The sequence below is a fragment of the Bubalus bubalis genome, chromosome 11, assembly GCF_019923935.1.
Source record: "Bubalus bubalis isolate 160015118507 breed Murrah chromosome 11, NDDB_SH_1, whole genome shotgun sequence".
NCBI lineage: Eukaryota > Metazoa > Chordata > Mammalia > Artiodactyla > Bovidae > Bubalus > Bubalus bubalis.
This window is the reverse complement of record NC_059167.1, coordinates 90,900,001-91,032,922: the sequence shown is the minus strand read 5'-3', so window position 1 is coordinate 91,032,922 and position 132,922 is coordinate 90,900,001. Positions and strand designations below refer to the sequence as shown.

At 41.7% G+C, this 132,922-nt stretch overlaps 4 protein-coding genes and 2 non-coding genes across 11 annotated transcripts; 2 read left to right on the top strand and 4 right to left on the bottom strand.

Annotated features, from left to right (window-relative positions):
- Positions 1–17,187: 17,187 nt before the first annotated feature.
- On the bottom strand, positions 17,188–32,041 carry PTGER2 (prostaglandin E receptor 2). The gene is made up of 2 exons (XM_006050172.4): positions 31,217–32,041; positions 17,188–21,326 (listed from the first exon to the last, which is right to left on the bottom strand). The coding sequence occupies exons 1-2, from the start codon at positions 32,039–32,041 to the stop codon at positions 21,093–21,095; spliced, it is 1,059 nt and encodes a 352-aa protein (XP_006050234.1). The 3' UTR covers positions 17,188–21,092.
- On the top strand, positions 31,326–55,707 carry LOC123328231 (translation initiation factor IF-2). 3 transcript variants are annotated; one of them, XM_044925434.2, is made up of 3 exons: positions 32,040–32,424; positions 32,736–32,889; positions 55,452–55,707. In XM_044925434.2, the coding sequence occupies exons 1-3, from the start codon at positions 32,040–32,042 to the stop codon at positions 55,468–55,470; spliced, it is 558 nt and encodes a 185-aa protein (XP_044781369.2). In that variant the 3' UTR covers positions 55,471–55,707. The 3 variants fall into 3 exon arrangements, 1 of the variants encoding a protein (XP_044781369.2); XR_006543041.2 differs by lacking the exons at positions 32,040–32,424; positions 55,452–55,707 and adding an exon at positions 31,326–31,453 and having other exon boundaries at positions 32,736–33,291; XR_006543042.2 differs by lacking the exon at positions 55,452–55,707 and having other exon boundaries at positions 31,965–32,101; positions 32,736–33,291.
- Positions 55,708–62,824: 7,117 nt separating this feature from the next.
- On the top strand, positions 62,825–86,285 carry ANKDD1A (ankyrin repeat and death domain containing 1A). The gene is given in 15 exon segments (XM_045162167.1): positions 62,825–62,846; positions 67,114–67,213; positions 67,500–67,536; positions 67,936–68,039; positions 70,098–70,152; positions 71,805–71,847; positions 71,850–71,884; positions 72,395–72,486; positions 74,949–75,045; positions 77,445–77,537; positions 78,835–78,933; positions 80,524–80,619; positions 82,909–83,113; positions 85,662–85,715; positions 85,718–86,285. Coding segments are annotated over 15 exon segments (1,323 nt in total). The 3' UTR covers positions 85,909–86,285.
- Positions 86,286–99,271: 12,986 nt separating this feature from the next.
- On the bottom strand, positions 99,272–124,171 carry SPG21 (SPG21 abhydrolase domain containing, maspardin). Of its 4 annotated transcripts, none has more exons than XM_006050173.4 (9): positions 123,833–123,971; positions 119,931–120,017; positions 117,089–117,250; positions 107,273–107,353; positions 106,231–106,376; positions 104,232–104,340; positions 103,439–103,546; positions 101,256–101,396; positions 99,272–99,951 (listed from the first exon to the last, which is right to left on the bottom strand). In XM_006050173.4, exons 2-9 carry the CDS (start codon positions 119,991–119,993, stop codon positions 99,835–99,837), a joined length of 927 nt encoding a protein of 308 aa, XP_006050235.1. In that variant the 5' UTR covers positions 119,994–120,017; positions 123,833–123,971; the 3' UTR covers positions 99,272–99,834. The 4 variants fall into 4 exon arrangements, with proteins under 4 accessions (XP_006050235.1, XP_044781366.1, XP_025152120.3 ...); XM_044925431.2 differs by lacking the exon at positions 123,833–123,971 and adding an exon at positions 122,112–122,149; XM_025296335.3 differs by lacking the exon at positions 119,931–120,017 and having other exon boundaries at positions 123,833–124,171.
- Positions 100,355–100,426, bottom strand: TRNAC-GCA. The gene has a single exon. It is a non-coding gene; the product is annotated as a tRNA-Cys (tRNA).
- Positions 124,172–128,286: 4,115 nt separating the features above from the next.
- On the bottom strand, positions 128,287–128,358 carry TRNAS-GGA. Its single transcript has one exon. It is a non-coding gene; the product is annotated as a tRNA-Ser (tRNA).
- Positions 128,359–132,922: the final 4,564 nt, after the last annotated feature.

The following is a 132,922-nucleotide window of genomic DNA, read 5'->3' as shown; positions in this document are numbered from 1 at the left end:
GCTGCAATCACCATCTGCAGTGATTTTGGAGCCCCCCAAAATAAAGTCTGACACTGTTTCCGCTGTTTCCCCATCTATTTGCCATGAAGTGATGGGACTGGATGCATGATCTTCGTTTTCTGAATGTTGAGCTTTAAGCCAACTTTTTCACTCTCCTCTTTCACTTTCATCAAGAGGCTCTTAGTTCTTCTTCACTTTCTCCCATAAGGGTGGTGTCATCTGCATATCTGAGGTTATTGGTATTTCTCCTGGCAATCTTGATTCCAGCTTGTGCTTCTTCCAGCCCAGCGTTTCTCAAGATGTACTCTGCATAGAAGTTAAATAAGCAGGGTGACAACATACAGCCTTGACGTACTCCTTTTCCTATTTGGAACCAGTCTGTTGTTCCATGTCCAGTTCTAACTGTTGCTTCCTGACCTGCATATAGGTTTCTCAAGAGGCAGGTCAGGTGATCTGGTATTCCCATCTCTTTCAGAATTTTCCACAGTTACTTGTGATCCACGCAGTCAAAGGCTTTGGCATAGTCAATAAAGCAGAAATAGATGTTTTTTTCTGGAATTCTCTTGCTTTTTCCATGATCCAGCAGATGTTGGCAATTTGATCTCTGGTTCCTCTGCCTTTTCTAAAACCAGCTTTGAACATCTGGAAGTTCACAGTTAATGTATTGCTGAAGCCTGGCTTGGAAAATTTTGAGCATTACTTTACTAGAGTGTGAGATGAGTGCAATTGTGCAGTAGTTTGAGCATTCTTTGGCATTCTTTTCTTTGGGATTGGAATGAACACTGACCTTTTTCAGTCCAGTGGCCACTGCTGAGTTTTCCAAATTTGCTGGCATATTGAGTGCAGCACTTTCACAGCATCATCTTTTAGGATTTGAAATAGCTCAACTGGAATTCCATCACCTCCACTAGCTTTGTTCATAGTGATGCTTTCTAAGGCCCACTTGACTTCACATTCCAGGATGTCTGGTTCTAGGTGCGTGATCACACCATTGTGATTATCTGGGTGGTGAAGATCTTTTTGTACAGTTCTTCTGTGTATTCTTGCCATCTCTTCTTAATATCTTCTGCTTCTGTTAGGTCCATACCATTTCTGTCCTTTATCGAGCCCATCTTTGCATGAAATGTTCCTTTGGTATCTCTAATTTTCTTGAAGAGATCTCTAGTCTTTCCCATTCTGTTGTTTTCCCCTATTTGTTTGCATTGATCTCTGAGGAAGGCTTTCTTATCTCTCCTTGCTATTCTTTGGAACTCTGCATTCAAATGGGTATATCTTTCATTTTCTCCTTTGCTTTTCACGTCTCTTCTTCTCACAGCTGTTTGTTTGTTTGTTTTAATTTTTAAATATAAATTTATTTATTTTAATTGGAGGTTAATTACTTTACAATATTGTATTGATTTTGCCATACAACAACATGAATCCGCCACAGGTATACACGTGTTCCCCATCCCAAACCCCTCTCACAGCTATTTGTAAGGCCTCCTCAGACAGTCATTTTGCTTTTTTGCATTTCTTTTTCTTGGGGATGGTCTTGATACCTGTCTCCTGTACAGTGTCACGAACCCCATCCATAGTTCATCAGGCACTCTATCAGATCTAGTCCCTTAAATCTATTTCTCACTTCCACTCTATAATCATAAGGGATTTGATTTACATATTCACTACAAACAAAGCTAGTGGAGGTGATGGAATTCCAGTTGAGCTATTCCAAATCCTAAAAGATGATGCTGTGAAAGTGCTGCACTCAATATGCCAGCAAATTTGGAAAACTCAGCAGTGGCCACAGGAATGGAAAAGGTCAGTTTTCATTCTAATCCCAAAGAAAGGCAATGCCAAAGAATGCTCAGACTACTGCACAATTGCACTCTTCTCACACGCTAGTAAAGTAATGCTCAAAATTCTCCAAGCCAGGCTTCAGCAATACATAAATCGTGAACTTCCAGATGTTCAAGCTGGTTTTAGAAAAGACAGAGGAACCAGAGATCAAATTGCCAACATCTGCTGGATCATGGAAAAAGCAAGAGAATTCCAGAAAAAACATCTATTTCTGCTTTATTGACTATGCCAAAGCCTTTGACTGCGTGGATCACAAGTAACTGTGGAAAATTCTGAAAGAGATGGGAATACCAGATCACCTGACCTGCCTCTTGAGAAACCTATATGCAGGTCAGGAAGCAACAGTTAGAACTGGACATGGAACAACAGACTGGTTCCAAATAGGAAAAGGAGTACGTCAAGGCTGTATGTTGTCACCCTGCTTATTTAACTTCTATGCAGAGTACATCTTGAGAAACGCTGGGCTGGAAGAAGCACAAGCTGGAATCAAGATTGCCAGGAGAAATACCAATAACTTCAGATATGCAGATGACACCACCCTTATGGGAGAAAGTGAAGAAGAACTAAAGAGCCTCTTGATGAAAGTGAAAGAGGAGAGTGAAAAAGTTGGCTTAAAGCTCAACATTCAGAAAACGAAGATCATGCATCCAGTCCCATCACTTCATGGCAAATAGATGGGGAAACAGCGGAAACAGTGTCAGACTTTATTTTGGGGGGCTCCAAAATCACTGCAGATGGTGATTGCAGCCATGACATTAAAAGATGCTTATTCCTTGGAAGGAAAGTTATGACCAACCTAGACAGCATGGTAAAAATCAGAGACATTACTTTGTCAACAAAGGTCTGTCTAGTCAAGGCTATGGTTTTTCCAGTGGTCATGTGTGGATGTGAGGGTTGGACTATAAAGAAGGCTGAGCACCGAAGAATTGATGCTTTTGAACTGTGGTGTTGGAGAAGACTCTTGAGAGTCCCTTGGCCTGCAAGGAGATCCAACCAGTCCATCTTAAAGGAGATCAGTCCTGGGTGTTCATTGGAAGGACTGATGTTGAAGCTGAAAAGATCCTGATGCTGGGAAAGATTGAGGGCAGAAGGAGAAGGTGACAACAGAGGATGAGATGGTTTGATGGCATCGACTCAATGCACATGGGTTTGGGTGGACCCCGGGAGTTGGTGATGGACAGGGAAGCCTGTGATGCTGCAGTTCATGGAATCACAAAGAGTTGGACACAACTGAGCGACTCAATTGAACTGAACTGAATGGTCTAGTGGTTTTCCCCACTTTCTTCACTTTAAGTCTGAATTTGACAATAAGGAGTTCATGATGTGAGCCACCGTCAGCTCCCCGTCTTGTTTCTGCTAACTGTTTAGAGCTTCTCCATGTTTGGCTGCAAAGAATAGAATCAATCTGATTTTGGTGTTGACCATCTGGTGATGTCTATGTGTACATTTATCATTTGTGGGTTTTTTAATTGTGGTAAAATACACATAGCATAACATTCACCATTAGTGAGATTTACTATATTTACAGTAATGAACAATCATCATTATCTAGATCCAGTATATTTTTTATGATTATAAAAGAGACCCCATACTCATTAAGCAGTGACTCCCTGATCTCCCCTGATCCAGGCCCTGGGAACCACTAATGTGCTTTCTGTATTAATTTGCCCATTCTGTATATTCCATGTGACTGGAACTATATACTATATGCCCTTTTGTGATTGGCATTTTTCACTTAGCATGTTCTCAAGGTTCATCCATGTTACAAGTATCAGTACTTCATTCCTTTTTATGGCTGGATAATATTGATTTGTATGGATATACCACATTATGCTTATTCATTCATCAGATTAACATTTGGATTGTTTCCACATTTTGGCTATTGTAAATAGTGCTATTATGAACACTTCCCTACAATTATCTGTTTGAGTGTCTGTTTTCAAATTTTGGGGTATATTTCTAGGAGTAGAATTGCTGGGTCATATAGAAACTCTTTGTGTAGCTTTTTGTGGGACTTCTGAAATGTCTTCCACAACAGCTACACCAATTTACATTCCTACCAGCAATGTAAGAGGGCGCTAATTTCTCCACATCCTCACCAACACTTGCTATTTTCCATGTTTTAAAATTATTTTGATTGCCATTCTAAAAAGTGTCAGTGGTATCTCATTATCGTTTTGAGTTGTATTTCCTTAATGGCTAATCATGTTGAGCATCTTATTCTTGTTGGCATTTTAATATCTTCTTTGGAGAAATGTCTATCAAAGTCCTTTGCCCGTTTTAAAAATGAGTTGTCATAGCTCTTTATATATGGTGGAAGATCAGATTTCTACTTTGTTGAGTTTTAAATCTTTAAGTAGTGTAACAGTGTTGCAAAGATTAAAATAATAAGAGGAGTCTCCCCGCAAGGGTCCATATCTCAATCCTGAGAACCCTTTTATGGCAAAAGGGACATTGCAGAGCTGATTCAGTTAACAATTTTGCAATGAAGAGATAATCGTATATTATCTAGGTGGACCCAGTGTAATCACAAGGGTGCTTCCAGAGGAAGGCAGGAGGGTCAGAGTCAGAGAAGAAGATATGATGGGGGAAGGATGGGTCAGAGCAGAGTGACACGGCCAGGAGCCAAGGAATACTGGCAGCTTCTAGAAACTGGAAAAGGCAAGAGATGGGTTCTTGCCTAGAGCCTCCAGAGGGAACACAGCCCCACTGACACCTAGATCTTAACCTTTTACGTCTCATGAACTTCTGATCTCCAGAACAGTAAGCAATAAATGTGTGTTGTCTTGAGACTACGTTTGTGGTAATTTGTTACAGCAATGATAGAAAACAAATACACTTGGCTATTCTGGCTCTCTACTCTTCGACATGAATAGTAGAATGATTTTATTGTTCTCAGATCAGATCAGTCGCTCAGTCGTGTCCAACTCTTTGCAACCCCATGAATCGCAGCACGCCAGGCCACGCTGTCCATCACCAACTCCCGGAGTTCACTGAGACTCAAGTCCATCGAGTCAGTGATGCCATCCAGCCATCTCATCCTCTGTCATCCCCTTCTCCTCTTGCCCCCAATCTCTCCCAGCATCAGAGTCTTTTCCAATGAGTCAACTCTTCGCATGAGGTGGCCAAAGTACTGGAGTTTCAGCTTTAGCATCATTCCTTCCAAAGAAATCCCAGGGCTGATCTCCTTCAGAATGGACTGGTTGGATCTCCTTGCAGTCCAAGGGACTCTCGAGAGTCTTCTCCAACACCACAGTTCAAAACCATCAATTCTTCGGCACTCAGCCTTCTTCACAGTCCAACTCTCACATTCCATACGTGACCACAGGAAAAACCATAGCCTTGACTAGATGGACCTTTGTTGGCAAAGTAATGCCTCTGCTTTTGAATATGCTCTCTAGGTTGGTCATAACTTTCCTCCAAGGAGTAAGCATCTTTTAATTTCATGGCTGCAATCACCATCTGCAGTGATTTGGGAGCCCGGAAAAATAAAGTCTGACACTGTTTCCACTCTTTCCCCATCTATTTCCCATGAAGTGATGGGACCGGATGCCATGATCTTAGTTTTCTGAATGTTGAGCTTTAAGCCAACTTTTTCACTCTCCTCTTTCACTTTCATCAAGAGGCTCTTTAGTTCTTCTTCACTTTCTCCCATAAGGGTGGTGTCATCTGCATATCAGAGGTTATTGGTATTTCTCCCAGCAATCTTGATTCCAGCTTGTGTTTCTTCCAGTCCAGCATTTCTCATGATGTACCCTGCATACAAGTTAAATAAGCAGGGTGATAATATACAGCCTTGACGAACTCCTTTTCCTATTTGGAACCAGTCTGTTGTTCCATGTCCAGTTCTAACTGTTGCTTCCTGACCTGCATACAAATTTCTCAAGAGGCAGATCAGGTGGTCTGGTATTTCCATCTCTTTCAGAATTTTCCACAGTTTCTTGTGATCCACACAGTCAAAGGCTTTGGCATAGTCAATAAAGCAGAAATAGATGTTTTTTTTCTGGAACTCTCTTGCTTTTTCCATGATCCAGCGGATGTTGGCCATTTGATCTCTGGTTCCTCTGCCTTTTCTAAAACATCAGGAAGTTCACGGTTCACATATTGCTGAAGCCTGGCTTGGAGAATTTTGAGCATTACTTTACTAGCGTGTGAGATGAGTGCAATTGTACGGTAGTTTGAGCATTCTTTGGCATTGCCTTTCTTTGGGATTGGAATGAAAACTGACCTTTTCCATTCCTGTGGCCACTGCTGAGTTTTCCAAATTTGCTGGCATATTGAGTGCAGTACTTTCACAGCATCATCTTTCAGGATTTGGAATAGCTCAACTGGAATTCCATCACCTCCACTAGCTTTGTTCGTAGTGATGCTTTCTAAGGCCCACTTGACTTCACATTCCAGGATGTCTGGCTCTAGGTGAGTGATCACACCATCGTGATTATCTGGGTCGTGAAGATCTTTTTTGTACAGTTCTTCTGTGTATTCTTGCCATCTTTCTTAATATCTTCTGCTTCTGTTAGGTCCATACCATTTCTGTCCTTTATCGAGCCCATCTTTGCATGAAATGTTCCTTTGGTACACACCCACAAATACCACAAAAAAGGACTGATTGGAATTGCATGAAATTTATAGATAAATGTGGTGGGACTTGACATCTGTACTTTGAGTCTTCCCAGTCATAATATATCTTTACATTTAGTGAGTCTTTTATGCCTCTCAATTAAGTATGAAAATTATCTCCATAAAAGTCTTTCACATCTTTTAATAGATTTATTCTGAGTTTTGTTGTTCATTTAAAAAAATTATATATAATTTAATTTAATATTATATATTTAATTTTTTTTAACTCGATTTTCTCTTTGTCATTGTTTGTATATAGGAACACTATAGGCTTTTCCAGACTAATCATTTTTTTTTCCCCAAGAAAATTGCTGAACTTTAAAATAGTTATTCTAATAATTTGCCTAAAATGCCTGTTGGATTTCCCATATAGGCAATCATTACCTACAATGTGTCTTCTTTTTTAATTCTCATATTTCTTGTTTCTGTTTCTTGTCTAACTACATTGATCAGGCTTCCAAGCCAATAGAATAGGGTAGTGATAGTACTTCATTCTTGTTCTAGTCAACTAGCTCTGTAGTTATATATATATTTTCCTCTATTTTGAATAATGAAACAACATGTACTGTTCTGGTGATAGCCTGTCCAAACCACGGAGATTAGCAACCTCCCTTACACTATCAGTTCTATAAAGATCTCTCTAGAACAAGCCTCCATCTGTCTACCACTTGTTTTCCTTGGTTCAAAAGACAGCCCTCTTGGGAAAGTTGATTGGCTCACCCTTACATACTCTGATTATGGTATGAAGTTAAAAATATTCCCAAAGGAAGTCAGAAGCCAAATAAAATCTTAATCAGAGTATTATTATTTTAAAGGATCTCTTTTATCAGTGTAGGAAATCTAGAGTAGATATAATACCTTTTGTGAGGGGTTTCCCCAGTGGCTCCAAGGTGAAGAATCCACCTGCTATGCAGGAGACACGACAGGAGTCGCTGGTTTGATCCCTGGGTTGGGAAAATCTCCCGGAGAAGGCAATGGCAATTGACTCCAGTATCATTGCCTGGAAAATCCTGTGGACAGAGGAGCTTGGCAGGCTACAGTCTATGAGGTCATAAAATAGTCAAACATGACTTAGGAACTAAACAACAATACCTTTTATGGGGCTCCTACCATCTTCTCAGAGATGTGCATGACCTGCAGAAGACCTGTGTGCTCTGGAGCAGCACCTGAGCTTGGCCCAGGATTTGAACAAACTGAATAAGGAAATCCAGCCCTTTGTTGGAGGTACAGTGGGTCCAGCCACTGCTTTTCCATGCCAACAACGTGAACCGGCAAATCCTCAGCAATTGTGTGACCTGTAATGGTGTCTGACCCAACAACAACATTCCAAGCTTTAACATGGCTGCTGCATCACTTCTGCCTTTCATATTTGGCAAAAAATTTTCTTGTGACCAGCCTGATAACAGAGTCATGAGGAGAAGGGAACTGTGGAAAACATTTCTAGCTTAACTACATTGACAATAAAAAGCCACCACAATATGGGCTTGCTAGTTAATCAAAAAGTATCTTACATATACCACATCATCTGGGCCAAATTTTAAAAATTTTTAATAAAAGTCTATTAAGGTTTCATTTGAAAAATATTTTTTGTGTTCCAACGTTGGACATTATTCGTTATATTTTCCAGAATCCTAAAATCCTTTTTGGAAATACAGTGGATTAAAAAAAAAATAAAGTATTCCTATGAGTATGTTTGATTTCCACAGGACTTTCCAAAGAAAAGTCTAAAAAAGAATCCTCTTAACCAACCTTTGCATTTCCAGAGAAGAAACCTCTCAGTAAACACGTCTTATTTACTGATGTTTGGAAACAAGATATACAGTCATAATGATCTCTTCATGAAGAAAACAGAAGTTACTTTCTTATGTATGCAGTTCCTAATTTTTCTCTCTTTCTCTCTCTTTTTTTTTTAGCCAAAGTTAAATGTCCATGTTGATCCTGATTCTTAGTTAACAATTCTTCTTTCAAAACAGTCTGAGTACAAAACAAAACTTTTAGATAAAGATTTAAAGTGGAAGCCCACTAAAAACTTTTTGTATATGGTATCTGGCCTAGTTCATTATTTATGTCACTATTCTGAGATTGAACTCATAAGAAATTCAAACTGTAGCTTCTAGCTTTAACCCTTGGGGTATTATTATTCCTTGGCATAAGGAATGCAAATGTTTATCAGATATCAGTTTTGTTTTATGTTATGCCTTGAGAAAACTTCATATAAAATAATTTGCCAATGCAGGAGACCCCGGTTCAATTCCTGGGACAGGAAGATCCACTGGAGAAGGGATAGGCTGCCCACCCTAGTATTCTTGGGCTTCCCTCGTGACTCAGCTGGTAAAGAATCCGCCTGCAATGCAGGAGACCTGGGTTTGATCCCTGGGTTGGGAAGATTCTGGAGAAGGGAAAGGCTACCCACTCCAGTATTCTGGCCTGGAGAATTCCATGGACTGTCTAGTCTGTGGGGTCACAAACAGTCAGACACGACTTAGTGAGTTTCACTTTCAGGACATACTCTGAAGATCTTCCTGGAATATGTAATTTTGAAAGTGAAAGTGAAGTCACTCAGTCGGGTCCGACTCTTTGCGACCCCATAGACTATAGCCTACCAGGCTCCTCCGTCCATGGGATTTTCCAGGCAAGAATCCTGGAGTAGGTTGCCATGTAATTTTGAGAGTTCCTTATTTAAAGTTATTGCTGAGTTTGGATTCTCAGAGATTTATCTGTGAGACTGAATTAGGGTTAAGTGTTTTTTGTTTTTTCTCTTCAAACTTGGGTACTGTTTGTAAGATTATTTGCAGGGGAACAACTAGTCACAGGTATGTTTTTCTATCTGTATTCAGCTTCTTTTACAGATTTGGTTTTGGATCATGATATGATTCCACAGGCAGCAGTGAGATGCATATTACCCTAACTGGGCTCTTGCAAGCTACAGTTGGGGCTTCCCTGGTGACTCAGTAGTAAAGAATCCACCTGCCAATGCAGGAGACACAGGTTCGATCCCTGGGTCGGGAAGATCCCTTGAGAAAGAAATGGCAACCCACTCCAGTATTCTTGCCTGGGAAATCCCATGGACTGAGGAGCCTGGCGAGCTATAGTCCAATGGGGTTGCAAGAGGGAGACATGACTTAGCAACTAAACAACAACAACAAAACTACAGTTGATATGGAATGTGATGGATTCCTTTTAGTAAATTAAAAGAAAATATTACAGGCATGCCTTCAGAGGTATATTATAGTTTTAGAGAAAAAGCAGAGGATGGGTTAGCTTTAGTTATTACTGGGTTTGTTTAATTATTACTGGCTGGGTTAGTTATTGACCGTTATGTTGAAATAGTTTGATTTTCATTAGTGTCATGATAGGAAGAAGAGGTCAAGAATCCCTTCCTCAGAGACTTCAGGACAGGAAGACAGCAGCACTGGGTGAGCCATGTAGGGAGAGGGGAAGCTGGAAGTACCCCAGCCCTAGACAGGAGTCAGGGGTGGTGTGAGATAAGAGAAGCGGCAGGCCCTGTCCATCCTTGTTCATCCGTTAAGGAGCTTGGATCTCACCTTCAGGATGACAGGGGGCCAAGGATGTAAGGAAACTGGTGACTTAGGAACGAATTGGTTCTGGACTGTAGTCACAGATTGGACTCCTAGGTCCTACCGTTACATTGTAGAGTAGGGTTCTATGCATGGAAATGTATTTCATGAGACGAGAAATACCAGCCATGAAAATAAACAGAAAAGAAATAATACAAAAGATATGTTTTTACAAATGTGTGTAAGAACTATGTAGTGAAGGTTACTTTTAGGGGCTTTGGGCTTTCTTTGGTCTTTTTGCATGAATTGTGCTAAGGTTGTCTTCTTTTTTTGAAACTCTCTTTGTAGCAAGCATGGGAATATTTTATTTTTCCAAAGACCTTTGGCCTCAATTAAAAATTAGGGTTCTTTGTGCCTAAACTGCTAGCTGACAGATTCATTCGTTCACTGAAGAAGTATTTATTGACCCCCCTGCTATGTGAGATATTGTTTTAATGATAAAAAAGACAAAACAATTTCCATCATGGAGTTTTTTTCCTACTTGAAGAGAAAGAAAATAAACACACACACACACACACACACAGTAATGCTAGTTAATGAGAAGGGTGAACAAACTCATAAAGAAAAATGAGTAGACTGTGGGGAGGAGGAAGAGTGAGAGAAATACATTAGAAAGTTATTTTATTTAAGTCAAGAAAGACTTTGCTGTGGAAGTGATATTCGAGCAGAAACCTGAATGAAATGAGACTGTCTGGGGAAAGGCCTGCACCAACGCCTCCAAATCTGAGTGTTGTGGAAAGAGGTGGGGCAGGTGCCCAAGTCACTACTTCTTTGGTGATTCTCTGCTGTGAACACAGATGTAGTTCCAATCAGCTACATCACCTCTGACTTCACTGGACTCTTCAGGGTCCCCACTGAACCTCAACCTTGTTGGTAACATCTGTCAAAGTCACGAGTGGGCACAAATAAGAGGACGCTGGGTTGGTGTTGGTATTGGTGGCCCTGGTGGTCTGCATGCGTGCGCACCTCTTATGATCAGAAAGCTTTGAACAGCAGAGAGTTGGAACTCAATATTCTATTAATATGGGATCTTAATAAAATGATTATTTAAAAAGTCAGTAATGATAATAATCACCAGCATTTTTTAAAGCATGTACCCTGTGTTAGACGTTATCTTAAGTATTTTACGTGACCTATTATTTGAGTCTTTCAGAACATCTGTGAGATGGCAAGTACCTCATGAGAGAGTGAGAAAAGAGACTTAGAAAGTCTTTTAGTAACTTGCTCAAGGTTACATTGTAAGAGGCAAAGGCGGGGTTTGAAATGTGGTCTGTCTCACGTCAAAGCACAAACTTTATACCAACCACTGTGTAATTCAGTCTCCAAGGGCAATGTGCTGGCCGCAGCGTGGAGGGTGGGTAGGCGAGGATGTGAGTGCTAAGCAGAAGGAGACAGAACTCCTGACTAACTTCCTGACAAACTCTTTCCTCACCTGGGTATCCTGCTACATAGTCCAAGAGTAAACACAGTCCTTCTACACTTTTGAATGGAGATTTGCTATTGACAGGAAAATTGAACAGACAGATTTCCCATGATGAGAAGGTCTTGTGGAAATTCATCTTTAAGAATAATTAATATCCATTTGTGCAATTCCAAACCTTGTTGCATTTGTGCAGGTTGAATCAAGAAATAAGAAGTGTGGAGGGCTACCCTATATATAAGGATAAACTTGTGATCCTTAGGAAGCTGGGAAAACACACAAAGTCAGATAATCACAGTATGAAGCTAGACCTCTGATGGATGAACCGTATCTTCTTTGGGACAGAGTCACTTTCTTCTATGACACTTAAAATTGTCATTAGGTGATGCTGAAATAATTTCATTTTCCTTCCAAATAACTCATATAAATTTAAATAACAACAGTTCACAACTGCATATGCATTTGGCTTCTTTTTTCCTAATGGGAACAGGATGATAATTATATACATTCTTTACATCAAACCATTAGCATTATATTAGTGTTTAGTCTGACTTGTTGGTGTGCAGGTTGAAAAGGTTAAGATAACAGTTCTTGGAAATGGCAGCTTTACGGATCACATCATTCTTCAGCCTGTAAGATAGCTGTCATTAACATTCAGTATCATTAGTCTTCGTTTTGGTTTTCATTGATAATTACTCACAGCTCAAAAATAGAATATATGAGGAAAAATGAATCAAAGTGATAGAAATTAGATTCTGATTTTAGTTTGCCTTGTTAATGTCTCTCTGTATACAACAAATACGACATTTTTTTTTTGTTTTCTTCCTCTTGCAGGGAGTGTGGATGCTGTTTTAATTTTTTAAATGTTGAAACAATTGTAAGCTCACAGAAACACTGAAAGTATAGTACACATGACCTTTTTCCTCTGAGTTATCTGAGATTAGGTTTTGGAGGTGATGCAGAGTAAATTTTTAAAATAGAAGAAGGCCCTGAAATCTGTAAGATGCAATTACAAATATATGGGATATTTGGCCTCCATAAGATACCGTAACATTAGGCCTCAAAACAAAATAGACAACAATCTCTACCTTCTGGAACTCACATTTTAGTGCAAAAACACAGCCCATGAACGTTATAAATATGCTAACTTTAGGTATGTTTGAGGTCATTTACACCAGAAAGTGATCGAGGAGGGTAAAGGGAATGGGGAGTATAAGGCGGGGTAGGAGGGACTTTAGGAAGGGGGTCAGTAAAGGCCTCACTGAGAAGCTAGCCCTGGGTTAGCATTCTGAAGGTGAGGAAGAGAAGGGAGTCATGGCTGTCTGGGGGAAGAGCATCTATTCCAGATGGAGACAACAGCCAGGGCAATGAGCCTGAAATGGGAGCCTCTGGTGTGCGCCAGGCACAGTACATGGGCTGCTTGGCTGGAGTTAGGAGCAGGGCAGAGAGGTGGGAAAGGGGCCTCGGGAGGAGGGGGCTGCATCCTACAGAGAGAAGAGCTGTAGGATATCTGCATTCCAATCTCAGCATCACCACTCTTAATTAACCTTTCAGGCTATTGGTTTAAAAAATAGTAATCAGTTTTTTTCCTCATGTTATTTGTGTCTTAATCCAAAATTCCTATTGCAAAGTATTTTTTTTTAAGGGTCTTTTTTTGTGTGGATCATTTTTAAAGTCTTTATTGAATTTGTTACAATACTGCTTTCTGTTTTATGTTTTGGTTTTTTGGCCGTGAAGCATGTGGGATCGTAGCTCCCAGAGTGGGCATTGAACCTGCACCCCCTGCGTTGGAAAGCCAAGTCTTAACTACTGGACAACCAGGGGAGTCCCCTATAGAGCATTTTAAATAGTAATATTTTAACAGGCTCAATGTTTAGATAAACTAAAGGCAGGACATTCTTTTTAAAAGGCTTTAATACTGATAACACAAGATAATTGTGTTTCCTCACTTTCTTAGCAGCCACTGTGGTTCCCTATAACTTAATCGAGAACACAGAAGAAATTTGTAGAAGGAAGACAGAAATCTGACTCTCCCCACCTTCCTTAGTTTTCCAAACTGGTATTTCACAGGAAGATGTGAACATCTGAGTGTTTCCTGTCAGAAATGGGCCTCTGACTCCCCAGTCGCCATAATAGGTAGTAAATAGAATGAGGATCTCTAGTTCATAGTTAAGCTCTCCTTTTTTCAGAACGCCTACTCACACCAGAAGGATTCATTTTTACAGGTCAAAGAGTAGTACACCACAGTACTCAGCCTGGCGTGTTTTGGCTATTGTGTCTTTCATTTTACAAGTAACATGAGGACATTTATTTTTAAAAGCATAAAAGGTTAATGTTGGGTTTTCAAAATCTAGGGCTTTTTGGCTTGTTCCTCTGAGCTCTTTACAATATGGACATGTTGAGTTTTTTAAGAGCTGAGAGATAATCTCAACTATGTCTTTAAAGGTTTAATTGTGCAGCTTTTGAATTCTTAAATGTTTACTTTATCATGACATATCAGGCACTGAGATGAGCATGAGGACTGAATCTTAGAACTGAGATGAGTATTCAGCAGTTAATTCTAGCAAAAATAGCTTTTGAGAACTAAAAGTGTGAGTTCCATTTTCAAGGAAAAAATTCTTTGGGCAGCACTGGCAGTTAAGTTCTACATCATCTCAAGGGCCACATTGCTAACACAAAAGAGCAAGCTCAACCAGTAAGTTCAAAGCTCTCCATCCCTAGTCTACAGAGCCAACCCAAGACCCACAGGCCAGTGACTAACGAGAAGCCAAGGACTCTGTGGTTTCAGGCAGCAAGATCAGCACCGTAATCACAATTGCAAGGGGTCTAACAAGCTGCTCCTTAGTGAGCAGCTCACTTCCCTCCTGCATACCCACTTTTCCTCTCTGTAAAGTAGAAAGCCAGTACTTCTTCCATTTGTTGAAGGGTATAAAGGTATGACTCAGTTGCTCACAAAGCTTTGTGATCTCAGTTTGCACTAATGGAAAGATAATGTCTGGATCAAGCCGGCAACTGACATATCAGCACTCAGTGCTGGTAAGGCTGGTTTAGAATTATTTCTTGGTATTTGGTTCTGACCCAACACATCAAGAGGGACATTGGTAACTTGGATATTAGGAGAAGGGCACCAAAATGGTGAGCTGTCATGTAAGGGAGAGTTGAAGAAAGCAGGAATGTTTGGCCTAGAGAAGTCTTGGGCGCCGGCTTCAGGAACATGAAAGGTCAGCTGTGGCCCAGGGCTGGATCTGGGGATCTTGAGAACGTGATGTGTCAATGAGACCTGCTCAGTTTCCGTTCTGTGACCGCGTTGCATCCCCCAGCACTGCGCACACCCTGTTTGAGTAGCGTGTCAGGTGCTGTCCCCTCTCGCCCCCTCCCTGGCTGCACTGAGAGGCAGGGGCCATGGTTTGTGTCCTGCTGTCTTTCTGTCTCTCTTGGTCTCTTTTATGCTCACACTTTCCTCTACATTGTCCATGTGTACCAGCTGTTATTGCATTCTCGGAAATACAAACTCATCCTGCATACATATTATCGTCTTCATTCTTGACAGCTGCCCAGAGTTAATAAACAGATACCATGACCAGCCAAGAATGAGCAATCTAAGTCAGATGTGTGTGAAGAGGTCAGAGGGGACATTCAACCAAGCATCTGAGAAAATGCTAATCCCTAACCTTATTGCACTGTGCTGAATGTCCTGGTTGCACTTACTCATTTAATCCTCAAAATAATCACAATAACTACAGAGATGGATAACTTAATTGGGCTTCCCCAGTGGCTTGGTGGTTAAAAAAAAAAAAAAAGTATCCTCCTGCAATGCAGGAGATGCTCAGAAAACTAGGGTTTGACCCCTGGGTCGGGAAGATCCCCTGGAGAAGGAAATGACAATCCACTCCAGTATTCTTGCCAAGGAAAATCCCATGGACTCTTTTGTGATCATGTGATCACAAAAGAGTCATATACGACTTTGCAACTAAACAACAACAATAATTTTATTATCTTTATTTAATAGATTAGGAAACTGAGAATCAGAGAGGTTGAGCTACTTGTCTGAGAAAACCACCAGCAGTCTGATACCTGTCTAATATCCCCAGATAAATCTAAAGTTTGCTGAAAGGGGAAAGGTTGAATGTGTGCATTCAAGATGACAGGATCCAGTGGAAGGGGGAAAGGGAACAGTCTGCTAGGAAAAGCATGCTCCAAAAGTGGGCGGAGGGAGGAGAGTAGAGACAGAATAAAGACAAATCCTGTGTTCCTGTGCAACATGGACAGATGGCCTTGGGAGCCATGCTTTGTCCAGCTTTTTTTCCATTTTGTTGAAATTTGCTTTTTTTTTTTTTAATATTTTTACCAGCATTTTAAACTATGCAGACTTGCTGAATTGTTATATATACCCTTTCTCTATAATAGCTGTGTAGACACACCCCAGCTTATGTTAGGTTTGGGGATATGGCCTACCTTTAGCACTAACTACTGGTATTTTTCTAGATTTTTCTCACCCCTCCACCTTTGGGCTTTCTTAAAAGTAAGCTTCGGTTCCTTTCTAAACCAGTATGTGTGACTATTACCCTTTTTTCTGCTTAAGAAGAGCTATTAGGCTGTACTGCTGTGGCTGGGGAAAGCAGAACAATGCTTCAGCCTGATCTCCTTTCTCTCCTCCAATCATACAAACCTCCTTCAGGCTTGGATAAATGTAAATGCTGAGCCTCAAGGGAGCAGGGCCTAGGACAATTATTTTGGTGAGGGAATCTATAGGATTTTGCCCCTCTCCATACACTTGGGGCTGATGCCTATTCCCCAGGCTTGCTGGAGGATATCTATTTGGAGTAGAAGGCAGGAAGAAAGGCTCCCCATGTTGTGGTTTCAGTTTTTGTGTTGGTGTAATTTTATTTTATTTTTTAGTAATTTTTATCAGAGTAGAGTTGCTTTACAGTATCGTGTTAGTTTCTGCTGTACAGCAAAGAGGATCAGCTATGCATGCGCATTTATCCTGGCTTTTTTTAAAGACGGTTATTTATTTATTTAGCTGGTCCAGGTCTCAGTTGCGGCACAAGGGGTCTTTTCGTGGCAGAGTGTGAACTCTTAGTTGCGGCATGTGGGATCTATTTCTCTGACCGGGGACTGAACCCAGGCCCCCTGCATTGGGAGCGCAGTCTTAGTCCCTGCACCGCCAGGGAAGTCCCCAAATGTCCCCTCTTTTTTGGATTTCTTTCCCATTTTGGTTACCACAGAACTGTTGGTGCAATTTTTACAAGAATGTATTTTTAATCTCCTTACACTGGATATTCCCCATCTGCTCCTAAGCCTACTCTCCACCTGCACTGTGGCCCTCATGATTTTTACTGTCTGGGTTATACTTGGGTTTGGCCAGTGGGAGGAACAGGCCGAAGAGCAGGAAGATCTTCCAGGAAGGTCCCTTGCTGCTTTCTCCCTCCCTCCCTCCAGGTGGTTCCCAGCAGCTGTGCTTCCCTGCTTAAGGACAGCTTCTGTTGGGTGCACACAGCTGTCACGACTCCTCCCTTGTCCCTTCAGCCCTGGGAGTGCTAACAGCTTCCAAGGGCTCCTCCACCATCTTTGTTGATTCCTTTAACCCTGCCCTTCCCTCTGTAAATATTTCCTTCAGTCAATAGTCCTCAGTTACTCTTTTGAATGTGCCAGCTGTTTCTGCTGGAATGATCATTTGATCTGTTTGATTTGGCATATTTAAAAGAAAAATGAAACACCCGGATCACAGAGTTAAACCACCCAAATCAATTTTTAATAGTACATACATTTTATAGGAAATACAAAAATATAATTCAATAAAATTTACTTGCAAATAAAAGTCACAAAAGTTACCAGGAAAAAAGTAATTTTTCTGAAATAAAAATTAATGCCCAACACATGGCCTTCTTCCATGTATACACTAGACTGCAGCTTCTGCGAATTGTTAAAATGACATTTTTTTCCATAATGTGTATTTCAGGTGATCAAACGCTTTGTAAATTTAAAAAGAAAGTCAATGATAATGCTGTTAGTATAATGATTATAGATATGTTTTAAAAGTGCAATCAAAGAGGAATTCCAACAGAGTCATGTCTGATAAAGGCAGAAGATGGCCATCCTGAGCAGGCAGGGCAAGTCCACACATAATAAATTTCTGCAAAGACTGTTTCTCTGTGAATAATTCAAGTAGGGGCACGTCTCAAATTCAGAAAACCATTATTTTTGGCTTAAAATATTAGATTTGACTAAGGGAAGTAATGGAGAAGGAAATGGCAACCCACTCCAGTATTCTTGCCTAGAGAATCCCATGGACAGAGAAGCCTGGCAGGCTACAGTCCTTAGGGTCCCAAAGAGTCAGGAATGACTGAGCAACTAAACCAAGGGAAGTAAACAAACCTCTACTTAAATGTGAACTAATTGTCTTCCCCTGCCTTTCAAAGTCATCAAATTCTGAACTTGAAGATGTTAATTTTTCCTTGGTTCAAAGCAGAGCTGACATTACATTAGCACAAGGGCAATCTTTCTCTGAAAGTGCACTGCTGAGAGCAGGCCAGGGCACCAAGAGCTGAACTGAATCACACTGAGAACGTAGTGATGAGGCTCGGATTTGCCCTCCACTTGCCCAGGACTCGTAGTCTCTGCCAGTATGGCGGTTAGAGGTCGGTGCTCTTTCTGGCTCTGGGTCGTCGTGGGTCCAGACTACTTTGAGAGTCAGGTCTTTCAGAGGCTTTCTATAGTTTCTGAGAAACCACAGGCCTTATTAGGATCTTAGGAAATTCAAGGACACAATTTAGTACCAGAATTTCTCAGTTTTCTCTTGGAAAAGATGATCCAAGGCCACAGTGAAGTATGCATGCCAAGTTGTCTCAGACATGTACGATTCTTTGTGACCCCAGGGATTGTAGCCCGCCAGGCTCCTCTGTCCATGGGATTCTCCAGGCAAGAATACTAGAGTGGGTTGCCATGCCCTCCTCCAGGGATCTTCCTGACCCAGGGGATGGAATCCCCATCTCCTGCATTGGCAGGCAGCTTCTTTATCACCAGGGCCACCTGAGAAGCCCCACAGTGAGACACCCAGTAACAATTCAACTCAGAACAGAACTGCTTCAGCCCATCCTGTTTCTGGACACCTAAAGTTAGGTGGAGCTGCTTTACAGTATCGTGTTAGTTTCTGCTGTATAGCAAAGGGAATCAGCTATGCATGCGCATTTATCCTGGCTTTTTTTTTAAAGACAGTTATTTATTTATTTAGGTGGGCCAGGTCTCAGTTGTGGCATACTGAGTTGAATATCCACTATAGTTTTTCTCTCTTTTCATTCCACTGACTGCCGGGGACAAAGAAAAAAACCTAGGTCTTCCTTTATTATAATTCAGTTTTCTGATATACCAGACTAAGTTATGTGTTTTTTATTTAACTTGAAAATGAGTCAGCAAACTTAAACAGGTACGTCTGATGTGATTTTTAAAAAAGAAATATTTACATATCCAATGTAAGTAATTTTTCTATTACCTTGAAATTTCCATTAATAGTAAGTAATTTACTATTACATAGGATTTTACCTTTCAATTCTTTCTATGTAAATATCAGTGCAAATAAATTTCCAGATTTAGTCATTTAACACAGTGCAAGAAACAGGAATATACTAGGAAACAAAGCTCTGGAAATCTTGGTTCTTAAATGGCTTAAACTCATATTTTGGGACCACAGAGTGAATAATTTTGTTTTCACTAGTGATATTATATCCAAGTTTGTGCTTTTTTTTTTTCTTTTTAAATTTCTCAGGCATTATTCAAAAATTTGGGGGGATGATGAGGTAGGGTGAATGATTGTAGGTAACATTTTTATTTGGAGGAAGAAAAGTCATCTGATAAAGGAAATTAATCTTCCAGATCCAGAGTAACTTTAGCATTTTATGTTCAGGAATTACCCATGAGCCTAATTAGTCTTATTTAGAACAATTTCTTATCTTGGTGGACAGGGAAGCTTTATTTACACGTCCAGATTTTAGCTAAGTTAAACTTAGCCTGGTTTGTTTAAATTAGTACAAAAGCAAACCATTCATTTATTCTTTTTAAAATAAGGGATAATTTGATATAGGTTCTGTCATAATACACTAATTTCTAAATTGGTTTGGAATCACTCTTAAGTGATCATCTAGTCTGATAACTACTTATAGGAAATAGTTTTGTGTAAGCAATTCAATGAGACTTTGAAAAAACTAATATTCTTTTTTGGTTTTTATTACAGCTATGTTGTAATAACACTCACTGCAAAATATAAAATAAAATAAATAAAGTGTCCACTATGTTGAAGATCATGCTATAAGGGGAAAAATTTCCTCTAATATCAAGTATTGTGCTGAATATTGCAAACTCTAATTTGTAATGCAACCACACTTTAAAAATCTGCTAAATTAAAATTTTAAACTCCACTTTTATCTAATTTTTAAAATTAGTATATCCACACAAACTATAAATTGCTATTTGGGGGGAATTCATCACATACTATTCCATTTTCAAATCTTTTGTTTTACAGCTTATTTTTTTTAACATTTCAGATGAGTTTATACTATAACTAAGATTTGATTAAACAGTGAAATATTTTGATGCTGAATTTATACAGTGCCAAACATTTAGATTTAGAAATATATTATGGTATGACTCACTGTATGATTTCCTATAGAGCATGAGTCAAGCCATGTTTCCCAGATAAACATACAGACAGATGAATTTTGCTACAACACAATCATCCTACAAACTGTGTTAGTCACAGCCTCGACATCAGCATTAAAAGAGTTCAGTGTAGCTGAAGAACTGACCAGATTTTTCAGTTTTTAATTCTAATATTTGCCTCAGACGTAGCCGCATACACCCTTCCCTGGAAATAAAAAGTAGAATATTAATGAGAATTACTTCTCTTAATAGTCTACTATTTATCGCTGAGAGGAAAATTCCTAAAGTCCTTTTCGTTACCATTAGCTTGACAGATGTTATAAAATAAATAACCTGACACTCTGACACACACATCTTCTCATGGATGGTAAAAAAAGCTGACATTAACCAACTGAGCCTACTCTTCTATGAGTAATACTATCGTGACAAAAGCATGTTCCCACATATACAAACATACAGTACAAAGTACTTATGATTTTCAAACTCATTGTCCAAAGAAAGGGTTTGATAAGCAATCACAAGACACCAGGCTTGGTTGCTTGCCCAAATCCACTTCCTAAAGAACACGTAAGTTTTTATCTGGTTAGACTGTACACTGTTATGTTTATAATGGTACTAGCCTAGAAGATTAAAATAGAAAACACAGTAACTATTTAGGGTTTTAAACAAATTAGAAAACTACATGCTTTCTCATTCAACAAGGACGCTTAAATCCAAAGGCAAGGGATCATAAATACACTTGGTTGTTCCTCCAAAGACCATGAACATGCTCCTTGAGGGTAGGTTTTATAGATCCTTCCGACACCTTGCAAGAAGTGCCTTGTCAGCACATCTATAGCCCAAACCACTCCTGAAATGTTTGTTTGCTCTGTTTCATTAGGGTAACGTCATTGTGTTTATAAACTTTTTTTCCATTTCTCTAAGGAATCATTTCAAAATGATCTTCCAGATGGTGGTTAACTAGCACTTCTTAACTACCATCCTCAAAGGTCAATCTGTTTACTGGCATTTGACTGTGTAGAACAGGAAGTTTGTATTGCTTCTTGTGTTCTTAATGAAACCCGACAGCAGAGGACTGAACGCATTAGTCTCAGAACAGGAGGTCTCAGGATGGCAAAGACCCAAGGGTCAATTATTGAGTTAATTGATAAAAATCTAAGAGCTTGGAGGTCCCACTTTTCTTTCCGGGAAGAGTTTTCATTCATATATGCAAAAATCTGTAAGAAGCAAAAGGGGGGAAAGATGTCAGTTTTATATTGTAGCAGTAGATAGGCTTCGACCATGTGCAATTTCTTAAGGCTGAAAAGCAAAATGTGTTTTGTGTGGTGGTTGTGGTGCTGAGAGGGAAGTTGCAAAATCTCACCCCTCTCACACAAGTTTATGCCTTAGGGACATTCTGAAACAGAAGTATTGTCTCCTTTTGATAGACGGGGAAGTGAGGGAATAACAATGTGTGGCGTTTACTTTCAAATACTGAATTATGATAATTCAGTGACAGAGGGCACACAACAGAGCTTCTGTTCTGGCCACTGGGCTGCCTGGGTTTGAATCCTGGCTCCAAAAATAGCTCTGGGACCACAGGTAAGAAAACTAACCTCTTTGTGTCTCCCTTTCTACATCTTTAAAATGAATGACAATGATAACAATACCTATTCTTGGGATTGTTGGGAAGATAACAGGAAGTCATCCGTGTCAGCTACTGAAAACAGTGCTCCCTTAAAACGTGCCCCACAATGATAGTCCTTATTAACTTCATTTTACCAGAGAGGATGCCATAGGGCAGAGACAGTAAGGGATTTGTCCAAGTTCCCAGGACTGGTTAGTGGACAACTCAGGACACAAAGGTTGACAAAGGTCTGTATAGTCAAAGCTATGGTTTTTCCAGTAGTCATGTAAGGATGTGAGAGTTGGACCATAAAGAAGGCTGAGTGCTGAAGCATTGATGCTTTTGAATTGTGGTGTTGAAGAAGACTCTTGAGAGTCCCTTGGACTGCAAGGAGATCAAGCCAGTCAATCCTAAAGGAACTCAACCCTAAATATCCATTGAAAGGACTGATGCTGAAGCTCCAGTAATTTGGCCATCTGATGTGAAGAGCTGACTCATTAGAAAAGACCCAGATGCTGGGAAAGATTAGGGGCAGGAGGAGAAGCGGGTGACAGAGGATGAGATGGTTGGATGGCATCATTGACTCAATGGACATGAGTTTGAGCAAACACAGGGAGATGGTAAAGGACAGGGAAGCCCGGCGTGCTGCAGTCCATGGGGTCACAAAGAGTCGGACATGACTGAGCGACTGAACAACAACAGGACACAAATTCCAAGTCCCTTGACACCTGAGCAGTGCTCACTGTTTGCGACATCCAGGTCACCTATGTAGGCCAAAGGTCTTCAGAAGAGTCTTAAACACTGGAAAGCTGACACATCATTACACCTTGGCCAATGTTCTCAAAGTGCTATACCAGCTGTCATCTGATTCCTTAGGTATTTAGGGAACACACAACTTTCTGATCAGATTGCAGAGAATGGAACAGCACATACCCGATAAAGATCAAACACTTCCACATAGCTTACAGAAAAGAGTGAAACATGTAAATCATACCCAGTCGTTGGAAGCCAGTTCTTTATAGAGCTCCAGGGCCTTTCTTACCAACTGCAGAGGGTGAGTTAGAGACCTATTCCTTCTTTCCTCCACTCTGCCTCGCCAGAAGAAGGAATAGTTTCTTTCCTATCCCCCTAGTACTTAATTCTGCAGGCATCTGGCAACTGCATATACAAAGCAAATTGCAGGGAGGGAAAGAGTAGTCATCTTCGGGTTGCTTATGTTAGGACAATATCGGGAAGGTTTGGCAGCCATAGGTGTTTATGCCAGAGAATCTTGGCTTAAGGGAATGGAGAAGAGACTTGGCAGATGAGCAAAGGAAAAAAAAAAAAAAAAAAACTGAAGGTGGATGTCCCTGAATACAGAAAGAAGAAAAAAGTTAGGTGGAGATATGCAAGGGAGCAATACTTGTCTTGTCAGCTAAATTATTTTAGATGAGAAATTTACAGTACTTATATGGTATATTTAAAGAGCAATTTAAATATTGCTCTTTAAATTGTGACTCTTAAAATTGTGCATCTAATTATGGCACAGAATTGACTATAAGGTCTTGAATCTGGCTACAATTCAGTGTGTGTGTGTGTGTGTGTGTGTATAGAGAGAGAGAGAGAGAGAAAGAGAGGGCTTCCCTGGTGGTTCAGATGGTAAAGAATCTGCCTACAATGCAGGAGACCTGGGTTTGACCCCTGGGTCAGGAAGATCCCCTGGAGAAGGAAATGGCAACCCATTCCCAAATTCTTGCCTGAAGAATTCCATAAACAGGGAAGCCTGGTGGGCTACAGTCTATGGGGTCGCAAAGAGTAGGACACAACTGAGTGACTTTCACTCACTCAAAGAGCCATTTTGGAGTTTTGGAATTCAGGATGATATTGTACATAAACCTGATAGATTAAAATATATTAGTCACTACACACACATACAACTGAGTATTCTGTCATAGAAAAAGTTTGTAGCTGGGTTTATGACCTAATCTCACCCAAAAACTATAACACTGGATTGTCTAATGAGCCACATAGAGAGGGCTCAGCATTCCAGTGTCACAGGTCACATGTGAAGATGAGTCAGGTTTTCAGTGGCAAGATCAGACCATAGTTTCTGGTCTCTTTAGAGTGTGACTGACCAATGAGAAGTAAAAAATGGTTTCAGAGGATGAAGCAATTCTGTACTTTATTTCCTTTTCATCCACTATACTGAGTAATTTTTAGAAATGCTTAAAATTTGCATTTTAGGAGGTGGCCAATATGTGCATGCTTAGTCGTCTCGGTTGTGTCTGACTCTTTTCGACCCCATGGACTGTAGCCCGCCAGGCTCCTCTGTCCACGGAATTTTCCAGGCAAGAATACTGGAGCAGGTTGCTATTTCCTCCTCCAGGGGATCTTCCCAGCCCAGAGATCAGACCTGCATCTCCCACATTGCAGGTAGATTTTTTTATCCACTGAGCCACCTCTGTACCCATTAAACACTAACTCCTCATTCCCCTCTCCCTTCAGCCAATCCTGGATTTTCATTAAAGGCTTACACAATGTCTCTAGGTCAATTAATTAATAATGTTTCAGTTATATTCTGGAATTCAGTTTCAGAGGCTGGTAGACTGTAGACATGTTTTTGTACATGCTACTAATAAATTTGCTATGAGAAAAATATCAAGGACAAATGTAAACCAGTCAAGTGAGTTTTAATTCCTTAGGACAGACTCTCTACAGGGCTTTGCTAAGAACAGAGAGCTTGTGATACCTACAAAGCTGCACCAATGAAAGTTAGTGTCCTTTAGATTTGTCTTCCATTGAATCCCCTCAGCCTCCACGTAAAACTTCATCTTGGCACTGGCCTGGCGCTGTTTGTTTCAGCTACTTTCCTACCTTTAATGCAACTACATAGCATGTTCAGAATTTTAGAGCAAATAAGAACCTTATTTGGCTGCTCATTGAAATCACCTGAGGATCATTAAAAATACTCTGATGGAAAAAAATAATAAAGAAATAAAAATACTCTGATGGCTTTCTCCCTCCCTCAGAGACTCTGAATTTATTAGTCTGGGCCATAACCTGGGTGTCAGGGCTTTTAATGTGCCCCAGGAAATCCTAGGGCTTCCCCGGTTGCTCAGTGGTAAAGAATTTGCCTGTCAGTGCAGGAGACATAAGAGATACGGGATCAATCCCTGGGTCAGGAAGATCCCCCGGAGTAGGAAATGGCAACCCACTCCAGTATTCTTGCCTGGAAAATCCCATGGACAGATGAACCTGGAGGGCTACAGTCCATAGGATGGCAAAGAATCAGACACCACTGAGCATGAATGCATACACAGGTGATACTAACATAGTGCAAAGTTGAGACCCACTGCTTTAGACCCTTACCCAGTACCTGAAATAGTTTACAATTATTCATCCATCACACTTAACAACAAAAGACCTACTGAGGCCTGGCCAAATAAACGTGACTTGGAGTTTCCAGAGTTCAGTTCCTGATTATTAATATACAATGATTTCTTTTGAAAACGGAATCTTATGGGAAAAGTAGCTAATATTTACTGAATACTTTTGTGTCAGGTCTGGTGCTAAACAATTTGTGTCTTATTGTATTTAATCCTTCTACAAATCTGTAAAAGTGTTATTAGCCCCACTTTTGTAAGAAAGAGATCAAGGCTTAGAAGATTAGTTACATTGACCCAAATCACACCATGGGTAAGTAGGAAGCCTTGCAGCCACAGAAGCAGGACCAGACTGTCTTCTTAGCCACTACACACTCTAGCACCATCTGAATAAATACCCTATGATGTGAAGTGTTACATGAAATTCACCACTGACTGATTATAGGTTTGTAGGAGATTTCTTTCCAAATGTGTCACAAAGATTTATAGGTATTACTGCTCCTGTTTATAGATTTAAAAACCATGGCTATCTAAGAAGCTCTTGGCTTTCTCTGGGGCTTTTCTTTCCTCCACGCTTTCCACAGCCAAATGGCAGGCAGTGACAATCACCTTGCCCAAGAGTGTAGACATAACACATCACTTCTCTTTAGGGAAATGGCCTATAGTTCTTGCTGTCTACCTTTTTAAAACTCAGTGTGATCATGTCAGTATTCACAACCACCATTTCATATCATATGGAGAAGGAAAAGGTGTCAAGTGAAAATATTCATGTTGAAAAACTTTCTCTTAAAAGGTAAGGTGTATTACAGTTCTTTAACAATCCCCAAACAGGAGAATGGATACATGTATAAGTATGGCTGCATCATTTCACTATACACCTGACACTATCACAAGATTGTTAATCATCTCCAATATAAAGTAAAAAGTTTTTTAAAAATCCCCAAATACATCACTGATGATGTTTGAATGATAAAGGGCCTTCTAGTCTTGCGTGCGGGAGAAGGCAATGGCACCCACTCCAGTACTCTTGCCTGGAAAATCCCATGGACGGAGGAGCCTGGTGGGCTGCAGTCCATGGGGTCGCTAAGAGTCAGACACAACTGAGCGACTTCACTTTCACTTTTCACTTTCATGCATTGGAGCAGGAAATGGCAACCCACTCCAGTGTTCTTGCCCGGAGAATCCCAGGGACGGGGGAGCCTGGTGGGCTGCCGTCTATGGGGTCGCACAGAGTTGGACACAACTGAAGTGACTTAGCAGCAGTATTGTGTGCATATTAACTCAAAATATCGCCAGGCAAAGTTTATCATGGTTATGCATAGAGATTTCTGAATTTCTCTTTCATTGCTACTAGAATTCTGATATTGTGCAAGTATGTAATCAACAAATTTCAAATCAGTTTTACAACCCCCTTCATGTTAAATTTTACATAAAGAGTACCAGGAATGAATGAGGGAAATTCCAGTACTGTTTACTTGCGTTTGTTCTGTATTTGAAAGATCAGATTTCCACTAATCAGATTTACCTAAAAATTAGAGCCCTAAAGAATTCTAAAGATGAAGAAATTTTTAGAATGAGTCAATGGTTCACTCTTGAAATTTTAGAACCGAATAAAATGCATAAGCACTTTATCCTAATGACATGAGGAAAACAGTTTAAAATGCCAGAGGCTATTAACAGTTATTAGTAAAGTAGTGAGAAAGTGGCTAAATATAGGTTGGAAATTTAGAGACAAACAGTATCTGAGTCAAGAATGGACGTCTGATGTGTTTCCTGTGTCCTGTCTCATTTCAGAAAGAAAGTTTCCATCTATCTCTGTGAAATGATAACAACATCTGATTAATATGAGGAATTTATTAATTTATACAATATTCCTTGAATGCAAAAACCGTACAGAATATGTTATTGGTCCTATGCATGATTTTATATTGGATAGCCAAAATAATGCTTTTTTAAAAGATCAATTAAGAAATGTTTAAATGTTTAGCAACAAAACTTTATGTGAGGAGTAATCAGATTATTTCTTAATTTAGACCAATATTTACACTAGTGAATCTTCTAAAATCTCAGACTCAGCCTTTAAATGCATAGGTCTGTGCAGAAGCAAAAAGAAACTGCACCCTCAGTCCCAACTCAGGCCCCTTGATCTGCTATGGAGAAAAAGGTCTTTGCCACTGTATTTTTACAGCTAAAAGTTGAAATTAAGAGACAAAGTGGAGCAGATGTTTATAACATCTTCACAACTCTCTTATAAATCTTGGGTTGATCTTTTCATGGGCTTCCCTGATAGCTTAGTGGGCAAAAAATCCATCTGCAACCCAGAAGACACAGGAGATACAGGTTCAATCCCAGGGTTGGGAAGATCCCCTGGAGGAGGAAAGGGCAACCCACTACAGCATTCTTGCCTGAAAAATCCTATGGACAGAGTAGCCTGGTGGGCTGTAATCCAAAAGGTTGCAGAATCAGACATGACTGATTAATCACAAGCACACAATCTTCTCATATGTTACCCCTGAATAAGTATTTTCTCTCTGATGGTATTGTGGTTAAAAGCATAGGCTCTGTGTCTAAACTGCCTGCCTTTGAATGCTGGCTCCAGTATTCACTAGCTTGGGACCCAGGGTAAGTTATTTGCCTCATTTGTAAAATGGGAATAAAAATGCTACCTCTATGACAGATTGTTGTGAAGGTAATGGGTTAATATATGTAAAATTTAGCACTCAAAAATGTTAGCAATTTTGATGATGGTAATAATGACCTGAACTTCATTACAGCGTACTGAGCATTTTACATTCTGAGTTTCACTTCCCAAGCTTCAGAAGTCCTAGGCTGGCATTCTTGGAGGAAGCAGTAATTGTAACTTGCCCATACTTTGGACAATGGTTGACATCAGCAGTTCAGGTTTCCTCAGTTTCCTACCCCTCTTTCCTCATTCCTGGGTTGCTGAGCAGGCTGGAGTCCCACTGGGTACACAGCTATGAGTTCTCCTTGTTGGGCCAATGGTGTGGCCCACTTCTGGTTTGTTGTTAGCTGCTCAGTCATGTGCAACTCTTATATGGTCCCATGGATTGTAGCCCACCAGGGAAGACCTGTGGCCCACTTTGAGGGCCCAGAAAGCAGTTCTGTTATCTCAAGGAAGAAAGAGGCAGAGAGAGGGCAGATTGCTAGCATTTCCTGGAACACAGGAAATTAGTTAGAATAGTTCATTAATAATTATTTTACATTGATTACATTTTTCACTGATGCTATTTGGATATGTTGGGTTAAATAAAATATTTTAGTTAATAATTAATTTCATCTTTTTTTTAAACTTGTTGTTATGTGGCTACTAGAAAATTGGAGAAATGCTGGACTGGATGAAGCACAGGCTGGAATCAAGATTGCTGGGAGAAATATCAAAAACCTCAGATATGCAGATGACACCACCCTTATGGCAGAAAGTGAAGAAGACCTAAAGAGCCTCTTGATGAAAGGGAAAGAGGAGAGTGAAAAAGTTGGCTTAAAACTCAACAGTCAGAAAAATAAGATCATGGCATCTGGTCCCATCACTTCATGGCAAATACATGGGGAAACAGCGGAAACAGTGACAGACTTTATTTTGGGGGGCTCCAAAATCACTGCAGATGGTGATTGCAGCCATGAAATTAAAAGACATTTGCTCCTTGGAAGAAGAGCTATGACCAACCCAAACAGCATATTAAAAAAGCAGAGACATTACTTTGCCAACAAAGGTCCGTCTAGTAAGCTATGGTTTTTCCAGTGATCATGTATGGATGTGAGAGTTGGACTATAAAGAAAGTGAGCGCCAAAGAATTGATGCTTTTGAACTGTGGTGTTAGAGAAGACTCTTGAGAGTCCCTTGGACTGTAAGGAGATCCAACCAGTCCATCCTAAAGGAAATCAGTCCTGAATATTCATTGGAAGGACTGACACTGAAGCTGAAACTCCAATACTTTGGCCACCTGATGCGAAGAACTGACTCATTGGAAAAGACCCTGATGCTGGGAAAGATTGAAGGTGGGAGGAGAAGGGGACGACAGAGGATGAGATGGTCGAATGGCATCACCGACTCAACGGACATGAATTTGAGTAAACTCTGGGAGTTGCTGATGGACAAGGAGACCTGGCGTGCTGCAGTCCACGGGGTCACAGAGTTGGACACAACTGAGTGACTGAACTGAACTGAGAAAATGGGAAATTCCTTCTGTGGCTGGCATTTGTGGTTCACAGGGTATTTCTGTTGGGCTGTGCATGCTCTCTTAGAAAAACAGGAGAATTTCTGGAGGCAACCAGAGGCCTTTGCCTTGTCCACCAGAGCCCTGGTTAGGATGTGTGGAAATGATTCCTGCCTTGGATGGGAGATTGGTGTAAGCCATTTCTTTTTCTATTATTAATTAATTACTTTTTTATTGTGGCAAAAAAGCATATAACATAAAATTCACCCTCTCAACAGTTTCTAAGTGTATAATAAAATACTGTCACCCACATGCACATGGTTGTGCAAAAGATTCCCCAGAACCTCTCATCCCAATCCTACATGACTGACTCTACATCCACAAAACAACTCCTCCTACTCCTCCCCCAGCCCCTGGCGTGCACTGTTCTATTTGCTGTTTCTATGAGTTTGACTACTTCAGGTACCTTCTCTAAGTGGCGTCATACAGTATTTGTCCTTCTGTGACTGGCTGTAGGCTGTTTCTGAGCACAATTTTCATGTGCACCAAGTAGAATAAAAGGACATGGGAGAAAGCACCCCCAGAGACCCATGCCAAGCATTCTGAAATAGCAGAATGTAAAGCACCATTCTGTAGCCTTGACTTTTGAATTGTCAGATAAGCCTTCCAAGAAATAAATTAACTCTGGACAGTGTAGCATTTCATAACGTTTAAAGCACTGTATAAATGAAAGTTACAAGTACCAATAATCCATGGATAAAATAAAATTAGTTAATGGTGCATGTAAATGTCCTTATTAAGAGATGACTTGATACTTCCCGTTTAAGGTACAGTTCAAATATCTGTTTTGTGACAGGCATCATCTCTTTCTTTTCACCAAGACTGTAGCAGGTAAGAGTCAACTGTTTATTCCCTGTAGGAGCAATCCTGTGCTTCTGAAGATTAGGAAGTGGAGATGCTAAAACTCAGAGTTCTCATTTCTCTGTAAGAGGTCAGCACTTGCTCAGGTACATCCCAGGCTCTGCTACCCATGTTACATCTTAGGAGGTTCAAACTTACAGCATCATGGAACTAACTGCTGGTATTGCCTCCAACCAGGGCAGCAGCCAGCCCAGAACCTAGGCAAGGGGTTCCTCCAAGCAACTAGTCTTTCCTCTACTTATCATCATGAACATATTATGAATTTTAATGGCAACCAAGAGTTATACTTCCAATATACATGTAATTTGGGAATCCTGTAAACTAGATTTTGTTGACCAAGACAATGAATGCTCTGGATTTCTGCAATGTGGACCCTTCTCACCTGGGACCATTCTTAATGGCAGCTGGAATGCTACTGGTTGGGCATCACATTTTGCTTTGAGAGAAACAGAAGGCAGAGCCTAGAGAACTGGCACCAGCTGATTGGGGTGGCCTGGAGGACTGGACTGGAGGCTAACTACAGCTCAGGGAAGTCAGATAGTAACTGACAATTATCCAAAGGTAGAAGGGACTGCTTCTTCCTCAGATAGGAAGCCATTCTAGCCTTGTAGACTGGAACTGGCTCTAAGATGGGGTCTGGGCTGGCTTAGTGGAGGGCCAAGACTCCCTTTCAGGGGTGCTGTGTCACTGTATGAGAAACACTAGCATGCTGCTGCTGCTGCTAAGTCGCTTCAGTCGTGTCTGACTCTGTGCGACCCCATAGACGGCTGCCCATCAGGCTCCACTGTCCCTGGGATTCTCCAGGCAAGAACACTGGAGTGGGTTGAAACACTAGCATAGAGATGCCCATTTGCTGGGGTAAGGGAAGCAGGAAGTGGAGTAAAGGTGAGACTTGAGAGGGGAAGGCGATAGACCTTTACAAATTAGGTCATATTTTTACAAGTTGTGAAAATCTGTGTGGTGGTGGAAAGGGTGGGAGTAAGAGGAAAGAGTGTAAGAAGGCTGCACCGAGCTCGGCTGTAGAAACCAAGTGAGTGCCTTACCGTGAAAGGCAAGGAGCAGACGGCGAAGGTGATGGTCATGATAGCCAGGAGAATAAGATGGTCCGTCTCCTCCGCCATGGATACCCTTTCCGCTCTCCTGTGGCTGCTGCCCAAGGAGGGTCCGCAGCGGCTTCTCCTGCCCCGGCGGTGCATGTGGATGAGGTTGACGATGACACTGAAGTTGCAGGCCAGCACGGCGATGATGAGCAACAGCAGCAGAGTGGCGTAAAGCCGCAGGTACGTGGTCTGCTTGTGTCCGATGAAGCACCACGTCCCTGGGCTGTACTGGGCATACTTCCAATGATCCAGCAGCGGCAGGGAGCAAAAGAGCAGGGAGACTATGTAGATAGTGGGCAGCACAGCCAGACCACTGCGGCGGGTGACTCGGCGCTGGTAGAAGTAGGGGTGTCCGATGGCTAAGTAGCGCTCCAGGGCCATGGCGAAGAGCATGAGCATCGTGGCCAGGCTGAAGAAGGTCATGGAAAAGGCAAAGTAGGTGCACACGCGCCTCTCCGGCCCCAGGGCCACCAGAGTCCGGTTCTGCGCATACGAAGCCAGCACGACGGGGCTGATGAGGCAGGTCCCAAGCAGGTCGGTGAGAACCAGCTCTGTCACCAGCACGTGGAACAGCGAGATGGAGTTTCCGCGGCCCTCGCTACGCCCTGAGTCCCCCCGCCAGCGGCGCACCAGGAGCGCCAGCGCAATGAGGTTTCCCAGCACCCCGGCCGTGAACATCACGGAGCTGATGGCCGGACTTTCTCCAGAGGGGAGCCACAGTGGCTCTTCGCGGTTCTCGGACTGGGAGTCGTTGGAAGTATTGCCCATGGTGGGGTGCCGGGAGGAGAAACGCGTCCTCTTCTCCCGCCGGCGCGCACCTGGCGGGAGGTGGGGTCTGAGAGCCCAAGTGCTACGAGACTCTGAGCGAAGGGGAGGGATCCAAATCCAGAGCCCCCTGCCGGTCCCCGGCGCTCACCGAGGGCGGCCTCGGCCCGGGTCTCCTGCGGCTCCCGGAGAGGCCGCGCGGCTGTCGCATCCTACGGTGCCCCGGGCGCCTCGGGGGACCCGCCGGCGCCTCCTCCGCGTCTCCCGGGGTGGCGGCGGTCCAGGGGCGAGAGCCGGCGAGTTGCCGGGAGGTGGACGCGTCACGCTACGAGTCTCTCCGGGCGCGCGGGGGCGGAGACCGGCCAGGCGAGGGGCGTGGGTGGCCGGTGAGAGCAGCGGCCCTGGTCCCTAGCTCAGGCGGCTGCTCGATGCCCACAGGCTGGCTGACCACCGCCAGGACGGTAGTCCTTTAGCCCTGGCCGAGGGCCTGGTGGGAGTGCGGGGCCCAGTGTGGGGTACTGTGTCCGCACAGCGTTCACGGAAGGCAACGCCAGGGAGAGCAAAGCGACTCAGCAAGCAATAGAGAAGTTGGGAGGACCCAGTACCGTGAGACGTGAAAAAGGGAGCAACAGACACTAAAGACGGCTTACAGTAAGACCAATGTGTTTGTTTGTTTGTTTGTTTTTAACATTCTCAGGAAGACACATCAGGAAGGCGGGGCCAAAATTAGGAGGAAGTGAAAAGCAAGCCCGCACATTCAAGCAACCGAGCCATGAGTGCACGCCAAGCCGTCTGTTGCACCGTCGCTTTGATTCGGTTCCCAGCATTTCTCCTTTTTCTATGTCAACACGGTAACGGATAACCACTTGTTTAAGCAACCTTTTTTTTTTTTTTTAAGTTCTTTGTAATTGTGTAGAATTGTGTTTGTGGATACAGCTTAAAACCACGTTGTTCTCTACCCAAGCTCAGCTGCGAAAGAGAAATGTTGTTCAGATATATATATATATATATATATATATATATATATTCTGTATTCAGTTAACCATACAGGAGCCCTACGGAAAGACCCATGCCTGGTAGAGTTTATTGGTTGATGACAGTTTCAGAGACTGGAGCTGACAAATATAGTTTGGTAGTTTCTTACTGCCTACTGTCATTTATTCAGTCATGAAAAAGAGCTGATGTTAAAAACAAACATCAGTTTGACAGCCAACATGTGCTGTGCTGTTCTTAGTTGCTCAATCCTGACCGACTCTTTGCCACCCCATGGACTGTAGCCCGCCAGGCTCCTCTGTCCGTGGGAATTCTCTAGGCAGGAATACTGGAGTGGGTTGCCCTGTCCTCCTCCAGGGGAATCTTCCCAACCCAGGTCTCCTGCATTGCAGATGGATTCTTTACCTTCTGAGCCACCAGGGAAGCCCGCATGGATAATTACATTCTGTAAGGAGGGTCATAGGCAATCTTTCCTTTACTCCCACAGGATGACTTCCCATCCCTGTCCAACCCAACCCACCCCCCACCCCCTACTCGGCCAGTTGCCTAGGCAGATCCATCCCCCTCCCAGGCCTCCTCCCTTCCCCAAGTGCAAGGATATGCACTCAATGTCCTACCATTGAGAACTGGTCTAACAGATTTTGATACACCTATGCAACACAATAAAAAATCATTAGAAAGGATGAGGTGTATCTGTATTTACTGATAATGTGGAGTTAAAAGCATGTAAATCATTCCATTCATATAAAATTATATGCATAAGTATTTGCACAGAGCAGCATCTAGAAGGATGTTCAGCAAACTATTAATGGTAATTTCTCTGGGTAGTACTTTTTTCTTTATGCCTTTCTGTCTTGGTGAATTTTTCTATGTATTACCTTTATATCAGGAAATGCAAGGAAGCTGCTTTTTATTTAGAAAAAAATTAATTATTGGAGGACTCTTTTCTACTTGGTGGAAGGCAGGGGGTTAAATGTTAATGTTTTCAATTCTCTTCCCATTCTGTTCCTTAATGAATGGGAAGGTCTTATCAGTTTCTTAAAACTGATCAAGAAGATTGTCCTTCTTATTTGAAAATTGGAAATCATCGCACATTAGGCAACATTTCTAATGACATGGAGCCCTGCCCCACTTAAGTGACTGCTTTGACAATAGACTTTGGTGTCTGTCAGCTAATGTCATTGCTAGCTCAATTCTGACACTACCATTACCAGGAAGTCATAAACACCGTAGCAAAAAGTCAACTAAAGGGTCAAAAAAAAAAAAATTAAGTGAACAGAAACTAACTTCAAGACTCGTTCACAACATTAAGGGAAATTGTGAGGGGGCAGGTGGAGAATCTTAATAGAGAAATGGAAACTATAAAAAAAAAAAGAACAAAATGGAAATTCTAGAACTAAAACTTATAGCAGCTTGAGGTTGACAGATTAAAGGGTGAAACCTAAAGACTAATCAAACCTTCCTTTTCTGTCATCATGACTTTTGTGCTTCTGGGAAATATTCTCACTTTTTCCATACCACATAAGGCTTAGAGAATACTCGTTTCCTGCTGCTTCCCCTGTTTTTACCCAAGAAGTGAAGCGTGGGTTTCCTATGCTCTCAGATCCCTCAAATCTCTGAGAGGTACAGAGCAACCTTATCCGGGAAATCCCGTGTTAACATCTAAGCTTCCCCAGTTCTCCTAAACTTCACCTTCCCTCATTCATATCCCATGAAACTACTAGGGGAGAAGTGAAACTCTGCTCTTTCTTATCTCCTCTGATCTGGGTCTTGACTTTTAAAAGTCATAAGCTAAGAATTGACGCCTGTGTTCTGCTAAGACTGTTCTTTCTCTGAGGCAGTCAGCATAGAACTCCCTGCTGCTGCTGCTGCTAAGTCGCTTCAGTCGTGTCTGACTCTGTGCGACCCCATAGACGGCAGCCCACTGGGCTCCCCTGTCCCTGGGATTCTCCAGGCAAGAACACTGGAGTGGGTTGCCATTTCATTCTCCAATGCATGAAAGTGAAAAGTGAAAGTGAAGTCGCTCAGTCGTGTCTGACTCAGCGACTGCAGCCTACCAGGTTCCTCCGTCCATGGGATTTTCCAGGCAAGAGTACTGGAGTGGGGTGCCATCATCTTCTCCATAGAACTCCCTAGCTACTGCTAAAACTAGGGGATGGATGGTCTGAAGTATCAGGAAGTACTGGGCAAAAAAATCAAACAAGCATAAGTTAATATGCCAAATTAATGCCTGGCTATATTTACATTCATGTAGGCCTGTGTGTGTAACCAGGGCTTGGTGGGACTTATTACATCCTCACAGGATAGAGAAACAACTTGATAAGTCTTTGCAAACCAGAGTCAATAAAAAGTGCTTTACAAATGGAGGTGAGAATACAACAGTTCTCTTGTCCTCAGACAGGAAATATGAGAAAGGTAAATCCACAACTGTTTATTAGCACAAGGGGTTAGATTAAATGAGTCACTTCAATAATGTTATGAAGTCAAATTACCTGTGATTCTAATTTCCTTTTTAAGATTGATAGAGGACAAAGAATCTAATATAATCATGAACATTTTCTTTTACCAGAAAGCTTTGTGTCTAAGAACAGAACCAACTATAAGGTAGAAAAGCACATATAACACAAAAGTAAGGCTATGGTTATTCAACTTGTTTGTATAAAGTATCAACTCATTATAGAAATTTTGGAATAATAGAAGAAAAAAGTCACCCATGAGTGAATCCATCAAAAATGTCCACTCTTAACATTCTGATGTGTGTTTCTTTCAGTTTTTATGCTACGTACATCTTTTTCCCCCTACTTGTGATATTATATGTAAATTTTTCTATACTTATTCTTAAAAAACTTAAAAGTATAATGATACTGAGCATAAACCCAGAGAAAACCATAATTCAAGAAGACACATGCACCTCAGTTTTTATTGCAGCGCTATTTACAGTAGCCAGGACATGGAAGAAACCTAAATGTTCAACAGCTGCTGCTGCTGCTGCTGCTAAGTCACTTCAGTCATGTCCGACTCTGTGCGACCCCATAGACAGCAGCCCACCAGGCTCTCCCATCCCTGGGATTCTCCAGGCAAAAACACTGGAGTGGGTTGCCATTTCCTTCTCCAATGCAGGAAAGTGAAAAGTGAAAAGTGAAAGTGAAGTCACTCAGTCGTGTCCAACTCTTAGCGACCCCATGGACTGCAGCCCACCAGGCTCCTCCGTCCATGGGATTTTCCAGGCAATAGTACTGGAGTGGGGTGCCATTGCCTTCTCCAAATGTTCAACAAAGGAATGGGTAAAGAAGATGTGGTACATATGTACAATGGAATATTGAGTTCAGTTCAGTCGCTCAGTCGTGTCTGACTCTTTGCGACCCCATGAATCGCAGCACCCCAGGCCTCCCTGTCCATCACCAACTCCCGGAGTTCACTCAAACTCATGTCCATTGAGTCAGTGATGCCATCCAGCCATCTCATCCTCTGTCGTCTCCTTCTCCTCCTGCCCCCAATCCCTCCCAGCATCAGTCTTTTCCAATGAGTCAACTCTTCACATGAGGTGGCCAAAGTACTGGAGTTTCACCTTTAGCATTGTTCCTTCCAAAGAACACCCAGGACTGATCTCCTTTAGAATGGACTGGTTGAATCTCTTTGCAGTCCAAGGGACTCTCAAGAGTCTTCTCCAACACCACAGTTCAAAACCATCAATTCTTCGGCACTCAGCTTTCTTCACAGTCCAACTCTCACATCCATACATGACCACTGGAAACACCATAGCCTTGACTAGACGGACCTTTGTTGGCAAAGTGATGTCTCTGCTTTTGAATATGCTATCTAGGTTGGTCATAATTTTCCTTCCAAGGAGTAAGCATCTTTAATTTCATGGCTGCAATCACCATCTGCTGTGATTTTGGAGCCCAAAAAAATAAAATCTGACACTGTTTCCCCATCTATTTGCCATGAAGTGATGGGACCAGATGCCATGATCTTCGTTTTCTGAATGTTGAGCTTTAAGCCAACTTTTTCACTCTCCTCTTTCACTCTAATCAAGAGGCTTTTTAGTTCCTCTTCACTTTCTGCCATAAGGGTGGTGTCATTTGCGTATCGGAGGCTATTGATATTTCTCCTGGCAATCTTGATTCCAGCTTGTGCTTCTTCCAGCCCAGCGTTTCTCATGATGTACTCTGCATATAAGTTAAATAAGCAGGGTGACAATATACAGCCTTGACGTACTCCTTTTCCTATTTGGAACCAGTCTGTTGTTCCATGTCCAGTTCTAACTGTTGCTTCCTGACCTGCATATAGATTTCTAAAGAGGCAGGTCAGGTGGTCTGGTATTCCCATCTCTTTCAGAGTTTTCCACAATTTCTTGTGATCCACACAGTCAAAGGCTTTGGCATAGTCAATAAAGCAGAAATAGATGTTTTTCTGGAACTCTCTTGCTTTTTTGATAATCCAGCCAATGTTGGCAATTTGATCTCTGATTCCTCTGCCTTTTCTAAAACCAGCTATATTACTCAGCCATAAAAAGGAATGAAATTGGGTCATTTGTGGAGATGTGGATGGACCTAGAGACTGTCAGACAGAGTGAAGTTTAAGTCAGAAAGAGAAAAACAAATATTGTACATAGACGCACACATGTGGAATCTGAAAAAACTGATATAGATGATCTTATTTACAAAGCAGAAATAGAGATATGGATGTAGAGAACAAATGTATGGATACCAAGGGGAAAAGGGAAGTTGGGATGAATTGAAAGATTGGGGTTGACACATATACACTCTTGATACTATGTATAAAAGAGATTAGTAAGAGAACCTATTGTACAGCACAGAGAACTCTACTTAGTGCTCTGTGGTGACTTAAATGGGAAGGAAATCCAAAAAGAGGGAATATATGTATACATATAGCTGATCCACTCTGCTGTACAGTAGAAACCAATACAATGTTGTAAAGCAACTATACTCCAATCAATTTTTTAAAGTATAATGAATACCTTTTACTGAAATATGTATTCAGTTCAGTTCAGTCGCTCAATCATGTCCAAGTCTTTGCAACCCCATGGACTGCAGCACCATGGACTGCAGCACTCCAGGCTTCCCTGTCTGTCACCAACTCCCAGAGCTTGCTCCAACTCATGTCCATCGAGTTGGTGATGCCATCCAACCATCTCATCCTGTCGTCCCCTTCTCTTCCTGCCTTCAATCCTTCTCAGCATCAGGGTCTTTTACAATATGTCAGTTCTTCACATCAGGTGGGCAAAGTATTGAAGCTTCAGCTTCAGCATCAGTCCTTCCAATGAATATTCAGGACTGATTTCCTTTAGCATTGACTGGTTTGATCTCCTTGCTGTCCAAGGGATTCTGAAGAGTCTTCTCCAACACCACAGTTCAAAAGCATCAATTCTTTGGCACTTAGCCACCAGGGAGGCCCAAGGGCTTATTATATTCCCTAAACTGTTAAAGGCTTAGTACACATTACCTCAGTACTTTTTCTATCAATTCTATAAGAAAGGTCAGAGATATCCTCCTCTTACAGATGACCAAACTGAAAGGATACATGCTTGAAGTTCTATGTCTAAGGAAGTTCCTTTCATTATTATTTGTATGTTTTTCTTAGGAACTAGCCTAAATGTCTGGAGAAGGAAATGGCAACCCACTCCAGTGTTCTTGCCTGGAGAATCCCAGGGACGGGGGAGCCTGGTGGGCTGCCGTCTATGGGGTTGCACAGAGTCGGACATGACTGAAGCGACTTAGCAGCAGCAGCAGCCTAAATGTCAAGGAAAAGAGACATATAAATATGTTAGATGTATCTGTTCAATGGAATATTTTGCAACTAAAACAAAGACCTTGTAAATCCCCACCACCCCTGCCCCTGAGTTTCTACTTTTTATTCTCTCCAGTATCATATCAAATCCAGGAGAAGTAGGAGGGGGAAGAGTATTGACTTAAGAAAGACAGCAGATAAAAATGAGGTTAATTTTATCATGTGGGCATATATAGATATATAGACATATCCTACAATTTGATTTGATATTATTAAATATTTTTGTTACATAGGGTGTGTTTTGTTATGATGATATCTGTGTGTCAAAGGGGAATTCCACAGGCCATGGCTGAGTTTTGTGGTTTCTCTTCTCCATAGCCCTACTGCCTTGTAACACACCATGTGATTTTGTTATTTTTTGTCATTTGCTTGTTGACTATCTCCCTCTGAAAGAATTTCAATTCCTAGAAGGAAGGGATCTTGGTCACTTTAATTCCGTGATGTATCATCCCAGGAACTAGAACAGTGCCTGCCATAGAGTAGTGAAAGTGCAAGTCGCTCAGTCTTGTCTGACTCTTTGCGACCCCATGTATTATACAGTCCATGGAATTCTCCAGGCCAGAATACTGGGGTGGATTGCCTTTCCTTTCTCCAGGGGGTCTTCCCAACCCAGGGATCGAACCCAGGTCTCCCACATTGCAAGTGGATTCTTTACCATCTGAGCCACCAGAGAAGCCCAATAATACTGGAGTGGGTAGCCTATCCCTTCTCTAGCGGATCTTCCTGACCCAGGAATCGAACCAGGGTCTCCTGCATTGCAGGCAGATTCTTACCAACTGAGCTATCAGTAAGCGCTTGATAAATATGTGTTGAATGAACAGAGTGGAGCAATGGGCTTAGCCGGTGCTGCTGAGGGTTTAACCTGATGGATGCAGAGAAGTGGTCACTGACTTTTGCAGAAGGTACTCCATTGGTGACCCTGCTAAGAGCTCTTTTGGCAGAATTGATGGAGAGGAGAAGGAGGTTGTCCGAGAGAAAAGGAAGAAGGGATGTGGGCAATTTCAAATAGAAACAGTGCATAATTACTTCCAGGAGTTGGAAAGTACGTTAACTGGGAAATTGTGGCCTTTTAGATCCAAATTAAGACAATCTGCCATGGAGCTTGGCATTTATAAAGGCAGGCATGTTTCAGTAAAAACTACATTTTATTGTGCTTCACATATACTGTGGTTTTTGGGGTTTTTTTTGTTTTTTGTTTTTTGTTTTTTTTTAACAAATCAAAGTTTATGGCAACCCTGAATCAAGCAAGTCTACTGGCACTGTTTTCCCCACGGCATTTGATCTGTACCACATTTTGGTAATGCTCATAGTATTTCAAGCTTTTTCATTGTTATTTTATTTGTTATGGTGATCTGTGGTCACTGATCTTTGCTGTTACTATTGTCATTGTTTGGGGTTGGTCCAAACTGCTCCCATATAAGACAGTGAACTAAGTGGCTCAAATGTATATGTTTGGACTGCTCTACTGCCAGGCTGATACCTTATCTCTCTCCTTCTCCTCGGGCCTCCCATTCTGAGACACAGCATTATTGATGTTAGGCCAGTTAATAGCAATGGCCTGGCATGGCCTGTTGGTGTTCAAGTGAAAGGAAGAGCTGCAATTCTCTCAGTTTAAACAAAGCTTAGTGAGGAAGACATGTCAAAAGCTAAGATAGGCTAAAGCTAGGTCTCTTGAGCCAAACAGCCAAGTTGTGAAGGAAAAGGAAAACTTCTTAAGGAAGTTAAAAGTGCTACTTCAGTAAACACATGACAATAAAAAGCCAAACAGCATTATTTGCTGATATGGAGACATTTTACTGCCTAAAATAGAAAATCAAAGCAGCCACAACATTCTCTTAAGCCAAAGCCTAGTCCAGAAAAAGGACCTAATTCTCTTCCATTCTGTGAAGGTTGAGAGGGGTGAGGAAACTGCAGAAGAAAAGTCTGAAGCTAACAGGGGTTGATTCAGGAGATTTAAGGAAAGAAGCATCTCTATAACATAAAAGTACAAAATAAAGCAGATCTAGCTAAGATCGCGGAGAAAGCAATGGCACCCCACTCCAGTACTCTTGCCTGGGAAATCCCATGGACGCAGGAGCCTGGTGGGCTGCTGTATATGGGGTTGCACAGAGTCAGACACGACTGAAGCGACTTAGCAGCAGCAGCAGCTAAGATCTGATAGAAGATCTAGCTAAGATCATTAATGAAGGTGGCTACGCTAAACAGTGATTTTCATTGTAGACAAAATAGCCTTCTATTGAAGGAAGATGCCATCCAGGACGTTCACAGATGGAGAGAAGTCAATGCCTGGTTTCAAAGCTTCAAAGGACAGGCTGAATTTTTAGGAATTCATGCCTGAATTCATGCCACTGGTGACTTTTGGTTGAAGTTAGTGCTCATTTATCGTTCCAGAAATACTAGGGATTTTTCTTAAGAATTTCCATAAGAATTCTTAAGAATCCATAATAATTGTGTACTTTGCCTGTGCTCTATAAATGGAACAATAAATCATCGAAGCAGCACATCTGTTTGCAACATGGTTTATTTTAAGAACATTCGTGATTCATGGGAAGTCAAAATATCAACCTTAATAGAAGTTTGGAAGAAATTGATTCCAACCCTCATGGATGATTTTGAGGAAAGCTTCAGTGGAGGAAGTGACTACAGATGTCGAGAAATAGCAAGAGAACTAGAATTGGAAGTGGAGCCTGAAGATGTGACTGAACTGCTGCAATCTCATGATAATAACCAACAAGGACCTAGTGTATAGCACGGGGAACACTGCTCAATACTTTGTAACAGACTAAATGGGAAAAGAATTTGAAAAAGAATAGATGCATGTATATGTATAGCTGAATGACTTTGCTATACACTTGAAACTAACACAATATTGTTAATCAACTATGTGCTGCTGTGCTTAACCAGTCAGTCATGTCCAACTCTTTGTGACCCCATGGACTGTAGCCTCCCAGGCTCCTCTGTCCATGGGATTCTCCAGGCAAGAATACTGGAGTGGGTTGCCATTCCCTTCTCCAGGGAATCATCCCAATCCAGGGATCAAACCCAGGTCTCCCGCATTTCAGGTGGATTTTTACTCTCTGAGCTACCACTATTCCCAATATAAAATAAAAAGGTAAAAAAAAAAAAAAAACCCAAAACACCTGAATGGATAAGAAGTTGCTTCTTATGAATGAACAAAGAAAGTGGTTTCTTGAGATGTAATCTACTCTTGGTAAAGATGATGTGAAGATAGTTGAAATGATAACAAAGGATGTAGAATATTGCCTAACTTTAGTTAATAAAGTTGCAGCAGAGTCTGAGAGAATTGATTCCAGTTTCAAAAGAAATTCTACGGTGAATAAAATGCTATCAGCCCTGCATACTACAGAGAAGTCATTTGTGAAAAGAAGAGTCCATCAGTATGGCAAACTTCACTGTTGTCTTATTTTAAAAAATGCCACAGCCAACCCAACCTCAGTAACCACTGCCGTGATCAGTCATGAGCCATCAACATCAGGTCGAGATCCTCTAGCAGCAAAACAGTATGACTTGCTGAAGGCTCAGGTGATGGCTAGCACTTTTTTTTTTTAGCAGTAACGTAGTTTTAAATAAAGGTATGTACACTTTTTTAGACATAATACTATTTCACATTTAATAGAGTATAAAATAGCATAGACATAACTTTTATCTGCACTGGGAAATAAAAAAAAACTATGTGACTAGCTTGAATGACTGTAGGTTAGGAGTCTTCTGACAGGTTTTCCAGCCTCTAGCTCTGTTCACCTCTGTTTAGTTATTTATATTATGGCCTGAGTGATCCTTGCAAAAAGGAGATGTGATCATGATGCTCCCCTGTTTATAACTAATCACTGTTTCCCCACTGCCTTCAGATTAAAGTCTAAATTCTTCCACTTTGCATAGAAGACCTGTCATGCCCTGGCTCCTGACTACCCTCTGTGAAGACAATGACAGTGGGAGGGATAAAAACAATAAAAGTTTAAAAACTGGGGGAGAAAAAAAAAGCAAACAACAAATTACTTATTTGGTAGGCCAGGGATAAATACTTTTTATGGTCATGAATTAAGTTGAAAATTAAACGGCAAGAAGTTGTTTATATTAGACAAAAACACGTGGAAATATGTATAATAAAGATTTCACCTAAATTGATGATAGAAAAGAACATTAGCAAAAAATTATTAAGCATAAATTGAGGCGTGGGATGGTGTCCAGAGGCGGGAACATTATCTGTAAATCTAAGTTCAAAAAATAGGGAATCCAGCCACTGCCCAAAGTTGAAACAATTTGAACAAAAAAAAAAGGAAAATATTTAGTAGCTATGAATCAAACTGAATTATAAAAATTCATGTGTCTGTATAAAGATCAAGATAGAGAGAAAGAACTCATAAGTCACCATTGAGATGGCTTGTAAATTGACTTTTTACTTTGACAATTGGTAGCTAAAGAGAAAGCAGTAAGCATTTATACACTCTTCCTATAAGCAATAGATCAACTGGGGCTATTTGGCTATATAGTCAATAAGGGAGAGTGCTTGAGCTTCCCTGATGGCTTAGACTGTAAAGAATCCGCCTGCAATGTGGGAAACCTGGGTTCGATACCTGGGTTGGGAAGATCCCCTGGAGGAGAGGATGGCAACCCACTCCAGTATTCTTGCCTGGAGAATCCCATGGACAGTGAAGACTGGTGGGCTATGGTCCATGGGGTCCCAAAGAGTTGGACATGACTGGGTGACTAAGTTGCTTGCAATTCTAAGACCGTTGACTACAGCGAGCTAGATGGGGTTGGAGAGAATGTATTTCAAGTACTTCTGCTCCCTCTAGAGGAGAAATGTAAATAAATCAGGTCTGTCAGATTTTGTTAAGAGTTTTGAAGTTAAATTTTAGTGTCATTTAAAAGAACTCATTTGGAAGTAGTGAGGAAAATCTAGCTTTAATTAATTATAATTTTTTAATTTAAAAGTAATAATTTTCCATAATCATATCACTTTAATATGACTCCTGTTTCTAATCTGAAATATGTCCTTCCAGTTTAGTCTGCTGTGCAGTATTACACGGGGCTTCCCAGGTGGCGCTAGTGGTAAAGAACCCACCTGCCAATACAGGAGACATAAGACACAGGATCCACCCTGGGTTGGGAAGATCCCTTGGAGGAGGGCATGGCAACACACTCCAGTATTCTTGTCTGGAGAATTCCACGGACAGAGGATCCTGGGAAGCTACAGTCCATGGGTCACAAAGAGTCAGACACGAATAATAGAGATTATTAACCCTTGGAGATTTTTTCCCCAGGACTGTCTGCTGTCTTATTTTAACTTTTTTTTTTTTTTTTGACATAGAGAGCTGCATATAAACTGTAACTGTAAATACTTTACAAAGGCAAACACATACCTTGGGTTTTAATTAGGTCACATGATGACCATTGGAGATAATAAAAAGATAAGACATGCTTGGTTTTCTCTAAAGACTAATTAGGGCTTAGATTAGTGTGTTCCAAATTGTTAAACAGTTACTCCTACATTCTATTTTGATTAATCTTTCTCTTCCTCATTGATTTGAGATGCATTCTTTGTCATGTATATAGTAAGATCTATGTTTGGGGTTTTCATTAATTGAAGGTTTTCTTTGTCATACATCACATTGTTTTAATTACCATATCTTTATATGATTAAAACAGAATAGGATTGATCCTCTCACAACTAATTTTTGTTCAGTACTTTCTTCCCTTTTTATTCTCCAAGTGAACTTTACGATCATTTTGTCCATGTGGGCAAAAATTACTGTTCTTTTAAAGAAGTAATTCAGAGCAGTAGACATTTTGATTAAACCTATAAATTAGTTATTTTCATATTCAGTCTTTCTAACTAGGAATATAACTAGGAAAATTAACTGGTCACTTTTCCAAGTCTTACTTTATATTTTTAATATAATATGCATTTTTTTCTTCATAACATCACTATGTACCTTGTTAAGACTATTCCCAGGCTATATGCATGTTTTGTTATTGCAAACAGGACCTTTTTTTGGCTTGTTTTTGTAGAGCTTCTGGTACATAAAAATGTTGTTGACTTACATTGCTTTTATTTTAAGCCATACTTGTAAACTTTTATTCATTTTAATAGTTTATCAGATGATTCTTTTATATTTATGTATATACAATTTCGGTTTAGAATGATGCTTCTCTTTCATCTTAGAAAATTTGTGTGTAGAAAAGAGCTAACAAAATAGGCCTGAACCTGCTATTATTACACAGACCTGCTTGCATAGCTGGCCCTTGGCTGGTTTCTGGAAACTTGGACTTTGGGAGGGTTTCCATCATTCTCTAAGTGATAAGGGTGGTATATTTTTAGACTGTGCAAAAATATGGCTTCCTGAGACCAGGAAAGCCGTTTTGCACCCGGCAGAATCAAAGTATAGATAATTTTACTTCAGAGTTTCTTCAGTATATTTTGGGAAATTGTGGATCGTCATGTTCCCATGCATGCATTACCTGAAGAGATCCAAAAGATCTTGTCTTTAAGATATCTAGGCTCGATGTTTTAAAGCAGAGACATGGGAGAGAACAAGATGGCGAAGGAGTAGGTGGATATGGAGTACATCTTTCTCCACGGATACATCAGGAGTACACTTTCAGACACAGAAGTGCATGCAGAACACCAGCTGAGGGCGGACAGGAGAACCTGACCAGCAGAAAAGAATATATAGAGCCATGCAAAACTCGGTAGAAGAAAGCAACTAGAGGGAAAAACAGGAGTGTTAGTAGGACCGGACCTGCCCTGGGCGGGTAGGGGAACTGAAGCCAGGGGTCCAATCCCCACATGGGGCAATTGTCTGAGTCAAAGGAGAAACATTTAAGGCTAAGAGTGAAACAGCTGATCTGTGGCAGCCTAAATGGAATGAGAATCAGACAGTCCTTGCAGCAGCCATACATTCACCAGGGCGAGGTGGGATGGGGGGATGTGGGTCTCCTGGAAGGGGCAGTGGCTGGGAGTTGGAGTTTAGGAATTGTGGAGCAATTCCTGGGTGAGGGCTGCTGTTGACTGCAGCGGGACAGATCAAGGGGATGTGAGGGAGGAGATCGTCTTGGGAAATGCCAGTGGAGGAAAACCAGGCAGCCATGGAAGCAAGGCGATACTGCTGAGTCACACGTAAGGGGTGGAGCCATCACCATAGCCTCTCTCTCTCCACATGCCAGCATCAACAATAGAGAGGCTGGCCCATCAAACACCTGACCACCGAACTACAGAGTAGGACCCCACCTAGGGTGCCCCTTTAAGTGCCTGACACACCGATCTACAGAGTAGGACCCCAGCCAGGGGGAGTCCCTCCATGTGCCTGACACACTGAACAACTGAGAAGGACCCCCAGGCAAGGGAGCCCTGTAAGTGCCTGAACGGGTGGAGCTACAAAGAAAGACTGGCCAAAGAGGCTTTCTGATCACCAGCTACAAGAGGCTCGAAAAAAGCCTCTGATAGGGCCATAACTCCTGCGGTGGAGGCAGTCCATGTCTCTGCACACTTGGCGCCGCCAGGGTCCCAGCAAGCCAAGCAGCTGTACCACCTTAATGCTTAACTCTCACAGGGGCAAAGCTTCCACAGGCAAAAAAATTAAAAAATCTCGTCTATGGGTGCAGACTCACTGCAGGCTTTGTCTGACTCTTTGCAACCTTGTAGACTGTGGCCTGCCAGGCTTCTGTGTCAGAGAGGGGGTTTCCCAGGCAAGAATACTGGAGCGTATTGGCCAATACTGGTTGCCATACCCTTCTAGAGCACTATATTTGCTACTACCCTAGCTGCCAACCCTCCTGAGTACCTGGTGCTGCCAGAACCCCTGTGACCCAAGCAGTTGCACCACCTCCACACCTGGCCCTTACGGGGGCAAACCCAAGCCCTCCAGGGCAGCCTCAGGAGCTAAACCCCAGTGGATGACCCACATGTAGAGGTGGAAATAAAACCACCCCTGAAACCCAGGGTCAGTATAGCTAAGGAAGAAGACCCAAAACCTTCTCACCAGTTGTACAAGCTGCAGATTAAATCCACACGATCAACTAAGCAGACTCTGTGTCTATGGAAAATATAAAAGGCCATTGAGAGTTCCCACAAAAGAAAATGCACTGGCTCTGACAGCTGTGGACATTGGAGGCAAGAACACACAGGAGTAGGACCAGATTAGACTCTGAGCTGCCCCCACAGCAGGTCCAGAGATCAGCACAGTGTTGGAGGGCATCCTAGGGAGGCAAGGTGGACTGCGATTCCCAGTGCGGGAAAGTACTCTGACAGAAGTGACTCAAGACAAACATTTATTATTCTTATTTTTTGACTTGTTCTGTAGATTCTTTTGGATTTTTTTTTCTTTTTCTTCCCCCCTCTGTTGTAGTTGTCAATTTTATTGGCACTAAGAAATCCAGTTAAGTTTTTAAGCTTTATTTCCCCCCACCCTGGTCACGTTTTTTCATTGTCATAAATCTCTGCCCCTACATTGAGCTTTTGCAGTTCTGTGGAGTTTTCCTCTTCTCTTTTCTTAATTTTAATTTTTAATTTTTTAAGCCTATTATTATTTTTTCTACATTTATTCCTTTGTTTGCTTTTCCTACCATTCTTTTCCCTTTGCAGTTAATCTTTAACGTATATAAATCTTCATCTACCTCTATTTAACTCTGCATATCTATTCTTTCTTTCTTTTCTTTCCCTTCTTGCCTCTCAACATATTTGTTAGTTTCATTTTCATTGCTTTATTCCCCAATTGGCACTTTGCTTTAGTTTTGTTTTTCAGTTTGTGCTTTAATTAGTTTTGTTCTGGTAGATATAATTTTTGGTTTCCTTTGTTCCCCAGGTCAATCCATAGTGCTTTATTTTTGTTGGACTGTTTTGATTTTGCTTATGGGTGTATATGTATATATGTATATTCAGTCACACTTCTACTGTTGTTACAAACCTCTGCCTCGACATTGGCCTTTTGCAGTTCTGTGGAGTTTTCCTTTTTTCCCCCCTTTTTTCTTTCTTCTTCTGGTTTTTTCTCTTTTCTCTTTTTTATAATTTTAATTTTTAAAACCTATTATATTTTCCCTACATTTATTCCTTTGTTTACCTTTCCTACTCTTCTTTTCCCCTTGCAGTTAATCTTTAACGTATATAAATCTTTTTCATCTACCTCTCTTTAACTTTGCATATCTATTCTTTCTTTCCTTTCCTCTGAACATATTTGTTAGTTTTGTTTTCATTACTTTGTTCCTCACTTGTTTTGATTTTGTTTTCCAGTTTGTGCTTAAGTTAGTTTTGCCCTTAACTGGTAAATATAATTTTTTATTTCCTTTGTTCACTGGCGCAATCTACTGTACTTTATTTTTGTTGGACTGTTTTCACTTTGATCATGGGTGTATATGTATACATTCCATTATTTTAATTATTTGCCTGATTTTGTAACTGCCATTTGTCTGTGGTTCATCTTTGGTTTCTCATTTTTGGATATTTGCTTTACTTTTCCTTAATGCCATAGCAAGCCACTTGTGGAATCTTCATTCCTGGCCAGAGATCAAGCCCTGAGCCTTTGGAGTGCGAACACTGACTCCAAGACCCTAGACTACCAGAGAACTAACCCTCTAGTTCCAGTTCAGTCGCTCAGTTGTGTCCAACTCTTTGCAACCCCATGAATCACAGCACGCCAGGCCTCCCTGTCCATCACCAACTCCCAGAGTTTATTCAAACTCATGTCCATCGAGTCAATGATGCCATCCAGGCATCTCATCCTCTGTCATCCCCTTCTCCTCCTGCCCCCAATCCCTCCCAGCATCAGGGTCTTTTCCAAGGAGTCAACTCTTTGCATGTGGTGGCCAAAAGTTTCAGCTTTAGCATCAATCCTTCCAATGAACACCCGGGATTGACCTCCTTTAGAATGGACTGGTTGGATCTCCTTGCAGTCCAAGGGACTCTCAAGAGTCTTCTCCAATACCATAGTTCAAAAGCATCAATTCTTCGGTGCCCAGCTTTCTTCACAGTCCAACTCTCACATCCATACATGACCACTGGAAAAGCCATAGCCTTGACTAGATGGACCTTTGTTGGCAAAGTAATGTCTCTGTTTTTGAATATGCTATCTAGGTTGGTCATAACTTTCCTTCCAAGGAGTAAGCGTCTTTTAATTTCATGGCTGCAGTCACCATCTGTAGTGATTTTGGAGCCCAGAAAAATAAAGTCTGATACTGTTTCCACTGTTTCCCCATCTATTTGCCATGAAGTGATGGGACCAGATGTCATAATCTTAGTTTTCTGAATGTTGAGCTTTAAGCCAACTTTTTCACTCTCATCTTTCATTTTCATCAAGAGGCTTTTGAGTTCCTCTTCACTTTCTGCCATAAGGGTGGTGTCATCTGCATATCGGAGGTTATTGATATTTCTCCCGGCAATCTTGGTTCCAGCTTATGCTTCTTCCAGCCCTAGGGAGTATCAAATAGTGAGAACTCACACAAAGGAAACACTTGAATACAAGACCCAGCATAACCCAGCCACCAGTAGCACCCTGTGCAAGACATCTCATCTAAACAGCAAACAAAACAAAAATACAAACCCAATCATCAGCAGACAGGAGTACCACCTTACTCAGCCTCGACCATCAGAGGAAAAACAAACAAACAAACAAAAACCCAGCACAAATCTCACCCTATAGGAAGCTCACACAAACCACTGGACGAACCTTAGGAGGGCAGAAACCAAAAGGAAGAAAGAATTCAACCTTCTTCAAGGAAAGAAATCAATTTTCCTTGAAGCCTGTGAAAAGAAAACCTTAAAAAAAAGGCAGAGAAATACTGCACAAATGAAGGAACAACTAGAAACACAGAAGTCCAAATAAATAAAGAGGAAATAGGAAAATTACCTGAAAAGAATTCAGAATAATGATAGTAAAGATGATCAAAAATCTTGAAAACAAAATGGAGGAAATGCAAGAATCAATTAACAAAGACCTAGAAGAATTAAAGAATAAGCATACATAGACAAAACAACACAATTACTGAGATTAAAAATACTCTAGAAGGAATCAATAGCAGAATATCTGAAGCAGAAGAACGAATTAGTGAGCTGGAAGATAAAATGTTGGAAATAATTTCTGAAGAGCAGAATAAAGTACAAAGAATGAAAAGAGCTGAGGAAAGTCTCAGAGACCTCTGAGACTTTGATATTTGACTATATCAAATGCACCAACATTTGAATTATAGGGGTCCCAGAAGAAGAAGAGAAAAAGGAAGGGTATGAGAAAATTTTTGAAGAGATTATAGTTGAAAATTTCCCCAACATGGAAAAAGAAAAAGCCAATCAAGTCCAAGAGGCACAAAGAGTCCCATACAGGATAAACCCAAGGAGAAACATGCCAAGACACATACTAATCAAACTAACAAAGACTAAACACAAAGAAAGAATATTAAAAGCAGCAAGGGCGAAGCAACAAGTAACATACAAGGGAAACACCATATGCTTAACAACTGATCTCTCAGCAGAAACTCTGCAGGCCGGAAGGGAATGGCAATATATATTTAAAGTACTGAAAGGGAAAATCTACAACCAAGATTACTGTAACTGGCAAGGATCTCACTCAAAATTGATGGAGAAATCAAAAGCTTTTCAGACAAGCAAAAGTTAAGAGAATTCAGAACCACCAAACCAGCTTTACAACAAATGTTAAATGGACTTATATAGTCAAGAAATACAATAGAAGAAAAAAGATCTACAAAATCAACCCCAAACAATTATAAAATGGCAATATGACCATATATATCAATAATTACTTTAAATGAAATGGAGTAAATGTTCCAACAAAAAGACATAGACTGGCTGAATGGATACAAAAACAAAACCCATATATATGCTGTCTACAAGAAACCCACTTCAGACCTCAAGACACATATAGACTGAAAGTGAGAGGATGGAAAAATATATTCCATGCAAATGGGAAGCAAAAGAAAGCTGGAGTAGCAATCTTCATATCAGACAAAATAGACCTTAAAATAAAGAAGATTAGAAGAGATAAGGAAGGACACTATATAATGATCAAGGGATCAATCCAAGAGGAAGACCTAACAATTGTAAATATCTATGCACCCAACATAGGAGCATCTCAATACATAAGACAAACACTAACAGACATAAAAGGAGAAGTTAAAAGTAACACAATAATAGTAGGTGACTTTAACACCCCACTCACACAAATGGACAGATCATCAAAACAGAAAAGTAATAAGGAAACACAAGTCTTAAATGATACATTAGATAAGATGGATCTCATTGATATCTTCAGGACATTCCATCCAAATACAGAAGAATACACCTTCTTCTCAAGTGCACATGGAACATTCTGCAGGATAGACCACATCTTGGTTCACAAATCAAACCTCAGTAAATTTAAGAAAATTGAAATCATATCAAGCATCTTCTCTGACCACAATGCTATGAAACTAGATATCAGTTACAAGAAAAAAACTGTAAGAAACACAAACACATGGAGATTAAACAACACATTTCTAAATTTCCAACAGGTTACTTAAGAAATCAAAAGGGAAATCAAAAAATTTCTAGAAACAAATGACAATGAAAACGTGACAACTCAAAATCTATGGGATGCAGAAAAAGCAGTCCTAAGAGGAAAGTTTATAGCAGTACAATCCTACCTCAAGAAACAAGAAAAACATCGAATAGACAACCTAACTTTACACCTAAACCAACTGGAAAAAGAAGAACAAAAAAAACAAAAAATTGGTAGAAGGAAAGAAATCAAAAAGATCCAAGCAGAAATAAATGAAAAAGAAATGAAAGAAACAATAGTAAAGATTAATAAAACTAAAAGCTGGTCCTTTGAGAAGATAAACAAAATTGACAAACCCTTAGCCAGACTCATCAAGAAAAAAGAGAGAAGAATCAAGTCAACAAAATTAGAAATGAAAAAGGAGAGGTTACAACAGACAATGCAGAAATACAAAGGATTATGAAACAATTATGAACAACTATATGGCAATAAAATAGATAACCTGGAAGAAATGGTCAGTTTCTTAGAAAAATTCAATCTTCCAAGACTAAACCAGGAAGAAATAGAAATTATGAGCAACCCAACTACGAGCACTGAAATTGAAGCTATGATCAAAAATCTCCCAAAAAACAAAAGCCCAGGACCAGATGGCTTCACAGAATTCTATCAAACATTTAGAGAGGAGCTAATGCTTATCCTTCTAAAACTCTTTCCAAAAATTGCAGAGAAAGGAACACTTCCAAATTCATTCTACAAGGCCACCATCACCCTGATACCAAAATCAGACAAAGACAACACAAAAAAAGAAAAGGCCAATATCACTGATGATCAGATCAGATCAGTCGCTCAGTCATGTCCGACTCTTTGCGACCCCATGAATCGTAGCACGCCAGGCCTCACTGATGAACATAGATGCAAAAATCCTCAACAAAATTTTAGTGAACAGAATTCAGCAACACATCAAAAAGCTCATACACCATGATTAAGTTGGGTTTATTCCAGGGATGCAAGGATTCTTCAATATGTGGAAATCAACCAATGTGATACACCATATTAACAAATTGAAAGATAAAAACCATATGACCATCTCAATAGATACAGAAAAAGCCTTTGACAAAATTCAGCACCCATTTATGATTAAAATTCTTCAAAAAATGGGCAAAGAAGGAACCTACCTCAACATAGTAAAGGCCATATACGATAAGCCTACAGTAAACATTATTCTCAATGGTGAAAAACTGAAAGTATTCCCCATAAGATCAGGAACAAGAAAAGGGTGTCCACTTTCACCACTATTATCCAACATAGTTCTGGAAGTCCTAGCTATAGCAATCAGAGAAGAAAAATAAAGGAATCCAGATCAGAAAAGAAGAAGTAAAGCTCTCACTGTTTGCAGATGACATGATACTGTACATAGAAAACCCTAAAGAGAGTATCAGAAAGTTACTAGAGCTAATCAGTGAATTTAGCAAAGTTGCAGGATACAAAATCAATACACAGAAATCACTTGCATTTCTATATACTAACAATGAAAAATTCAGAAAGAGAAATTAAGGAATCAATCCCATTCACCATTGCAACAAAAATACTTAAATATCTAGGAATAAACTTACCTAAGGAGATGAAAGAACTGTACACAGAAAATTATAAGACAGTAATGAAAGAAATCAAAGACAACATAAATAGATGGAGAGATATTACATGTTCCTGGGTAGGAAGAATCAATATTGTGAAAATGACTATACTACCAAATGCAATCTACAGATTCAATGCAATCCCTATCAAATTACCAATAGCATTTTTCACAGAACTAGAACAAAAAATTTCACAATTTATATGGAAACACAAAAGACCCCGAATAGCCAAAGCAGTCTTGAGAAAGAAGAATGGAGCTGGAAGAATCAACCTTCCTGACTTCAGGTTATACTACAAAGCTACAGTCATTAAGACAGTATGGTACTGGCACAAAAACAGAAATATAGATCAATGGAACAAGATAGAAAGCCCAGAAATAAATGCATGCACCTATGGTTCCTTATTTTTGACAAAGGAGGCAAGAATATACAATGGGGCAAAGGCAGTCTCTTCAATAAATGGTGCTGGGAGAACTGGATAGCTACATGTGAAAGAATGAAATTAGAACACTTCCTAACACCACACACAAAGATAAACTCAAAATGGATTAAAGACCTAAATGTAAGACCAGAAACTATAAAACTTGTAGAGGAAAACACAAGCAAAACACTTGATGACATAAATCAAAGCAAGATCCTCTATGACCCACCTCCTAGAGTAACAGAAATAAAAACTGAAGGAAACAAGTGGGACCTGGTTAAACTTGAAAGCTTTTGCACAGCAAAGGAAACTATAATCAAGGTGAAAATACAACCCTCAGAATGGGAGAAAATAATAGCAAATGAAACAACTGACAAAGGATTAATTTCAAAAATTAATTTCCAAGCAGCTTATACAACTCAATGCCAGAAAAACAAACAATCCAATGAAAAAGTGGGGAAAAGACCTAAACAGACATTTCTCCAAAGAAGACATACAGATGGCTAACAAACACATGAAAAGATGCTCAACATAGCTCATTATTAGAGAAATGCAAATCAAAACTACAATGAAATATCACCTCACACTGGTCAGAATGGCCCTCATCAAAAAGTCTGCAAACAATAAATGCTGGAAAGGGTGTGGAGAAAAGGGAACACTCGTACTGTTGGTGGGAATGTGAACTGATACAGCCGCTATGGAAGATGGTATGGAGATTGCTTAAAAACTAGGAATAAAACCACCATATGACCCAGCAATCCCACTCCTAGGCACATACCCCAAAGAAACCAAAATTGAAAGAGACACATGTATCCCATTGTTCACCGCAGCACTATTTACAATAGCTAGAACATGGAAGCAACCTAGATGTCCATCGACAGATGAATGGATAAAGAAGTTGTGGTACATATACACAATGGAATATTACTCAGCCATAAAAAGGAACACATTTGAGTCAGTTCTAATGAGGTGGATGAACCTAGAACCTATTATACTGAGTGAAGTGAGTCAGAAAGAGAAAGATAAATACTGTATCCTAACGCATATATACAGAATGTAGAAAAATGGTACTGAAGAATTTATTTACAGGGCAGCAATGGAGAAACAGACATAGAGAATAGATTTACGGACATGGGGAGAAGGGAGGAGAGGGTGGGATGTATGAAAAGAGTAACATGGAAACTTACATTACCATATGTAAAATAGATAGCCAAAGGAAATTTGCTGTATGGCTCAGGAAACTCAAACAGGGGCTCTGTATCAATCTAGAGGGGTGGGATGGGGAGGGAAATGGGAAGGAGTTTCAAAAGGGAGGAGACATATGTATGTATGCTGCTGCTGCTGCTGCTAAGTCGCTTCAGTCGTATCCGACTCTGTGCAACACCATAGATGGCAGCCCACCAGGCTCCCTGTCCCTGGGATTCTCCAGGCAAGAACACTGGAGTGGGTTGCCATTTCCTTCTCCAATGCATGAAAGTGAAAAGTGAAAGTGAAGTCGCTCAGTCATGTCCAACTCCTAGCAACCCCATGGACTGCAGCCTACCAGGCCCCTCCGTCCATGGGATTTTCCAGGCAAGAGTACCAGAGTGGGTTGCCATTGCCTTCTCCGATATGCATGTGTGTATATATATATATATATATATATATATATATATATATATATATATATATGTATAAAGTAAAGTCGCTCAGTTGTGTCTGACTCTTTGCAACCCCATGGACTGTAGCCTACCAGGCTCTCCATCCATGAGATTTTCCAGGCAAGAGTACTGGAGTGGGTTGCCATTTCCTTCTCAAGGGGATCTTCCTGACACAGGGATTGAACCCAGGTCTCCCGCATTGTAGGCAGAAGCTTTTACCATCTGAGCCACCAGAGAAGTCCCATGTATATGTATACCTATGGCTGATTCATGTCAAACTTTTCTGTTGAGGTTTGACAGAAAACAGCGAAATTCTGTAAAGCAATTATCCTTCAATAAAAATAAATAAAATTTAAACATATATGACTTCCTGTTTTCCTTCTAAAATTCTGAAATTTTGTTATGTGCCAGGCAGATGCTGCTTATGTGACCAATTCCAACAAAAACTTTGGGCACGGCATCCCTAATGAGCATCCATGTGGACCACGTTTCACAGGTGCCCTCACAACTCATTGCTGGAGAAATTAAGCACATCTGTGTGACTCCACGGGCAAGGACTCCAGGAAGCTTGTGCCTGGTTTTTTCTGCACTTCACCCCATATGCTTATTCCCAATGTTGACTGTGCTTTGTAGCCTCCCACTCCAATAAACCATAGCCACAATACAAGGATGTGTGAATCTTGTGAGTTCTTCTAGAGAATCCTTGAAACTGGTAACAATTTGTATCTTTTCTGTGTGGTACTTTTTATCAAGTCTAGGTATCATCTGCTGTGAATGACTCAGATGGAGAGAGGTTTGAACGCCCTGCGTGCGTGCATGCCAAGTCACTTCAGTTGTGTCTGACTCTTTGCAACTCCAGGGACTGTAGTCCACCAGGTTTCTCTGTCCATGGGATTCTCCAGGCAAGAATACTGGAGTAGGTTGCTATGCCCTCCTCCAGGGGATCTTCCCAACCGAGGGATCGAACCAGAGTCTCTTACATCTCCTGCATTGGCAGGCAGGGTTTTACCACTAGGGCCACCTGGGAGGCCCCTTTGACCCCCTAACTGATCTGATTTCTTCTCCTGTACCCTCCCTCCCTGGGGCTCTGGAAAGTGGATTATGGAAACTACTGGCCTAGTATCTTTCTACAACTGCAAATATTTATCAGTGTCATATCTCTGTGATCTTTAATTTCATTCCATGTTATTTTCCCAGTTAGTTAAATTTGTCTCTCCTACCTCTCCTCCTTCCCCGAACAGTCAGCTTTTCGCTCACTTATATTTTTTTATCATCCTTTCATTTGTTTATCTTTATCATTTTAAATCCCATTTTGCTTAGGAATTGTGTTCTTTTTATTAAATTGTAAATAATGTAATTTCTTTTCATAATAAAAAAAAACTTGCTCTTATAGCTTTCCCTTTAAAATACAGGCTCCTATACTCTTTTTTACATTCATTCAGTTCAGTTCAGTCGCTCAGTCATGTCCGACTCTTTGCGACCCCATGAATTGCAGCACGCCAGGCCTCCCTGTCCATCACCAACTCCCAGAGTTCACTCAAACTCACGTCCATTGAGTCGGTGATGCCATCCAGCCACCTCATCCTCTGTTGTCCCCTTTTCCTCCTGCCCCCAATCCCTCCCAGCATCAGAGTCTTTTCCAATGAGTCAACTCTTCACATGAGGTGACCAAAGTACTGGAGTTTCACCTTTAGCATCATTCCTTCCAAAGAACACCCAGGACTAATCTCCTTTAGAATGGACTGGTTGGATCTCCTTGCAGTCCAAGGGACTCTCAAGAGTCTTCTCCAACACCACAGTTCAAAAGTATCAATTCTTCGGCACTCAGCTTTCTTCACAGTCCAACTCTCACAGCCATACATGACCACTGGAAAAGCCATAGCCTTGACTAGACGAACCTTTGTTGGCAAAGTAATGTCTCTGCTTTTGAATATGCTATCTAGGTTGGTCATAACTTTCCTTCCAAGGAGTAAGCGTCTTTTAATTTCATGGCTGCAGTCACCATCTGCAGTGATTTTGGAGCCCAAAAAAAATAAAGTCTGACACTGTTTCCACTGTTTCCCCATCTATTTCCCATGAAGTGATGGGACCAGATGCCACGATCTTCGTTTTCTGAATGTTGAGCTTTAAGCCAACTTTTTCACTCTCCTCTTTTACTTTCATCAAGAGGCATTCATTGGTTTGCTTTAATTATTTACCAAAACAATTTTAGTTATTTCATTTAAGGGATTCCCTCCCTGTTCCAATGGTAGTTTGATAGTCTGAAAACTTAAAAGAAGTCATATTTTGAGTAACGTAGCAGACTAGACTGTTTAGACTAACTCTCCAGATGAAAGCAACTAAAAAATGTTGTTCAAAGATTTCAAGTCTGAAAACATAAAAATAATAAGATAGTTGGGATTTATCAGGCCAAAATCTGAATGAAAAGGGAATTTGGAGGGAAAGTAGAACACTGATGTTGCTTTTGCCTCGAAAGACATCTGCCAATTAAGGAAACTTGGTTGTTATTGTTTAAGTCCTCTGACGGCCCTTGAGTTTAGAAATTAAAGGTTTAGTTGTGCAAAACTGGAGAGCATAAGAGGAAGCCTTCCCCACTAAGTCTAGGATCCCAAAGGGTTATTTCCTCAGGTTAAGAATGAACCAGAAGAAAACCTACTCTCACTATCTAATCCTCATCCCCAAGAGACACAGGGAAAATAAAGTCCTTTGATGCCGAACAGTGCAAAGGGAGTAAAGAAAAGAAAAACCCTGTCCCCAGGAAGTTCAAACCATGAGCTGGTAGAGATTGCGAGTTTGTAACCCCGATTCACATTTCCTGGTTTGTCCAAAAAAGTGTTATGCTATGAACTTGTCTAAAGTAGTCCTGGACTGACTCTAGGTGCCCGGCAAATACAAATCCTCTCTGGAGGAAGGCACCATCATCCTAGGAAAGGATGAATTTTTTTTGATAACAGTTCAACTGGAGACAACTGGTTATTTACATGGTAAAAATACAAAATTGACTATATCACACCATACACAAAATAAATTATAGGTGGGCTAAAACCCAAGAGCAAAGGCAAAACTATAAAGCTTTTATAAAATAATGTGGAATAATATTTCCGGTTAGGAAAAAAAATCAGGACATAAAAAGATTAACCAAAAATAAAAGCTTAATAAATTAGATTCCAATAAATACAACTTCTATTCATTAAAAGTCACCATAAAGAGACTGAAAAGACAGATTACAGAATGGGAAAATATTTTTGCAACACATATAACTAACAGTAACAGTGGATAGGACATTTACAAATCAGTAAGAAAAGATATCATGTGGCAAACCTAGACAAAAGACTTGAACAAAAGTTTTATAAAAAGAGAATTTCCAAACTGCCAATAAATATATGGAAAGGCATATGGCATCATTAATAACAAGGAAAACACATTATAAACCTCAGTGAGATATCATTACAAAGGTACCAGAATGGCTAAAATAAAAAGTCCAAAATTACAAATGGAGTGATGGGAGCTACCAAACAGTGCTGATGGTGGTATAAACTGGAAAACAATTTTTATAATATAATAAAATAGAAGATGCACATACTTTACAATCCCAAAATTCTACTCCTAGGCATATGCCTTCTTTTCATGTCTGACGTGTCTGAGATTGACAGCATTTGATATATTCACACAATAGGACATTATTGGCATAGATATCATATGAACTGCAGCTATACAGTGAGGTGAATCTCAAACATAATATGTAATGGAAGCTCCCCAGATTTTCCTTTCCAGGCCAGGGCACCCACTGGCCTCTGCTCTGGAAAATTGCCCCCCCTTTAAAAAAAAAAATTATTTATTTATTTATGGCTGTGCTGGGTCTTCGTTGCTGTACAGGCTTTTCTCTAGTTGTGTGAATAGGGGCTACTTTGTACTTGCAGTGCTCAGGCTTCTCATTTTGATGGCTTCTCTTGTTGCAGAGCACAGGCTCTATCTAGGGCATGTGGGCTTCAGCAGTTGCCAAATGTGGGCTCAGTATTTGCAGCTTCCAGGCTCTAGAGCACAGGCTCAATAGTTGTGGTGCCTGGTCTTAGTTGCCCCGTGGCATGTGGGATCTTCCCAGATTAGAGATTGAACCCGTGTCTCCTGCATTGGCAGGCAGGTTCTTTACCACTGAGCCACCAGAGAAGCCCCTGGAAAATTGCCCTTGACCTGAAGGTCCTGCTCCCCCAGTAGACCCTGGCCAAAGACTGCTTATGACATGTGGGCCCAGCACAGTGGTGTTTTCCAGGCTCCAGGGTTGTTCAGGGAGCAGGCTGCCTCTGAGACGACATCTTTGCTTGGAGCTTGGAGCTGCCCTGTCCTGGCTTCCTTCACTGCCTTACTTCCGAGAGCACAAGCTTAATAAATCACACACACTGAACCTTTGTCTCTTGTCTGCATGGGAGGAATCTGATCTGAGATGTAGTACTAAGCTACGGAGAAATATACAAGAGTACACATTTAATGATATACATTTAGGTGGTAAAATAACAAAAAGTGAAAGCACGGTTATCCAAACATCAGGATAATGTTCACCTCTGGTTCTGTTTCTTGACCTGCGTGGCGTTTACTTGAATGTTCACTTTATTATTTAAACAATATATGCACATTTTATGCACCATTTTAGTGTGAATGATACACACAAAAAAGTTAACATCTCCAAGCAATTGGAGAGTCTTGGTTTCCTCTTAAATACAAATGTGTTTCCTAGAGAAGATCTGTTGGATTTCTGCCTGCTTACATTTGTTGAGATTTCCCTTGTAGCCTAATACACCATTGCAAGTGTTTCATGTATCACATGTGTGTGTTAGTTGCCCAGTCATGTCCGACTCTTTGCAACCCATGGACTGTAGTCCGCCAGGCCCCAGGCTCCTCTGTCCATGGAATTTTCCAGGCAAGAATACTGAATGGATTGTCATTCTCTTCTCCAGGTTATCTTCCCAAACCACGGATTGGACCTGGGTCTCCTGCATTGCAGGAAGATTCTTTAAACATTTATCAACAAAGTATGCTATGGATTTGTGTATGATTTGTATGTCCATTAATTTAATAGTCATGATTGCATTAGTTACCTATAACTGCAGAGAAAATCACCCCTAAATTTAGTGACTTGAAACATTTCTCCCACGTTTCTGAATGAGTCTGGGTCTGCTTAGCCACGTCCTCTGGGTCTCTCTCAAGGTCACATGAATTAGTCATTATAAGGTCCTATAAGAAGAACTAAAGAACCTCTTGATGAAAGTGAGAGTGAAAAAGTTGGCTTAAAACTCAACATTCAGGAAACTAAGGTCATGGCATCTGGTCCCATCACTTCATGGCAAATAGGTGGGGAAACAATGGAAACAGTGATAGACTTTATTTTGGGGGGCTCCAATCACTGCAGATGGTGACTGCAACCATGAAACTAAGACGCCTGCTCCTTGGAAGAAAAGTTATGAACAACCTAGACAGAATATTAAAAAACAGAGACATTACTTTGCCAACAAAGGTTCGTCTAGTCAAGGCTATGGTTTTTACAGTAGTCATGTATGGATGTGAGAGTTGGACTATAAAGATAGCTGAGCGCTGAAGAATTGATGTTTTTGAACTGTGGTGTTGGAGAAGACTCTTGAGAGTCCCTTGGACTGCAAGGAGATCCAACCAGTCCATCCTAAAGGAAATCAGTCCTGAATATTCATTGGAAGGACTGATGCTGAAGCTGAAACTCCAATACTTTGGCCACCTGATGTGAAGCACCAACTCATTGGAAAAGACCCTGATGCTGGGAAAGGTTGAAGGCAGGAGGAGAAGGGGATGACAGAGGATGAGATGGTTTAATGGCATCACTGACTCAATGGACATGAGTTTGAGTAAACGCCAGGAGTTGGCAGTGGACAGGGAGACCTGGAGTGCTGCAGTCCATGGGGTCGCAAAGAGTCAGACACAACTGAGCAACTGAGCTGAACTGAACTGATAAGGTCCTATGAGCTTGAATAAAAATATACTTTCTATAAGATTTGACTTGACTGTGCTTTATTATTCTCACTGGTTTTAGGATTTAAATAGCAAAAAGTAAAAGCAAAAAACAACAAAGTTCATTCCTTCTCTTTATATTTGATTTCATTTTTCTATAACCAGAGCATGGATGGATACATTGCAAAATTTTAAAGGCTGGACTGACTTCTGAGTTCATGTAGTTTTTTTTTTTTTTTTTAATCATCTGGGATTGGAAATTTTACCTCATTGTTATCAGCTGAGATCTAATGACTTGTTTCAATAAGTTAGGCAGCTGTGAAGAGGCAAGGAAAGTAAGCCCTGATCACATACCACTCCGTACTGTAAGCTCAGATTTCCTCCACCCAGAGGCTGTACTTGGAATCCCCAGACGGGCAATAGCAGCCTCATTCCTGAGAGGAATTATAAGAGAAGGCACCAATCTTTTCACCAAACTGTGTCAATAAGACAAAGTTGTCTTTACAACTTTTAAATTGCCTAACATACTTCTCACATTGTTAATTTTGTTAATTTTTGAATTTCTAGTTTCTGGATAAAACTAAAATGTTAATTTCCACAATATCTATGGCAATAAGAAAAATATAGAACAAAAATATTTCCTCCTCCATTTTATTATTTTCACCTTTGGGTAGCCTAAGAAAAAAATCTTTTTTTGTTGAAGTAAGAGTATTCCTCTCAGATATAGAGGAATCTCTGACCAAGTTATAGCAGCCTCTTATTGAGTATACTTATGTTTTTGGGAAATCGTAGAGGAGAGAACCTTTTATTCAATGCATGTTTATAATCTATTTTTGCCCTTCCACTGTTCATGGTATTATGGGAAAAGACAAAAAAAAAAAAAAAGGTGAATATCTATTCCTCAAACATTTTGAAGCCTAGAAAGGAAGATGAAAAATAGAATGTATTTCTAAAAATATATAAAAGTTCAAATTACAAAAGTTTAAAAATAGCTTTACATATTTGAATGGAGATTTCTAGTCTATAGAAAGCTAGAAAGATAATTAATTCCCTAATGAAAGCTTCCCTTTAGACATAATCTCTGATAATGCTCAGTTCAGTCACTCAGTCGTGTCCGACTCTTTGCGACCCCATGAATCGCAGCACGCCAGGCCTCCCTGTCCATCACCAACTCCCAGAGTTCACTCACACTCACATCCATCAAGTCAGTGATGCCACCCAGCCATCTCATCCTCAGTCGTCCCCTTCTCCTCCTGCCCCTAATCCCTCCCAGCATCAGAGTCTTTTCCAATGAGTCAACTCTTCACATGAGGTGGCCAAAGTACTGGAGTTTCAGCTTTAGCATCATTCCTTCCAAAGAAATCCCAGGGCTGATCTCCTTCAGAATGGACTGGTTGGATCTCCTTGCAGTCCAAGGGACTCTCAAGAGTCTTCTCCAACACCACAGTTCAAAAGTATCAATTCTTCGGCACTCAGCTTTCTTCACAGTCCAACTCTCACAGCCATACATGACCACTGGAAAAGCCATAGCCTTGACTAGACGAACCTTTGTTGGCAAAGTAATGTCTCTGCTTTTGAATATGCTATCTAGGTTGGTCATAACTTTCCTTCCAAGGAGTAAGCGTCTTTTAATTTCATGGCTGCAGTCACCATCTGCAGTGATTTTGGAGCCCAAAAAAATAAAGTCTGACAGTGTTTCCACTGTTTCTCCATCTATTTCCCATGAAGTCTGTGAATGAATGCCCCTTGGTTGGCTTTCTTTCACAACAAAACAACTGTCAGGCTGAGGCCCAATAAGCATCTGCATGAGCATGGTGAAGCAGCCCATCTGGGGTAGCATCTTTCCCTCGTGGGCCAAAGGCTCCTCACTGCCATTAACACTCTGAGCATGTGAAAGAGAGACCCGTGATGGCTGTCTGAACAGAAGTGTTGTAACTGCCTTGAGAACATTACAGATAACATGCTTTGGGGAATTAGATGTCAGGGATTATGCTACAACTGAAAAGATCTGAGAATCAGAGGTCAGAGAAACATTATGAATAGAGTCTTTTTTTGCATATATTTTGGTCATTTGGCCAGTATTTTCTTTTTTCCCTTTTTTTTTTTTTTTTTTTTTTTGGTGTCTTCTGTAGTCCTGTTCTCCTCCTGCCCTCAATCTTTCCCAGCATCAGGGTCTTTTCTAATGAGTCAGCTCTTCGAATTAGGTGGCCAAAGTATTGGAGCTTCAGTTTCAGCATCAGTCCTTCCAATGAATGTTCAGGGTTGATTTCCTTTAGGATTGACTCATCAGATTTAGAGTCTGACTATCCAGGTTAGATAGAATCCCCTCACTGACCGTGACACTTCAGGCGAGTTACTCCATTTCCTTATCTATATGATGGAGACAATTGCACCTATCTTCCAAGACTGTCACGAAATTTGAAAGAGATATAATGAGTAAAACCTTGAAAACAGGTCCTTGCATAGAATAATAATTCAGAAATTAAGTAGTATTATTATTTCATCAATTAGAAGTTAATCCTTTCCTTTTCTAAATTCTCTTCTGGCCTTAGTCACTCCCTGTCACCCCCAGGATTATAGCTTTGTGGGCAAATGTGATGCTTTTCTCACTTTATTTCCCCACAGTGAATTATAATGCCTGGAATGTTGTAGGTTCCAAATCTGAGATGAATGAATAAATGGATGATAACAGGGATCTTCCCTGTTGGGTCGGGAAGATCCCATCCATGTCTCCTGTACTGGCAGGCAGTCTCCTTACCACTGAACCACCAGGGAAGTCCTCACAATGCATTTCCTTATATATAACAGGCATGCTACACACCTCACAATGTGTATAGATGCAGTATTTTTTAATTATTATTATTGCCTTAAATGACTATCTTTAAAATAAAATATGGAGAAGGAAATGGCAACCCACTCCAGTATTCTTGCCTGGAGAATCCCAGGGACAGAAGAGTCTAGTGGGCTGCCATCTATGGGGTCACAGAGTTGGACACGACTGAAGTAACTTAGCAGCAGCAGCAGCAAAATAAAATATTTAGATGAAGAGAAGGGTCTCTTTATATTTACCAAACAATATTTACCATTTCGGGCTTCCCAGGTGGCTTCCAGGTGGATTCTTAGCCACTGGACCCCCAGGGAAGTCCAGTTGTCAGGATTTTGTTGGCAATAGTGGATATGTCTGGCAGCTCCCAGACAGCTCCCATCTGAAGGATGTCGCTAGGTTATCCGCCACAGGATCTGAGCCAATAGTGTACGGGTGAGAGAAGGGCCCTCAGAAGGGCACCCTGTGAAGATACCCAGGTTCAAGTTGAGGGTCTTCCTGTCTAGTCCTGGCTTAGCCTTAGAATCTCAGTGTTTCTGGGAAATCCAGTAGCTGTCAAGATAATCTTTGCTATCAACACAGAATGAGCCACAGTGTTCTAGAATGAAGGAGGTGAGGTCTTAGGTATATGAGGAAAGCAGGGTTCTGAATAGTGGGATCTTCTAGTTAAGCAGATCCACTCCATATTACTTATCTATTTTGGGGAGCAAATCATCCTAAAATGTAATGGCTTAAAGTAACAGTGATTTATTATTTTTTATAACATATATATTTTTATATTTTTTTCCTCTGGCCTTGCCTAGGCTCACTTATGAGAACACAGTCTCACATGTCTGGGGCCTCTGCAGGGAGGAGGAATGTCAGGAATGGTGTATTTCCAGGTGGTAGTAGCTGATATTCACAGAAACTTCCTTCTCTGACCACCTACCTCCCTCTCCCCCTACTAGGATATCAAAAAAGCAAGAGTGGAAGTCCCAAAGTTTCTTGAGATATTACTTCTGCCCTGTTCTACTGGTTAAAGTCCATCACAGGGTCAGCCTCATTTCAGGGGGAGGAAAATACCAGATTCCTCCTCTTGATGAGAAGAGTAGTACAATCCTGTTGCTTAATCTTGTGACAGTTTCTCAGACTGTCTTGTTTTTCATGACCTTGCCACTTTTGATGAGTACTGGTCAAGTATTTTGTGGAATATCTTTCAATTTGGCTTTGTCTAATGTTTTTCTCATGATTAAATTGGGGTTATGGAATTTGGGGAAGAAGACCACAGAGGTCAAATGTCCTTCTCATCACCTCCTATCAGAGAGCATTTGATACCATCGTGATTTGTTACTGGTGATGTTCTCTTGAGCCAGTTCTAACACCAATTCTGATGTGTGTTTTTTCACCAAGCAGTTAACTCAGTTCCCTGTGGACACTGACTGGGAGTTCACAAATTTAATTCTGTTCTGACACTACCTGGAAATAGTGTCAGATTCTGCAGGTTAAAGGCTCAGTCCTACAGGACTGCCCCCACTTTATTTATTTATTTATTTTGACTGCACTGTGCAGCATGCAGAGTCCTGGTTCCCCAAACAGGGATTGAACCTGAGTCCCCCCACCCCATATGCGCTGCTTTGGAAGATGATGTCTTAACCACTGGACTGCCAAGGAAGTCCCAGAACTGCCCCCACTTTAGATAGTAATCACAAGTGCAGATGGTTGCCTGGCTATAAATCAGAAGTTCCCTTGACCTCCTCTCTGCTGCTGCTAAGTTGCTTCAGTCGTGTCCGATTCCTAGCAACCTCATGGACTGCAGCCTACCAGGCTCCTCTGTCCGTGGGATTTTCCATGCAAGAGTACTGGAGTGGGGTGCTATTGCCTTCTCTGGACCTCCTCTAAGTTCAATTAATTTGCCAGAGCAGTTCTTAGAACTCAGGTAACCATTGACTTACTTTATAACTGGTTTATTACAAAGGATATTAAAGATATGAATCATAAATGGCCAGATAAGTGATGCATAGGGCAAGGTCCCCAAAACAGGTGCTTCTGTCCCCATGGAGTTTGGGACCTGGCACATGGATGTGACCTGGTTCACCCACCTGGAAATTCTCCAAGCCCTGTCCTTTTGGGTTTTTATGGAGGCTTCATTATATAGACTCGATAGATTAAATTCTCAGCCCTTGGTCACTGACAACCTCCTTCCCCTCCCCTCTCCCCGGAGGTGGGGAGGTGGGACTGGAAGTTCCACCTCTAATCACCATTGGTCCCCTGGGCAGACAGCTTCCATCCTTAGGTTACATAGGGGCTTCAGGTCACCTCATTAACATCATAAAAGACACTTTTATCACTCTGACCATTTAGGAAATTCCTAGGGTTTTTGGAGTTCTGTGCCAGGAACCAGGATGAAGATCAAATATATATATTTTTTGTAAATCATAATATCAAGCTTGAGCACTTGGTTAAAATGGTGCCAGCTTTCTCCACTGGAATGTTAATATTTTTCCCTTTCATATTCTATTGTTAGAAACTCTTTGTGGTTTTAATTTCAATGAAGACTAACAACGTCAGATATTTTTTCATGTGCTTACTTGTCATTCCTATACGTTATTTGATGTGCAAATTATTTTTTAATTGGGATAATTCATTATTGATGAGTTTTTAGAGTTTTTTTAATACATTTTGGATGTATTTCAAAATAAATTGCAGACATCAGGGTACCTCCCTCTAAACACATCAGCATATTATTAACTAGAGTTCAAATTCTTCATATACAATGAAATACACACTGAGATTTAACAAACGCTACTTCTCTGTGACCCAAATCACTGTCAAGATGTAGAAGACTGTTCTATTGATTTTTATGACCCATTGATGGTTGTAATGTATTTCAAAAACATGGTTCAGACAATCTAGTGGTAATGCAAGACCAGGGTAGAAGCTCTGGGCTATAAACATAGGATCTGCAAACCTCCCTCATCCCTCACTTAAATATTACTTCCAGGGCTAAGAGACCTTCAATAAAGTGAAACACAATAAGTCTGTATTATCCTAATTTGACCTACTAGGAGTTCGGAGAGGTACAGGTAACATGCCCAAGACAACATAGCTGATAAATGTGGGACCTGGGATGTGAACTCTGGCATCCTGCCCACCAGCCCCTGTGAGGCTAATGGGTGCTGTGGTTGTCCCAGCAGCTCATCCCCATTTTCAGCGTGGTTTCCTTTGGAAAGCTGTTCAGATCACAAATATTCATTGTTTGGGAGATAGCCAGTGTGTGAGCAGGGCCTCCCTTCGCAGACTGCAGGGACCCTCTGGGCTTGTTTTGGGCTGGCCTGACCTTACTGCAATTCGCAGCCACAAAAAGCCACATGCCAGCGCTGCCGTTCATAATGGAGGACCCGGAGGGCTGGCGCCTGACCATGCGACAGGGCGAGTGTGGCCGCAAGGCTGTGTGTCCTTCCCCTGGACCTGGGATTCCTGCGGCAGGGCCCCTCCTGTACATTCCTTGAGTGCATCTTTTGAGCCATGGGTAGTGCAGACTGGACCCTGCCTCAGGGAGCTGCTTGTCTAGAAGGGGCTTTAGGGCACAGGTGAGCAGGACACCAGCAGAAATGGCCAGTTCCCTCAGAGAGACTCTGACAAGGACTAGACATATCAGAGAAGGGAGCCTCTGCTTTCTGCTTCCTGGAGGATGTGGCATTTGTGGATGTACCAGATCGTGTCAGTAAGATTAGAAAGTAAGGGACATTCTAAATGCAGGAGAGACCATTGCTAGAGTTTTAGAGGTAGAAAAGGGCCTTTTGGTAGAAAAGGGCAGGTGGATTGAAATCTTGGGAGTGAAACCCTGAGAGGTTCTTGGGGGCCTTTGTGGAGATCTCAGCCCTCAGCCTCAGAAACAGGTCCTTCATTGAACTGTCAGCAAGGAGCCACAGAAGATTTCAGTGGGGGAGGGGCCCTCCCAAGTGGGGTGTTGCTGGGAAGTTGGGTCTGGGCTTTCCAGGCAGAATGTGTAGGGCAAGGGGAGGGGAGAGTGTCTGGGGCACTGCAAGCCCAGAGTGGCTGGGGAAACTGAGACCAGGAGGGCAGGGCAAGAAAGGTTCACTTTCTTCTCCCTGCCAGCTAGGAAGAGCTGCATTTCACTGGGCTGCAGAGCATGGGCAGCTGGATGCTCTGGACCTCTCCATGGGCTTTGGCTGTGGCCACAGTGTCAAAGACAAGGAACTGTGACCATGGGTCCCAGGGCAGGGCCAGGCTCTGGGCTCCTGAGCAGGGTGGTCACTGGCAGCTCACCTGTGTCTACTTCTGACTCTAGTGTGCTACAGGGCCTAATGGCCCAAAGACCAGCACATGTCTGGTATTCATCTAGCCAGCACTTTTTGAACCCTGTGCTATGGGTGAAGAGCACAGATGCCCAAGACACAGTTTCTTACTCAAGGAATTCAACACCACAATCCTAGTACAGAACTGTGACCAAATGTGGGGATCCAGGATGGCAATCTGATTGGTTGGTGGTGATGCCTGAGGTGGGTTTGAGCAGGGCTGTGATTCACTGGGGATGTCTGTTGCTGCAGGGAATGGGGAAGAGTGAGGGGCATGGTAGCCACACATCTGCTGGTTATTTGCTTTCTTTGTTGTTTTAGTTATCTGCTATGATTATGGCAAAAGAGGGATAAGAGCACTGAGGAGGGAGCAGTTTATTCAGAGTAGAGCTTACAAGCAGAATTTTACCAACCTGAGAAGCAAGGTTGGTAAACCAACCTGAGGGATGAGGACCTAAGGTGACCAGTCTGCAGATGACTTGTATCAATGGACCATTGTGAATCAATAGGCAAATACATTGCAGCAAATTCTAAACAGTGCTTCCAACAGAGGGAGGAATTCCATTGTTAATTTTCTGATAAATATGCTTGGCCAGGATACAAGGAGTCCTGTTTATAAGCCAGTGACAAAGCTCACAGACCAATGGACCACAGGATCTTAGAGCTGGAAGATGTCCTTGAAGGGCCTGTTCAACCTTCTCATTTTACTGATGAGGCCCAGAGAGGGGGATACTTTAACCAAGATCACACAGCAAAACTAGAGTCAAGCTGGGGTTTGCAACCATCATCCTGATGCCTGCCCCTGTGCTTCTCCTTCTCACCATGCTGCCTCCTGGGTCCCTGAGCCTTGGGGATCTGCATCAGATTTGTCTGCCCACACTCATCTTTCTAGGATAAAAAGGCAAAGTCAGATTCCAAGATTCAGGTCAGGCGGATGTACTTCATTTCAGAAATATGGGCTGTGCTCTGGGCTAGGCCCTGAGCCAGGAAGATGGAATACAGAGAAGAGTAAAGGACAATTCTTGCCAGGACACATCTACCCAAGAAGCCAAAAAAAAAAAAAAAAGATGTTTTCAGGGCCCCAGGAGAGCAGGAACACCAAAACCAGAAAGCAAGAAAAATTCAGCTTTGATGAATTTACACAGAATCTTGCAATCAGAAATTCTAGAAAGCAGCTTTTAAAATTGCATGCCTTGTTAAGTGTAGGGCATCCCAGGTGGCGCTAGTGGTAAAGAACCTGCCTGCCAACTCAGGAGACATAAGAGACATGGGTTCAATCCCTGTGCCAGGAAGATCCCCTGGAGGAGGGCATGGCAACCCACTCCAGTGTTCTTGCCTGGAGAATCCCATGGACAGAGGAACCTGGTGGGCTACAGTCCATGGGGATCACAAAGAGTCAGATACGACTGAGCATGCATGCACGTTAAGTGTTGTATTAATATTTTCCACTGAGGAATGCTCTTATTTTGAATTTCACTGGGGGAGAGGGCACAATCAGCTTTTCAAGACTTTGAGCCCCTGGAGGTCCGACTCCTGCTACGACCCCCCACCCCCACCCCCACCCCCAGCCTGCATAGCAGGACAGACCTGTTAGAACGGATGACAACGCAACTCACACTGCAGGTGCTGTGGCAGGGAGGTGCAGCCCAGAGAGAGTGACCAATTCCTTGGGAACCAGCAAGGAGATGCTGACAGGGCCCCATAGAGGAGGAGAGGCTAGATGTCCCCTCGGGTGGAGGGCAGAGTTCAGGCCCAAGGCCACAGTCTCCTTCCGCCCAGCTCGCTGCCCTGCCTGGGCAGACGGTAAGGCCCTGTTAGGGGTTCCCTGCCACCTGCAGCTTCAAAGGACAGGAAGTGGATATTTATAATCCAGAAGGAAGAGGGAAGCCCTGGCCTGTCTTCACAGGGCACATGCTGGGCCCCCACAGTTCACACACTTCCTTCCTGCCTCTTTGAACACAGAGGCTTCACACTGCGGCTATGTCACCCACAGCCTGGTTCTCGCCTGCGGCGGCAAGTGGGAAAGGAGTAGAACCAAGTGGTCAGGGGATTTTCTAAACTTAGTTTTACATATTAGTATAATCTGATGACGATCATAAAGGAAATGTAAATGTTTCGTCTTTGACCCCGTAAGATGGTTTGTGTATGTGTGGATCTATCATGGGGGTGGGGGATGGCTTAACTACTCTAAGTCCATGTTCACATCTTCACTGGGTCCTTGAAAGATCTGTGCCTAAACTGAAAGTCTGTTTTTGTGTGTCTTTTTTTTTCCTTCTGGCTGCTTTGGGTCTTCGTTGCAGCGCGTGGGCTTCTCTGGTTGATGTGCATGGGCTCCAGAGTGTGTGGGCTCCGTAGTTATGGCCTGTGGGCTTAATGGCCCCATGGCATGTGGGATCTTAGTTCTTCAACCAGGAATCGAGTCCTCTGTATTGGAAGAAGGCAGGTTCTTAACCACTGGACCACCAGAGAAGTCCCTAAATTGAATTCCTTCCTGGGGAAGGTACTGAGGCCAGGGCAGAGGGGAGCCCTTGAGCCAAAAGGCCCCCTTTAACTGGTTCAGCTCATTTGTTCCCACCGCCTCCTGGACATGATGAATGGCTGAGCTGAGTCTTCCCTTCGGGATGCTTTTGTCTATGAGTCCAGGGTCTTTGCCCTGGCTCCCTCTGCGGCTCCCCTGTAGGGACATCCCATGTCCTGGGCTGCCTCCTCTCCCCTGGGGCTTCTTACCCTCCTGAAGCAAGATCTCTCTAAGGATGACCCCCAACAGTCTGCCCTCGGTGAGGCCACTTCCAACACAAGGGACACTGTGGCCTTTGCCCGCCCGGTGGAGTCATCTGCCATGGCTCTGTCACTGCCACCTTGAGACTTCTCAAGGGTGAGGCTGCTCTCACATTCCAGGAGACACAGGTCAGGTTCTGCATCTCCGTTATTTATTACTGAACAAACATCTACGGAACAAATATCTGCCGTGTGCCCCAGGCCCTAATCTAGGCACTTGGGAAAACTTTAGAGAATGAAATAAGACAGAAATCCTTGCCTTTGTGGCACTTCTGTTCCAGCCAAGAGGTTCAGACAATAAACAATAAATATAGTATACAAGTAGCTAGTAGAGGGTATTAGGTGGTCAGCTATGGGGGGAAAGGATAGCTATGGAGCAGGATAAGGGGATCAAGAGGAAGGTGCAGTTTTCAATCGCATGGTCAGGGTGGGCTGTGCTATTCAGTAAGAAGCTAACATCTAGAACAGATGTAGGAGGTGAGAGACTGGGCCATGCGGCCACCAGGCACAGCCTGAGTACAAGGAGAGTCTCTGGGGCTGTGGCCTGATTAGAGGAAAGGCATAGATCTGGGCTCACTGAGTTGGGACCAGCTTTAACCTGGAGCATGGAAAATAGGGATTTTTTTTTTTTTTTTAAGTAATGTGTCTATGTTAAACTGTGAAAAAAGAGATGAGAACCTGGTCCTTGAAAATGCCCCTGGTTTTTGGTAGTTTGGGGCACAGCTCTCTGAGCAGGGTGGCATTGGTCCAGCAGAGCTATAGCTTGTCACAGACCTGCTCCTTCACCCTGGACATGTCACCCCTCTCTGGACCTCAGCTCCAACAGGTCCCCAGGACCTGCCAGTGTCTGTGATCCCACCAACCCTTCAGGAGCCCCTCTCCTTACAGTAGGGCAACACAGCCCTTCACCTGGCCGCCCACCTGGCTGCGCTGCAGTGGCCGTCAGGCTGGACCTGAAGGAGCAGAATGCGGTGAGTCGCCACCTGGCAGAGGCAGAGATGTGTGACGTTGACTTGTCCCCTGCCTTCCAGGAGCCCACAGCCCATGGTGCTGTCTGATTTCTCCCAGCGGGGGCCTTGGAACCAAGAACAAGGACATGTTCTCAGACTAACAGCCCGCCCGGAAAAGATGAGTGGCAGCACAAAGCTCCAGGCTCAGAGGAAAACTGGGCATCAGGGATTATGGAGAAGTCGTTATCACCGTGCGTGTTTAAAGGAGCGAGAGGTCACATGACCAGGGTGGAGCAAGGGCGAACAGAGACGGGAGGGTGAGGAGACACGAGCAGAGATGTGGGGGAGGGACTGAACGCACCAAATGCCCCTCCAGGTGAGAATCGGGTGTGGGGCTCAGGACGCCACGGATAACCAAGCCATCGTCCGCAGGAGCAGGGAGGCGAGAGCTCAAAGAGCCCGGCAGCCCCAGCAAGAGTGGTGAGCTCCGCCTCGGCCTCCCACCGCCCTCACACCACTCCTCTGTTTCAGGAAGGTCCGACAGCCCTTAATGCGGCTACCGCCGAAGGGATCCACCTCACCTGTGTGCAGCTCCTCCGAGGGGCGGGGACACCCTCACCCAGGTAGCTGGGCCCCCTCAGGACAAGCGTGTGTCCTCAGCTGCCGAGCTGTGACTGTGTCGGCTGTGACTGCAGAAGCCACAATGATTCCTGAACGTGGTGTGAGCAAAGCTGTGAGGCAGCAGGCTCAGGTCCTGGACTTGGCTTCTCTACGGCTGAACTCTGTGACCTTGGGCAGGTTACTCAACCTCTCTGAGCCTCTTTTCCAAGCTATAAATTGAAGATGATATATACTTGTGTGTGTGTGTGTTAATTGCTCGTTGTGTGTGACTCTTTGCAACCCTATGGGCTGTAGCCTGCCAGGCTCCTCTGTCCATGCAATTCTCCAGGCAAGAATACTGGAGTGGGTAGCCATTCCCTTCTTCAGGGCATCTTCCTGATCCTGGGATTGAATTTATGTCCCCTGCATTGCAGGCAGATTCTTTACTGTCTGAGCCACCAGGGAAGCCCATAATATATGCTTACTTTTTTATGTTGCCATGAGGGCTAAATACCTAGTGTAGTGCCTGGGACTTAATAGGAGCTCAGTACCCATTAGAGTCTTATTGTTGGACACTTGATAGTTCACAAAGCCCTTTTATAATGGTTGAATATTATCTCAGAAAAATTTCCCCCATTTTACAGATGAGAAAGTTTCAGTGACTTTCCCAGGGCACAAGCTAGTAAGAAGCAAAGCTGAGTCTGAGAAGCCTATTTCTCTGACTCCAGAGCTCAGGGCCTGACAGGTTTGCCTTGCCCAGTGGGGGTGGGGGTGGGAGGGGTGTCTCCATCTGTGACCCACCCCAGCAAATGGAGCTGAGGCCTGGGTGTGACTCTGGGACAGGCCTCTTTTCTCCCCTCCTGTTGTGCTCTGTGAGTTGGCCATTAGAAATTCTGTGTCCTTGAGAAGGGGCGGGGGCAGGGGGAGGATTGTCACCTTTCTTTAAGTAGGAAGTTGGTTTTTTTGTTTTGTTTTGCTTTTTATTGTTTGATCAGTGACAAATCTTTTTTGGATGGTTGCATGTCTGAGGGTCTGGAATTCTCTTTCGTTCTAAATTTCAATAATGCGACAAAAATAACATAAATAGTGAATAATATAAATAATAGCAAAAACGGAGAAATGAAAAGGATATGCTAAAAAATATTTGACACAAAAGAAGACAGTCTCGGGAAAACAGAATAAAAAAGAGAGGAGACGTTCTGAAAACAAATAGCAAAATGGCAAATGTAAATTTAATAACAATAGCGACCAAAACTGCCCTTAAATGTAAATAGTGCTTTATTATTAGTATTAGTATTATTTTGGCCATGCCATGTCATCTGCAGGATCTTAGTTCTCCAACTAGAAACTGAACCACAGCCCTGGCAGTGAAAGCAGTCTTTTATGTTTTGGACCACCAAGGAATTCCCTTTTTTTTTTTTTGGCCAATAATGCTTTATAAGCCACAAAACATTTAATTTGCAGAACGCCCCTATCAAGTTTGGAGACTACTATCCCAGGGGTGTCGGGGGGAGCAGGACAACAACCCAGAGAAGGAACGTGGCTGCCCCCAGGCACCCAATTATGGTCATCCATTAGCAAGGCCCTCTCTCTGTGCCCAGCAGTAGGCACTGGGAGGAGCAAGGATGCTACATGCCATGGCGCCTCCCCAGCAGTAACAGCACAGGAGTTTAAGAGACTTGGGAGGTCAAGTCCAGCTGGTGGTCATTGGTGGTTAAAGATGCCCACCTCCCTGGCCCTCGTGCTCCAGCCTTGACTTGTTTCTGGCAGAGGCCATGATCCATTCCAACATTCCCCCGCTTCGCAAGGTCATGTAGCAGAGTCTCAGAGGAGCAGCCAACCCAAAGGGCTTGCGTTTCCCACCAGGAGATGGATGAGTTCCCACCCACCTTGTGCACTCACTCAGACAAGACTTTGGCAGGGTGACCAACTCATCCTGGTTTGCCTCATACTGTCCCTATTTTAAAACAGAGAGTCTCACATTCTAGGGAGCCTTCAATCCAGGGCAACCTGGGACAGCTGGTCACTTAGCGGGACCTTCCGAGATGAAGGCCCATGAAAGCCCTCGCTCTGGCCCTGCCAATCTCCTCTGTGGACCCGCTGACACCAGCTCCAGCTGGATAGTACATGCTGGCTAGAGTTTGCCTTGTACTGCAGATCTTATCAGTCCCCCTCTTTGAAAACCATCTTCTCAGAGTCTTTTCTATGAGTGTCTTCACTGGCTCAGGAATTGTGAAGGCTTTTGGCTTTTGCTCCAGAGTCTGTGACTGGAGGCGAGGAAAATCCTGAGACCATAGCGTGGTCCTTTTACTAGTCGCCAGGCCTGGGCAAGTCACTGATTTCTCCCTCCTTTGGGTTTAATGGGGATAATAGTCCCGGGATGGGGGGTTGTGAGTTGTGAATGGAATAATGAATCCCAGAGTGAATTGTAAACCCCACTGTGAGGGGTCCTGGGGATGCTGCACTGATGCCTGTTTCCTTCTAGAAAAAAGCAGAGCTGCCTCCACTATGCAGCCCTCGGTGGCTCCGAGGACACGGTCATCCAGGCAGGAGGCAGTAGTGATGTGGCTGATCACATAAGTGTGGGGCGTGGATGAAAGCGGGGCACACTGAAGAGTCTCCCATGACTTGCTGCTCAAAACAGACATGGAGAACAGATTAGTGATTGCTGAGGGTGGGACAGGGGCAGAGGAGGGAGGAGGGTGTGGTTATAAAAGGAGAACACAGGCGACCCATGTGGTGATGGAATGCTGCTGTATCTTGACTATGTAACGGATACATGAACCTACATGTGTATCCATTAATGAAAAAATCGCATAAAATACACATATATACAGACTGGGAGTGAAACTGGGAAGATCTGAGTAAGATGGGTATTATCAATGTGAGTATTCTGGTTAGAGTATTGTACAGTGGCTTTATAAGATGTTACTATGGGAGTGGGGAGAACCGAGCAGATGGATATGGTGGGATAATGGTGGGAAGAAGGCATCTCACTAGATCCTTTTGTTCTTTTTGGTTCTTTTGGTTTATATAAATAATGTGTAAAACAATGAAAAGCAATACTGATCTCTTGCTACTCCCTTTTTCGACCACAAGCCCTCGCACCTGTTTCTAGGAGGATGAAGGCCGTAAACAGCCTCCTTGGTTACTTTATCTCTGTGGTCTGCTGCTTCCTGGAAGGCCACCATTATAGCTCCGCTAGGTTTCCCAGATCGTCTGAATAGTTCTTTGAGCCAGTTTCCCATGTCTGCCCATTCATTCACACAGCCGACCTTCTTTTGACCTTATTTTAATTTCACAGTTATTTAGCAATGATCTGTTGAAATTCTGTGGCAGTTTTTCCTAGGTTTTAAAATTTTTTTCTAGATGCGTTTTAGAATGCTGTGATGTGCTAAGTCGCTTCAGTTGTGTCCGACTCTTTTGCAACCCCATAGCCCGCCAGGCTCCTCTGCACATGGGATTCTCCAGGCAAGAATACTGGAGTAGGTTGCCATGCCTTCCTGCAGGGGATCTTCCTGACCCAGAGATCAAACCCATGTCTCTTACATCTCCTCATTGGTAGGCGGGTTCTTTACCACTAGCGCCACCTGGGAAGCCCATTTTAGAATACTTTTTGGCATTTATTTGCAGTTTGGGTTTGGGATTACATTAAGTCTGTAAATAATATAAGCTAAAATGGTCATCTCTGCAATATTTTATTTTTTCACTAGGAACATGTCTTTCCATTTCCTTTATGTCCTGTTTTATATCTTTCAGTGGTGTCCTATGGTTTTTCGTTTGCGTTTGTAATAGTCATTTCCAATTGTACTCTTCATAGGTACTTTATATATTTTGACTGTCATTGTGAATAGGCTATCTTTTTAAAACATGTCATTTCTTGTAGGGATTCAATATAGGAATGTTATTGACTCTGGTATTTTTATCTTCTGTATGACTTTTCATTAATTTTGCTAGAGGTTTTTTTTTTTTTTTGGTTGGGGTATAGTAGCTATTTTAACACATCTAGATGTACAATCACATTGCCTACAAATAATCATATAGGTTAAATCTTCTGATATCCATAAACTGCTTTTTTCCTGGCCAAAACTAGTAATGGTAGTCGTGAGTGTTTTTGTTGTGTGTGTGTGTGTGTGTTTTGTTCTATAACCTTTGATTGCTCATTATGTGAGGGTGTTTTCCACGGTTATTAATAGTATCGATCTACACCACTGATTTTTCTGGTTTTGTCCCTTCCCACTATATGTGTGTCACTGTACACCTAGACAGCAGGGTGCTGTGGCAGTATCCCCACTTCGTCACGGAGTCACTGTTCACAGGGAGCCACTGGGGATGGAATCCTCCAGACCTGAGTGAGGCCTTGGGTGCCTGTTGGGCTTGGAGTGAGACCTATGTTCTGGTCCTGGCTGGCTCTCTCATTCACTGATTTCATACATAAATAGTTGTTAGGCACCTACCTAGACGCTGGGGGTAAAAAGTCCAATAACACAAGGTCTCTATTAGTTACGTGTCCTTGGGTGAGTCATGTTAGTTTTATGAACTCACTAAGTGTTCTTATTTGTGAGATGAAAGTACTAAATACGAATACCATTCCTGTATGTTTGCTAGGTTCCTGGAAAGTAAATGAGTTATCAGAGAGTTTTAAGTGTTCCTAGAAAGGACCTTGCTGCTTGCTGCAGCGGGTGTCACTTGCCGGATGAAGAGTAGCAGAGAAGCAGGGTGACTTGCCCAAAGTTGCATGGTGAATGCTTGGCACATCAAGGTCTTTCGGGCTCCCTCCCACCCTGACATCAGCAGTGGGCCCCAGGAATTCAGGCTTTGGGCTGTAAATGCTTTAGGTCACTCATGTTGCCCGAGAAGCGAGAGAGGCCAAACTCAGAAGCGCTGTCTGCACTCCTCCTAACTCCCATCTTCTAGCACCAGCCTGCAGCTGGGCAGTCCTGGGAGGGACCCATCAATTGGTCTGTGTCTCCCCCCGCAGCAGGGCGCCACTCCTGTGCACCTCGCTGAGGCACGTCACTGGCCTGCGGCAGGTCCTTATGGACGCCACTTTGATCTGGACGCTGTTGACAATGTAAGTGGCTACAGAAACCATCCGGGCCCCATGGCACCTCTGGGCACCCTCCTAGGCTGGCAGAGTTTGGCTGTGGTCTACCAGCCAGGCCCAGAGTTGAGGAATTGCTTTCTTAGCTTGTAAAAAGCTGTTTGAATATTTGTTGAAGGTAGCAACATTTTATTAACCATTCCTCTATGTTGAGCATTTGGGTATTCCCAAGTTTTTGTCATGATATATATAGAACACTAAAGTAAACATCTTCCTATATTTAGCCTTTTCCTTTCATGGATTTTTGTTTTCCCCTACTTGGGGGAAATTACCAGGGCAGCAGTGGCTGGGTTCGTCTTGGATAACAAAAGGCCTCTGAGTCCTAAAGTTGTGATCAGTCAGAATCGTTTTAAAACCCCCATCCCCACAATCTACCCTCTAATCACACAATCCTCAGGGCCACCATCCACAACCACTAGCAGTGGAAAGCAATTTGACAGAATATAACGTGTATCTTTAAAACAGTCAGTATTTGCACAGTTGAAAATTGAGCCTCAAGAAATATATTGAGCTCATGCACCAAGATATTCATTGCAACACTGTATCAGTTTTCATTTCAAAAAGGGCCCAAATAATAAGAGAGAAGTGATTGGGTAAATTGTGGTGGTAGTGGTTTAGTTGCTAGTTTGTGTCCGACTCTTGTGACCCCCATGGACTGTAGACTGCCAGATTCCTCTGTCCATGGGATCCTCCAGGCAAGAATACTAGATTGGGTTGCCATTTCCTTCTCCCAGGGATCTTCCCAATCCAGGAATCAAACCTGGGTCTCCTGCATAAAATTATGGTACAGACATAGATTGGCTTTTATGGAGCTATGAAAAATGGTGTTTATTGAGTTTGTAATATACAGAAAGTTATACAGATACAAAATGTAATATGGAATGATCTCAAATATTTAAAGCCATAAAACTAAAAATAATTGCATTAAACAAAAGACTAGAAGAAATGTGCTAAGACTGTAACCGAGGTTGACCTGGGTGGGCTGCTGCTGCTGCTGCTGCTGCTGCTAAGTCGCTTCACTCGTGGGTGGGCTAGTGAGTGGTATTTTTTTTGTTGTTGTTCTTTCTATTTTTTTTTTAACTAAGTTTTCTCTCCTGAGTAGTATGTTTATGATTAAACCCAGTTTACCCTTCCTTATAACTTCTTAGAGAGAAATTCTGTTAAGACCAGTTGGGAGTGCACCCCCACCTTGGTCCTGTCCCGGCTTTGAGCTACACACCATGCCTACATGCTTTTCTGCTTTTTGTTCCCTTGGCTTCTTCTCCAGAGGAAGCAGACACCCCTCCATCTTGCCGCAGAGCACGCCTGGTGGGACATAGCAGAGATGCTCCTATTCACTGGGGTTAACTTAAACCTAAGAGATAAGGTACCTCTGCTCACAACCAGCCTCCCTGTCCAGCTTTCACAACTTCACCTGAAGCAATTGCCTCCTGCTTCCAGAGTGTTCATATCACTGTTACATATCAGCTCAAAGGCTGCCTCCTCCAGGCAGTCTTCCTGCCCCTCCATCACCCTCCGCTGCCTCCTCTGAGGGCTCTCAGCACTTGGCCCACCCCCTCTTGGTCCTTGACTGTGATACAGTTGTCTTCTGTTTCATGGGCTCCATCAGACTTTGAGCTCCTTGAAATGTCTGCTGGGGAGAGGGAGAGAAGACTAGAGGGACAGTGCATTACCACCCCACACGTCCCTACATGTGAAACAAGGTTGCAGAGGCTTCTGGGGTCATGGTGCCTCTGGGGTGGCCAACTCCTCAGGTGGCCAGAGGTTCAAGAAGACCTGAAGACTTGGTATGAGGCTGAGGAGGTCACGGGCCCATGAGGGCAAAGGCCCTTGCACACATGGCCCAGCCCTTGGGATGGTGTGGGAAAGAGGTGGGGGCAGGGAACAAGTCCGGAGGCTGGACCTGGGCAGGGCTCCCTGCTTTGAGCTGGGCCCCCAGACAGCTGGCCAAGCTCAAAGAAGAGCTTCCCATCTTCCCAAGGTCCCTGGAGGTGGTTGAGGCCAGCTTTGTGCCACAGGCCTGGAGCCAAGGGCTGGGAGACTGAGGGGAGGAAGCAAATATGACATAGGGGCCCAGGCCCCTTCTCTGGGTTCTGGTTTTGTTACAACAAAGGCTCTTGGCCTTTTCCAGTGGATAGAAATTGATTAGAGGCCAGACAAGAAATTCAGACAAGGCTATATTGGGGCCCTTGCTACAGCAGGGATAAGCGAGGTGGGGCAAGTTTGTTCCTTATACGGGATGAGGGCAGGGGTGTGTCCAGAGGTCGGGCTGGAGGGTAGCTTGGGTATTTGGCTCACCCCTTAGCTGGTGCTGTGTGCAGTACCCTGCTTTCGCTCCTGACCCTCTGTTTTAGCTCCACACTCCTCAAAAGTGGTAGCTGAGTTTTTTGTTCTCTTTTGATCTTTGGGGTCCAGAATTTGCCCCAACTGTCCCTGTGTGCAGTTATTTTTAGTCTCATGTAATTGCTTTGTCTTTTGTTGCTTGAGGAGTGGTATGTCCAGGTGCAAGCATTGCAGCAAAGTCTTCCAGGTCCCAGGCCTGTCTCAGTTTCATCTGAGAAATGGGGCTGGTAACGTGATCTCACAGACAACCCTGAAGAGTTATGTAGGCTGGGTGTTGTTTTTTTTAATTTATTTATTTTTAATCGAAGGATAATTGCTTTACAATATTGTGTTGGTTTCTGCCAAACATCAACATGAACCATAGGCTGAGTTTTATAAGCTCTAAGGCCTCCTATTCTAAAGGAACACAGGGGTGGTTGCTAGAATTATTATTATTGCCTTAGTCTTCTGTGACTGTCCATACCTGGAGTTTCTCCCAGAAAACGTTTCTGTCCTCCAGTGTAGACTGCTGGAAACCATTTGCTTTGGACAGGAAGGTTTATTGTCAGAGCTAGAGACCACCACACACCCTCGAGTACAGACTCTGGCTTCCCGTCTCCTTTCTCACCTGCAGCAAGTAGAAACTGCCCTGTCAGTGGCTGCCCGCAGCAACCACAGCAGCCTGGTGGACATGGTCATAAAAGCCGATCACTTCTACAGATGGGAGAAGGTCCTGAGACCCCGTGCTTGGTCTCTCTGTGTTGGAAAGGGAGTAGCCCTGGCTTCAGGTGGAGCTGGCTTTGAACCTCAGCCCTGACCAATTCAGGAACCCCTTGGTTTCCAAGGGAATGATAATTGCTGCCTTACCTAACGCTAGGGTTCTTTGAGATTATAAAGAGATGGGTGAGCACCCAAACCACCTGAAATAAGGCTGACTGAGGTCCATACCAGTGTGGAGATACTGGTAGACGCTGCTCTAGCTCCTCGTTGATGGATGAATGCGTACACGCCTGAATAAAGAAACGACAGTTTGGTTCCAGCTCACTGTCAGCTCCAGGTGATTGGAACTGTGGGTTGGGGTGTTCTATTCAAGCAACTTTCTGAGCCCAGAGGCCAAGTGTGCTGGGATTCATTATGGATATCTGCTCTGGAGTTGGGAAAGAGTAGTAGCAAATGTAAGGTCAGGCATTTGCAGTTCCAGCATCAACAAATGGGGGTGGGTGGAGAGTTTTTTGTTTACCTTTGGTGGTTGTTTTTATATACAGAAAATAAAAGTTTGCATTTATTTCAGTTTTGAAATTAATACTATTTTTTACAAAATTTAAATCTTAGTTTCCCTTAAACTTTTAAATTTATTTTTACATTATTATTATTGCATTTATACAACTAGTAAATTTTAACAGTCACTTTTGAGAAAGACAGTTTTTTAAATGGCTGCATCACACAGCATGTGGGATCCCTGACCAGGGATCAAGCCCACACTCCCTGCATTGGAAGTATGGGGTCTTAACTACTGGACAGCTAGGGAAGTCCCTCAAGAAAGCCTTTTGTTTAAAGTTTGGTCCTGTGTTTAAACTTAATTAAACTACCTTAAACGTATTAAACTGAATTAATACATTTAATATAATAGGTTCTCTTTTTAAGCACTTCAAATGCTTCCTAAATTCTTAAATTATTCCATTAAATCCAGTAAATTAAACCTATAAAGTGAATCTTAAATGTCGTAGACATTCTGATATTGTATCATTGTTGTTGTTTAGTCAATAAGTTGTGTCCTCTTCTTTGTGACCCCATGGACTGTGGCCTGCCAGGCTCCTCTGTCCATGGGATTTCCCAGGCAAGAATACTGGAGTGGGTTGCCATTTCCTTCTCCAGGGGATCTTCCTGACCCAGGGATCAAACCCGCGTCTCCTGCACTGGTAGGCAGACTCTTAACTGCTGAGCCACCTGGGGAGCCCTCTGATGTTTTATACAAACAGTAAAATTCTCTTGCACTTCTCAAAAAAATAACTGTCCCCAAACCAATCAATCAATAACAAATTTCCATAGGTATCAGAAGGTTTTTCTCTTTCACATCTTGTCAACATTACAACTTCTTTACATACAACGGATTACTCCTAAATATTAATACAAATGATTAAATGAACTGATTCATCTCTATGCCTAATCTTAATCCACCTCAGGCTTTAAAAGTTCTCAACACTAAGGCAGTGGTGCAGTTAGAATCACAAATCCCTCCTTTGTGCCCCTAAACCAGTTCAACTAGAATCTTGAGGTAAAGGCCTAGCTTCTGCGGTTCTTAAAGGTCTCAGATGATTCCAATTTAAGATGCAGCTGAGAACACTGTTCTATAGAAACAATTCTTACCACCCCACGTGGGAGAAAAGCTCCCAGGTCATCACCTCCCAGACACTGTTAACCAGGATGTGAGGTTCAAATCTGCGGATGCCAGGACTCACCTGAGCTTTTTAGCAGCCAGATCTAAGTATCCACATTTTTCAAGGAGCTTTTTTTGGCTTCAGTCTAGGCTTTAGTGGGTTTAACTTATGTACTACATAATTTTGGCAGCCTCTTATTTTATCACTTGCTTTGCATGGAAAGAATTCTGTAACCCACCCTTCTCTACGTGTTGGCATTCAGCAAGTTTAGCTAGTGCCTGATTCTTGGCTTGCCTAGTTTTAGCCACAATGCTGAGGTGTTCTATTGACATTCCTCCTATAAGAACACAAATGAAAAACTGGGAAGGCTTCTTGGAAGAGGTGGCACACAGGTGGTCTTTTGACTATGGCAATGAGATTGAGAGACAGGAAGGTAAGAAAAGGAATTCTGGATGGAAAAATATGTAAGCAGCTCAGGTTCCAGCACTCAAAGCTAGGCATAGAGTCAAAAACCAGAGTAATGAACCCTAAGCCCCAGGTCTGTGATGATGCCAGTTCTGGGTCCAGGCTCATGGAACAAGGGAGAGCCCAGCAGGGATTTCCCCAAAATGGCTGCTGTACTTCTGGGATCTGCCCCCCAGGACCGCCTCTTGTGTAGGGACATCTGTAACCCCTCTGGGAAGAGTTTGACTATTAAGTAGGGTCATCAGCGGGAAATGCAGCCTCTCTGCTCAGTGCTGTGGCAAGTGGCTTCCCAGTACCTGCGGCCCCACAAGTGGAAGAAGCTGGCGTACTGCTGGGAGTTCACCAAGGCCCACGTCCACGCCATAGAGCAACAGTGGACAGGTACCACCTTACCTCGGTGCCCCAGAGCAGCCCAGGAGGAGGGGCGGGGGCACATGGGGTGTGTTCAGTTTTCTGTGCTTCTAGGGGAAAATCCTCACCAAGTCACATGCTATTTCCAACATGCCATGTGCTCTTTCCCTCCCCAGGCCTTTGCACGGGCTGAGCCCTCTGCGCCTCCCTCCACAACTGACCTGTGAACTTCACATGCCTCATGAGTCAGCTTGAGCTGATACCCATCGTTCACACACAAAGCTAAAGGCACTTCCTTTACTTCCTGTAAAAAGGAAAGGAACTGCTGTTGCCACTATTATTTAACATCTGTTTGAAAATTTTGGCCCTGGTATTGAGGTATGAAACAGAAATAGAAATTAAGAGTGTAAATATTGAAAAGGAAGAGAGATTTATTAATTGCAGATGCTATAATTATATACATAGGAAGTCCAGAAGAGTCAACAGAAAAACTCTTAGAAAAAAATAATTGAATGAAATGGCTAAATATGATTAAATATATAAACACCATAGTATTCCTCTGTACCACCTCTGAACCATCAAGAAGTGGACAAAATATATAGAGATATTTTTTAAAATATACCACTTACAGTAGTGTATTTCTAAAGTATGAGTGACATGAGTAAGACAATACAAATTATTTGAAAGAAGACTTGGTAAGTGGTACAACATTGCTGTGTTTCAAGCTAAAAACAGTGTCATGTAGATATCAATTTTCCCCCAACTAAAGCTTTGATCCAATTTTATTTTACTTATTATTATTAATATTTATTTATTTGGCTGCACTGGGTCTTAATTGTGGCATGTGGGATCTAGCTTCCCAACCAGGGACCAAACCTGGCCCCCCTGCAAGAGGAACATGGAGTCTTAGCCACTGGACCACCAGGGAAGTCCCTCATTCAATTTTAATCAAATCAAAATAGGAAGTTTTTGAAACTTGACTAAAGGAGTCTACATGTGTGTGTGCTAAATCACTTCAGTGGTGTCCAACTCTGTGACCCCACGAACAGTAGGCTGCCAGGCTCCTCTGTCCATGGGATTCTCCAGGCAAGAATACTGGAGTGGGTCCATTTCCTTCTCCAGGGGAAATCTTCCCAACCCTGGAATCCAACCCACATCTCTTAGTTCTCCCGCATTGGGGTGGGTTATTTACCACTAGCGCCACCTGGGGATTCTACAGTTCATCTGAAAGAAGAGACAGGGAATAATAAATAAATACTCTGGGGAAAAAAGGCAAAAAGGGTCTAACTCAACTTAGAAAGCTAAAAATTTAACATAGAGATTCCTGACATACACATGTGTAAATCGGGTAGTGGATAGAGCAGGGAGTCCAAAAGTGAAAATGAAAGTCCTATCCAACTCTTTGCAACCCCATGGACTACATGGAATTCTCCAGGCCAGAATACTGGAGTGGGTAACCTTTTCCTTCTCCAGGGGATCTTCCACAACCCAGGGATCGAACCCAGGTATCCCGCATTGCAGGTGGATTCTTTACCAGCTGAGCCACAAGGGAAGCCCATGAACACCGGAGTGGGTAGCCTATCCCTTCTCCAGCACATCTTCCCGACCCAAGAATTGAACCAGGGTCTCCTGTATTGCAGGCGGATTCTTTACCAACTGAGCTATCAGGGAAGGGGGAGTCCAAAAGTAAACTCTGTTACAGATGCAGATTTCTTAGACAGTTAAAGAGCACTGATGAATTACAAGGCTGGTGACAAGGGCTAGTGAATAAATGGGTCAAATGAAACATGTCACAGGCAGATCACTGGCAACACCAGGATGAGGTGCCTGCTGGGGGCCCACAGACACCAGAACATCAGGGATGCAGTGGATGACTGACTTGGACATGATGACTGTGTCCCCAGGGCTGTGCCAAAGCCTCTGTCCCCACCTGGGAGAGCTGACCTGGTCACAGTTTAATAACAAGTTAATGCTACCACAGGCACTGAAGAGAGTAGGCACTTATTTTCCAAACACTGGAATCACCTAGGAAGCCTTAACACCACTCAGTGCCTAGGCACACCCATTCCCAAGTACAAAGGAATCTCAGAGATGGAGAGGAGCCCAGGTGTGAGTGTTTGCTGAGGGCTCCAGGTGTTTCCAGTGAGAACCAATGGCTGAGAACCAATGGCTGAGAACCACACAGGGTGAAGAACAGCGTGCAGAGTGGAGATGGTTGTGAGCAGTCAGAGAGACGCCCTCTACAGTGCATCGTGGTACCACCGTGAATGCTAGTTCTTTCCCTCTTCCCAGTGACTCCAACAGGATACACGATGGATGATCAGGAGAAAGTCTGGAGCTGGGGTGGTCCTCATGTCTCGGATCCAAAACCCCACCCCCATACCATCTGAGGCTGCTGCTCCTCCCCTCCCTTCCCACCCTCCAACTCCCCTCCCCATCTCTGGGCTGAGCTCTACTGAAATCTGGAGAAGGGCCTGGTGTTCTGGTGGAAGTTAGGGTGGGCTCAGATCTGGCTCTGGTAAAGCAGACAGGGTGGGCACCTTTTCTCTCTCTCTCTCCCTCCCTCCCTGGTCCTCAGGAACCAGGAGCTATGGGGAACATGGGCACTGCATGCTGCTCATCTGGCCACACGGTGTGGTGAGAATCCCACCAGAGCGCTATTCAAGGGCCTCGTGGCCATTGGCAGGAGGGACCTGGCTGGTAAGTGCCTCCTTCTTGCCTGCTTCCTGCTCAGGGCAGCTCTGGGCCCCAGCAAGGCCCTCCAAGGCTGCCCAGACCACAGTGCCATGGCACTGGCTCTGAACCTTCCAGATTGCTGGTCGTAGCCCCTCCTCCTCCTGGAACCCAGGCAGAGCCTCAGGCAACTGACAGTACCTCTGGGCCCCAGACTCCCCCTCTGTGCAAAGAGGGTGGCCCAGATGGTCCCTGTGACCTTCATGGCCCCAAGATCACTGCAGCTACGATCTCTTCCTATCCAGCTGTCTATACTGCTTTGATCCCATGTCCCCACCCCACCCCCACCCCCCGCCCAGTTTGGGATAAGGCAAGAACAGCCTGCAGGGGTGTTTTTCACAAACATTAAGACCTATGGGCCAAAACTGGTTTAAGATGAGTTGAACTACTAAGATCTGATCAAATAAAATTTCTGAGGCCATCACAACCTATTTGAGTCTGTCAATCCCAAAAGCTTTTTTGGGGATTTGGGATTCAGGGCACCATGTGGAACCATCAGACAAGCAGAGAAACAGGTTCTAGTAATAATCCCTCATTAATAACAAAATCAGCTCATGATGAAAAGGCTTCAACTCTGTAACATCTGTTGGCCTGGTGCATTTTATATATATACTGGGCAACCACAGGATGGGGTACTAGGCATTCATCCATAGTAATGAAGGAGCATGGCAACAGGAAAAGCGTTCATAGCATACTGTTGAGGGACAAAGGGAACGTCCCCTGCATGGTGGGTCTTCACCAGCTGCCACATGCAAAGTGGGAAACCAGTCATTTCAGAGGGGAAGAATTAGAGATGACTTGGTTCTTTTTCCAACATATTCTTAAATATTGTTGTATCTTCTTTTAACACAAGCTCTGGCAGACAATTAAAACATCAAACCAGCCTTGTGAGGCAGCAGTTAGGCAACAAGAGGCAGGGGCAATAGGATTCTTGTCTTCTGCAGAAAGTTTCAGGAAGAAAACAAATGAGGACCCTAGGTGCACAGCGATGTAACTGGAAGGAATATGCGATCGCAGAGTGAGGGCCGCTGAACAGGGGAAGACCACTCCCTAAGGGCTAAAAATAATCACTGTAAAGAGACCTTCAGCTGCTTCCACTTAAACCCACAGTCATGCAGGACCAGCAAGCAAATGTCTGTCATCTTTTTCACAGGATTGGTTCACAGGCCAGTTTGAGGTTTTGTAGGTAGTCTCTTCCCACAGGTATAGTCCTTGGCCGCTCTTAGCTCAATTTCATCTCCTGCATCTCATTGGAGCCTTGCAACAGCCCCCTGAGATGCAAAGGATGTCTTTTCAAGAAGACGCTGGGCTCAGGGTGAATAAGCAGCTAATCAAGTGGTGAGGTCTGGAGTCAAATTCACCATCTAGCTCCCCCATCTGATGAAAGTCTCCATCCATCCCTTATGAAACGACTGCCCTTAATTCAGTCCCTGGCTTTTATGAAAGGTGTGCTTACTACACAGCTGTTTCCATTCATGGCTTACTTGTATATTTTGATGGTCCCCAGAGGCACACAGTCTCATTTTCCCCTCTTTTTTTAAAATAATTTTTAAAAGTTGTCAACTCTTTGTTTTGAAATCATTTCAGACTTATAAAAATGTTGCAGATATAGTACAGATAATTTCCAAATCTCTTCACTCAGCTTCCCCAAATATTAACCAACCAGGAAATTAACACTGAAAGGATACTATTAACTCACCTTCACACCTTATTCAAATTTTGTCATTTGGGCCTTTAATGTCATTTTACTGGACCAAGATCTGGTCCAAGATTATACCTTGCATTTGGTTGTCATCTTTCCCATTTTGGGCCATACAAAGGGTCACCTCTCTGGACCAGCACTATATAATAGAACTTTCTTCGATGGAGGGAATGTTTCAGATCTGCGCTGTCCAATATGGTTGCCACTTGAAATGTGGCTAGTGGAATGAAGAACTGAGCTTTTGATTTAATTTTAAATTTAAAGAGCACCTGTGGCAAATAGCAACCATATTGGGCTGGTCTGAAGCCGTTTAGGTGCCTTGACTGCACAGGTCATTGCATAGCTCAGCCACACCAGATGGAAAGCATGGTTCTGGGGAAATATGACTCTGGAAATTCCACATGTGAAGAGGATCTGTGCTGGGTTGCCTAAAAGTGCTGCCTGAAAGCTGTTTCTGTCTAAGCCCATATCTTAGAAAAACTTCCCACAAAGGTATCCACTGGACCTGAGTCCTGGGAAGGAGATAGAATAAGAACTGCTAGAGCTGAAAGGGGTTCCAGTTCTCACACATGGCTGGTGGGAGTTCACAGTGGTACAGTCCTCTGAAAGGTAGTTTGGCATTATTCACCAAAATTACAAATACATTTACTCTTTGACTAAGCAATCCCACATCTATGAATTTATCCTACAGAGAAACTTGCAAACATACTAACAGGAATGCAAGTGAGCATAGCGGAAACTATGCCCTGAGAAGGGTGTATGGAAACTCTGTACTATCTGTTCAGTTTTTTAAAAACTGTTTTTAAAAAACTAGTCTATTTTTTAAAATAACTGAAACTAAAACATACAAAAAGAAAGAAAAAGAGGTTTTGAAACCAACTCATCAGGCTGATGATCTGAGACGTGTGATTTGGCCAAGGCCCCACAGTTTGCAGTGGGATTCGGCCCTCTGCACAGCACACAGCCTCCCTCCCCTGTGGCACCCGTCATCACACATGCTGTGTTGAGATACAGAACACTCCTCCACCATCTATTCCATATGAGAAAGGCATTTCATAGGACTTGGATCACTTACCTGGATGAATTTTTATTTTTTTGAGACAAAAAAGCAAGCCCTTAAATAAAGTTTAAATGTTGATCTCTCAAATTCAATACTTTCGTTTGTTTGGGAGATCAGTGGGAAATTTTCAAACGATTTGTTGTGGGTTGCTTCAACCTGCCTGACTTCAGGCTCTACTACAAAGCCACAGTCATCAAGACAGTATGGTACTGGCACAAAGACAGAAATATAGATCAATGGAACAAAATAGAAAGCCCAGAGATAAATCCATGCACCTATGGACACCTTATCTTTGACAAAGGAGGCAAGAATATACAATGGATTAAAGACAATCTCTTTAACAAGTGGTGCTGGGAAAACTGGTCAACCACTTGTAAAAGAATGAAACTAGAGTACTTTCGAACACCATACACAAAAATAAACTCAAAATGGATTAAAGATCTAAATGTAAGACCAGAAACTATAAAACTCCTAGAGGAGAACATAGGCAAAACACTCTCCGACATACATCACAGCAGGATCCTCTATGACCCACCTCCCAGAATATTGGAAATAAAAGCAAAAGCTTCTGCACAACAAAGGAAACTATAAGCAAGGTGAAAAAACAGCCTTCAGAATGAGAGAAAATAATAGCAAATGAAGCAACTGACAAACAACTAATCTCAAAAATATACAAGCAATTCCTGCAGCTCAATTCCAGAAAAATAAATGACCCAATCAAAAAATGGGCCAAAGAACTAAATAGACATTTCTCCAAAGAAGACCTACAGATGGCTAACAAACACATGAAAAGATGCTCAACATCACTCATTATCAGAGAAATGCAAATCAAAACCACTATGAGGTACCATTTCACGCCAGTCAGAATGGCTGCGATCCAAAAGTCTACAAGCAATAAATGCTGGAGAGGGTGTGGAGAAAAGGGAACCCTCTTACACTGTTGGTGGGAATGCAAACTAGTACAGCCACTATGGAGAACAGTGTGGAAGATTCCTTAAAAAACTGGAACTAGAACTGCCTTATGATCCAGCAATCCTACTGCTGGGCATACACACTGAGGAAACCAGAATTGAAAGAGACACGTGTACCCCAGTGTTCATCGCAGCACTGTTTATAATAGCCAGGACATGGAAGCAACCTAGATGTCCATCAGCAGATGAATGGATAAGAAAGCTGTGGTACATATACACAATGGAGTATTACTCAGCCATTAAAAAGAATACATTTGAATCAGTTCTAATGAGGTGGATGAAACTGGAGCCTATTATACAGAGTGAAGTAAGCCAGAAAGAAAAACACCAATACAGTATACTAATGCATATATATGGAATTTAGAAAGATGGTAACAATAACCCTGTATACGAGACAGCAAAAGAGACACTGATGTATAGAACAGTCTTTTGGACTCTGGGAGAGGGAGAGGGTGGGATGATTTGGGAGAATGGCATTGAAACATGTATAATATCATGTATGAAACGAGTCGCCAGTCCAGGTTTGATGCACGATACTGGATGCTTGGGGCTGGTGCACTGGGACGACCCAGAGGGATGGTATGGGGGGGAGGAGGGAGGAGGGTTCAGGATGGGGAACACATGTATACCTGTGGCAGATTCATTTTGATATATGGCAAAACCAATACAATATTGTAAAGTTAAATAAAATAAAATTTTTAAAAAAAGAGTAAAAAAAAAAAAGATTAACAAGATTGATTTATAGAGTTCCCATGAGTGATTTGTTGCCTACTCAATCAATCTGTGGGAATCCCTGGTGGCTCAGATGGTAAAGCTTCTGCCCACAATGCCGGAGACCTGGGTTCAATCCCTGGGTCAGGAAAATCCCCTGGAGAAGGAAATGGCAACCCACTCCAGTACTCTTGCCTGGGAAATCCCATGGACAGAGGAACCAGGTAGGCTACAGTCCATGGGGTCACAAAGAGTCAGACACAACTGAGCGACTTCACTTTTCACTTTCAATCAATCTGTAAACAATTTTTAAAAAATTTTTTAATGTTTTTCTAAACCTATGAAAATAGTTATATCAATTTTTTTTATTGAATCATAGTTGATTTACAGCATGGTCTTAGCCTAAAGTGTACATCTTTTTATTCAGTTTTTTTCCGATTATATGCTATTATAGGTATTTATTAGATACTAAATATAGTTCTCTGTATACAGTAAATCCTTGTTGCTTATCTATTTTATGTATAGTAGTTTATATCTGTTAGGGCTTCCCTGAAATCTCAATTGGTAAAGAATCTGCCTGCAATGCAGGAGATCCCAGTTCAATTCCTGGGTCAGGAAGATCCCCTGGAGAAGGGATAGGCTACCCACTCCAGTATTCTTAGGCTTCCTTTATGGCTCAGTTGATAAAGAATCTGCCTGTAATACGGGAGACCTGGGTTCAATACCTGGGTTGGGAAGATCCCCTGGAGAAGGGAAAGGCTACCCACTTCAGTATTCTGGCCTGGAGAATTCTATGAACTATATAGTCCATGGGGGTCACAAAAAGTCACACATGACTGAGCAACTTTAACTTATATCTGTTAATGCCATAATCTTAATTTGCCCTTCCCTTCCGCCTTCACCCCTCTGGTAACCACAGGTTTATTTTCTATGTCTGTGAGTCTATTTCTGTTTTGTAAATAAGTTCATTTGTACTGTTTTTCAGATTCCCCATTTAAGTGATATTCAGTTCAGTCGCTTAGTCGTGTCTGACTCTTTGCAACCCCATGAATCGAAGCATGCCAGGCCTCCCTGTCCATCAGCAACTCCTGGAGTTTACCCAAACTCATGTCCATCGAGTCAGTGATGTGATATTATACAGGATTTATCTTTCTCTGTTTGACTTTACTAAATATAATATTTTCTAGGTCTATCCATATTCAGTTCAGTTCAGTTGCTCAGTCGTGTCCGACTCTTTGCGACCCCATGAATCGCAGCCTGCCAGGCCTCCCTGTCCATCACCAACTCCTAGAGTTCACCCAAACTCATGTCCATCGAGTCGGTGATGCCATCCAGCCATCTCATCTTCTGTCGTCCCCTTCTCCTCCTGCCCCTAATCCCTCCCAGCATCAGTCTTTTCCAATGAGTCAACTCTTCGCATGAGGTGGCCAAAGTATTGGAGTTTCATTATGTTGCTGCAAATGGCAGTATTTCATTCTTTTTTATGGCTGAATAATGTTCCAGAGTATATACATTTATATACCCCGACTTCTTAAGCCACTCATCTGTTAATGGGCGCTTGAGTTACTTCCATGTTCTGGCTATTGTAAATAGTGCTGCTGTGAACATTGGGGTTCAGTTCAGTTGCTCAGTCGTGTCCGACTCTTTACGACCCCATGAACCACAGCACACCAGGCCTCCCTGTCCGTCACCAACTCCCAGGGTTTACCCAAACTCATGTCCATTGAATCATGTCCATCTAACCATCTCATCCTCTGTCGTCCCCTTCTCCTCCTGCCCTCAATATTTCCTAACATCAGGGTCTTTTCAAATGAGTCAGCTCTTCGCATCAGGTGGCCAAAGTATTGGAGTTTCAGCTTCAACATCAGTCCTTCCAATGAACACTCAGGAGTGATCTCCTTTAGGATGGACTGGCTGGATTTCCTTGCAGTCCAAGGGACTCTCAAGAGTCTTCTCCAACACCACAGTTCAAAAGCATCAATTCTTTGGCACTCAGCTTTCATTATTGTTCAACTCTCACATCCATACATGACTACTGGAAAAACCATAGCCTTGACTAGACAGACCTTTGTTGACAAAGTAATGTCTCTGCTTTTTAATATGCTGTCTAGGTTGGTCATAACTTTTATTCCAAGGAGTAAGCGTCTTTTAATTTCATGGCTGCAATCACCATCTGCAGTGATTTTAGAGCCCCCCAAAAATAAAGTCAGCCACTGTTTCCACTGTTTCCCCATCTATTTGCCATGAAGTGATGGGACCGGATGCCACAATCTTAGTTTTCTGAATGTTGAGCTTTAAGCCAGCTTTTTCACTCTCCTCTTTCACCTTCAAGTGGCTCTTTAGTTCTTCTTCCCTTTCTGCCATAAGGGTGATGTCATCTGTGTATCTGAGGTTATTTATATTTCTCCAAGCAATCTTGATTCCAGCTTGTGCTTCTTCCAGCCCAGCGTTTCTCATGATGTACTCTGCATATAAGTTAAATAAGCAGGGTGACAATATACAGCCTTGACGTACTCCTTTTCCTATTTGGAACCAGTCTGTTGTTCCATGTCCAGTTCTAACTGTTGCTTCCTGACCTGCATGCAGATTTCTCAAGAGGCAGATCAGGTGGTCTGGTATTCCCATCTCTTGAAGAATTTTCCACAGTTTATTGTGATGCCACACAGTCAAAGGCTTTGGCATAGTCAATAAAGCAGAAATAGATGCTTTTCTGGAACTCTCTTGCTTTTTCAATAATCCAGCGAATGTTGGCAATTTGGTTCCTCTGCCTTTTCTAAAACCAGTTTGAACAGCTGGAAGTTCACAGTTCACGTATTGCTGAAGCCTGGTTTGGAGAATCTAGGGGACACATTGGGGTTCATGTGTCTTCAAATTAGAGTTTTCAACTTTTTTGGATACACACCCAGGAGTGGAATTGCTGGATTATATAGCAGCTTTATTTTTAGTTTTTTAAGGAAACTCCATACTGTTTTCCATAGCGGCTGAAAAATTTACATTCCCACCAACAGTATACTAGGGTTCCCTTTTCTCCACATCCTCTCCAACATTTGTTATTTGTAGACTTTTTGATGATAGCTATTATAACAGGTGCAAGGTGACAGCTCATTGTAGTTTTGATTTGCATTTCTCTAATCATTATGTTGAGCATCTTCTCATGTGCTTGTTGGTCATCTGCATGTCTTTTTTAGAAAAATGTCTATTCAGGTCTTCTGCCCATTTTTCAACTGTGTTTTTTGATGTTGAGCTGTATGAGCTCTGTTCTTTTTTGTCAAGATTGTTTTGGCTTTGGGGGGTCTTTCTGTGTTTCCATATAGATTTTAAAATCATTCTAGTTCCATGAAAAATGCCCTGGTATTTTGATAGGGTTTGCATTGAATCTGTAGATTGCTTGTAGAGTTTGGTCATTTTAACAGTATTAATTCTTCTAATATATGAATATAGTCTGTCTTTCCATCTGTTTGTGTCATCTTCAGGTTCTTTCATCCATATCTTATAGTTTTATGAGTATAGTTCCTTTACCCTCTTAGGTAGGTTTATTCCTATTTACTCTGTTTGATGTGATGGTAAATGATATTGTTTCTTTAATATCTTTTCTGATAGTTTGTTCTTACTGTATAGAAATGCAACAGATTTCTGTATATTAATTTTGCATCCTCAAATTTTAGCAAATTCATTGATGAGCCCTGGTAGTTTCCTGGTGGCATCTTTAGGATTTTCAATGTATAGAATCATGTTTTCTACAAACAGTGTCAGTTTTACTTCTTCCTTTCCGATTTGGATTATTTTTATTTTCTTTTCTAGTCTGACTGCTATGGCTAGGACTTCGAATTCTATATTGAATAAAAGTGATGAGAGTGGGCATGCCTGTATTATTCCTGATCTTAGAGGAAATACTTTCAGCTTCTCACTGTTGAGCATGATATTAGTAGTGGGCTTGTCATTTACGGCCTTTATTATGTTGAGGTACGTTTCCCTCTCTACCCACTTTCTGGAGTTTTTTTAAATCATAAATGGATATTGAATTTTTATCAAAAACTTTTTCTGAATCTATTGAGATGACCTATGGTTTTTAGTCTTCAATTTGTTAATGTGCTGTCTCACATTGATTTGTGAGTAGTGAAAATTTTTTGCAGCCCTGGGATAAATCCCACTTGATCATGTTGTATGATTCTTTATATGTATCATTGGAATTGGTTTGCTAATATTTTGTTGAGGATTTTTGTATTTATATTCATCAGTGATACTGTCCTATAATTTTCCGTTTTTGTGTGTGGCATCTTTGTCTGGTTTTGATATCAGGGTGAGGTTGGGTCACAGGATGAGTTTGGAAGTGTTCCTCCCTCTGTGATTTTTTTGGAATAGTTTCAGAAGGATAGGTGTTAACTCTTCTCAAAATCTTTGGTAGAATTCTCCTGTGAAGCCACCTGATCCTGGACTTTATTTGTTGGGGTTTTAAAAAAATTCCTGATTCAATTTCATTATGGATAATTTATCTGTTCATATTTTCTGTTTATTCTTGGTTCAGTCTTGGGACATTGTATATTTCTAGAAATTTGTCCATTTTTTCCAGGTTGTTCATTTTATTAGCATTCAGTTATTTGTAGTATTCCCTATGATCCTTTATATGTCTGTGGTGTCTGTTGCCACTTGTCCTTTTCATTTCTGATTTTATTGCTGTGGGTCTTGTCTCTTTTTTTCTTGATTAGTTTGGGTAAACTATCAGGGCTTCCCAGGTGGCACAGTGGTAAAGACCCCACCTGCCAATGCAAGAGACACAAGAGATTAAGTTAGATACCTGGGTTGGGAAGATCCTCAGGAGTAGAAAATGGCAATCCACTGCAGTATTCTTGCCTGGAAAGCTCCATGAACAAAGGAGCCTGGTGGGCTACAGTCCATAGGGTTGCAAAGAGTTGGACACAACTGAGCACATACACACACACACAAAGGTTTATCAATATAATCCCTTTCAAAGAACCAGGTCTTAATTTCATTGATTTTTTGGTCTCTATTTCATTTATTTCTGCTCTGATCTTTACAATTCCTTTCCTTCGATTGACTTTGGGTTTTGTTTGTTGTTCCTTTAGGTGTGAAGTCAGGCTGAGATTTCCCTTATATCCTGAGGTAAGCTTGTATTGCTGTCAACTTAGAGTTGCTTTTGCTCCATCCCATAGATTCTGGATAGTTGTGCTTTCATTTTGTCTCTAGGTATTTTATTTCCTCTTTGATTTATTCTGTGATTTATTGATTGTTTAGTAGCATTTTGTTTAGCCTCCACATTTGTGTGTGCCTCCACATTTTCTTTTTTGGCAAGTTTTTTTCTTCCTTGAACTTGATTTCTAGTGTCATAGCATAGTAGTCAGAGAAGATGCTTGATATGATTTCAGTTTCCTTAGGTTTACCAAAGATTGTTTTCTGGTCTAGCACGTGATCTACCCTCAAGAATGTTCCATTTACACTTGAAAAGAATGTGTATTCTGTTTTTGTATGGGATATTCTGTACATATACCTACTAAGTTCATTTTGCCTAACATGTCAGCCAATGTTTCCTAATTGATTCTCTGGATGTTCTATCCATTGATGTAAGTGTGGTAAGGTCTCCTATTATTATTCTGTTACTATCAATTTCTCCCTTTATGTCCATTTATATTTATGTATTTAGGTGCTCCTATATTGGGTGCATTGTTATATTTTTTCTTCAATTGATTCCTTGATCATTATGTAATGTCCTTCTTTATTTCTTGTAAGAGTCTTTATTTTAGTCTATTTTGTCTGATATGACTATTGCTACCTTGGCTTTCTTTGGATTTTCATTTGCAGGAATATCTTTTTCCATCCCCTCACTTTCAGTCTGTGTGTGTTGTTAGGTCTGAAGTCTCTTATAGGCAGCATATATATGGGTCTTTTTTTTTTTAATCCATTCAGCTACTCTGCCCTTTGATTGGAGTATTAAGTCCATTTACATTTAAAGTAATTATCGATACACATGTTCTTATTGCCATTTTGGTAACTGTTTGGGGTTGTTTTTATAGTTCTTTCTTGTTCCTTTCTTTTGTCCTCTTGTGATTTGATGACTAGTGTTATGTTCTGAATTCCTTTTTCTTGTGTATCTATTATAGATTTTTTAAAAAATATGTATTTTTGGCTGTGCTGGGTCTTTGGCTTTTCCCGAGCTGCAGTGAGCAGGGGCTACTCTCTAGTTAGGGCATGCAGGCTTCTCATGCAGTGGCTTCTCTTGTTGCGCACACTGGCTCTAGGGTGTGCAGGCTTCTCATGCAGTGGCTTCTCTTGTTGCGCACACTGGCTCTAGGGTGTGCAGGCTTCTCATGCAGTGGCTTCTCTTGTTGCGCACACTGGCTCTAGGGCGTGCAGGCTTCAGGAGGTGCAGCATGTGGGCTCAGTAGCTGCAGCTCCTGGGCTCTAGAGCACAGGCTCAGTAGTTGTGGCACACCAGCTTAGCTGCTCCATGGCATGTGGGATCTTCCCAGATCAGGGATCAAACCTGTGTCTCCTGCATTGGTAGGTGGATTCCTTACCACTGAGCTACCAGGGAAGCCCTATTATAGATTTCATATGTGACTACCATGAGGATTTTATATAGCAATTATTATATATATATATATATACATACACACACCCACGTACATATATGTATGTATGTATATACACATACACATACACACACATATCTATGATTGTTACAAGGTGAAAGGGTTAGTCACTCAGATGTATCTGACTCTTTGCAACCCCAGGGACTGTGGCTCACCAGGCTTCTCTGTCCATGGAATTCTCCAGGCAAGAATACTAGAGTGGGTAGCCATTCCCTTCTCCAGGGGATCAGATTCTTTATAATCTGAGCCACCAGGAAAGCCCTGTTTTAAGTTACTGATCTCTTAATTTCCAGTGCCTTTTAACAACTCTGCATTTGTACTCTCCTCTCCTCACATTTATTGTTTTTGATATTATGTATACATCTAATTTTTTGTGTATCCCTTTACAGCTTATTGTGAATGTAGATGATTTTACTACTTCTGTGTTTTAACCTTCCTACTAGCTTTCTGTGAGGATGAGTTCCTACTTCTACTGTTTGCCTTTACTGATGAGATTTTTCCTTTCATAATTTTTGTGTTTCTTGTTGTGGTCTTTTCTTTTTTGCTTAGAGAAGTTCCTTTAACACTTCTTATAAAGATGGTTTGGTGGTATGAATTCCTTTTGCTTTTGTTTTTCTGTAAGGCTTTTATCTCTCCATAAAATCTAAATGACAGCATTCTGGGTAGAGTATTCTTGGTTGTGGTAGGTTTTCCCTTTTCATCACTTTTAAGTATATTATGCCACTCTCTTCTGGCCTGTGGAGTTTCTGCTGAAAAGTTAGCTGATAGCTTTATAGGACTTCCTTTTCTTTTCCGCTTGCTGCTTTTAACACATTACGGACCAGAGACATATTATAGCCCCCAGTATAAGTTTCTGCAAAAATCCTCCAGTCAGTAATGGGTTAATATTCTAATTTCTGCCATTTTGACTACAATGTGTCTTAGTGTGTTTCTCTTTGGGTTAATCCTGTAGGGACTCTGCAATTCCTAGATTGGTTGGTTGTTTCATTTCCTAGGTTAGTGAAGTTTTCAGCTTTTATGCCTTCAAGTATGTTCTCAGCTCTCTCTTTCTCCTTCTTGGACCTCTATAATGTGAATATTAGTGAACCTGATGTTGCTGCAGAGGTCTCTTTGTCTTCTTTTCATTATTTTTCTGTTTGGCTTCAGTGATTTCCACTTCTTCATCTTCCAGCTCATAGATCCATTCCTCTGTAGCATTAACTCTACTGTTGATTTCTTCTAGTATATTTTTCAACTCTTGGCCTGAGGCATCCCAGCAGTGGTCCATGCAGGCTGTTGAGCCAGAGCCAGGCTAGAGGGAAGATTCCATGATGGCACTTGCCAGCGCCAGTGTCCACATGGTAGAATGAGCTCCCAAGACTGGCTGCCAGCAGTGTCTATACCCTTAGCGTGAGCTGCAGTTGCCTCCTGACTCTCCAGGAAACTTTAAAACGCAGGTAGGTCTGACCCAGGCTCCTATCAAATTACTGCTCCTGCCCTGAAACCCAGAACATGTGAGGTTTTGTGTGCACCCTTTGAGAGTGGAGTGTCTACCTCCCCCAGCTCTCTGGGACTCCTGAAAGTAAGCCCTGCTTGCTTTTCAAAGCCAAATGCTCTGGGGGCTCATCTTGCCAGTGCAGGACCTTTGGGCTGGGGAGCCTGACTTGGGGCTCGGAACCCTCTTTGGGAGAACCTCTGCAATTATAATTCTCCTGTATGTGGGTCCCCAACCTGGGGGTATGGGACTTGGCTATATTGTAACTGTGCCCCTCCTACCCATCTGGTTGTGATTTCTTCTTAATATCTTTTGTCATGGAGGATCTTTTTGGTCGGTTCTGGTCCTTCCAAAGTGTGAACTTTGGAAGCTAAGTAGAACACGTCAACTGTAAAAAGATAATTTATGAGAGAATCACAAATAGGAACACTGACTGGATATTAGTATGAAAGAATTATTGCTGAATTTTTTAAAGTGTGATAATGGCATTATCTCTTGGAGGTACACAGAAAAATATTTACAGATGAAATAAGATATCAGAAATTGCCTTAAAATAACCCAGTGATACGAGTATGTGTAGAAAAAGTGAGGGTGGAGTAAGAGATGATGCAACACCATCAATGAGGTGATAATTTTTGAAGCTGATGGGGATTTAGTTCATTATACTATTTTCTCTATGTGTGTTTAAATTTTTCCACTGAGGTGTTGAAAAGCAGGTATGAAAAGTACCTTGCCAGAGCAGCCGCTCAGTAAATGACTGTTTTTGTAATCTAACAATGAGCAAAGTGTGCTTTAGAGAGATTAAGTCACTTACCAAAAGTCACACAGGTTTGGCAAACACCACGGTCTGCTTCTCAGAGTCCTATGTGTAGGCAGCCCATTTGGCAGCTGCGATAATCATAAAAGCCAAAAAAATCATAAAATTCAACTCATTGAAATTGAATTTTTATTCCAAAGACTGTAGTGGGTAGAAAGACAACAGCCAAAATTAAAAACAACTGGCTTAAATGGAAATTAGAAGTAGTTGATTTGCAGGAGAGCAAACAGTGGGTGACGGCCTTGGCACTCTAATAACTGTTATAACCAAGAGAGCATAAAAAAAACAAATGTGCTGATACATAACGTGGCTATGCAGCATTTACAGCAAATAACAGGAAGAAAGGAAGACAGAAAGAAAAGGAAAAAAATCTACAAAACCCCCAAACTAAGAAATTAATAATTAAGAACACAGTGGGTAAATACTTTCGGTAGCAAAATTTTCACAGTTCTTAAAATGGGAGTCTCCAAAAGTACTTAAGTTCAAAAGCTAAAAAAACAGAAGAGGAAATAGTTACACGGGCTTAGAAGAGCTGCCGCCTGTCACGAAGATGACCATCAGTCCTAGTTCCAAACACAGTGATAACCGGTGAACCTGACCAACCGAGGAGAGGCCGACTGGCGGGCACTGACGTCACTGATTGTACAAACACGCTGGACCATTCGTCACTAACAGCTACTGCTCCTCCTGACTGATGCCAAGGCTGCCCTTCTGCACCTCGAGTTCCTCGGCACTGACCATCGACGGGTCAATAGCTGCGTATTTGGTTCCATGGAATTGAAGCAAATGTATCTGCAGAAATGCAGAATGATTATTTTAAACATCACTGTCGTATATTAATAATTTCTACTTCTAAAATTACAGAGTACCCAGGGAAGGGGCAAGATTGGGGTACGGGGTTAAAAGGCAAAAACTACCACGAATAAAACAAGCCAAAGGAGATACTGCACATCACAGGGTATATAGCCAATATCTTACAATAACTTTAAATGGAATATAATCTGTAATCTAAAAATGTTGAATCACTACATAGAACACATGAAACTAACATTATAAACCAACTATGTATGTGTTAGTCACTCAGTTGTGTCTGACTCTGTGACTCTGTGGATGACAGCCTGCCAGGCTCTTCTGTCCATGTACTTCTCCAGGGAATAATACTGGAGTGGGTTGCTATTCCCTTTTCCAGGGAATCGTCCCTACCCAGGGATTGAACCTGGGTCTCCTGCATTGCAGGCAGATGCTTTACCATCTGAGCCACCAGGGAAGCCCAAAAAACCAATTATACCTCAATAAAAATAAACATACAAACACTAAAAAACTAGAGTAATACGTACTAACTAGAGGAAAATTAGAAAACAAAAAGTCAAAAATCATTATGTAGCCAGTCTTTCTGGGCAACTACATTTTCTTACTAACATTTTACATTGCGGCATGCTGCTTCTCAAGCAGGTGTTTACCCTTCTCCTCTGCTGCTATGAATCAGGTCCTTCCCATCCTCTGCTGTTCTAATATCATAATGAGTGTCTCTGGGAATCAGGTTGTTTTGTATTTACAAGCCTCTCCTTAGGATCTGTAGCCACATGTGGATGACAGGATCAAAGAATATGACTGGTTTTTAAGGCTCTTGATACTGTTTGCCAAATTGCAAAGCAGCCATTTCTCACCACTATTCTAATATCAGTTTAGGCAGGTATTTGAAAAGGTGGTGTGTGTTAGACCATGCGTACGTTTTAATGCATTAAAATTAGACCAAGAAGTCACTTCATGGGACTCAGACTGACTCCATTTAAGTCTGGTGTCCTGACTGAACTCCTTGAATCTGGGAGCCAAGGTTCCATGGTACCAAATGGTTCCTTCGATGTGTGAGTTCAGGCCTGTGGGTCATAGAAAAGGGAGAGTGGGCAGACAGGCACCCAGGGTCTCTACTATGCTTGAATTCTATAAATTACTCATGGAGACCAGCTTTATCAAGTAAGTGCTTCATTCCTACAGAGAATTCTATAGTTCTGTCTCTCCACCACCACCAAAAAGCTTTATGTTTCAAACCATAGACTCTGGGTTCAAAGTGCTCTGGGTTCCATCCCAGGGCCTACCTGTACATAGAGATTCACCTCTGCACTTCTGCACAGGTATGGGAAATTGCCTCCTGTTTTAAGGTGAGCCCTCCGGGCATTAGGATACAGTTTGTACATTTCTTCTTTAGCTTCAGTTGAAAGTGCACTCTGGTCAAACACCTTTAGAAGAATATGAGGACAAAACTGTTATTTCAATGTGTTCTTTTCACATTAAGCAAAGTGTCCCCCCAAGCACTCCTTACAGGAGACATCGTTGAACCTTTCTGAAGCCTGGGCCACCACCTTCTGCTCATCCCTAGTGACTCTAACTCCAAAGTAAAATACACAGATTTTACTGCCAAATGTCTTTTGCATTGTTTAGGGGAAAAAAATTCTACCATGAATTTCATTTGTCCTCAAAGATAGTTAATTAAATTAACAGAACACTAATAACAAACAATCACTGAAAACACCAATTTCAAAAAGATCATGAAACCCCAAAAGAACTTAGTATTAATTTAAAAACAGTTATATGTATGATATGCTCCGTGAAAATAATTATCTAAAAAATTAAGAATATTAGATAAAAAGTCCAGGCCCTTTCCTGGGGGAGCCACTGTTGGAAGTTTGCAATATATGACTCAAGAATCATAATACTCACACAAATTTATGTTCAAACTCATGCAAAAATTATTCAAATAATATAAAAAAACAAAAAAAAAACCTCATGAAAATAAAGATAGGTGCGTCTCCACCTTGCTAAAACTTCTAGACATTTTAAGTGACCACGTGCTTAAGTGGTGAACATAACTTTGAAAGTGCTGGCAGAGCAAATGCACTGTGAGGACCATATATTTCTTTGAAAGTATTGACAAGCTTACTCTGTGTCATGTAATGTTGGAATGTAGTAATTATAATAGAAAATGGTAAGTTATTGTACATGTTCATAATAATCTCCTGATAAAAATCAGTTTTTAATTTGAATACCATATTACTTGCATTTAGGAATAAATCTATTGTGAGACAGAACAGTTATATGATTAAAATAAAAAGTCAAAGCCACAGTGAGATACCACTTCACATCCATTAGGGTGGCCACTATTAAAAAAAAATAAAAAAAATAACAAGGATATTGGCAACGATATGGAGAAATTGGAGACTTTATGCACTGCTAATGGGAATGTAAAATGGTATGGCCCCTGTGGAAGACGGTAAGGCAGTCTCTCTAGGAGTTAAACAGAATTATCAAATGATTCAGCAATTCCATTTCTAGGTATGCACCACCCAAAAGAATTGAAAATAGAACCTTGAATGTGTATTTGCACACCAACATTTACAGCAGTGTTATTCACAATAGCCAAAAGGTGGAAACAACTCAAATGTCTATCCACAGACGAAAGGATAAACAAACTGCGGTATATACATACAACGCAATATTATCCAACCGTAAAAGGGAATGATTCTTAAAATTTTAAATTTATTTTTAATTGGAGGATAACTGGATATTTTTAACATATGCTTTAACATGGATAAAGCTTAGAAATATGCTAAGTGAAACAAGCCAGATACATAAGGATATTTATATGATTCCACTTACATGAGGTACCTAGAACAGGTAAATTCATAGAGACAAAAAGCAGGACAAAGGTTACTAGGGTCTCTAGGGGGAACGGTGAAGGAAGAGTTATTGTTTAATGGGTACAGAGTTTCAGTTTGGGATGATGGAAAGTTCTGGAGATGGCTAACAGTGGCAGTTGGACCACACTATAAATATACTTAATGGTACTGAACTGAACACTTAGAAGTAGTTTAAATTTTGTTATGTGAATTTTGTTATGTGTATTTTACTATAATTAAAAAAACATGTAAGAAGCAAGCTTTTGTGTTAACTGGACTTTATGGAATTCTGGCACCTTCGTTTTGCTGCCCAGATTTGTAACAGCTTAAAAAGAACAGCAAAGCAAACCAAAATGGGTAAGGACTACCATGTTTGTTTAAATTTATTTTTATTTCAATGGTGTTATTCCTTCCAGGAAAAATACAGGATAAGCAATAAAAATTTTTTTTGAAATTGAGAAAGCTGTGTGGGGGGCAGGTGGTAAAAGCAAATTCAATGCAGTGTTTGAAGCAACACTGAAAAATCGTAAAATGATTTGTAAGGTGGATCTTGACATATACATATAAAAAAGGTAAAGCATCTGTTTTACTTAAAGAAAACTTACATCCATAATGGTTACAGGGATATCCCGAATTTTATGAGGTTCCACATAAGAATTTTGACAATTCAGGGTAAGTCTTGAAGCCAGTTCACTCTGACCCAAACTTTCCAGCTGCAGGAAAAAACACAGGTAAAGATTTTTCAAAAAAATTTTTTTCACATTTACATTAGAGCCACAGATAATAGCCTATTTATAAAGGTGGCGTTATACTGTGTGGTGGGGCCAGTAAGTTAACCACTGAGGAGACACAATGTATTTGAGACCATAACTGGGCCCTGGAAGTGGTGATACTTTTCTGTTCTGGGCACCTGGCCTTCCACAACCCTCAACCTGAGCTGCCTCTTCAACCAGGTGCCTGTGGGCGGCAAGCCCATTCCAGAAGCTTAATGAAGATAGAGAAACATTTCAGTGATCTTAGAGCTGGAAGAGGCCTCAGAAAAAATCATCTATCCAGTAGTTCCTACCTGCACATCTAGAAACCTGCTCCATCACACTGACCCGGGGAGGCAGAAGTGGAGGAGTGAGGTGAAAACAGATTCCCAGAGCCCTCGGCCAGGGATTCCGGTTCAAGGCCTAGTGTGAGGCCTTAGAGTCTGTGTTTTTTAAATTTCCCCAAGTGATTCTGATAAATTATTCACCAGCCATAATATCCATCTAGATGTATTAAAGTTAATATGGAAAAATGCTTAACAAACACCTCTAATACACACTGAGCAAGACAGGTATTTCTCAGGAACCAAGGAGACATGAAAATTCCCAGGTCAAGGTGTCCCCTCCCCAAGGTCATGATCCTTACCCTGTCTACCATGAAATCAATGGCATCAGCCATCATAGGGTCCACGGGGCCAGAGGAAAAGTTCCCAAGAACTATTTTTTTAAGCATAAATGATGGCATCAGCCAAAAGCTGTAAAAAACAAACAAACAAACAAAAAAACTGACATTTAAACTTACAAGACAATACATGAGTGGCAAGTATTCATTCCATATTGAAGCTCTGTATTAGCTAGGCATTTGGGATTTAGAGATTTAAAAAACCTAGTCTCTTCCTTCAAAGAGCTAGTTTTGAAGCATCCAGTTTTTATAAATGCTTTCTCAAGTTCCCAAAGAGTTATGGTTTCATATGATCAAACCTTTGAGGATTGGGAATAATTATAAGCAATATTTCAAAATGCCTTTATTGAAATAAACATTCTGATAATTCCAAGATTTTATTTTCTAGTTGGCCTTATTTTCAATGGCTTAAGCTACTTGTGGAAAACTGAACACTTACCATATCAATCTTAAGGTTTATATCACCTTTTGATTAACATTAAAGGATAGATTTCAAAATAGTAAAATCACAGAGTTATTATACCTACTATTGCTACTAGGGGATTCTTGGGCTAATTCAAGGCAATTTAATCTTCATGTATTTCTATACATGTATATGTATATATATATACATATATATATGTATATCTTTAGTTAGGGTTTACTCCATTAATAACATTGGGAGCCCTTATATAGGGTAAACATGGATTTTTTTAAACCTATGCTGAAAATGACTTATAAAAGGTACAGACCACCTTCTGATATACATTCTCAGTAAACATCCCTTATAAGGACCAGTTAGCCATCTTTCAGTCACCTTCAATGATCTAAGTTCTCTACTCCAACCCATCCCAACAGCTTCTTAACTTCTAAAGGGGATGCTGCTTGGGTGCTTTCTGTGTGTGAGTGAGGGGCGGGGGGTCATCCTCTTGGCTCTGTTCACCCCTGTAGCCTCTGTGTGACACATAGTAAGTATTCAGACATTTGATAAAAAATTACTGATATGCAAGAGCACCAAGTGGGGGAAGTCTTGGCTTCTGACAATCAAAACAACATGAAAAAATCATCAAAAAGAATGACTTTTGGTGCATCATCTGGACATGAAGTATCTGTCTAATGCATACAAGAAATTGCTGCACAAATGCTGAGTAAATAAGTGAGAAAACATCAGGAATCATTTTTTTAAAAATCAGAATGCAATAGTAAATAGTTGTGAAAACCATGAAAACAATGTTTACCTAGAACATTTTGTGAAAACCAATCTGATCACTCAGGTAAGTTAAGTCAATAGGCTACTTTTGGGGGGTAGAGCCTAGCCTTGCTAGCAATGAAAGAAATATAGTGAAGTCAGTTTTAAGGTACCATTAGACATCTATAAAACTAATTCAAAGGATAAAATCAACGAAGGGATGGCTCCAAGAAAGCAGGTACCCCACTGGTTGCCTTGCAAAGCATTCTGCCCTCTCCATCTTTCTAAAAAGCAGACTAATGTTGTAAAAGCACCAGTGAACTAAACAGTCTCTCCATTTCGGGGAACCTATCTCAGGGAAATAACCCAGAAAGAGAGGAACAAAAGTAATTTACACACAAAGATTTACAGTAGAACCTGATAAAAAATTGAGAGAAGCCGAAGGCCTTAAAAAAACTCTAACAGTCATTACACAGAACTCTGTACACAAAATACTAAGTGGAGCAAGCAGAATACAGTATCAGTGAGATATGCACTGAAGAGAAACTGTAAAGGCATGTGAACTATAATAAAGCCAGACGATGATTTAAAGTAATGGGAACCACTGAAGTTAAAATTCTTTCAATTCTTTTCCTTTGCAAGGATGACTGTTTCTAATGCTAAAAGCCAGGATGGTTTCAGAAGACAAAAGTATATATGGCCTCTCCCTCCCTAATGCTTCAAAAAAACCAAACATCAACATTTTCAATTCCACTGAAAATAACAAAACTGTTGGTCAAATGTTTACATTCTTACCTGCTTGCAGTCCATGTTTGGTTAAAGATAGAGGTGTCACTGAAGGAATTGCAAAGGATGAGGGAATGGACTCGGGGAGATTTGTGAGTGTATTCAGCAAACTTTTGGGCCAAAAAGCCTCCCAAAGAAGCCCCAAAGAGATGAACCTAGTTGGAAACAAACACAAGGATCCTAAAAACAATGACTGATCTTGAAGTATCAAAAAACTGTTTTAATTATCACCAACCACAGAATATAATGTTATCACCAGTCATTAGACTGAAATATTTACAGCAGTTAGAAGTTTAGGAAATACTGTATTTAAATGCAATGTCTATACCCTGTCAAGAAAAAATACAATGGTGTATATGTTATATTAGTTAAAAAAATATTATTCACAGATTATATTAGAAAATGAAACTACTTTACAGTTTCTGTTTAAGAAAACAGAAATTTTAATTCAGTAATTCAGTATTTCCACTCCTAGACATGTACTCAAGAGAACTGAAAACATTTGTCTACACAGAAATTTGTGTAAGAATGTTCATAGCAACATCACTCATAATAACTAACCAGTGGAAACAAATCAAATGATGAATGGGTAAATAAAATGTGTTTTATCCATACAATGGGATTTTATTTAACAATTAAAAGGAATGAATTATTGATAGAATTTGCAACATCGATGAACCTTGAAAATCTCATGCGAAGTGAAAAAAGCCAGTCACAAAAGACCACAAATTACATTTTTATATTTATATAAAATATCCATAACAGGCAAATCCACAGACAGGGCTCCAGGGAGGAAGAAGGGTGGTGACTGCTAAGTATGGGGTTTCTTTTTGGGGTGGAAAAAATGTTCGAAAATTGACCGTTGTGATGGTTGCACATATCTCTGAATATATTAAAAAACAGTGAATTATACACTTTAAAAGGGTAAACTGTATGGTATGTGAATTCTAGCTCTAAAGAGCTGTTATTAAAAAAAAAAAAGACAACACCAGACAATGATGTAAATGTTGCATTAAAATCACATGTGAGTAACTAGTTTCAAGGTACTCACTTTATCCAATTGTAAATGGTCTAAAAGTTTTCTGAATCCATCACAGAATTCAAGGTGGTCCCAATAAACTGGATACTGCAACTAAAATATAACAAGTTTTAAATTTATTTTAAAAATTGTAAAAGTAAAATACAACTCATATGTATCTGAAAAATTTAGGGCTCTCACAACAGTGTTTCTCATTTGCTCAATCTCTGCTCCTTTTTCAAAACATGGGAAAATAAGCTCTCATCTTATCCTAGACTTCAAAATTCCAATTTTATCTAACAGAACAATTAAAAAAATAAAAATCACACTCTAGTGGTACTACGTATACAACAATTTCAATTCACATCAATGTCCTTTCCAAATAGTTTAGAAACTCTGAGGTTCAAGGGTGAACAGAGCAGAACCTATTCAAGTAAGAAAATTTTGTTTTCCCCTTAAACCAATTTCATTCTGAATTATGGCTCAGAACTAGAAATCCTTCTAAGGAGAGTTTCCTCTCTTTTTGGTAGCATTTCTTTAAGGGAGTATTCAATAAAATTGTTCCTCTTTTATTGGCTTAGTCATTCTATCTGACTTCTTGTAGTATTTTTGTTTGTGATCAAACATTTCAGGTGCTTGACCCTAGGTAACCCCTTAATGTTGACAATAATGAAGAAAAAGAAACACAAATCACTAATTCCTTTCTAGGGGACTCAGGTTTGTCACCTAAGACTGCCCTTTAATACACTTAAGATTCATCTTAAAGGCTTGCTGTTTTAAGCACTTAGATTTATTTGGCTAATGACAAATCATTGGGATAGATACCACCATGTAAATTATGGGATAATTTCAGATATGATGTAATATGTTAGTTTTACTATTAAAATTCCATTCGTGGATATGATTCTACTTTTCTGAGGCAGGATGGAGAACAGACTCTTCCTAGCAAAAATTTGAGTTTGAGTCAGATGATAGCCTAAAAGAAAGGAGATGACATTTTTATTAATCCTTTAATTTAAAAATGTCTGTGCCCTAAGGAGTGTCCCAGAGCTGAGGTGTCTGGCCTAAAGTGCCAGGTGGAAAGCCTCTGCATCTGACACTCTGAGCAAGAGAGACTATAAGCAAAGGGGGAAAAAAAAAAAGCTGGAGACAAGATGGTGGAGTAGAAGGACTTGAGCTTACCCTCCTCTCATGAAAACACCAAAATCACAACTAACTGCTGAACGACCATAACAAAAAAGGCTTAAGCCTACCAAAAAAAAAGCCTATACCCAAAGAAGAAACCATAATGAGACACCTGAGGAACAGAGGCCACAAACACAGAAAATTAGACAAAATGATATGCAAAAAAATATGTTCCAAGATAAAACCCGAGAAGAACAAATGAAGTGGAGACAGGCACTCTACCTGAAAAAGAATTCGGAGTAATGATGCTACTCCAGGCCCAAAGGGAGTGGGCACAATATATTTAAAGTGATGAAAGGCAAAAACCTATGACCAAGAATACTCTACTCAGCAAGGTTCTTGTTCAGATTCAATGACAAAATCAAAAGCTTTATGGACAAGCAAAAGCTAAGAGAATTGAGCACCACCAAACCAGCTTTACAATGAATGCTAAAAGAATTTCTCTAGACGAAAAAGAAAGGCCACGGCTAGAAACAAGAAAATTACAAATGAGAAAGCTCACTAGTAAAGGCAAACATACAGTAAAAAGTAGGAAATCATCCACACACAAATATGATATCAAACCCAGCAATCATGAGAAGAGGAGAGTACGAATGCAAGACATTAGAAATGCATTTGAAATTAAGAGACCAGCACTTAGAACAATCGTGTGTGTGTGTGTGTGTGTGTGTGTGTATGTGTATAGAAAGAAAGAGACAGAGAGAGAGAGCACGCTATATCAAAACCTCATGGTAACTGCAAACCAAAAATCTGCAATAGATACACATAGAAAAGAAAAATTGATCCAAACAAAAACACTAAAGATAGTCATCAAATTGCAAGTGAAAGTATGTTAGCCACTTGGTCATGTCCAACTCTTTGTGACTGTAGCCCCAGACATCTGTCTATGGAATTCTCCAGGCAAGAATACTGGAGTGGTTAGAAGAGAAAAAAAGAGGAAGAGAAAAAAATGACCTATAAAACCAAATCCAAAACAATTAACAAAACAGCAATTAAGAACATGCATACTGATAATTACCTTAAATGTAAATGGATTAAATGCTCCACCCAAAAGACACAGACTAGCTGAATGGATCAAAAAACAAGATCTAGGGCTTCCCTGGTGGCTCAGTGGTAAAGAATCCACAAGAAGAACTACCACAATCAGAAGCCCATGAACCACAACTAGAGAGTAGCTCCTGCTTGCTGCAACTAGAGAAAAACCCATGCAGCAATGAAGACCCAGCACAGCCCAAAATAAACAAGTTAATAAATACCCATATATTTGAGAGTCCCTTGGACTGCAAGGAGATCCAACCAGTCCATTCTGAAGGAGAAGAGCCCTGGGATTTCTTTGGAGGGAATGATGCTGAAGCTGAAACTCCAGTACTTTGGCCACCTCATGCGAAGAGTTGACTCATTGGAAAAGACTCTGAGTCGGGGACGGATTGGGGGCAGGAGGAGAAGGGGACGACAGAGGATGAGATGGCTGGATGGTATCACTGACTCGATGGACGTGAGTCTGAGTGAACTCCAGGAATTGGTGATGGACAGGGAGGCCTGGCGTGCTGTGATTCATGGGGTCGCAAAGAGTTGGACACGACTGAGCGACTGAACTGAACTGAACTGAATGCTGTCTATAAGAGATACACCCACATCTAGGGATACATACAGACTGCAACTAAAAGGATGGAAAAAGGTATTCCAAGCAAATGGAAATCAAAGAAATCTGGAGAAGCGATCCTCTTATCAGACAAAATAGACTTGAAAATAAAGACTGTTACAAGAGACAAAGAAGGACACTACATAATGATCAAGGGGTTAATCCAAGAAGAAGATATAACAATTGTAAATAAATATGCACCCAACGTAGGAGCACCTCAATATATAGGCAATTGCTTAAAGGAAAAAATCAATAGGAACACAATAACAGTGGGGGACTTGAACACCCCACTTAGATCAATGGACAAAACATCCAGGCAGAAAATCAATAAGGAAACACAAACCTTAAATGACACATTAGACCAAATGAACTTAATTGATATTTATAAAACATTCCATCCTAAAGCAAAATATACATTCTTCTCAAGTGCACATGGAACATCCTCCAGGACAGATTACATGCTGGGCCACAAAGTGAGCTTTGGTAAATTTAAGAAAATTGAAATCGTATCAAGCATCTTCTCTGATCACAATGCTATGAGATTAGAAGTCAACTACAAGGAAAAAAACTGTAAAACAAAACAAAAACAAACAAGTGGAAGCTAAACAGTATGTTACTAAACAACCAATGGATCACTGAAGAAATCAAAGAGGAAACAAAAAATACCTAGAGACAAATGAAAATAAAAACACAGTAACCCAAAACTGATGGGACACAGCAAAAGCAGTTCTAAGACGGAAGTTCATGGCAATACAATCTTACCTCAGGAAACAAGAACAGCCTAACCTTACATCCAAAGCAACTAGAAAATGAAAAACAAAATCTAAAGTAAGTAGAAAGAAGGAAGTCATACAGATCAGAGCAGAAATAAATGAAATAGAGACAAAGAAAACAATAGAAAAGGTCAATGAAAGTAAGAGCTGTTTCTTTCAAAAGATAAACAAAATTGATAAACCTCTAGCCAGACTTGGAGAAGGAAATGGCAACCCACTCCAGTACTTGTGCCTGGAAAATCCCATGGATGGAGGAGCCCTGTAGGCTACAGTCCATGGGGTCTCGAAGAGTCCGACGGGACTGAGTGACTTCACTTTCACTTTTCACTTCACTTTCACGCATTGGAGAAGGAAATGGCAACCCACTCCAGTGTCTTGCCTAGAGAATCCCAGGGACGGGGGAGCCTGGTGGGCTGCCATCTATGGGGTTGCAGAGAGTCAGACATGACTGAAGCGACTTAGCAGCAGCAGCAGCAGCTTGCCAGACTCAAGAAAAAACAGAGGGCTCAAATCAATAAAATTAGAAATGAAAAAGGAGAATTAAATGGACACAACAGAAATACTAAGGGTAAGTAAACTATTACAAGCAACTATATGTCAATAAGATGAACAATGTAGAAGTGGACAAATTCTTAGAAAGGTACAATCTTCCAAGACTGCACCACGAAGAAATAGAAAACATGAATAGACCTATTGCAAGAGATTGAAACTATGATTTAGAAACTTCTAACAAACAATAGTCCAGGATCAGATGGCTTCACAGGTGATTCTATCAAGCATTTAGAGAAGAGTTAACACCTATCCTTTTAAAACTATTCCAAAAAACTGCAGAGGAAGGAACACTCTCAAACTCATTCTATGAGGCCCCCATCACCCTGATACCAAAACCAGACAAAGATTTCACAAAATAAGAAAATTACAGGCCAATATCATGGATAAACATAGATACAAAAATCCTCAAAATACTACTGAATCCAACAATATAGTAAAAGATCATATACCATGATCAAGTGGGATTTATCTCAGGGGTTCAAGGATTTTTCTATATTCACAAATCAATCAGTGTGATACATCATATTAACAAATTGAAGAAAAACCGCATGATCTTCTCAACAGATGCAGAAAAATCTCTTTACAAAACTCAATACCCATTTATGATAAAAACTCTTCAGAAAGTTGGCATAGAGGGAAATTACCTCAACATAATAAAGGCCATATATGACAAACCCACAGCTAACATCATATTCAATGGTGAAAAGCTAAAGGCATTTCCTCTAGGATCAGGAACAAGACAAGGATGTCCACTCTCACTACTTTTATTTAATATAGTTTTGGAAGTCCTAGACACAGCAATTAGAAAAGAAAAAGAAATAAAAGGAATCCAAACTGGAAAACAAGAAGTAAACTGTCACTGTTTATAGATGACATATTATACATAGACAATTCTAAAGATGCTACCATAAAACTACTAGAGCTCATCAACAAATTTGGTAAAGCTGCAGGATACGAAAATCTGTAAAATTTTTATTTCTGCAGATACAGAAATATGCTGCATTTCTATACATTAACAATGAAAAAGGAAATAACCTCACTTACCATCACATCAAAAAGAATAAAATATCTAGGAATAAACCTACCTAAGTCAGACTTTATTTTTGGGGGCTCCAAAATCACTGCAGATGGTGACTGCAGCCATGAAATTAAAAGACACTTACTCCTTGGAAGGAAAATTATGACCAACCTAGATAGCATATTCAAAAGCAGAGACATTACTTTGCCAACAGAGGTCCGTCTAGTCAAGGCTATGGTTTTTCCAGTAGTCATGTATGGATGTGAGAGTTGGACTGTGAAGAAAGCTGAGCACCGAAGAATTGATGCTTTTGAACTGTGGTGTTGGAGAAGACTCTTGAGAGTCCCTTGGACTGCAAGGAGATCCAACCAGTCCATTCTAAAGGAGATTGGTCCTGGGATTTCTTTGGAAGGAATGATGCTAAAGCTGAAACTCCAGTACTTTGGCCACCTCATGCGAAGAGTTGACTCATTGGAAAAGACTGATGCTGGGAGGGATTGGGGGCAGGAGGAAAAGGGGACGACAGAGGATGAGATGGCTGGATGGTATCACCGACTCGATGGACATGAGTTTGAGTGAACTCCAGGAGTTGGTGATGGACAGGGAGGCCTGGCATGCTGCAATTCATGGGGTCGCAAAGAGTCAGACATGACTGAGCGACTGAACTGAACTGAACTGAAGCAGGCAAAAGACCTGTACTCTGAAAAGTATAAGATACTGCTGAAAGAAGCTGAAGATGACACAAACAAATGAAAAGACAGACTATGTTCTTGGATTGGAAGAATCAATATTGTCAAAATGACTATACTATCCAAGGCAATCTACAGATTCAATGAAATCCTATTAAATTACCAATGGTGTATTTCATAGAACTGGAACAGAATTTTAAAATGTGTATGGAAACACAAAAGACCCCAAATAGCCAACATAATTCTGAGAAAGAAAAATGGAACTGGAGGAATCAGGCTCCCTGGCTTCAGACTATACTACAAAGCTACAGTAATCAAAACAGTATGGCACTGGCACAAATTCAGAAATATAGATTAGTGGAACAGGACAGGAAGCCCAGAAATAAACCCACATGCCTATGGTCAAATAATCTATGACAAAGGAGGCAAGAATACAATGGAAATGCTGCTGAGAAAATCGGACAGCTACCTGTGAAAGAATGAAATTAGAACATTCATTAGAATGTTCTAATGAAATCAGAATATCCTCTAACCATACACAAAAATAAACTCAAAATAGATTAAAGACCTAAATGAAGACTGGATAGCATAAAACTCTTCAAGGAAAACATAGGCAGAACACTCTTTGATATAAATTACAGCAATATCATTTTGGATCCAGCACCTACAGTAGTGAAAACAAAAATAAACCAATGGGACCTTAAAAGCTTTTGCATAGGAAAGGAATAATAAACAAAATGAAAGACAACCCACAGAATGGGAGAAAATATTTGCAAACGAAACAACTGACAAGGGATTAATCTCCAAAATATACAAAACAGCTCATGCAGCTCAACAGCAAAAAACAAAAATTAAAAAATGGACAGAAGATCTAAATAGACAGCTCTCCAAAGAAGACATACAGATGGCCCAAAAGCACATGAAAAGATGCTCAACACTGCTAATTATTAGGGAAATGCAAATCAAAACTACCATGAGGTATAACCTCATATCAGTCAGAATGGCAATAATCAATATGTCTACAAACAATAAATGCTGGAGAGGGTGTGGAGAGAAGGGAACCCTCCTACACTGTTGATGGGAATGTAAATCGGTACAATCATTATGGAGAATGGTATGGAGGTTCCTTAAAAAACTAAAAATAGAACTACTATTTGAATCAGCAATCTCACTCCTAGGCATATATCTGGAGAAAATCATAATTCAAAAAGATACACGCACCCCAGTGTTCAATGCAGCACTATTTACAATAGCCAAGACATGGAAGCAACCTAAATATCCATTAACAGAGGAATGGATAAAGAAGATGCGGTACATATACACAATAAAATATTACTTAGCCATAAAAAAGAATGAAATAATGCCATCTGCAGCATCATGGACCTAGAGATGATCATAGTAAGTGAAGTAAGTCAGGAAGAGAAAGATAAATATCATATGACAGTACTTATATGTGGAATTTTTTAAAATGATATAAATGAACTTATTTACAAAACAGAAGCAGACTCACAGACTTCGAAAACAAACATCATTACCCAAGGGGAAAGGCTGGGGGAAGGACAAATTAGAAGTTTGGGATTAACATATATACATATATAGTAGTGTTACTACATATAAAATAGATGTATTACAGCACAGGAAGCTCTACTCAATATTCTGTAATAACCTATATGGGAAAAGATTCTGGAAAAGAATGGATATATGTATATGTATAACTGAATCGCTTTGCTGTACACCTGAAACTAACACAACATTGTAAAGCAACTATACTCTAATCTAAAATAAAAATTTTAAATTAAAAAAATTTGTGTCCTAGACAGGTGATAAAATTGTATACAACTTAGTATACACATAAACAATTGAGAATGTGTAAAACTGGAAATGTGAACAAGGTTGGTGGATTATATTAACATCAATAATTGGCTGTGATATTCTACTACAGTTTTATAAAATGTTACTATTGGGAGAAACTGGGCAAAGTATATAAGGGGTATCTCTCTATTATTTCTTACAACTGCATGTGAATCTATAATTATTTCAATAAAAATGTAAATGAAAAAAGGATCCATGCATTTTTAACTGCTAGATACTAACAGCGGAGAAGGCAACGGCACCCCACTCCAGTACTCTTGCCTGGAGAATCCCAGGGACGTGGGAGCCTGGTGGGCTGCCGTCTCTGGGGTCGCACAGAGTCGGACACGACTGAAGAGACTTAGCAGCAGATACTAACAGATGTCTAGTAAAATTTCAGAAATCTCCTGGCACTTTGATCAAATCTTAAGGACGAAGTGACTTTGAAGACACTGCTATCTTTTCCCTTGATTCTTTATCTAGCTAAGAAATAGGGAATGCCCACATCAGGAACCTTGAGGGCAAGAAGAACTATACAGGCAAAAGGCAAGGCTGTGTGCCCTGTCAGTTTAGAACCAAAAACATGCTGTCTGCTTTGAAGAACGCTCAAAAGTGAGACAGACAGCTGGGGGCTGCTCAGTTTCCCCTCCCTGGCTGACCAACAGCGACCACCTAGACAGAAAGTGTCACCACTTCAGCTGCAAAGGACTAGGATGAGGGCGGCTACCAGCCTCCTCTCCTGGAATGCTTGCAGAGAGGGCTTACTGAAAACCCAGAACAAGGGAGGATTACGTGGCAGGGCTCTCAACACACCATATGAGGAATGGTTAAAGAATCTGGAGAGATTTACCTGGAGAAGACAAGACCTGGGGGGAAAGTCAGTAGGCGGCCGAAAGTAACGAGTTTTTTCAAAAAAGAGCAGGGCTGTCAGGAGGACGAGGAGCTGCATTTGTCTTGTGTGACCCCAGTTGGTGGTAGCCCCAGTGGAATTTTCAGTTTCCTTCTAAGAGAAGAGCCCTGGCCCACGTTTTCTCTCCTCTAGGCAGTAAATAAAATGTATACTAATAGCAGTACTCCCATGAGGAGTACCATTTACATGTTAACATTCTAGGTTCCAGAAAACAACCGCCAGCTCCAAAGCCAGGGTCTCTGCTTTGGGGAAGTTAGGAAACCGAAGTCCACCATCCTGACCTAGTCAAGGCGTGCCCAACACTCTATGGTGAGCAACGGCGCCTTCCCGCCTACGCCCTCCTCCCAGAGAGGGAGATTAAAGAATGACCAGTGCAAAACTAGGTTTAGACCAAACTCAGTGATAACACGGAGAAGGCAATGGCACCCCACTCCAGTACTCTTGCCTGGAAAATCCCATGGACAGAGGAGCCTGGTAGGCTGTAGTCCATGGGGTCGCGAAGAGTTGGACATGACTGAGCAACTTCACTTTCACTTCTCACTTTCATGCACTGGAGAAGGAAATGGCAACCCACTCCAGCGTTCTTGCCTGGAGAATCCCAGGGACTGGGGAGCCTGTTGGGCTGCCGTCTCTGGGGTCACAGAGAGTCAGACACGACTGAAGCGACTTAGCAGCAGCAGCAGCAGCAGCAGCAGTGGTAACAATTAGAAACAACAAACTTTTTAACCAAATGTGACGGATATGAGCTAATTAATGAACCTCACCTCACCTGTCAAAGACTCACAGTAAAGCAAGCTTTCGGTCCCCTTTGCTGCTCACAAGCAGTGATGGAATAAAAGCGGGGAGGAAATGGGGTCAGAAGATTGAGCTGGGTTCTCCCTCTGCTGCTTACTGGCTGTGTGACCCTCAGCCATCTCTAAAATGTCCAGACCTCAGCCTCCTCATCTATAAACAACGACAATGCTTCCTACCGGTCAGACTTATTCAGGAAATGCATGTTCAAGCTGAGGGTAGAGAAAGCTTTGATAAAGGTTTGTCTCCTCTGTGCCTCCATTTGTTTTCAAACCATATCACCTTCATCAAAAAACTCCCTTTCACATTTTAGAAATGAAAAACAGTATTTTACAATAAGAAACATGCCTATTACTTTACTCAGAAACAGAAACACACACACACACAAAATCAGAAAATGTGGACCTGCATTGTTATCCTAAATCAACAATACTTACAGCTATAACCCGGTAACCCCATCCAGTCAAAGCCAAAATCTGCCGGAAAAATACATCCGCAGTTCCGCTGACAGGAGGGAGAAATATGAGAGGACACCTGATATTTCTGGGGCCTGCATCATAGAGCGACCAGATCTTACTATCATCATCATCCACAATAATCTGGAGGGAAAGTTATAAGAAGAAAATGAAAAATCTCATGGATTTGATTTTACATGTTAATAGTTATTTCGGAAAAAAAAAAATAGCTATTTCGACACCATAATTTCGTTGACAATTTTAATACCACTGTCTTGCTGGTTTACACACTAACGTGGGGATCACACCAGACCAGTACATATAATAAACAGCTTTGTCTCCTTTTCCTTCTTCAGAACTGACACAGTCCAAGGAACTGCTTTATCCTTTTCCCGAGAGCTCCTTTTTTTCTCAGCTTGGAATTTTCCTTTCCAGTCATGATTATTTGCAGTTTATTTTGTTTACCATTAAACAGTAAACTCTGCACATGGCATCTTAACTCTTCCCCATATTTCTGGCTGTGTGTGCATGCGCGCATGTAGGAGGAGGACAATTTGCAGAGTCATTCTCCAGTGCTGGCCCAGAGAGCTGGCTGGGATCAGCAGGGTTAGCGTGTGAAAGGGGAGACGAGACAAAGACAAGACTCCGGGCTCTGGGGAGAAGCTGGGTAGAGATGGGACCATGAGTGAGATGCTTCTGGAGCCTGATCTAGCCCAAGCCTCTGAGACAGAGACCTCTGCTAGAGAGGAGGGATGAGGCAGGTATAGCTGTCACTGTCCCCAGAGACTATTTCAAACCATTGAGACAGGTGTGGGGAATGGGCTCAGGGAGAAACTGGATTTTGGGGGAAAAGGGGATGAGAAGGAGGAAGGTCATCAGAAACCTTCCTCATTTAGTGGCTTTTGACCCAGTAAGGGAAAAAGATGAGCATTACATGAGCTGAGACAAATCAGGTGTTCAGCACAGAGTCTGGCAGATACTGAGTGTCAATACTGTCAAAAGTGTTCGCTACAGTATGCACTGCATGATAGGTAATTTTCGTTCTCTTTGGCTGACTTTTTGGTGCTATTTGGAAAAGTACATTAACTGCTTGAACTTATGCCAATGCAAATCAGTACTTATCCTACTTTTACATTAAAAAGTTCAAGGTTCTATTTTTTTTTCTTCTTTGGCCATGCCATGTGGCATGCTAGATCTTATTTTCCCGACCAGGGATCAAATCCATGCCTCCCTGCATTAGAAGCATGGAGTCTTAACCACTGGACCCCCAGGGAAGTCCCAAGGTTCCATCTTCTGAGAGCCCCAAGTTGGCAGTGCTGTGGGGCCTATGTGTCAATGTGCGTGGCAGCATGCTAACCGGAGTCACTTAGCAGACGAACAGGGCAGGGCAAAGTCCAGAGGGCCCTATCCAATCCCTTCCGGACTTCCACAAGTGACAGTATATCTCAGGATTGTGTTTCTACCCTTTGGATTCTGCCACTCACATTTTTGCTTTTCATGTTCCTTTTTGCTGTGATTGTAGGGACAAATCTTAGTGACCATTGATAGTGCATCCGGTAAATTCCAACCTTCTAGTAATAAAACATGAGATATGATATTCAGATTTCTGAAATTTAAATCTAGCACTATGAAATTTCAAGCAAATTCTTCATCACTTGTGGACCAAACTGACCAAAGGAGAACACTACATCAGTGAAACTACTTCCTACAGCTACTTCCAAGTATATTTCAGTAAGTTTGTGTTGCTTTGGGTCTAGTGATCAGCTGCTAAGTGAGTTCATCAAGAGGAGCCCATGTGAATTACTTGAGGGGATGGGACAAGGCAGAGGGACTCCAGTGGCAATTCTTCTAGCACAGACAGTAGTTCCTGGGGTAGCAAGAAGAAAGGCAGGTTCCCTTTGCTGAGCTGCCAAGTAGCTCTGGCTTTGAAGCCAGATAATTTGATTTTAACCCAAACTCTACTAGACTATGGGACTTTAACATGTTAACCTCCATGAACCTTGGTTTTCTCATCTGTAAAATGGGCACACCACTACCCGCTTTGTTAAACTGTTGAAATAATTAAGATATTTGGGGACTTCCTACAACAGTGGAAGGTATTCTGTCTATATATGGAAACTGTACCTCAAATTGCTACAGGAAGAGTAACTCTGTTATTAATTCAAACTTGCATGCTACTTCCACAGCTATCTACCTTGACAAAATAATTTTAACAGAAACATAGATGATCTTCAGATCATAGTACTCTAATACTTCTGCAAGGGGATCAGCAAAGATTTTATTCTGACACAACTTTTGTCAGTGTGATCCCCAAGCATTTGGGATTAATTTGAGACTCACAGTCAACAGACTACAACGTAAGTGTTTAGGGTTTTTGGACAACCCAGGCAAATAAAGTTTCTAAAAGATGACTACGACAGAATGAGTACAGATTATGGCAAAGAGAGGATCTATAATGTAAATCTTCAATCTTGAAGAACAGGAAAATGGTTTCTAATAGAATCTAACTGCACTTACTGTACAGGTGCTGTTGCTTACACTTTTCACCAAACTATACAGAGGAGTACACATATTCCTGCTTGCTTGAATATGTAAAAACAACTGTAAAATAATGAGTACAGTTATTCTGGCTTTTACTCTTGAATGAGTCTCAAAAGTTGATTATACTTGACAGGGAAGGGGTTGAACATTACGTTCTGCAATCCAGTCGTGATATTTGGCAATAACCTTTACTCTCAAACACTACTAAGACATAATGTCTAAATCACACATGAAAAACAATACAAGATTTTGCAAATAAGAGGTGTAGTAAAACCATACATACCTTTTTAAGGGGGACTGTACTTCTAAACCAGTTATAATCAGGAGAGACTTTAATCTCTCCCATGGTTAGCTGAAATGGAGGTTAACCCTGAAATAAAAGCATGTGATGTTTCACGTCAAGAATTCATGTTTACATCAGAACTAAAGGTAGAATCTGGTCTGGTTCTACCAACAATACTTCCAAAGGTAAAACCGAGGAAATGGGCTGTTTTACCTTGTCGACATATACTAAAACTACAGAAAACAATTGGTGAAATCCTATAATCATGGAGCAAGCAAGAAGTACCCTGAGAGAATTATTCCAACCCCCTTATTTCCTCCAAAACAGGAATCTGGTCTAGAAAATGTTAATGACTTACCCAAGATCCCATGGCTATTGCAAAACCAGGACCAGACACAGGACAGTCTTTTCTGACCCCTGACTGCCTGTCCTAGTTACATGACTCCAAACGCAGTAGAATAGCCTGTCTTTCAACAAAACCTTAAGAATCTATGTTAATAAAAATGTTCCTGTCTGACAGAATTCTAGGGAACAGTCCACACTAGAAAAAGGAGTTCATGTAAGCCTGCTGCTGCTGCTAAGTCTGCTTCCTCATAAATTCATAAAATGCCATAAATCTAACTCTAGGAGAAGACAGCTTCAGAAACACACATAGATTTTAATGCAAAATACAGGAAAAACTTGCTGTTCATATGGATGTGGTAAAAGTGATAAAATGCACGCTGAAGATCCATGATAAAGTACCAGAACATTCCTGAAGGCACAATAACTAGCAAAAAAAAAAAAATAAAACATGTGCCTTTAAAAAACAGGTGGTCTTCTATTGTGAGATTAATGATTTCCAGCTTTTATAGTTCTATGACCTGGGAAAAGTCACTGACCCTTTGGGGACTTGTTTTCTCATCTAGGATTGTTTCACTACTCTCTCCCTAAAGTGCAGAATAGTGCTTCGTACACAGCAGGCATTATCCGTCAACTAAATGAAATGACTGCATCCTAAGCAGGCCGAACTAGTCAATCCTAGAATCCCTTTTAACCTGGGTACCTATTAGTGTTACATTGGCCAGGCATCCTCAACTTAAAGCTGCCCCTGTTTGCTTAAAAATCTATGTTGTGTCGTAACAGGAACTTGAAAATTATAGTTCCTTGTTGCAGATTCTTATTGCCAAATGACGAAATTCTACCCATTGGTTTGGAAGGACTCAAATGCTCCTTTGCATCATGTCCTCTACTGCAGCACAAGCCTGGATTTCCCTACTGAGACCCTAGGACTTAAGTCTTGGGCTTGACTGTGAACTGAGAAACTTAGAGGGGCTTTTCTGGGCTGGTCAGGTGCAGGGATTCTTAAGCCAATGAATCTTCCTCTTTGGCCCTCCACGTCTGCTCCCTCAAAAAAAAAGGGCACTCAGCAATCTCAACTGTTACCTCTAGCCTTGGGGGCTACTAAACTGAACCCCAAGGAGATGGTAAATGTAGACATCCAATATTAAACTAGGTTTACAACCTTAACACTGTAATAACTGGCCTTTTCTTTCAAGGCTGGGATGGTTCTTAGAAAAGTTTATTGAAATCTTCAGTGGTTCTAAAATACAAAGAAAATCATCAGCCAGTATTATACAGACAATCAACGTGCATGGAGTAGTTCTTATTCATACTGAAATAAAGAAAATAATTCTTTGCATATCCATTTTCTCTTAACAAATATTAACATGTTAAGAAACTGAATCCATTTGAACTATAGCCTTTCTCTAAGCTGGTCACTGCTTTTAACTGAAAGCAACCGGCAAGTATAGTTAATTCTGGAAAATTTTCTACCTGGATAGACTTGAACTATTCCTATGTCATCTAACTATTGCCTAATCAAGACATTTTCTAGTATACCATTACTATAAACAATCACTATTCCCCAGGAGGAAATATCAAAAACATGTTTAGAAAAAAATCCCTACTCAACAGATCAGAACAAAACACCTACTCAAAACACTTTGGCTGACTAAAGTCAGAAATTTTGCTTCTAGATTCACCAAACTTGGGATAAAATAAATGATTCATAGTTTGGAATCAGCTGCAACATTCAAACCAAACTATCATACAAATATACACACACACATTGTACACAGGCACACACACTCACTGTCATTCACTTCTTCCCTCAGGAGTAAGTAGAACGAGGTTCCTTACCACAGTCTTCAGTATTATCCACAACCACTCAATATTATAACATTTATTTTATAACTAATCTCACTGGTTGGAGATTCCACTGAACGGTGACTACATTTTTATAGAAGCAAGTGATGTGAACACTTGTGCTCGTTTGGCAGTACATGAAACGTAAGACAGATACCAAATGTTGCATATGACCAACTGACATTTAAGAGGGAAAAAAACTGCTGCAAAGGGAAAGCGGCTGTGAGTGGTATGAAAAGGAATTTTGTTCTCCTAGCTCTCTTTCATCCACTACAAGGGAATACTTTTCCAAGTCACAAGGCGAACATTCTGCATATGGCAAAAAAAAAAAAAAAAAAAAAAAGGTTCACTGAGACTGTGATCCAACTGATCGGTATTAAATAAGAAAGAATGTGGACCAGGAGCTCAACGCTGATTTGATCTCTCACAATTCTTCACAAAAACAAAAGCACCTGTTCATGCTGCTGGGAAATGGGTGGCAGGAATTTTCCCTTCGTCTTGCTTAGGGAAACCCCCTTCTCAGAGAGTGCTCTAGACACCCAGTCCTCTCTGGCCCTTGTGCTGCTCCAGGATAAAACTGCCAGTTTTGAGTGTGCAAGAATTACATGCACTTCTCCATCAAGGTTTCACCAGAACCAGCCACTTTACAGTCCACTTATCCCTCAGGATTTCAACAGACCCTGCCAATTCACAGCCAATGAAAATGCCTTTACAAATGTTTAAGTCATCTAACCAGTTCAACTAGTCAAGAGATTTTCTGATCCTTTTCCTCAATCATATGCTCTACATACGGACAATCTATGATTCTTACTGACACAAGCAATAGCAAAATATTAGAACTTAAGGGTCTCTGGATGATGCCATTGGCTTTTTGATGCAAGTCTCCATACCTCACCACACCAGTACAGAGCTATTCTTTTTTTAGGTTTCCTGGGGGGAAGATTTATCCTTATCTTCAGAAACTTTCTCTATTATCTTCTAAACCTCATGGGAGGAAAAGCTGACTACTTGACATTTTGACGGTCACATCTCATCTTGTACCCTGTCTTAGTATTAAAGCTTTTGGAAATTTGCACACAGCTATTCAATTACCCCTCAGTCTCCTGAAGCTCTGTGCCAAGAGGAGCTGGAACATTGTAGGTGAAGACAAAGCAGCAGCATAAATGCAGAATTTAGGACTCCCGAGGACAAGGAGAAGAGGAAAGTGAGACGGCTTAGCCCTGCCACTTTCCTCACACCTGGCCCGTGCTCAGCAATGACAAAGGCATTTATCACTTTCAGGCTGAGGTGCAATCTCCAAAATAACTAGTCTACTCAGAGTTCTTCAAAGTTTACAGAAAAAATGCGTTCCTGGGCTGCAGCAGTGTAGCCCCAATATGGGATTACAGGAGTATGTCCAGGTCAAGTACCCGACCCCCCACCCCAGGCGAACCACACACAGATCTCCACCTTCTTCCAGTCCCACTGGTGACAGCCACACAAAGGCAGGGTCACAGGCACACCGATCACCCCCATGAACTCAGACACGACCTTAGACACACACACAGGGACGTGCAATCACGTGCATGGTCACATGAGCCGACCCACTCGGGGCCACACTCACAAAGTCACACCGACAGAGGCAGCCGTGATCACTACAAACCACTCTCACCTGCGGCCACAAACACATCATACACCCACATCCCAGGCTTCCCAGGACCCCTCCCACCCCTCACCTGCCGTGGCCGCCCCCAGGTCCCTGTCCCTCCTCCCAAGGCGGCTCTTCCCTCCAGAAAGGGGGCCGGCCTCGGAGGCTGCTGGGGCCCGGGTAGGGGCTGGAGGCCTGAGCGCTCAGTATCCGTAAGCGCTGCTAGCCGTGGGGGCGCGCTGGAGGGCCGGCCTCCGAGGGGCGGGGCGCGCGGCCGAGCGAGACCGGACCGCCGCCCTCCCTCCTCCGGAATTGTTCGCGCAGCGGGCGCAAGCCGCGAGCTTCCGGGTTCGGAGGGGTGGGGCCACGTCGCGAGGAAGGGGTGGAGCTGCGTGACTCCGGCGGTCACCATGGCGACGGGGCGGGTTGGACCACAGGGTGAGAGAGACTCCGGCGTTCTCCCTACATCCTGCCGGCTGCAGAGTTGGCATCCGCTCTGGCGGGGGCGGGGGCGCCGGGAGGAGGCCCAGAGAGACTCAAGGGTCAGTTCTAGGTCACTCATGTGACGTGAGCACCGAGGGAAAGGTTGTGGGACTGGAAGAAAGGGACTCCTGACCCTTGGGACCTGCCTCGCCTGCAGTTCTCGGCATAAAGCTTTGAGGGAACTCCTTTGGGTTACAGGCTTTGATGAACAGGTCTTTGTATACCGTCTTTTCTTGACAAGATTTTTTTTCCTTTGGCATGGCCACAAATGCCCCCCATAATCCTCCACCGTAACACCTCCATCTCCCTTTCCAGACTTGTGCTGAGGTCTTGGGAATTTCCAGGAACAGCTCCCACTGACCGGCCAGCTCCTTCATCACTTTCCCTTATAGGAATAGAGAATGTTCATATATTTATTAACATTATTAACACGGTTCAACAGTACGTGAACGGTGAAATTCCAGATGTTCAAGCTAGATTTAGAAAAGGCAGAGGAACCAGAGATCAAATTGCCAACAACTGCTGGATCATGGGAAAAGCGAGATAATCCCACAAAAACATCTACTTCTGATTTATTGACTATGCCAAAGCCTTTGAATGTGTGGATCACAACAAACAGGAAAATTCTTCAAGAGATGGGAATACTAGACCACCTTACCTACAGAAATCTTACCTACAGATTTCTTGAGAAGTCTGTATGCAGGTCAAGAAGCAACAGTTAGAACTGAACATGGAACAACAGACTGGTTCCAAATCAGGAAAGGATTAGGTCAAGGCTGTATATTGTCACCCTGCTTATTTAACTTACATGCAGAGTACATCATGTGAAATGCCAGGCTGGATGAAGCAGAAGCTGGAATCAAGATTGCCAGGAGAAATATCAATAACCTCAGATATGCAGATGACACCACCCTTATGGCAGAAAGTGAAGAAGAACTAAAGAGCCTCTTAATGAAAGTGAAAGAGGAGAGTGAAAAAGTTGGCTTAAGACTCAACAGTCAGAAAACTAAGATCATGGCTTCCAGTCCCATCACTTCCTGGCAAATAGATGGGGAAACAATGGAAACAGTGAGAGACCTTACTTTTTTGGGCTCCAAAATCACTGCAGATGGTGACTGCAACCATGAAATTAAAAATGCTTGCTCCTTGGAAGAAAAGTTATGCCCAACCTAGACAGCATATTAAAAACCAGAGACATTACTTCACCAACAAGGATCCATCCCAGTAGTCATGTATGGATGTGAGAGTTGGACCATAAAGAAAGCTGAGAGCCAGAGAATTGATGCTTTTGAACTGTGGTGCTGGATAAGACTCTTGAGAGTTCCTTGAACTGCAAGGAGATACAACCAATCCATAGTAAAGGAAATCAGTCCTGAATGTTCATTCGAAAGACTGATGCTGAAGCTGAAACTCTAATACTTTGGCCACCTGATGCAAAGAACTAACTCATTTGAAAAGACCCTGATGCTGGGAAAGACTGAAGGCGGGAAAAGGGGACAACAGAGGATGAGATGGTTGGACAGCATCACCGATGCGATGGACATGAGTTTCAGTAAACTCTGGGAGTTGGTGATGGACAGGGAGGCCTGGTGTGCTGCAGTCCATGGGGTCACAAAGGGTCAGACACAACTGAGCGACTGAACTGAACTGAATATATTTATAATCACTTATGTAAGATTTTGCAAAGTACATGACTCTCCTTTTCATTAAAATATTTGGAGGTATGAAAATGCTGAATAACATATAAAGCTCCTTGTTTGAAGCTTTTTAGTAATCTCGCAGTAAGATCCTGCTGAAAAAAACCTCTACCTAATCTGTTTCAGGGAAACCTTGTACCTGATTAAAGGCCTTTGCCTTTATCCTGGCAAATGTTTTTGGGGATTAAGGGCAGGGAAGAATCTGAGTAAACTGCATCCTAAGTCATGACCTCTGCCTTCCTGCTTAGGAGCCTTGGATCCCAGTCTAGAATTGGGACAAATCCCAGATACATTTCCCAAGAACACAGTAACATATCCACCCCCCTAAACCCCTGCCAAATCACCTGTTCAGAATTTCAAATCAGTAACAGAAAGTGGGCTTTCCAAGTGGCACAGTGGTTAAAAAATCTGCCTGCCAACGCAGAAGACGCAAGAGACCATTCCTGGGATGGGAAGATCCCCTGGAGAAGGAAATGGCAACGCACTCCAATATTCTTGCCTGGAAAATTCCATGGACAGAGAAGCCTGGTGGGCTACAGTCCATGGGGTCACAAAGAGTCAGACGCGACTGAGTATACAACAACAGAAAGTGGTCTTCTGTTTTTTGCACCACATAGGTTCTGAATGTTTTTGTGGAAGAATTTTAACCTTGGGTATTTTTCTTAAAAATTTAGAGAAGTTTAATGAATAGAATAACTGGCAAATTACTGGTTGTATGTAAAACCCATTATAGGTACTCATTACATTGTTTATCTGTCTCCTGCAATGGGTTGGGAGTTTTAATTTAGAAAATTCAACAGTGATTTAACCAGTGCATTAACTATTATGACCTGGTTCATAATAAGCACTAAATGTGTATTGAATTAATTAATTAGTGAATAAATAAATCTATCTGCTTGTATTCCTAAAGCTGTATTGCTTATATCCCACACTCCCAGACCTCACTTGAGTATCTGCACTAAAGAGACATGAATTATGGATTCGCTCCAATGTATTAAAAATCCTTATTCTGGTAATAAGGATATTCTGGTTACTTTGGTAATAATAACTTTTAATTTGACTGTTGATAAAGGAAAACCATTTTGTTAAATAGATACATTTTGTTATATTTATACTTTTGTTAAAAGATCAAACCCCAAATCATGAATCTTTTGTTTCCCTTAGAAAAGGAACTCATGGTCATATTTGGACCTTCAGTTGTTCCATAACACATGGCAAGCACATTGTCCTTTCCCTAATCTGTGAACAAGGAACAGTTAATATCTGTGGATTCCAGCTGCCCTACAATCGCACAAGTGCAGGAAGCAAACTCTGGACCCAGGGCGAGCCAAGGGGCAAGCAGGCCTGGTGGGTGTGGCTGGAGGGTTTGCAGCTGTCATGGTTGGGGTCTGCCAGATGGTTCCCACAGCACCAGTCCCTGTGTGAGAATCTCATTTACAAACTGGAATGTTCACAAAATACTCTGTGAACACCAAGCAAAGTAAACAGGTGGCCAGCTGCTTCTCAAAACTGCCCAAAGCCAAGCTCTTTTCCTCAAATTGATTTTTTTGACAGGATAATATTTGTTTTAAAACACATGTGCAAAATAATCCTAGCTATATCTCATATGCATGTATACACACCAGAGTGGTGGTTACCTCTGAGGGGAGACTGGAAATACAAGGAGAACTTGGCTTTAGACGTAGCGTCTGAATTCACACAACAATCCATATGTTATTGTGATTAAAAAAAAAATACTTAAAAGCAACTATATTCATGCTTTAAATGCTGCTCTAAATCCTTCAATAGCTCCTCGTTGCCTTCAAGTTAAAGTACAAACTGTATGGACTACAGCAGGGTCTGACTTTCTCACGGGGTCTCAAGCCTGCCCCACCCCACTTTACCCACCAGACTGAATTTCCCTTATTTTGCCCCTGGGAAGCATGTATTAAAAAGTAAAAGAGGAGCAAAACAATACCAATTCTTGTAATACCATCCTTTCAAGTTTTTCAGGGTACAACTGACTGCAGCGTTATATATCAAATTATGCTGAGAACCAAGTTTGAAAAAGTACTGTTTCCTCATTGCCAGACCCAGTCTGTGACATACATATTTTATACTGGATTACAGGGATTGGCCACAGAGTGGGGGAGTTAAGAAACCTGAGTTCTATCTTTGGGAAAAACACTTCCTCTCTCTAGGTGCAGTTTTCTTCTCTGTAGAATTGAGTCCAAAGTTAGAATAAATGATCTCTAAGTGAAGTCGCTCAGTTGTGTCCGACTCCTTGCGACCCCATGGACTGTAGCCCACCAGGCTCCTCCCTCCATGGGATTCTCCAAGCAAGAGTACTGGTGTGGGTTGCCATTTCCTTCTCCAGGGGATCTTCCCAACCCAGGGATCGAACCCAGGTCTCCTGCATTCCAGGCAGATGCTTTAACCTCTGAGCCACCAGGGAAGCCCTAAATGATCTCCAAGTTCTTTCCAGTTCTAAGATTTTAGATTCCATGTAATTATGAGAGCCATATTACAGAATCTTCACAATAGCCTTTCCTCAAAGCTGCTCTTCTCTGATAACCCCCCCACCATTACTTCCCTTCAATCAAACTTTTAAAAAAGTAGGCTGCACACAAAACTGCTCTTTATGGAAACAGTATTTCGACTTCTCAGACAAGTTAGTGTTTGGTCATTACTACGCCAAAGCCTTTGACTGTGTGGATCACAACAAATTGGAAAATTATTAGAGATGGGAATACCAGACCACCTTATCTGCCTCCTGAGAAATCTGTATGCAGGTCAAGAAGCAACAGTTCGAACTGGACATGGAACAACAGACTGGTTCCAAATAGGAAAAGGAGTTCATCAAGGCTGTATGTTGTCACCCTGCTTATTTAACTTATATGCAGAGTACATCATGAGAAACGCTAGGCTGGAAGAAGCACAAGCTGGAATCAAGATTGCCGCAAGAAATATCAATAACTTCAGATATACAGATGACACCACCCTCATGGCAGAAAGTCAAGAACTAAAGAGCCTCTTGATGAAAGTGAAAGAGGAGAGTGAAGAAGTTGGCTTAAAGCTCAACATTCAGAAAACTAAGATCATGGCATCCGGTCCCATAACTTCATGGCAAATAGATGGGGAAACAATGGAAAGAGTGAGACCTTATTTTGGGGGGCTCCAAAATCACTGCAGATGGTGACTGCAGCCATGAAATTAAAAGACGCTTGCTCCTTGGAAGAAAAGCTATGACCAACCTAGACAGCATATTAAAAAGCAGAGACATCACTTTGCTGACAAAGGTCCATCTAGTCAAAGCTATGGTTTTTCCAGTGGTCATGTATGGATGTGAGAGTTGAACTGTAAAGAAAGCTGAGTGCTGAAGAATTGATGGTTTTGAACTGTGGTGTTGGAGAAGACTCTTGAGAGTCCCTTGGACTGCAAGGAGATCCAACCAGTCTATCCTAAAGGAAATCAGTCCTGGGTGTTCATTGGAAGGACTGATGCAGAAGCTGAAACTCCAATATTTTGGCCACCTGATGTGAAGAACTGACTCATTTGAAAAGACCCTGATGCTGAGAAAGACTGAAGGCGGGAGGAGAAGGGGACAACAGAGGATGAGATGGTTGGATGGCATCACCAACATGATGGACATGAGTACACTATGGGAGTTGGTGATGGACAGGGAGGCCTGGCATGCTGCAGTCCATTGGGTCGCAAAGAGTCGTACACAACTGAGCAACTGAACTGAACTGAACTGAAGCAAAGGTACCACATATCTTGTATCATCTGTCAACCTAGCATCTCATTAGTGTTTCTTCCATAAATAACCATGTGATAACCTACCTTCTGGAAGGAGAGCTGCAGTTAAAAAATCCTGGGAAACAAGAGCTGCACTATTATAATTCAAAATAAAGCAGCTTCTATCTGTAGGGTTCTAGAAAATTTCATGAATTTTTAGAGGTGATAAAGACAGTGATTAGTAACTAAATTGAAAAAAAATTGAAAAAAAAAATAAATAGTAACTAAAATGGGAAAATCTTTTTGAAATGTCTAGCATAGTGCCTGCATATGACAGCCAATTTAACATGTGCTCCTATTTCTTAATTTCTGAGCACCAAGGCCTAGTACATTAATTCCTTGATCACAGATAGAAAACATCTGTAATAGAGGCAGGGAAGTAGAGTGGTTAGTCCCACAGTCTGGTGTCAGACTACTCAAGTATGAATTCTAGCTCTACCGCTTATTAGCTATCTAACAGTCTGGAAAAAGGAGGATCAATAACACTATGCACCTCATAGGGTTATTGTAAAGATAAAATGAGAAAGCTCAGGTTGAGTCCTTAGAAAGGAGACTAGCAATCACTAAGTGTGGGCTGATAAGAATGGTACTGTGAACCTGCTGTGTTCCAAGCATGGTGCTAGGTGCATTACATAGACTATTTTTATTCCTCATGCAAATCCTTGCACAGTAGGTACATTTTTCATTTCGTAGATAAGGGAACAGATTCAGAGAGGATGAGTAATCATTCTAGGCTTAAGGTCAGTGCAGGACTCATGCCACCTTGGTTGAATTACAAAATCGTATCTCTTTATCTTGAAATTGCTTGATAAAGAAAAACTGGAAATATGTTGTATCACCTTTAAAACAGTTTAAAAGCAATAAGCATTCTTTCAGCAGCCTTTCTCAAGAGCTCAATTTTGTGCTCAGAAACATTTCTTTTGTCCCTCAAATCAAGCCAAGAATAAAGTCTTTTTTTAATAGAAGCTACTATAGGCTTCAGTTTCTAATATTGTCACTAGCTAGCTGTTGCTGGATCACCATTTCATCATTTCCAAACTGAATACTGAGTACTAAAACACAGAGCCTTTCCCACTCTAAAATTCTTTTCCTTCTGTTAGTCTAAAAGCATCTCAGCAAGCTGTTGCTGCCATCCAGAGGAGAAAATATTGTTGCAGGCCCAAGGAGGCATCCTAGCAGTGTTAGACTGCAGTGACAAAAATAGCTACCTTTTATTCCCTACTATGTGCCATGTGCTTCCCTGGGCATATTCTATATGTATTTGTATTCTGCAACGTAGGTATTACCCATGTTTTTAAACTGAGAAATCAGAATTAAATTTTTGTTTTTTGGACCATTGAGAAGTATGTGGTCCAACCAGGGATCGAACCCATGTTCCCTGCAATGGAAGCATGGAGTCCTAACCACTGGACCACCAGGACATTCCCAGAATTTAAACTTTTCAACATTTGTCCTGGGACACCCATCTACCAACAAGTAACTGAATTCTGTTGAGTCTGATGTGTTTTCAGCAATGACAAGAATCAAAGAAGTATCTTGCATAAGGAGGCAATGTGTTTGCAAATTCACCCCTTCATCCAGAATGCAGAATAGGCTGGGTTCCACCCGTTCTGGGAGGACCCCAGACCTCAGGCCCTGCATGTGGCTCCATGTGTACCTCTTAAGCTAGTTACAGCTGCGGCTGCTCTAGGATACAAATTATTTGTCAAGTTGTAATAAAACGCAGAGTCCCATATCCAGAGATTCTGATTCAAACTCTGGAGTGAGGCCCAGGAATCTCCATTTTAAACAAGTACTCCAAGTGATTCTGCTTCAGATGAGAAACTGCTCAATCATACTGGGCTGCGGTCTCTATCGGAGGTTGAAAGAATGGGTCATCTCCTTTCCTAAGGCTACCTGGGATGTGCACCATTTAATTTTTCAAAGAATGGGCTGTCAACATAGAGCTGGCATTCTAAACCTGGGGTTTGTCCTCCAGTCCCATGATGGGCTTGAGGTTCCCTGGATGGGAAACTGCCCTCAGTGAGATGGGCCCTGAACTCATGTCTTAAGATTTCATGTGTAAAAGGTATTCCATATTGTCCTAAGTCTCTGGGAGATAGTGAAGGACAGGGGAGCCTGGCGTGCTGCAGTCCATGGGGTTGCAAAGAGTGGGCTGAACAACAAAATTGTCCTTAATATGGCAACCATGTCAATCACAATGGCCAGTTTCCCTGTCCAGCTCATGTGGCCTCACCCACAGCACACTACTTGGCGTTAGCTTGTACTGTTTATGCAGATGAACTCACTGGACTGGGGTGGGCTTTGCCTCATGGGCTAGAGATGGTCTGCAACAAAAGATTACCAGCAAGGGCAATGGTAATAGGCAAAACAAGCAGACAGGCTTCACCCAGAATGCAGAATGGCAGACCTGAGACCACTTACCACCATGTAGTAAGAGATTAGAACTTAGAAGAATAAATCTGTGCCCTCAGTAAGGCTCCCCACTCCCCACGGCAGTGTCTGAGTGGGTACCTCTTGAGATCTGCTGCAAAAATCACCAATAATGCTTGCCCATAAGCCCCCAAAGGACAGTGATTCTCTTTCTCACTGAATTCCATAACATGAGCTTAGCGTCTAGAGGGAGAAGTAAGTTCTCAATACATGTTAACTGAAAAACAACAAAAAGGCTCTTTCACAGTCACTGATTCTCAAACTATTTTGAGTATGGGATTAACAGATATTAAATGAAAGTCACTTAGTCATGTGTGACTCTTTGTGATCCCATGGACTATACAGTCCATGGAATTCTCCAGGCCAGAATACTGGAGTGGGTAGCCTTTCCCTTCTCCAGAGGATCTTCCCAACCCAGGGATTGAACCCAGATCGCCCGCATTGCAGGCAGATAGATTCTTTACCAGCTGAGCCACAAAGGAAGCCCAAGTAAAGCCAAAACTCTATAAAACACCCAACTGATAACCCGAGTTCTTACTTCTACAGCAAAAATCTTTTAAACCATTTCACCCACTGCCATTAACTGCTGCCATAGTTTAGATCATGTTTGTAACCTCCCAACACATCTTCCTGCACCAGGTTTTACCTCCCATCTACCTTCCACCCCACCACCAGTTAACTTACCAAAATGCAAGCCTGTAGTTGTGTCACTTCCTTGACTGTCTATTGCATACAAGACAAAGGCCCAGATTCTCATGGTCTTCAAGTCCTCCATTGTCTGGTTTCTC

Excerpts from the sequence above, each read along its gene's own strand:
- LOC123328231 (XM_044925434.2), top strand. The coding sequence starts at position 32,040 with ATGGTGGGGTGCCGGGAGGAGAAACGCGTCCTCTTCTCCCGCCGGCGC. Across the intron at positions 32,425-32,735 it reads GCGAGGGGCGTGGGTGGCCG|GAAGACACATCAGGAAGGCG; the intron begins GTGAGAGCAGCG and ends TAACATTCTCAG.
- PTGER2 (XM_006050172.4), bottom strand. The coding sequence starts at position 32,041 with ATGGGCAATACTTCCAACGACTCCCAGTCCGAGAACCGCGAAGAGCCA. Across the intron at positions 21,327-31,216 it reads TCTGCTCCTTGCCTTTCACG|ATTTTTGCATATATGAATGA; the intron begins GTAAGGCACTCA and ends TGCTTCTTACAG.
- SPG21 (XM_025296335.3), bottom strand. The coding sequence starts at position 124,156 with ATGGTGACCGCCGGAGTCACGCAGCTCCACCCCTTCCTCGCGACGTGG. Across the intron at positions 106,377-107,272 it reads ACCATTTACAATTGGATAAA|GTTCATCTCTTTGGGGCTTC; the intron begins GTGAGTACCTTG and ends GTTTCCAACTAG. Across the intron at positions 99,952-101,255 it reads AGGTGAATCTCTATGTACAG|ATACATTTGCTTCAATTCCA; the intron begins GTAGGCCCTGGG and ends GCATTTCTGCAG.